At 33.2% G+C, this 144,179-nt stretch overlaps 11 protein-coding genes and 1 long non-coding RNA gene across 23 annotated transcripts; 2 read left to right on the forward strand and 10 right to left on the reverse strand.

The window, feature by feature from the left end:
- Nucleotides 1-9,447: 9,447 nt before the first annotated feature.
- LOC135122597 (UDP-glycosyltransferase UGT5-like) lies at nucleotides 9,448-11,650 on the reverse strand. Its single transcript, XM_064046879.1, has 6 exons — nucleotides 11,152-11,650; nucleotides 10,681-11,100; nucleotides 10,419-10,623; nucleotides 10,132-10,363; nucleotides 9,854-10,073; nucleotides 9,448-9,804 (listed from the first exon to the last, which is right to left on the reverse strand). Exons 1-6 carry the CDS (start codon nucleotides 11,343-11,345, stop codon nucleotides 9,528-9,530), a joined length of 1,548 nt encoding a protein of 515 aa, XP_063902949.1. The 5' UTR covers nucleotides 11,346-11,650; the 3' UTR covers nucleotides 9,448-9,527.
- A 2,637-nt stretch (nucleotides 11,651-14,287) lies between these two features.
- Nucleotides 14,288-25,557, reverse strand: LOC135130895 (UDP-glucosyltransferase 2-like). 2 transcript variants are annotated; one of them, XM_064058349.1, is made up of 8 exons: nucleotides 25,502-25,557; nucleotides 17,605-17,761; nucleotides 16,302-16,504; nucleotides 15,828-16,253; nucleotides 15,574-15,778; nucleotides 15,288-15,519; nucleotides 15,019-15,238; nucleotides 14,288-14,972 (listed from the first exon to the last, which is right to left on the reverse strand). In XM_064058349.1, the coding sequence occupies exons 3-8, from the start codon at nucleotides 16,493-16,495 to the stop codon at nucleotides 14,696-14,698; spliced, it is 1,554 nt and encodes a 517-aa protein (XP_063914419.1). In that variant the 5' UTR covers nucleotides 16,496-16,504; nucleotides 17,605-17,761; nucleotides 25,502-25,557; the 3' UTR covers nucleotides 14,288-14,695. The 2 variants fall into 2 exon arrangements, with proteins under 2 accessions (XP_063914419.1, XP_063914428.1); XM_064058358.1 differs by lacking the exons at nucleotides 17,605-17,761; nucleotides 25,502-25,557 and adding an exon at nucleotides 17,180-17,498.
- A 964-nt stretch (nucleotides 25,558-26,521) lies between these two features.
- On the reverse strand, nucleotides 26,522-27,656 carry LOC135130308 (mitochondrial inner membrane protease subunit 1-like). Its single transcript, XM_064057704.1, has 3 exons — nucleotides 27,564-27,656; nucleotides 27,217-27,511; nucleotides 26,522-26,640 (listed from the first exon to the last, which is right to left on the reverse strand). Exons 1-3 carry the CDS (start codon nucleotides 27,654-27,656, stop codon nucleotides 26,522-26,524), a joined length of 507 nt encoding a protein of 168 aa, XP_063913774.1.
- Nucleotides 27,657-29,524: 1,868 nt separating this feature from the next.
- LOC135130948 (uncharacterized) lies at nucleotides 29,525-31,609 on the reverse strand. 2 transcript variants are annotated; one of them, XM_064058429.1, is made up of 4 exons: nucleotides 31,379-31,609; nucleotides 30,676-30,777; nucleotides 30,238-30,589; nucleotides 29,525-30,170 (listed from the first exon to the last, which is right to left on the reverse strand). In XM_064058429.1, exons 1-3 carry the CDS (start codon nucleotides 31,500-31,502, stop codon nucleotides 30,279-30,281), a joined length of 537 nt encoding a protein of 178 aa, XP_063914499.1. In that variant the 5' UTR covers nucleotides 31,503-31,609; the 3' UTR covers nucleotides 29,525-30,170; nucleotides 30,238-30,278. The 2 variants fall into 2 exon arrangements, with proteins under 2 accessions (XP_063914499.1, XP_063914507.1); XM_064058437.1 differs by having other exon boundaries at nucleotides 30,839-31,609.
- A 267-nt stretch (nucleotides 31,610-31,876) lies between these two features.
- LOC135130906 (proton-coupled zinc antiporter SLC30A1) lies at nucleotides 31,877-73,272 on the forward strand. Of its 5 annotated transcripts, none has more exons than XM_064058386.1 (7): nucleotides 31,881-32,420; nucleotides 37,164-37,346; nucleotides 40,445-40,667; nucleotides 40,723-41,218; nucleotides 48,345-48,567; nucleotides 48,972-49,095; nucleotides 73,241-73,272. In XM_064058386.1, the coding sequence occupies exons 2-7, from the start codon at nucleotides 37,170-37,172 to the stop codon at nucleotides 73,255-73,257; spliced, it is 1,260 nt and encodes a 419-aa protein (XP_063914456.1). In that variant the 5' UTR covers nucleotides 31,881-32,420; nucleotides 37,164-37,169; the 3' UTR covers nucleotides 73,258-73,272. The 5 variants fall into 5 exon arrangements, with proteins under 5 accessions (XP_063914472.1, XP_063914456.1, XP_063914465.1 ...); XM_064058395.1 differs by lacking the exon at nucleotides 73,241-73,272 and adding an exon at nucleotides 49,703-50,021; XM_064058402.1 differs by lacking the exons at nucleotides 48,972-49,095; nucleotides 73,241-73,272 and adding an exon at nucleotides 48,657-48,941 and having other exon boundaries at nucleotides 31,877-32,420.
- Nucleotides 50,629-66,335, reverse strand: LOC135130940 (lysoplasmalogenase TMEM86A). The gene is made up of 6 exons (XM_064058416.1): nucleotides 66,106-66,335; nucleotides 51,939-52,108; nucleotides 51,697-51,890; nucleotides 51,529-51,644; nucleotides 51,367-51,477; nucleotides 50,629-51,317 (listed from the first exon to the last, which is right to left on the reverse strand). Exons 1-6 carry the CDS (start codon nucleotides 66,124-66,126, stop codon nucleotides 51,219-51,221), a joined length of 711 nt encoding a protein of 236 aa, XP_063914486.1. The 5' UTR covers nucleotides 66,127-66,335; the 3' UTR covers nucleotides 50,629-51,218.
- Nucleotides 73,273-77,284: 4,012 nt separating the features above from the next.
- On the reverse strand, nucleotides 77,285-78,858 carry LOC135122607 (radial spoke head 14 homolog). The gene is made up of 8 exons (XM_064046889.1): nucleotides 78,740-78,858; nucleotides 78,548-78,693; nucleotides 78,379-78,497; nucleotides 78,117-78,328; nucleotides 77,901-78,064; nucleotides 77,709-77,852; nucleotides 77,500-77,658; nucleotides 77,285-77,453 (listed from the first exon to the last, which is right to left on the reverse strand). Exons 1-8 carry the CDS (start codon nucleotides 78,831-78,833, stop codon nucleotides 77,298-77,300), a joined length of 1,194 nt encoding a protein of 397 aa, XP_063902959.1. The 5' UTR covers nucleotides 78,834-78,858; the 3' UTR covers nucleotides 77,285-77,297.
- A 14,065-nt stretch (nucleotides 78,859-92,923) lies between these two features.
- On the reverse strand, nucleotides 92,924-95,209 carry LOC135130960 (peroxisomal membrane protein PEX16). Of its 3 annotated transcripts, XM_064058458.1 has the most exons (6): nucleotides 95,126-95,209; nucleotides 94,384-94,448; nucleotides 94,135-94,329; nucleotides 93,838-94,078; nucleotides 93,377-93,787; nucleotides 92,924-93,329 (listed from the first exon to the last, which is right to left on the reverse strand). In XM_064058458.1, the coding sequence occupies exons 3-6, from the start codon at nucleotides 94,256-94,258 to the stop codon at nucleotides 93,068-93,070; spliced, it is 1,038 nt and encodes a 345-aa protein (XP_063914528.1). In that variant the 5' UTR covers nucleotides 94,259-94,329; nucleotides 94,384-94,448; nucleotides 95,126-95,209; the 3' UTR covers nucleotides 92,924-93,067. The 3 variants fall into 3 exon arrangements, with proteins under 3 accessions (XP_063914528.1, XP_063914520.1, XP_063914536.1); XM_064058450.1 differs by lacking the exon at nucleotides 95,126-95,209 and having other exon boundaries at nucleotides 94,384-94,606; XM_064058466.1 differs by lacking the exon at nucleotides 95,126-95,209 and having other exon boundaries at nucleotides 94,135-94,346; nucleotides 94,384-94,606.
- A 13,967-nt stretch (nucleotides 95,210-109,176) lies between these two features.
- Nucleotides 109,177-116,988, reverse strand: LOC135130981 (patatin-like phospholipase domain-containing protein 2). 4 transcript variants are annotated; one of them, XM_064058488.1, is made up of 9 exons: nucleotides 116,689-116,988; nucleotides 111,711-112,132; nucleotides 111,398-111,658; nucleotides 110,858-111,033; nucleotides 110,574-110,774; nucleotides 110,311-110,468; nucleotides 110,178-110,253; nucleotides 109,744-110,072; nucleotides 109,177-109,688 (listed from the first exon to the last, which is right to left on the reverse strand). In XM_064058488.1, the coding sequence occupies exons 1-9, from the start codon at nucleotides 116,846-116,848 to the stop codon at nucleotides 109,429-109,431; spliced, it is 2,043 nt and encodes a 680-aa protein (XP_063914558.1). In that variant the 5' UTR covers nucleotides 116,849-116,988; the 3' UTR covers nucleotides 109,177-109,428. The 4 variants fall into 4 exon arrangements, with proteins under 4 accessions (XP_063914558.1, XP_063914547.1, XP_063914552.1 ...); XM_064058477.1 differs by having other exon boundaries at nucleotides 110,178-110,256; XM_064058482.1 differs by lacking the exon at nucleotides 116,689-116,988 and adding an exon at nucleotides 114,348-114,625 and having other exon boundaries at nucleotides 110,178-110,256.
- Nucleotides 116,989-131,657: 14,669 nt separating this feature from the next.
- LOC135131006 (FAST kinase domain-containing protein 1, mitochondrial) lies at nucleotides 131,658-136,740 on the reverse strand. The gene is made up of 7 exons (XM_064058506.1): nucleotides 135,887-136,740; nucleotides 135,550-135,836; nucleotides 134,475-135,496; nucleotides 134,267-134,417; nucleotides 134,095-134,215; nucleotides 131,939-132,119; nucleotides 131,658-131,889 (listed from the first exon to the last, which is right to left on the reverse strand). Exons 1-7 carry the CDS (start codon nucleotides 136,647-136,649, stop codon nucleotides 131,661-131,663), a joined length of 2,754 nt encoding a protein of 917 aa, XP_063914576.1. The 5' UTR covers nucleotides 136,650-136,740; the 3' UTR covers nucleotides 131,658-131,660.
- Nucleotides 136,741-137,129: 389 nt separating this feature from the next.
- On the reverse strand, nucleotides 137,130-138,650 carry LOC135131013 (uncharacterized). Its single transcript, XR_010280860.1, has 3 exons — nucleotides 138,347-138,650; nucleotides 137,767-138,300; nucleotides 137,130-137,461 (listed from the first exon to the last, which is right to left on the reverse strand). It is a non-coding gene; the product is annotated as an uncharacterized LOC135131013 (long non-coding RNA).
- A 1,066-nt stretch (nucleotides 138,651-139,716) lies between these two features.
- On the forward strand, nucleotides 139,717-140,412 carry LOC135122614 (uncharacterized). The gene is made up of 2 exons (XM_064046902.1): nucleotides 139,717-139,958; nucleotides 140,031-140,412. Exons 1-2 carry the CDS (start codon nucleotides 139,806-139,808, stop codon nucleotides 140,391-140,393), a joined length of 516 nt encoding a protein of 171 aa, XP_063902972.1. The 5' UTR covers nucleotides 139,717-139,805; the 3' UTR covers nucleotides 140,394-140,412.
- The last annotated feature ends 3,767 nt before the right edge of the window (nucleotides 140,413-144,179 follow it).

Genomic DNA, 144,179 nt, shown 5'->3' on the forward strand with positions numbered 1-144,179 from the left:
GCACTTAACTGGTTTATGCGGAAAGTGCAAACATGAATTTTGTTAGATTTAGAAAATGAGCTCGTTTCTGTTAATTAATTAATTAATAATGAAACGAAGGTTAAATTTTAGTGAAATAAATGTTTCTAGTTTCAATTAAATTTTGATAGAAAAAAATTGCAAAAAATTTGAACATTGTATGATAATTGATAACATAACAAATTTATCTTCACCTACTTAACTACCTGCATTTAAATATCCAAGGTTAGGTTTTTAACAAATTTCGACATATTCAAGAAATTATTTCAACTCTTTTTGACTCCCCATTGTATGTATTTGTTTATGAATGTGTAATTGTATAATAGTAATAATCGTTGACTACTTTAAAAACTTCGTCATTAATAATCATAACATTACTGAAAATATGAATCAATATTATTCTTTTTACTTCCCGAACGTAAGCTAAGGAAGTATTGTAATCGAATCCATCGGGCGGCTGGCTGCTTTTCAAATTTTCTCGATGGGTCATGACTGCTAGAGTTCGAAAAAATGGGTCCCAGTTTCCGTCTGTCTCTCTACCGTCTATGTTTTTTAGACAGTTAATCTCTGAAATTACCAGACCGATTGCTGTCAAATTTTGTGTGTGTATTATGAATATTACCTAGATGGTAATCATTCTCATTTCCCACCAACAATGTGATGACGTCATCTCAAAATTGTACATAGCAAATGGGTTTTAGATTGTATGAAATAACATAGTCCTTCACGTGTAATTTATGAATCCGTGTCGAGTTTTTACCGGAAACCCCCAAATTTTTGGAAAAATTCAAAACTGTGTAACAACATTTTGCAATTTACTTTTGAATCTCTAAAACCGAATGCTTTGAAATCTTGCAGATGTTTTAAAGTTATTATAAGCATCGTACATTTTTAATCTAAATATAACCAATATCTGTTTATTCCTCCAAAAAATTGATGACGTTATCTCAAAATTTTGCCTAATAAAACATTCTACCTAAAATGTGCAAAATATGATGAGTTTACTTATGATTTATCACTGCATTGATATTTTTTAGATTTGCTTATAGTTATATGTGGCTAAAAAAATTAATGAGTGTGCCAATTTATTCTATTAATTTTATTAATTAAATCAGGAACCGTTCACTCAATGTTCTCGAAAATTTGGGAATACTTAGAATACTGTTATTTTATTATTAATGTTACACTACACCAATCCAAATTGATATGAGTGCCCTTGCAAAAATGTTGATGATTATGATGATCTCATCACAAAATTTTATTTTAACATTACATAAACATCTTTATTTTGACTTACAGAGGTTCTCTTAAAAAAAGTTAAAATTGGAAAAATCAAATTTTATAATTTTTCGAAAATGCTGGATATGTTTCATTGTACGTCAGGAGCGAGGGAAGTTCCATCGAAACTTCAACTAATTTTTCCTCATGTTTTCGATCTTATAAAAAAAATCATTTTGTTTTTTTTTGATATTTTTTGACTGCGTAGATATGCGAAAAATTTGTAACTACTTTAATTAAGAAAATCATTAGAGTTTTGAACAAAATGACCAAAGTTAAAAAAGCAACAGTGGTTTGACATAATATTGTGATAACTATTACAGTAGAAATAATACAATAAATGGCCAGTGTCTTTTCGTTTATTGAAAGTACATATCATAAAATTTTGAAAAGGACGACATACAACTAGCAAATTGTTCTATTAAAGCTTATGAAGTTATGATCATGTAGCATTTTTGCCTTATTTTTCAAGAATATTAGTACTTCAGAAACTTGTAAGCGTGCAGCATTTGTGTATAGTGGTCCAATTCTGACTTCGTTTTTATGCCACTCCAATCTCAATTACCGCAAGTATTATGAACTCTATTGAAAATGTAAATAGCCGTGCCATAAATCATCTTAAAGGTTTATGGGCGCGGCCCTGTGTAGTGCAGACAGTTGGTCCCGTGATGGTTTATGACCGCTGGATTACTTGCGGCAGAGGCCTATTGTGGAACACTTAACTCCTTCACAATAAGATGCAGTCATAAAAACGAACCAGCATTTGCAGCACTATACAATAAAATTTTATGGTGGTTTGCGCCAGTTAACTTTACAGCGGTTCATACCCACCATAAATTGCAATTTATAACTTGGCATGTTTAGGTTCTTAGCTCATCTTAGTTACCCTTTTTCTGGTTGAATAAAGTCGACGCGTGCCAAGCCGGTGGGTTTACCCAACTCCTCGTAATGATATTGTAAAATTTTATTGTACACAAATGAAATGTTAGACAGATTTTGTAGTTGTGATACCAGAAAAAATCTTCACAGGATTTTTAGGTTTTTGTCGGCTACGAAAATCTAATAAAATATCTGAGTCTTTCAGGGAGATTTTAGGTAACCTTTAAATTCTATAAAATTTTGTACGAATTTTACACGAATTAATTAATCAAATTAATTACTCCTAATTATTAATAAAATTTAAAAAAACTCGTTCTTTATTATCTGCTTGTCGTTTGAATTACTGAATCCACGCAACAAAAAAACCTTCACGTTTTGGCAATGTTTCGTTATTTATACTGGGACTTCTTCGGAACTAGAAGTACATTGGGATATGTCTATTAAAATTAAGTATTAAAAATATACCTAATGGATCTTATCGTGTCGACGTTTGAGTTGTACTGATGACAGAACATTAGTTCTGCTTAACCGTAGCTAGCAAATGTTTAGGGTTGTAATACGACAAACCAAAATTATACAAGCAACAAAAATACCAAAGGCCATAAACTAAAGCAAACATACAATATCGTTCGATCTTCGATCGAAACCTTTTGATTTGCAGTAGACCACGATATAGAACGTGCACTTGACATCATTGATTTGAAAATGGCTTTAAGCTAACCCAAAACATGTTTGCTTGTTAGCTAGATTAAACCCAGACAGTATAATAATTTAATATACGTACTTTATTATTCTCTATGGTTATCTCCTACTTAGCTGATGGCGGATTTATTCGTAACAAGCACACGAAAATAAACTCATATTTAACCCGTTACATTTTTGCAAGAAATATACTTTGAGCCTAGTTTTCTTTAATTGTTAACGAAACAAGAAATTTTTTAGTGTTATGTTTTTATTTTAAAATAAGTTAAATAACAAGATAAAACATTTTAAAATGACATCGTCCATTTCCAAGCTGATTAAGAAACTACAAAAACAGTGTTAGTTTACCAGTGAAGTTAATGTTGAAAACATTTCCCAGAAATCAGAAAAATTTAGAAAGCGTGATGTTATTACACAATTTTAGGACTGATTACATTTTTAAATTCTATAAAACTTGTAACGTTTTGTTGCACCTTATATGGTGACAAAGTGCTTTCCCTAATGCTTTCCTTATAAGAAAATCGAAATTACAGCAACGATACTAATGAAGTTGCTTGAAAAAGTGCTGTTCTTTTTTATTCTACATGTGTCTTCTACCTAGGAATGAATGGTTTTTATCCTCCTAGTGATATCGCTATCAGAAAGACATCTGTTGTCGAGAGCTGCGTAAGACGTAGCCTTCTTTCCAAGTGTTAACAATTTACTTTTTAAGGGTATCGTTTCTTTATCTTTTGAAATAGTTACAATATTATAGGTCCAGTGCGAAATATTAAAAAAATAACCTACTCAAAAGTCTGTAATATCAAGAACTAACTAAAGTTTCCAAGTAAAACCAATCTTTAAGCTTATTTTAGAAGTAACTGAACAAATAAAAAGAGCAAAATTAATTATAAAACTTTTAGAAGTAATACATATATGTAAATAAAAAATATTACAAAATACAAAATACTTAGTTTCAAACAACATTTGCTAGTAACCAAGAATATGAAGATTTGCTTTCACTTGCTTCTTTATATTCAAAGTCGCGTATTTTTTTCTTGTCGTACCTCCACCTGTGCAAACTGGTTTCAGTCATAAAATGAAAAATGTTTTAAAGTGCCAAACCGGTCCAAAACAAAATTCGAAATAATCACTAACCATTACTCATAAAAATCGTAAACAAATTGCTGAGTTATGTATCATTCCAAATAAATCTGCCTTCTCTTCAACTTTCAAGGTTCAGTACTTCAGTAACTTATAAATTATATGTACTATTGTCTAGTATGAATTATTTATCTATCGCTAGAATTACCGGGACCTACTTATATGCAGAATAATAAACAAAAATTGTAACTAAATAAGTGCTAAATTTTAATAATCAGCTATTCTAAATGAGTTTTATCTCAATTTTTGCGGTTAAAAATTCCATACACTCGCTAAATAACCGGTCGTGTGGCCTTTAATCTATGTTTTATACTGAACATAAAAAGTGTGGGGGTTTAAACTGAATTTATGTGATAGTATAACAATAAAAACCAGATTTTATCAAAATGTGAAAATGATAAATCAAAAAATTTCAATAAAAATAAAAGCTTTTAACAACGAGAAAAATAATCAGTTCGTTTTTACCGAAACATGTTAAATCAAGTTTTTTTAATCGAACTATGATAAAATAGATACATGTTCAATGAGAGACTGGAACAAGGTTATAACTTATAATACATTTTTTTCTTTATGTCTCATTGAGTGTCTAACGGTTTGTAAGAATAAATCTAATTTCAATACATGCATCAGAACAATTTTCCTTAATTTTTGCATTTGAAAAAATTCTGTAATTTCGTCATAGGGTAGACAACTCTCCATTTGCGGCAATAATTCTTTTTTTTGCGCATGCAGCTTTCTAATAGATTGTTTGATTTGACTAGGTGTTAGGCGATGATGTTCAGTGCAAACATTATAATTAGCGAAATGTAAATACAAAACAAAGTCTCGTTTACTATTGAAAAGTATACCTATATTTCTGTCAACAAATTAAGAAACTAAAGTCACATGGCTTGAAATGACAAAAGCAGTAATTTCAACATTTATGTGTAAATCTGATATTTTGAAAGCTGTAAAAATTAGATTTTTCGAAAATAATTATTGCAATGTGTATATTAAATACTGCCACAGATTTGACAAAAGAAAATTAGTGCATTATTTTACTTTTTTCCTGAGCTAAGTAAGTAAGCCGATCGGGCGACCTCTAGAGTACAAAAATATAGGTCTGCTGTTTCTGTCTATCTGTCTGTCCGCCAACTGTGTCAGTTTTTGTTAGATAGATACTCTCCGAACCTAGTGTACCCATTGATCGTCAAATTTTATATATGTGATGACGTCACCTTAAAATTGTACATAGTAAATGGGTTTTAAGTTGTATTAAATAACGTAGTCCTACACGTGTAGTTTATGAACTCCTGTTGAGTTTTTACCCTAGACATCCAGATTTTTGCAAAAAAAATTAAAATTGTATAACAACATTTTGCAATTTGATTTTGAATCTAAAATCTTGCAGACGTTTTAAATTTATCGTAAGAATGGTAAATTTTTAATGAAAATGTTTGTCTATCTAAAATTGCTGACTTCATCTCAAAATTTTGCCGAATAAATGTGGAAAATATGATGAGCCTGCACTTGTGATTTATCATTGAATTCATATTTTTTAGATGAATCTTATGTAGGGTGGCTCAAAAAAAGATAATGAATTGTTTTACATTAGTATTACACTACACCTATCCAAACTGATATACGTGCCCTTGCAAAAATGTTGATAACGTCATCACAAAATTTTGTAAAGGAAAAACTCATTTGAAGCATACGCGTAGCACACTTCTTTAGATTTTCTTTAATATTACATACATATCTTAACTTAAAAAAAGTAAAATTCGCAAAATCAAATTCTATAATTTGTACTTCAGAGGCGAGCGAAATTCTGTTGAAATAATCTTCGACCATTTTTTTTATATAATAATTTTATAGGCTAATTATGTTTCTGTTAAAAATCATATACCTGAATTATAAAATCGCTGAAGATCATTTTGTGTCTCTAGCAATAACAAAGGGAGGTATAATAATGAGGGTAATTTGGTGAACGTTTAATTTCATATTTTTTTGCGTTTCACAATAATGCAAATTGTGGCTATATGTATGTACAACTACTTTATGTAAAAAACGACACTTCAATGAACACATCACATCTTTTGCAGATGCATATGTTTTATTTTATTTTAAAGTGCCTTCTAGTGTCCAAAAGATCACACTGCAGTGTCCCGATTCGAATTTAAATTTGCGCAAAGAAATTAAGAACAACACCGCGAAATCGCATTTACCATTTTTAAATTTAAATAATAAATTAATAAGAAAAGCCTCCCAAAATTTAGGCAGACAACCACACATAGAGGTTTTGAGGGACGCGGGAATTATTAAATTAAGAATAAATGTGATTGCTGTAGGTTGGCAGCGGTTAGGTTGTCAGTACGGTAGATCAGAAAGCTACCTGAGTAGAAAAAAGAAGTTGGCTCGCCTCTGAAGCCATCAAGACTGTCTTTTGGAATGCTTCGGTGATAGTAATAATAGTAATAGTAATTTATTATTCAACGGGACCATGCCCAGTTACAGAATAATATTAAAAATAATATATATAAACATAAAATAACAAAAATATTAACAGAGAAAAAAACATGAATTTAAATTAATTGTCGCAATTTGTTGATGATGACTTTGTGACTATCATGAAAGATGTCGTTGGTGACTTCTAGCGAGTTATAAGAGCAGCACATAAAAAATATCGGCGTCTTCTTCATGTAGTTTGTCCTGCATTTGGGTAGATAAAAAGTTTGGAACCTTCTGAAATTTTTAGACGGTACATGAATTCTCACATCGGCAAGCAAATCAGGCGTATCAACTAGACAATGTATAACCTTATATAGTACAGAAATAGCTGAGGTTTTTCTTCTAACTGCGAGAGCTTGCATTTTAAATCTACGGAGCAGTTGTTCTTCTGGGTAACGCCGTGGTGGATAGGCACCGTCACATTTGTAAGATAGGTATTTCATAAATCTTCTCTGTACCTTTTCAAGAGATTGTATGTGACATTGATCAGTGGGAGACCAAACAACTGAGCAGTATTCGACGATGGACCTAACGTAGCTAAAATATAGTAATTTAGTACATTCTATATCAAAAACACTCGAATTACGGATTAAAAATCCTGTGATTTTAGACGCTTTTGCTACAATGTATTTATAATGCTCAGTGAAGGAAAGTTTTATGTCAAAAATAACTCCCAGATCTTTAACTGTATCAACCCGCTCTATAGTAGTATCTTTAATGCTGTATTGAGTGAGAAGTACATTATTTTTATTGGAATAAGACACTACCTTGCATTTGTTTAAAGATAACTGAAGTCTGTTTCTGTCGGACCACGAATGTAATAAATCGATATATGATGGCTGTTACGCTTTATTGTTAAGCCATTTGCGCTTTACGCTTCGAATTTTAGTCAAAATCAACGCTGTATTTGAACTTTTACAAGATGACGGCACTTCCGGTGACGTCGTAACTGCTATTTTCGTTTCAATTTCAATCCGTGATAGTAGAGCCTTTAGGGATTGCGGTTTCATTAGGACATACTTATTTACTTTAGCTTCTTTATATCGATAGTTTTTGATGGCTATTTTCGAAATATTATTATTTGCATAACGTAACGTCCTCATTGATACGCAAAGAAAATCTAAACGTAATTTGGGCATTCGAAAGTTTGAGCGAAAAACACGTGGAAGCCGCATCAGTAAAATTAATAATATCGTGAACTGTGGGATGGGGAATTTGTTATTAGCAACGCGCGGAATTGTGTTTCATACGCTAGATCCAGTGCTGTCGCGGCGATAGTTTGATGACAAATGTATTTTTCTTTTGGACTCTATCAGCATAATATAACATTTCAAGATCACAAATCTGTGGTCCTGTGTTTGAAAAATTAAAAAGGGTATCGAGTATTTTTATTTGAAGTAATATAGTAATATAGAAGTAGTTTTTTAACAAGCTGTAAACACTCCTAGCGACGCACTGGCTATGACCTTGTGGACCAGATCAAAGCGTCCCCGCTACTCGCCGTAAAACACACCTTGCTTCAACTGGGGAATTGCATCCGTAAGATATTTTTCCGCCTAGTGGTTATTAGGTATAATCTGGCAACGAAGGATTCGCACGAAAAACGACTGATTTTGGGATTTTCGACCGCATTTTATGTTTATTTCTCATGTGGTTTTGTGTAATGGAAAACAGTTCATGACATAAAATACTTAGCTGAATTAGATTTGGAATTTGAATTATTCCACAGTTTAACCTCACGTAAATTCTTGGTTTGAATTATTGATAAAGAGTGGCATAACTTAACTTCATGTAAATTTTTTGTAGGTTGAAATTCTTGACTAGATCGGCGGAACACACGGTTTCTAGTTAAAGTCTGCGGTTTTGGCATTGCCCAAAGATGTTGAATGTAAACGTCAGAAGAAACTCAGGTCCGCGTGAATCGCGTAGCTTGTTGATAACCGGGCTTTTTGGGAAGAGTGAGTAGAGAGTATCGTCATGTTCCAGGTTTTTTATTGATAGAAAAGTGCAGTGTGCTTTGCCTGCGTGTGAGAGTAGAATCACCGTGAAGGGTGACAGACAAGCCTCAGTTAATATGTCAATTAAAAGGTTCTTGTTATATTCGTATTTGTACTTTATAACTGTCATACTTTATTTTATTACTCTACTTGTTTTAAACTTTATACATTTTTATCTCCTGAATGTAAGCTAAGGAAGTATAATAATCGAGTCCATCGAGTGACTTGCCAGTTTCATGTTTTCTCGTCGTTTTATAACTCCTAGATACGAAAAAAGTGATCTCCCGCTTGCGCCTGTTTGTCTGGCGTCTGGGTCGATTTTTATTAAACACGTATTCTTCGAAACTACTGCACCAATTGTTGTCAAATTTTGTATGCATGTTATTAGGAATATCATCTAGATAGTAAAACGCTAACCCAAATGTGGCTAATTATCCCCACCACCAATGGGATCAACTCCAAAATTTCAATATATTTTTTTAATTTTATAAAATAAAATACTCGTTCAATTGTGAAGTATGAATCGGTGCTGAGTTTTCACCCTAGACATCCAGATTTTATAAAAAAATCAAAATTGTATAATATTGTACAATTTAACTTTGAAACTGCAAAACTGAAGGCTCCGAAACTTGCAAACGGTTTAAAGTTACATATTTATTTTGACTTGAAAAAGGTTATCATGAAAAAATAAAATTCGCAAAATCAAATCTTATAATTTTTCGAAAAAGTTGCATTGGTGCTACTGTACTTCAGGACCGAGGGGATCCTGTCTTCGACCATTTTTTTATAGAATGTCGTTACAAAAATAAAACTAAAATTAACAACTATGAACGTTTAATTCTTAACGTGATCTAATTCGTATACACAGGGAATAAACTAAAATAACCACTATAAACATAAAATTCTTAACCTAATCTAATTCGTATATAAACGGAATAATTAAAATGTGAGGTATGTAGGTCACCAATGTGCTTTCTGCATAAAAATTTGTAGATAATAACGACAGCAACAAAATATTGAAAATTAATCAGTCTTGGTTTTACTATTATTATACAAAATGTGAAGGATTAATTTCAGAAGAACACATGCAATAAATGCAATAAATATAACAATACACATAATCATAATAGCTACATCAATCAAATAATACTGATACCATGGCAAATCAGCTCCAGCACTACGTAAGTGCGGTGCTCCATTATGGCGTATGACATATTCAATCCAATAAACTGCTGTGTCCAATGCCGACATTGGCCGATCTTTAAACTGCTTAGACGCACGCTCGCAATTTTTCTTGTACCTAAAAAATAAAAATTCAGTTTCGTTTTTATGCAGTTAGTACCACTAACATTGGATCTTCTAGCAATTTTAAAGCTGCAGCAAGTATAGTATCTTTGTTAATATCTTTGTAAGCAACTTTGACAGCTAATCCCATTCGCTCTGCAGAACGAATATTGTTTGTTTGATCAGCAAATAGAGGGATACCCAGTCGAGGAACCCCACAATAAAGAGCCTCTTGGCTACCCATTAAACCACCGTGAGAAACAAATAATTTTACGTTCGGGTGACCTTAAATTTTTACACAATTGACATACTGACATTGAAGTAAATTATGTGCACAAGTTACATAAAATATCCATTTGCGGCATCCAATTTTCGAAATGAATGTTGTCTGGAATTTTTAATCCTTTGGGAAACTTTTCTCTAACAGCTTTCCACAAAACTTTGTATGGCAACTCGGCAAAAGCATCAAAAAGTCCTTGAAGTTTGTCATAGTCAAAAGTCTCAGTGAGGATCATAGATCCCATAGTCAAGTAAATTATACCCTTACTGTCCGTAGTAAGTAGATCTTTGAAGTACTACAAGTTAAAAATTATTCAGTTGTGATCAAATTTACTTATATTAAAATCTCACCTTTGATAATGGTTTCGGTTTATGTATGTGAAGTCCTCCAACTTCAACAAAATTAGGCACTGTAGGTCTGGAATGTGAAATACTGAAATGACTATTAACTAATATCAAACTTGTGTTGAGTGCTAGATCTTCTAAACTGGGTAAATCAGGTCCAAAAAATTCTTTACTTATCTGATTTGATGCTTTAGAGTTAAAGAAGTAATATCTGTAAAGTTGATTTATAAATTACATAAGTACACATATGTAAACTGGTTATCCTTACAGAAATTTGGAGACTGTCAAATAAAACACATTTTCTATCCTTTCATACAGACTCATTTTGGAAGTAGAAGACACAAAATAACTTGGAATGTAGGAGGGATTGTCGGGATTTCCTATTCTGTCACCTGCCCACGGTAACGATATACTACTAATCATAGATACAGTGGGCACATTAAACAAGTGTCCAAATCCTAACATACAGTCGGATCCAAAAATCTCGGTAATTACTAAATCATACTTTTTGGTTGTTTTCTTCAAATCTTGAAGTACTGGAGTCTTTAAAGTTTCTGCACACACATTAACTCCACATATTGTTGTCATAAACCAAACCATATCGTAATGGGAGAAACCATCAAAAACATTAATAGAAAGATTACTTACGAATATAGGGAGGCTTCCTATTAAACTTAACTGATTATATCTGCAATAAATATATTAGATATAATATAATTTCAAATTAATAATTTTCTACCTCGGTGGCACTTCTTTTGATATAAAATGTGTGGCGACGTCCACGTGGTGTCCTACCTCTGCTAAACGTTTCAAAACACGTTCAAACATCACATAATGACTCTTTCCAGGTAAAGGAAATATTCCAAGAATATTTGCTGACTCAGAAACTGAGATTGTGCCAATCAAAGTTAAAGTGATCACTAAATACCGCATACTGGGATATTTTTATCAACGTATAACACTAAAATGGAGAATAACCACCTCTCAAACTTCGTCGTCCAGGTCTCGACCAAATATGACTTCTTCGTGTATTGTGTAATAGTGTTATTAGCTTACGTTTAATTCGCGTGTTTTCAACTGCTTGAGTGTCTTATTATTAATCGTAATTTTAAAATTCCGTGCAGATGATATAGCACATTGTTTCTGCATTAACGTTTTAAAAAATACCTACACAGCTTATCCACAATTGTAGTATCTGAACCGTATAATTATATAATAACTCATCAGTGTTTAAGTAGTAATATCAAGAATCCTAGCTTGTATGACAAAAGTTTAGAAAAAAATGTTTCAATTAAAAGATAATTAGTACAGTACTGTTATTGCTTAAATTATGATTACAGAGTTTTTATTCTCAATATACAAACGATGAAGGACTTGCTTACCTTTTCAGCAAAAGATTCTATGAAACAGATAATTATTATTTACGATACAGATACATCATGAAATGAGAGCACAGAGTCTATTACGGATTGCGTATTTAATGCCATATCATTTTTCTGTCAGACCTACGACAACACGGATATTCTTATTAAACTGGTAGATTTTTCTGTGGTAAATAAAGCACAACAACATAAAATAGCATTTTAGTATTTTTTTAGTAGTATTTATACTAATAAACAAATATGATATTTGCAAAAATAACAACACATCAAAAGAATGTTACGACTTTATCTGGGCTGTGTTGAAACAATGTAATAAATAATTTTATTACCAATTAAACTTAACTCATAAAAGAAATCTACAACTGAAGAAATATTAAGCGAACGATGTATTTTCGATAATATCTGAATTGTGGTTATTCATGGATTTAAAAAATATAATAGGCGTACTTTTATTTCCAAACAATCTGTAAACAAGAATACCTTGTCTTTATAAATTATTTAATGTCATTACAAGTAACATAATTAAGTCTTCTGTTTTCCAAAACCTGTTTGGCCACTTTGTAAACTTTGTGAAAATAGAATACTATTCTAAAAACTATTTTAGTTTTATGAAACAAAATTTATCAATATTTAAAAAAAAAATGAAATTTGTGTATGGATTAACAATATGTATATAACTCGAATATGACACCAATTTTGCAGACACAACAATCTTATTGGCACCTGAGATTTCAATCGTAAGCATCAATAACAACTGCTTTTTTAATTTGCGGTAATGTTAATATACAAGTCAAACAAATGACCTTTGCATTAATTGTGTGAAATATTGTGTGAGATTATTTTCATGAAATGTTTTTTTTAATTCAGTCTGTGTAAACGACTATTATCAATTATTGTGGTGCTAAGTGTGTAATATTTTAAGAGTATCATATTAATGAATTTATACGGTCCGTTAAACAGCCAACATATGTTATTTCAGAACGAAAATGTAGCAATGAGTTTGAGAATATGAACTTACTACAACACTATTGCTCCACCTGGTTAAGTTAGTGTTTTAAGGACAGAATCTTCACAAACCTTAAACCTCAACTTTGTAAGTTCTTCGCAGTAACAAACATTACATTTTTTTTTTAAATTCGTCTAAGAAGCGATGTTTGAATAAACTTTCTGATATCTTTGACGAAAATTCATAATTCTTAAGTACCTAGCGTGTCCACCACCCCGCAAAGTTTTCTTCTTGTGACTTATCAAAAAAAAATACCAGCAACATATTTATCTCCTTTTTTCCTGCATCAAGTTTCGGAAAAAAATGTCATGTTAACGGATTTTTAAATGAGAGGAGCAACAAACGCTGTATCGATAACATCTTTTTTTTGGGCCACTGTTCTCTAAATACCTACATACAGCTGCAATCAACACGTTTGTTAGACATGTTCATCTCAACTGTGAATTTCCTAGTAGTCTAAATCGTCCGGAAACAAGCTGTTTACGGCCTAGGCCGTAAAAAATTGCACCTAACAATTTCATTGGTCGCTATGCAAAGAAAAGTCCGCGCTGACTGTCACTCTCGATTCCTAGTCACTCTGTTATGTCAAGAAATATGAAATTATTTAATTTTTAATAAATAATAGACTTACGCGGCCCAAAAAATAGTGTGCACCACTCTGTCAAAAACTGCTTTTGCTAACGCTCGGCCTGGCAAACTCGCTTATATTCGCAACAGTTTAGTTTCCGGCCTTGTAATGCAAAAAACTATTGGCTTCTTTTTTAATAATAATTGTCTAACAGATAAGTGTATTATTATAATTGAAAAAAGTTTGAAAGAAAAATATTTGGTACAAATATATTCAATATTATTAGAAAATGTTCAAAATTTACTAAAATTGGCCATATTTGTCAATGTTATGATAAAACATAGATGATTTCTTCACGTTCACTACACAACACAAAACTTGTTAAAAATCGTATATTGATTTGATGAAATTATTTGTTTAAAATTTAAAACTATTGCAGGTGTTTTTTTTTTAATTTGTGATTCTATAATAGAAAACCGCTGTTGATTTATTTGTTTGTGTATACTAATTAGTGACAGAAAAGATGTAACACCTAGAAGGTGTTGAGATATTTTGCTTAAATTCGGTATACGAACTTGATATCAATAAAAAATTAGGAGACAATTTGATTTGCTCGAGACTATTTCCAGAAAAAAAGTTGTACATTCATCGATATGTTGACAGAATATGAGGAAAGTGTAATCAAGACCTTGGAATAGTGTCGCCAAAGGTCCGATGTGTAATAGAAAAAATGCGAGCGTCGTCATCTTCGTGTGTACAAGACAGAGAGTTAGAAAGCAAAAGTTTTCTTAATTGTTTGTATATGATGTAATAATTGTAAATTAAATGAAACCTACACTTTGTAAACAAAAATATGAAATTGATCTTATTATTTATCATTTTCCAGTAAAAGTCAAATCTGATAATTTAGTATGCAAAATTATCGTTGAAATTCATTTTTTATTGGTCGTCATGTATGAAAAGTTTCACGCCGCACAACATGAGTCAGTACGGTCCGCGTTCCTGTGGTCCAATGCGCAGAATGTAATAAGAAGAGTTGACGTGGCATGCAATGCATGAGACACGATACTTGCTAGATCTAAATCCAACGAGTGCTGACTAAGAAAGAATATTTTGAATCAGTTTAAGTTTTTGTTTTTCAGATCGATGTGCTTTTCAAAAAAAAATGGATTTCCTGAAATTGTATGATAAACTGGTTTTTTATTTTTTTAAATCAAATTTATTGCACTTCTAAACACATTCTTCAAATATTGTCTGTTTTAAATACTCGAAATTATTGTGGTAATGACATTGCATATACCCAATTGGGTTTGGATCTAACGTACAATTAATCAATTTTAGACTTACGTGTGCCACATACAAAACTAATCACAAATTTTACAGTTAAAGCTACTAAATGTACAACAATAATGCAAAAACATATAAGAACCAAAGCAACATCAATCAAATAGTACTGGTACCAAGGCAAATCAGCTCCAGCACTTCGTAACTGCGGTGCTCCATTGTGGCGTATAACATATTCTATCCAATAAGTGGCTGTATCTAAGGGCGACATTGGGCGATCTTTAAATTGACGTGAAACTCTGTCAGTATTTTCCTTGTATCTAAAAAACGCCATTGATAGCACTGTCAGTGTTTAATGAATCTTACATCGGATCGTTGAGTAATTTCTTCGCTGCGTCCAGTACAGTTCTTTTATTGATGTCTTTGTAAGACACTTTTATGGCTATTCCCATTATTTCAGAAGTGTGAACGTTACGAATTTGGTCCGCAAAAAGCGGAATACTTAATTGTGGCACGCCACAATAAACAGCTTCTTGAAATCCTAACATACCGCCATGAGACACAAACAGTTTGGTATTTGGATGACCTAAAATTAATCAGCACTTTATGATGATTTATTACACCTGTGGAATTACAAAGAATATCAATTTGTGGCATCCATTCTTCGAAGTGTATATTTTTAGGAATTCGTAATCCGTTAGGAAATCCATCACGATTCGCTTTCCACAGTACTTGGTACGGTAATTCAGCAAAAGCATCAAACATCCCTTGGAGTTTGTCGCTGTCGAAGGTTTCAGTCTGGACCATTGAGCCCATCGTCAAATAGATTATTCCCTTGGATCTAGTCGTGACAATAGTTTTAAAGTGCTACAATAATCTTCTTACATAATTTACTAAAACAATCTAAGAATAAACGTTTACGTTTGATAAAGATTTAGGTTCGTGAATATGAAGTCCTCCAACTTCTATAAAATTAGGGACAGTGGGTCTAGCATAACTAATACTAAAATGACTATTTACTAGTAGAAGACTCGTATTGCGTGTTAGTTCTTCCAGATGCGGTAAGTTTGCACCAAAAAATTCTTGACTTATCTTATCTGACATCCATTCAGACAAGAAACGATACCTTAAAAATACATTTGCCTTAAAACGTACACATAAAGCAAACGTCTTACAAAAATTTGGACGTTATCAACAGCAACGTGTTTTCAACTCGCTCATATAGATTCATTTTCGCCATTGAGGCAGCATAATAAGTAGGAATATAAGAAGGGTTGTCAGGATTGCCAATCCTATCATTAGCCCACGGCAAACTTATACTACTAGTGACAGAAATGGTTGGCGCATTGAACAAATTGCCAAATCCTAACATACAGTCACTTCCGAAAAGTTCCGTAATTACTAAATCGTAATTTTTGGGAAAGCGCTTCAGATCTTTTAGAATTTGGGTTTTTAAAAGTTTTTCACAGACATCTACTCCTCCAAATATCGTCATAAAACGCATTATATTGTAGTGAGACTGGGTCGCCGCATCAACCATGTTCAGGGACAGGTTGTTGGTGAGTGATGGAAGACTGCCTTTCAAACTCATCTGATTATACCTACAAACATATATTTTAATACATCTTAAAGAAAATAAACTCTAATACCCAGGAGGTGTGTTTTTTGATGGAAAATGAGTGACAACATCCACATTATGACCTTTTTCAGCAAGACGTTTCAAAAGACTTTCGAACATCAGAAAGTGGCTCTTTACGTGTAGGGGAAAAACTCCAAGTATATTCGCCGATTGACAGCTCAAAGTTAGTAGAGTAAAAACAAACAGCGTTGTTGTACCCTGCATATTTGATGGCTAAAAAGGAAAATTAGAATTCTGTGAACATTAAAGGACGCTAGTTTAATTTTTATTTCCATACTTTTTTCTGAAATTGGCACACAAATCATTTTTTTACGGATAACATTATGCACGTGCACTTGACCAGTAAAGTTTTTTTGTCACTCATATGGCTATTGATAATAATCATATAAAAATAAAATATAACAAACTCTTTTTGAACAACTGATGAAATAGAACATTTAATTTTTACAACACTCTGGCCATTAGATAATGGAAAAAATGTACAAAATGAAAAAAAAAAACTTTACTGAAAGCTAGGGTAAAATGAAAAAATACATCTGGCAAAATTGACAAACCTCGACATGACGATTTTAATTATATTTCTATAAATTTATGTTGTGTAATTGTCAGTCTACTTGGTAAAGTCGGTCAAGTAAAGTCAGTCCAATATATTGTCTTTTCCAAGGTACCCGCTAAATTATATGTATAGTCGTGTTGGCATCCCTTTAACGCTTTTCTTAACAGAATATTTTTGTTTCAATGGAAATCATCAGAAAGTTATTTTTAATTTTGATATGGTCTTCATAATATTTATAGTGCAATCAAAATTGTCATATTTCCCTTAGCTACCGCTGGAACGGTAAAGCAGAGAAAAAAAAAACTCTTTTGGACACAGAATTTAACACTAACATTAAACAGTAGTTGCGCACAAAAACTTAACTGAAACTGTGAACCTAATGAAAATTAGATGCAATTTATAATTTATATAATGCACATCTTATCGACATTCGTTGCAATAAATACTCTGCTTGACCCTATCTACCATGATAACCCTGCTTTTTGATATTTTTGAGTAACCAAAGAATTATTTCATAAAATCATGTGTTTATAAAAAAATGTATTATTATACATCTTCTAGTTAAAAGAACTATTTGCATACTTTACGTACTATTTCCAAAAAATCAGATAGCTAAATTTCGACAGTTACGTCTATATCACATAACGTTACCTGTAAAGTATTTCATAATACATATTTTTGTGAAAGCATTATAGAAAAATACATTAAAAGTTAACGATATTTTAAGTTAAATTACTGGTACACAGAATATACTTACCTAAATTTCATTCGTTTTATATAATTTTACTTAGAAGATGTACACAGTTTTTCATCGAATTGTAAACTGCGAAGTGAAATAAGCATCAATATTGATATTTATTCTATTGACGTCCCGATTGCACTCATCGCGTCATGAAAAAGCCTGATCTAGAACACTAATACGCACTTAAATACATTATTCATAGATTATAAAAAAAATATGTTGTACGAGGTCAATTTCATAAAATGGTTGTGAATTAACCTTTCCTTTTAAAAATCCCTGAACATTTATTCCAATATCTAATATTTGTACTACATATTGAACTTTCATATTTATAATTACTTCCCATGCAGCAGAATTCATAGAATTTCAAAGCGTAATTTTCCGATTTTTATTTGTCAGTCGTATACTTTAAAATTGTTGTGGAGATTAAACAACGCTGTCTTCAAAAATGTTTAAACAAGTCTTTTGGAAAAATGTATCCCGATGTAACTGGTATGTATTTCATTTAAATGACCAAATAAAACTGTTAACACTGAGGTTAGACTTCAACTAATGCCTTTGGTGGGGTCACTTGATGTATTATCTATAGTACAATAGAGAACAGGAATGAGTGAACATTGAGTCTCTGTTTTTAAAAGTACCTATTCTTACGATGATCAGTAATTAAAATCGGCGTGGATAAAACAACCTATTTCTCAGTAACTCAAATTTACACAACTAAGTGCACAGCGATTATGTACAAAATAACTCCGGCGCAACTTGACTGGATTCTCTCTCCACTGAATTGACTGAATAATCTGTTCCGGAAGGTGGTCTCTATTTAAACCCATGCGTTCCTCTGAATGGTTCGTGAACGCCGCTTCGAGGTTTTTTTGGACCCCGCAATTGAGACTTCCAGCGACCCACTCCAGGATTTTCTTTATGCAAACACCGCCCGCTCGCCGTCACCGATGATGAGTCACCCATCATCGCCGGGTGGTGTATGAGTTTATTTCGTAACATTATTTACTGGAAGTCCCCCTCAATAAATTGCTTAGTATTGTAACAAAGATAATGTATCGTCCAAGTCTTCTCTCCAGTTGTTGGCCTAAAAGGAACGAAGGTTACTGTTATTACAATATTTAATGGTCAAAGACGTCAAAAAGCAAGCAAGTGTCGTAAATTTTCGCTATTTTCCAATCTTCACGAATTCCTGCTTTCTACTATAAAGGTGGAGCCACAGAAGCAGGTACTCGTCAAGTAGCGAATGCCGAATATTCGTCCACTTAAAAAAAAATACCGACAAGTTGTGCATAGGGCGAACCCCAAACATTCGGTATTCGGCAAGTAGAGAACAACCCAACCACACTATCTGGAGTTCGTTAAACAGTGGCTCGGTACTTGGCAAGTATGTACCTATTAGTGTGGTTCCGTCTTAAGAATAAAACTTTTGTTATGCTTGTACGTATTTGACAAGAAAATGGGCTCTTTGCAGGAATTTTAAAAGATGGCGACCAATTTAACAGATAAACAACGTCAACAACAGTATTAAAAAGATTCCCAAATTAAAATGACAAAGCTACTTTCTTGTTGTTTTGTCGTGAGTGTAAACGCGTATTAAAATTGGTGTGTAGATACAGTTTTGGGTGTAATTTCATAAAAGGGCAATTAAAATAAAAATGAATCGCATTCGACGCCAGCACCTTCCCTCAAAGAGCGTAGTTAATGTAAGACCAGTTAATTAGGTAATGACATGAGTTTCTAATCTGAAATGTGTAAAGTTTTGACTATTTATGAACACGAATAGTTTTTGTTATTGTTTGTACATTCACAGTTCATGTTAAGACTTTTAACTGTTCGTGTTTCTAAATAATACAAGTTTACAACAAACAAAAATAATAGAACATGTTCACATAAAAACATATGGCGGAATATACATGAATGATACATGTAAGTATACTAGTCCAAAAGGTATAAGGTTATATGACCATCATAAAACTAGTTGACCGCAAATAAATACCCCCTTTGTGTGGTTCGCACTAAGCTTACCGGTTGGCAATAAATCCTCTTCTAAACATTTCTTGCTCACATTTAACAGGGCCGGCTTTCAAAGCGAGTGGTTATTTCGGAACCCTCAGCGGCTGCAGGTAGTAAAGAAATAGTGTAGTGGTGGATTTACATATTTAGTGAAAACCGCCCCTGAACGAAACCACAACAGCCGGTCGAGCTGCAGTGGACACGTTATTTACGACCCGAAAACCGTTTCTATTGTAAACAACTTAACTTCGACACAATGGGATGATTTTATGATAGTCATATAACCTTATAGCTTCTGGTTTACTATATATACAGTGTACCAAAAGATATTGTACGACAAAATATATTTGCAAATGACTCCAATTATGGGAATTGCACCCAGCATAAAACTGTCAACAAGATTACTCGCCACCCTTACCTTTTCAGGACCGTATTTGTTTCAATACGTGAACAGGTATATTGTTAAACGGACCGCTTTCAAGAAATTTAATCTTAAAATTTAAGGACACATGAAAGTGTGGTTCTTAAAACTTTTTAAATCTTTGCAAATACATATTTCCTAGAAAAATCCCAATAAAAATGAACTCTACGGTGATTTATATATGAACGCTCCAAAATTTGAAGTTCGCCTCTGGCTGAAGTCGTACCTCCGTTGCGAAGGGTTCGTAATGGTTTTATTGCAGGTTGCGGTCCAAAGTACTAAAGACCCCTCATAAAGTAATTGACGGCGTTTGCGTTTATATTTTGGTAGACTGGACTCAAACATTTAAAGCGTTTATGGCTTTGACATTTAAAGTACTTTACAGCCGACCTTTCATAAAACTTAGTAAATGTAAACCATGCCATGTGCCAGGGACGGCCGAGACGCGAAGGATCGGACTAAGAGTAATTTTGTTTTTAACATTTCTTCCATACATTAATTATTTAATCATTATTCTGCAGATTTGAAAATATTATTAAGATTACCACAATTTAGTAGTGCAACAATTGACATAATTAGGGACGAAGCTTTCAAAATAACTGCCGAAACGTGGGCCAATTGTGTACGACATTCCATAAAAGGAGAAGACCAGTACAGTCTTGCCCTGTGCTTTTACCAGAAACGGTCTTTTCAGGTAGGCATCGGTGAGCGGGTTTAAGACATCCGGCTGTGACGGCCTATTGAATTATAATGGCAGTCAAACTGGTGTGAAGGCATAAACGCCTTAAATGTTTGAGTCCAGTCTACACTGAACAATATACTATATGTAATTACAGATCTGGATGTTGTACATAATAAGTTATTATAACACACTTATAACTTCTCACCCGTGTTTTAATAATAATTCAATTATGACATTTATACTATTCTTAAAAGTTGATTTATTTTAAGAGAAAGAACCTTGAAAATTTTCGACAGTCAAATTAGTAACTTCGTGAACAGGAACATGTGGGGTTTAATTTGTGCTGTGGGTATCGTTGGTAATTTTTAGAAATAGCGACAGATTTTTATTAGATGCTTACGTTTTGAGAGCTTCGAGGAAGAAGTTTTTAAGGTTGTTTTGAATTGTCAACAGCTAGGATCGGTTTTGGAGAGATGGACGTAGGTAAAGAAAGAGTTTAGAAAATTCTCGAAACCGGAAGTACTGGAGCATAGGGCAGGTAGACGAAAGATAGGACGTATTTACATTTGTACAGATTTACATAAATTATTATGAATGAGTTTAGGTCGATCACGTGATTTGTGGGAACGGTTGTTCCTACAGTGCTTATTATTATTATTTTTTTTTTGATATTGTTATTTGTGTATCACCGTTCGACAAGCTGTATATATCTAATGTTTATTTTCACATGTGCTTTGTTTTGTATAATGAGGGGTTTTGATTTAATCGTTAACTTGAATTAATGAATAATTTAACATCATGTAAATTCTTTGTTGTTTGCAATTGTTGATAGTGTGGCATAATTTAACCTCACGTAAATTCTTTGTTGTTTGAAATTCTTGATAGCGTGTGGCATAATTTAACCTCATGTAAATTCTTGATAGTGTGGCATAATTAATTGGAGTAATATAAATGTAATAAGTATGAATGGTATATATAAAATACTCCTATTCACACTCGCGGCGATGACGTAAACTGCAAATTTCTGGGAACTTGGAATCGGCAACCAGTGCAGAAGTTTGTACTCAGATGGAGGTTCAAGACCGGCAACCAGTGCGAGAGAATCTAAAACAGAAAGTAACTTCGGTGAGGGTCAAGTCCGACAATCAAGGAGGATCCAAGAGAGCAAGTCCAGAAGTGACTTCGGTGTTTTTTTTTTGTCGAAAGGGAAATGCCTTGCGCGGACCTCGTGCTTGGTTCTTATGCACAAGGTACTGTAGGACTGTTATTTTTTTCTAGCTTACCCACCAAAACTCCTCCATCTTCTGCTTTGTCCCTTTCACCCCGGTCCTGACTTCTGAGTGGTCACAGTGGTGCTGTGCTAAACCTATTGATTCACCTAGGAGGTTTCCCCCCGTCTATAAGAGCTGCCTCTTAAAGACGGTGTGATCGGTAATAGGGGAGATCATGGATGGTTGCCGTCGGTGATGGGGGCAGGTGGGATCACACGCCCATTCTATCGTCACGCAGTCCTTGCGGGGCCGCTTGTGACTTCGAGTGGTTTCTTCATCGAACTCGTAGTCAACGGCTTCTGGCACCAAAGGGTTGAGGTGTTCTTCAGCTTTCTTGAAGGTGCGGAGCGTAGTTTCGTGCAGAAATTGCTTTAACTTCGGAATGTTGGCCTCCTGAAAAATCTATTTGTTTCTGAGATGAATCAGGGGGTGCTGAGAATTGTTGTCTGAGGGACTTCCAGATGATGAAATTGAGTTTTGGAAGGTTCCTACCTCCAGGCTACTCAGGCATTAAATATGATGGGCGAATAGAGAAGAAGTTTATTCTTGATCGGCATCTTGCTGCGTCTGCCGATTAGTGGCGCCAAGAGGTCTTGGTTCATCTTGACTACAATGTAGTCAATCTGAGGAATAAAATTCAGTTTTTTATCAATGAAGACACCTAGATATTTTGTTCTGGCCGAACATCGAAACGTGCCCTACTGGGTCTTGATGACTTTTCTTGATGAAGAGCGCAGAGTTTTATTGGGATTGACTGTGATGAACCAGCGTCTACACTACTCTTCCAACGCAGCAATGGCCTCCTGTAAGTAGGTGGTCACATTGTGCGCCGAAATGGAGCGTATAAGGATGGGGCTGTCGTCTGCGTAGATCGCGAGTCTAGTTCGAGGGGGTTTGGGAATATCTGCAGTAAAGATCGCATACAGCAGGGGAGAAAGCGCTAATCTCTGAGAGATTCCGGTACTTATTGGATATTCTGCTGATAGAGTGTAGCCTATGCTGGCTTCAAACATGCAGGTGTCCAGAAATGGTTCGTTGCAGGCGTACCGTTGGCGGTGATACACTCCTGCAAGATGGTACCCCTGGGGCGTTGTAGCACAAGCGGAGTTTGGGGCTACCGGTCTGGGGCTGTTCTCCCTCCACGACGGTGATTCTATCTATCGCAAAGCCTACAAGTTCCTCATGCCGGACACCGTCGAAAGGTTTGGCTACATCTAGAAACACTGCGCCTGTGAATTGACTCCATTCAGCTACGACCCGAAGAAGTTGGTCGGAGCTGGAATGGTGGCCTCGAAAGCCGCACTGTTCGTCGAAAAGGATGCTTCGTTCGTTCACAATTTCGGCAAGCAGTTTCCATATAACTCTTTCAGCGACCTTCTCCAGTGACGATAGATGGGGTGATGATTTTGAAGAAAAGATTGACTTTTGCCGGGTTTCGTAATGAAGATGACGTTGGGCTATTTCCATTTACTTGGAAAAAAACGAAACTTGAACATAGCATTGATAATACCTGCCAATGTGATGGTGGCTTCGCCGAAGAGTTTTTTCAGTGCTTTGTTGTGGATCTGATCTAGGGCTTTCCTCGACCTTTGTCGCAATTGTTTTCGATGATGAGTTGGTCGTCATCGGGTTCTTCCTCTCGAAGATCTTCGACGTTTTCTTCAACGAGATCCATATGTTCGTCGTCTGCATCAGGATACGTTGTGTTTTTTTTTTTATGAAAAGTGGCGGGAACGTCTTCTTTCATACAAGTGCATACACTGCGTGTGAGTCGAGAGCGAGAGAAATAATAGACAAAAATTTTTCCCTAGGGGGAAAAGAAGCGAAGAGCGAGAGTGACTCGGCCGTGCCCTTCTGACCGTCCAACAGGGACCAATCGCCATCGGTCGCCATCTCCAAAAACCCCCTACGACTATATTCACAGATATATTACATTTCAAACACCTTAAAAATATGAAAGAAAAGACACTCGCGAATTGACAGACATACACATATTATTACAAACGAACAAACACAAAATTCATTCGATACATCTGTTTGGAATCAATGCAAATATTTGAATATCACAAATTTAATAAAAACAAAGCAAAATCTGAATTAAGTAACTGGATGCAAATACACAAGTTATTACGGGCATGTGGCGGCAGATTTTAAAGTTACGGCAGTTAACAGGAGCACAACAAAAGTACCCCTGGGGCGTTGTAGCACAAGCGGAGTTTGGGGCTACCGGTCTGGGGCTGTTCTCCCTCCACGACGGTGATTCTATCTATCGCAAAGCCTACCCGCACGCACCTCCATTACGATCATGCTGTGCGAAACTAGGCCATTACTGTCACCAGACCCGTAGTTAGATCTCGACTATTGGTCCAAGTCGAGAGCACTACAACATCGGCGGCCGCCCCTGAATCTATCCAAACCTGTGGGCTTGTACAGGTGACACGATAAATCTCGCCAGCCCGACTAGGAACCGCACTTCGCACGTTTTCTGTGTTATTTAACCTCGATTCCATTTTTAAATGTTCAATCTCTTATAATAACTCTGATATTAACAACAACTGAACAAGTGTCAAAGTTTCAACGAGCAATAAACAACATTTAAATTCGCCATACAATCTTGTGAAATTTTGAACAACAAATAATTCGCATGTGAGATTAAAATTGGACATCAAATAATTTATATGATAGAAACATTCATCAACAAAGTATTTACAAAACAAACTAATTAGCAAGGATTTATGAAACAAAAGATCTGGTGTGAAATGAACTTGTACAGATAGAAATGTTATGTTAGGTTAAAACTGTAGAGCATGAAATTTACGTTCAATTAAAATTATACAACAAAGAAAAATTGCTGAGGTTAAAATTGTGAGATTAAAGAAATATTGTATGAGGTGAGAATTTGCAAAGTTAACAAAATTTACATGATATTAATAATTGCCACACTTTATCAACGGTTCAAACAAAGAGTCTACATTATGTCAAATTATATCATGATCTAAGTGATTGGTTACTTCAAAAAAACAATTTACTTTGACAGTTTAAAATACCGCGAACTGGTTACCCCAACAAAACACATAATAAACAAACACAAAAATATACAATCATCGCTCCGAGGGAAAAAGCGTCTCGGTGATGTAAATTTTAAATCGTTGCGAGGAATTGCCTCGATGATGTATATTTTAGCGGTGTAAGAAATAAGCCTCATTGATGTTATTAATCTCTAGCGTTGCGAGGACGAACCTCGATGAGGTAATCAATGTGTGGCGTTGCGAGGACAAGCCTCGATGAAGTAATCAATCTGTGGCGTTGCGAGGACAACCCCCGATAAAGAAATCAATCTATGGCGTTGCGAGGACAATCCCCAGTAATGTGATCATGGTAACGATGATAACCGCCAAAGGGAAGAAATCATTTTAAACCCCTCCCGCCAGTTCGCAGTATAATGAACTTGTTTAACTGCCGTAAATGAAATATTAGCAATCTTGTGTGAAGAATTTAGAAGTGTTATAATGTAACACTTACGTATATGTATCCAGAAACCTATTCGTAATTAAACAACAAGGTGTTTTCCTGACTAAGTGAATTTCATGAAATCTTCTAGCACGTGGATTATTTAAATAATCCTGATTGTTAAATTGTTTTAGCACTAGCTGACGATTAAGAAAACCTAACTTGATTGGTGAATTTACAAACAATAGAAAAAATTTACAGCACGTGTTTCGCGTTGACTGGAAGTCCGCAATTTTCGATTAAAAGACCGCGCGGGTTGGGGACAACAGAGTGACGTCAGTTACGATTGATTGTCGTTAAACAAAGGCTTCTTCCCATTTTATTAACTACCAAACCAACTAATTTAAACTAGTTCTTACCACGTGTTTACACTCACAAAGACACATTCAGACTGACTCTACGCCATGCAGCTTTCGTCTAACCACCAACCCTCAAACTAAAAACCCCTAGCGCTAAATTGTCCGACTACCTTGCAAGCGTTACCGTGCATATTTGGTTGTCTATGTTTAACGATTCCTTTTTTGTGATTGATTTTTTTTTTCAAATTCAAATTATTCAAATGTGATTTCGCGCCACTGTTAATTAATTTCAGCGCGAAAATATTGATTTAAATTCGGTCACCACAGTGTTTAAATTTGTAGTGTTCAAATATTTTGTATTAACTTATATCATTTGACTTGATTTTTTTTTAAACTGGACTGGAGAGGATTTTTGCAGCTGGGAAATAAGTTCCTTCTAGTTTATTTCAACAGTTTTTCCTTCTTCAGAATGAACGAATAAACAATTTGCTCCCCATATTTTGCTTTTTGCTTTACGGGCATTTTTCCTCCAAAAACCGTAAGGTTCCATTTTATTCACGTAACAGTTCAAGGTCAAACTTTAAATTTTTTGCGGGTTTTAAAATTTTGTGGACCTCGCAATTTTGTCGGAATGTTTGGTTTATCATAACGTGGATATAACAGATTCACAAGTGAAATTTAAAAATGAATTCGCTTATAATGGAAATTACAGTTTTGGGAACGAAACATAAGTTTACATCTTGGAACAGATTCTATAGATGACCAGTAAACTAATTAAGCACTGTGGTATACAGGGTGTTATTGAAAGGTACGTACAAAACAATTGACAGTTATTCGCGAAGTCTAAGAAGTCTGAAAAACTTATTTTGTGTTATCAAAATTATAAGGGGAAATTAACCCTTATCCAACCTTTTTAGACGCTACTGAAGGATAAATAGGTAAAATTAATTTATTTTAGTAAATCCTAGCAACTGTAACAATAAAACTTTTGTCAAGACTAAATGTTGCTATAGAAACGAAAGATGATCTTTTTATCAGAGGCGTACAACGAATTTGGAAATAAATTTTAATAATTTTTATCTCTAAAAGGAGAATACTTTTACCTGAACTTTGTTTTACTTTTAGCACCCATACTTCGAGACAAATTGCCGATTTCATTTTGTACGTACCTTTCAATAACACGCTGTATGTACTACCTCCAAATACATATATCGAATTTGAGCAAAAAAAAACAGGAGTCACAATTATCAATATTACTGTGGTATTGAATATTTATTATAAGTGTTGCTATGTACAATAATAAAGTACTGACTGTATTAACACCAAAACAGTGCAGTAAATAAGCACTCTGTTTTGTTTCAGTTCTAAGATTTTAATTGAATAAAATTTTTACGTCATTTAGAGGCCACACTTTCAACAATGCTCTACTTCGAATTAGTCCTTGTGGCACAGGTCCGTATGTTCTAGAATCTGTTGAATTGGTAGTGTTATCACCTTCTAACCAAACATGTCCTCTTGGAACAATCTCATAACTATTAAAACCAACTCTAATTCTATCACCAGGAAGCCCAACAACTCTTTTACATATATTTTGCTTGGGGTTCATAGGACACTTGGCTATTACAATGCTACCTCTCTTTACATTATTTAACCTAGTACTGATATGTTCGGATAACAAAACATCATCTGAGTGTATTGTAGGCTCCATTGAAGGTCCAGAGCACTAAAAGTAAATTACATTACACTGTTTTTTCGAAAAACTTTGGAAAAATTACCAACACTAAAACGCCTACATATTCAAAAGTACAGTGTGCTATGCAAGCATACTGAATGATGTAACCCACGGAACCTAGGAGCTTTCTAATCATATTTCGTTATGTCTTCATTGGAAAAGAGTACAGGTAAAATCAAATTTTCTTTTAAAAAAACAACTGTTTGGTAATTTAAGGTTAAGCATGTATAGGAGACGAGGTTAATCAATGTCGAAAGTCGAAAATAGAAAACAAGCTAGCTAAGAGTAGGTAGTAATACAGAAATGTTCAAAATTGGTGTTCAGTATTGACGATAGAGGTCACAAGCATAGAATGTCACAAGTAACGGAATAACGACCACAGATTTCTTGAACAGTTACAGGTGCATTTGTTGACGTTTAAAAGACTAATTTTAAAGCAGACCCCTTTAATTTGCTGTCATTGGGTGATGTTCTCTTTTTTGAAAGGTAAGTGCACTTAACCACAGACCACACACTTTAGATGGGAATCTACTGTACTACCAATGGTAATTAGAGACCCTAAATAAGAGAGTCTGGCCAAAGCCGCCATTTTATATCACAATCAAGCGCGCCTTTTTTAAAATTTGGCGTCACGTGTGTAATAACCAAAAAAGTAGCAGAAATTCGGTAACAAAACATTAAATAAATTGAAGGAAAAAATTATTGAATTACCAAAAATGTATTTAATTATCAAAAACAAAGGTGGTCATCAACGAACGAAATATGTAAATACAATAATATACAGCGTGTTATTGAAAGGTACGTACAAAATAAAATCGATAATTGGTCTCGAAGTATGGGTGCTAAAAGTAAAAAAAGTTGAGGTAAAAGTGTTCTCCTTTTAGAGTTAAAAATGATTAAAATTTATGTCCAAATTTGTTGTACGCTTCTGATAAAAAGATCATCTTTCGTTTCTATAGCAACATTTAGTCTTGACAAAAGTTTTATTGTTACAGTTGCTAGGATTAACTAAAATAAATTAATCTTACCTATTTTTCCTTCAGTAGCGTCTAAAAAGGTTAGATACGGGTTAATTTTCCCCTTATAATTTTGATAACACAAAATAAGTTTTTCAGACTTCTTAGACTTCGCGAAGAACTGTCAATTTATAAATAACTATAAACTACTAGATGGCTTAAAAATTCGTACATGTTATGAAGCAATATAAAAAAATCTTCTTAAGCGGAAATAAGACAAACAAGTCAATCAACATAAATTTATTCTAGTTTACACCATGATGCATTGCCATACTTTTGCCACAGTATTTTGCTGTCACGGTGTAATTTACACGGTGGCAGTTGTTTCGTATACAATATAAAATCACAACAACGCAATAAATGTCACCGTAGTCACAGCTGACAGTTTTAAGCGTATCTGCAACCAGACATACCGTTTTCAATACGTTTTCAAACAGAATGTGATATAAGATGGCCGCACCAATGAAAACCAAGCGACGCTTTGGCCAGACTCTCTTATTTAGGGTCTCTAATGGTAATAGAAATAGCGCGCCGCCAGTGGAGGTGGGGACAACTAAATCAAAAATTGCGCGAATTTTAAAGGAATCGCTATTAATAAAAGCATGTGAAAGTGAAGTAGAAAATGTTCATTACGATTCAAGCTATTGTCACCGAAATATTGTTAGGGTGACAATAGCTTGAACCATAATGAACATTTTTTACTGAAGATTGAAATGAAACTTTTCTGTTAAAAAAATAATATTTATTGAAACGATTTAATTAAAACTTAATCTAATTAAATCACACAGACAATAATATTTATTCCTACAGGTAACACCCAATTACAGGAATAATATCAGACTAACTAAACTGATTCATGACAGCAACTAAAAAGTATAAATATTTAAAAAACAAAAGTATTTATAACTAATTAAATATTAAACCAAATTTACAATGCAATTACAAATACTACAACTAGAATCTAAATTAATATCATATAAATGTGCAATTTTGTTGAATAAATTTGATATAGCCGAAACTGAAAAGCAAACTGAGATGTTTGTACGGCTAGAATCAGTATAAAACAGAACTATATATTAAATCAATACAGTCTAATTTATTGTGAAATAAATTGTATAAAAGTTGATAATAAAAAAGAGATAACGATAATATCAAATTTGTCTTATTATCAACGGGCGGAATGATGTTTCAGACGCTCGATCCAGTGCCGCCGCGTCGATACTTTGATTACAAATATATTTTTCTTTTGAACTATATCAACATAATATAACATTTCAAGATCACAAATCTGTGTTCTTGATTCAAAGCACGTGGCAAAAAGTACTTTACTCGCGTCAACAATCTTGTTCGTAAATACAAGAAACCTTCAATTGTTTTAACTAAATTTTTGGTCCATGGGACTTTTACATATATGCCCTTTTTACTATTCCAAAAACGCATTGTTTTAATTACTTTCACAGATTCTTCCCACCACTTTTTATGTCCAGAATCAGTCGAAACCCCTCCTTTAAATGGTTTACTTACTGGCGCTTGTTTTGCATTACCATTGAGGCTGTCAAATAACATATCCATAAACAAGATGAAATCTGCAGTTTGCACTGCTTCAGCAGGTAAGCTGTTGTCATACTGAAGACCTAGAAAAAAAAAAGAAAAGAAAAATTATTAGTATTAAGATTTTCTGGTAAATACAATATTACTTACCCCATTGTGAAATACGTTTCATCAAGGATCCCACTTTAAAACTAAACACTTGCGCCATCAATGACACCTTCATCTTGTTCATCGTTTTCTTTTAATTTTGCCACTGACTGCTTGAAACTGTCCATTAGGCGTTTATTCAAGCCAGGGCGGAGTGGAATTTTATTTAATAAATTAATTAATGTCCCAGGTGACGGCAAACAAAAAATCTTGGATAATAAGCGGTATGCTTTCGCACTGGCCTTAAAAAGTGTTAGAGACAATAATTTCTCTTTTAACGTAAATCTGCGACTTTTGGGTTTAAGTTTCTGGTTTCTTAGCTGTTGCTGAATGAAACAAGTTTCATCTTCTACATCTGTAACAATGAAATGATGTTATAAATAATGAGATAATGAGTAGGTATTTCTAGATTCAATAAAATTGTAATTCATGGTTACTCACTTGGGATTACTGGTGATTGAATAAAATCACTAGTTACTGAGGCTGCTTCTTCAACCATTGACGTCAAATGGACGTCATCTTTCTCTTTCCCTTGTAGGACAACTGCAATACAAAAAGTTGTTGTTCAAAGTCTATTGAAAGTAATGGGAATGAACAAATTTACTTTGATATGCAAAGTAATGAAAATGAACAATTTTACGCTGATATGCTTTTCGATGAAACAAAAGAAATTGCAAACGACGAGGCATGCTTTGGATAAGATTTTGGGTTATATTCAGCGGAAGATTGTTCCATTTCTGCACCACTATGTTGCGAAGCTCTCTAGAATTTCTGGGGGCCGGCACATGTCTGCGTAAACGTTTCCCTATCTCATCACAAACATGTTGAATGGGATTTAAATCTGAACTGTCCACTCGCTTATGTTTACATTTTTCACTTTTTGCAGATGAATTTGCAATTGACAGATAACACCAAAAAAAACAATGCTGATAATGGTTTTTAAGAATTTGGCTGGAGGACTCCTTTTTTGTCAAACGCTTATCGAAACAACAACATTTTTTAAAGCAATCAGTTCATAGAGTATGTTATATCGGAAAAAAATTACGGGTGACCCGAATTTTATGCTCGGCAGTGTATATTTTTTATCGCTCATTACTTATTACTGATGACACTTTGTAATACAATTGTAATTGTTTGTACATACCTGCTGATAAACAAATATTCGGAAAAGCATCTCTACGAAGTCCCCGTCTTGTTCCAGGAACATTGAAATCGGTAGAAAAATGTCTATTACACACATATTTTTTATAGATTTCGCTTGATTCCATGGAACTAAAAAGAGGCGCGTTGACATTTTCAATCCATTTTTTCAGCAGCTGTTCCTCTTTGGGAAATCACAAAACGAAATCGCAAGACGAAAAGACAAAATACCGTTCAGTAGAACTTTCTCCAAATTGGCTTGTTTAAAATGATTCATCAACCAAAATCGACATGCGTATTGCTCACTGTGCAATTTTAATTAGCAACAGCGCCCCATATCGGACGCCAGAGTAACATTTAGTAGAGACGCAAACCACTGAAATTTTGTTTGCGCTCTCTCCATAAGACTTTCTTGTCTAAAGTGTGTGGTCTGTGCACTTAACCTCACTTCTGTAGTTTAAAATGACGTGTTGAAGGTGCGTTCTATTGTCGGAAAAAATAAATTGTTTCGTGTATTAATAACAATCGTTGTCAACGTGGTAACAACTCGAGAATTTATTTTCATAACTATCTGTGTGCGTAAAAGTTATCAAACTGATATTTCGCTTAAAAGGAAGTAGTCTAGCTATCCGTTTATTTTCCTTAGTTTGGCAAGTGAACCAATAAAACTACCTATAAACCTCGGTATATTTTCCATGTATTATGTGAAATCTACTTTCATTCGTCGGTTGTTCCGTCAACTGGTCGGAATCAGTTATGAACTGTCTTGTCTGTCGAATTTTGTGACGTACGCTTTTGTATTAAATAATTAACAAGTCCAGCGTTTCCATTAAACACTGTTGTGCTTTTAATTATACACTTTATTAAATTTTTATTAAGTTTTAATCAAAAGCCCAAACTAAACAAAACTATGCTGTGATAATGAGTGTTTTACATAAAACGAAGTGCTAGAAAACAGACCCTTCTTCAAAATTATATGAAAACTAACGACACTTTTTAATTTAATAACATGGTTCAATTAAAGAAGCTGTTTTAAACAAACAAAGGTAAGTTTTAATTTGTATTCTTTTCGTTGGTTGGGGTTACGTAAATTCTAGAACGGTTTTACAGATTTTTATTTGTGAAGTATAAACAAAACATTTCCGTAAAAATATTATCAATAACCTAGTTTTGTATCGATTCAGACAAAATACAGACATTCATTAAACAAAGAAAAGGTAAACGAATTTTGACCCATTTCACTTGCACTTTGTCCTTTGTCAACGTTACCTACACAAAGAACCTATTTAACCCTTTGTTGGAAATTAAAAAAATATAAAACTTAGGGCTATTTTTGGACTGAAGGCTTCATGTGAGGGGCGAAAATATTGCTTATTACTTGCAAAACTTTATTTGTATTAAGATATATTAATTATTCGAACACACTATTGTTTTGAAAATAGACTTAAAAGGCAAACTTTTTAAACAGAAATGTGCAATAATTTTGTTATAATTTATATACTTGTCCAAATTTTGGAAGATTGGATAAATAAAACTAAGAGTCATCCTGCAACACTTTTATATATATTTCTTATTTTTAGAACAGCCTTGCTTTTACATGATGCATTTTTAGGTAGTGGTGAATTTTTGGAAGAATTTTCGCTTGGCAGAAGTAAAAATAAATTCAAGTAATTTTTTATTTCTGAGGATTCGAGCATAAGAATAGTTAAAAAAATTTATGTGGGTAGCATTCAGATATGTACGCGTAAATAATACATTTTCAAAAAAATTTAAAGTCTTCAGGTTAAAAAAAAGACACCGGAACAGGTTTCTATGTCAGAATTTCAGATGAACATAAATAAATTCAGATTTGTAACATAATCAAAAATAAGCAGTATCCTTTGTATTGTTTTTGTAACAAATGGGTTATTTGGCACGAAATATTTATGCATTTAAACTTGAAGAATTTTTCACAGTTCACACTTTTGAACACTAAATTTCTTAAATTACATTTTACACTTTTTTCAATAACGAATAATAAGCCATTTATCTGGAACTCAGTTAATTTCATTAAATGTTTCCACAAAGAAAGTTTTTATATTAGACAAAACTAACATCATTACATGCCGATGTAATTTGCAATGTTAACTTTCTCCTTTGTTTCTCTTTCAAGTCCAGCAGTAACGATTTAAAATCCGCTTATCTAAAACCATTGTCTAATCATTATTTAACTTGCTAAATGATAAAAATTCTGGTGATTGCGTATTGTCTACTTATATTTTTTCCAGAAATTATGAGGTCATTTTAGTATTACCCATTCCTAAGAATTGCGATGCATCAAACCTGGTAGCAAGTAATAAATTGAAGGCTAACAGGTATTGGAAAATCCACATCAGGATTCATTTAAATCTGCTGAGAATTTAGCGAATTATGTCTCGAATTTAATCAAGTGTTTGTTTTTAATTTAATAGTGAGTAGGTATTTTAAAACTATAATTAATTAGTATTTCTCACTGCCTTGTGCAATGTTTTTATGTATCTAGAAAAACTACGTGGACTTTAATGTTTGTCAATTTTTTAGTCAAACATTTTTAGTTGTCCCAAGTATAATTTATGGGAATATGATTTACCTTGTTCAAATTAGTAAATACCTGAGAAAAAGAACTCGGTCAATGTTACTAAAGATCTATAAATTGTCTTTGTTTACGACGTATGCACGTGATGAATCATTCTGTATTTTTCTTTTTTGATTTACATAGTTTAGTCACTGGGGTAAGTACAGAAATGAGTGCTTTCAGCTTATACGGATACATGACGTCATCTTAAACTTTAATAAAGATAATAATCAAATTAGCCACAAAAATGATTAAGTAATATATTAAGTTTTGTGTTAAAAAACTTTTTAGCAGTGAGTATTCGACAGTTCAATAGTTTAATTTAAGGGCAATAGTTTCAGCTGCTTCAAATATTTACTGTATTCTGAAGAAGTTTGTTTTTGTATTCGGTAGACAATTTTTGAGTTTAATAGTCTTCGCTTTCACTACCAGAGATACACATTTATCAAGCAGTGATATAAGGATGAAAAAAAATACTTTAATTTTTTTATCTGCATGATTGATAAAGTTCATGTAGGAACTCGGAGTTTAATATCATTGATATCTATGTACATATGAGAAATAGTGTATCTAAAGTGAGTAGGAATAACATGTATGTATTGATTTTCATGCCTAGAACAATAGCTAATCCTTTAATCCGCTAAGTTTCTCAATTTTCCTTGTCAAATGCGTGGATTTTTTCATATATTGTAAATCCATATTATTTGTATTTCTACGTGGACAACACGAATAAAATTAACATAAGTTTTCTCTAATTACAATAGAAAATTTGTATGATACAGCACTTAAGAGGAGTCCTCACGTTTGCCGGTTATGGATTGTCAATACATTTTCAAAATATAATATCGCCGTTATTAACAAAATTATTGTTAAGAAATTTTAAATATAACGTCTCCACACATTTCGCTGTTATAATGCGGAGGCAGTTTTTTTTAAACAGTTTACTATCATCTTTTTTTTAATTTATGAAATTTTTACATCACCTAAATTTTATAGAAAACATTGTCGACTTTCTTATTGTACAAGCCAGTGTATAGGACATTTTAAATGCATCTGATTATTATTATCACTATTTTGATTTGCAGATTATATAATGTGCACTTGAACTAATACATATATACATGGTAATGAACTAATGAAGGACACAGACAACGCAAAACTTGTGATAAAATGGCTTTAAGTGAAAAAATTAAATTTTACAACTTGTTTGTTCGTAAACCATATTTTTTTTTATGTAGCTCAAATTTGAATTTATTTATAACTCATGTTTTAAACAAATATTTATATAATTACATGATCGTTTTCCGGATTTGAACCGCGTAAATTGAGTTTTTGGGCTTAACGTTTCGCACTTTCGTTGAGCCCAAAAACTCAATTTACACGGTTCCAATCCGGAAAACGATCATCTATTGATTCCGACCGTGGAAGCCTCCGAAATTATTTATGTAATTAATTAAATAATGCTTTGAGACAACGAGAAATACTTTGTGTCAGTACAAAATAAATATACTGTGTGGAAATGTACATATCATCTGAAAAACGTAATTGATCTATGAAATAAAAATTAAATATTCATAATTTTAATATCAATTATGACTATGACTTAGGGTTTCAGAAAACAGCTTCGATTCTTGCCTAAAAATTTACCATTTACCGCTCTTTAACATATTTTTGATAATAGTCACTTAAAGTAAACTTGCTTAGAACGGTGTGAATTCATATAATTCTATGTAGGAACCTAAAACCTAGTCGTAAATTTTCATTCAATTTACGATACAAAATTGAATTGTTAGTAGTCAGCATATCAAAAGACCAATTTCTGTTATTAGCGGCTTATGTAAAAGTTTTAGTTAAAAAACGAAATTTATATTTTTGATACGTGTACTGCTGAAGTGGAGTTGAGGTGGTAATAATGACATTTTATGTCCAACTAAACTTGAAAACAACAAGATTATTTCATATTTGGATAGTTTTAAAGAACATTCTAATTCCTGTGTTTATCAGTTAAAATGTATTTGCCCATTAGTCATGTAAACTCTTTAATTTATGGTTGCCGTGAATAGAAATATTAGATACGATTGTATTAGTTTTTACGCCATTTTTAAACTAATAAAATTGGTAGTGGATAATCCTTCCATGTAGTTTCTAAATATTATTGCACAGACCAATCAATCTTAGACAGATAAGATTTTGATATGTCCAAAGCACAATATTTTATTTGTTACACTTACTCAGTTTCGTTTAACTGTGTGCATCTTTTGGGTATTTCCATAGTAGTATTAAACATTGTTAAAACTTTGCATATGGATTCAGGTATATACATTCTTACGACAGAATTATATTCAAAAACATACATTGTGAACATCAGAATTGTGTAATTGAGGTCATCAGTTTGAAATTTTAATCGAGCAAACAACATAAAAGCCTTTTTTCTAAAATTGTTATAATTAATTGTTTCTTTGAAACTATGAGGAATTATGACATGCAAAAAAGTGTTATCACTTTATGCAAACATCATTAACAGCTATTAGATAAATAGACTTTGAATGTAAAAATGTGTTGACATTTTTATATACGAAATAATTCAGTTGATGAGACAGTTGTCTATTGTTGTTTAATTCTGTCTGGGATCGTTTAAATTAGATTAATGTGATTAAACTGTTTTTGAATTGCCGTCAGCCAAAAATAACTTTAAAATTTACATTTCTACCAACACAGAATTTTGTGTTTCTAGAAGTAAACTAAACTAAAGAATATGACAAAGAAACGTTACATAAAAATTCAATCTCGTTTCATAGTTTACATGAGTACATGTTTTTTATGACCGTGCCCTCCTGCAAATGATAGAATTACAATTCCCGGAGCATTTCTTATCATTTTGCATTGTGCAACTCAAATGTTGGCATTATCGCAAACCAGTTTTGAGAGAATCATGCACTATATCCGGTTTTTAAATGATCATTGTTATGTTGGTTATGTAGGTGCATTGTGAGTATATCTGTAGATAACAGTGTTGCATTTTATTATAACAATTAAACCCTTTTATTTTTTCAACACACCTAGAAAATGCTTTTTACTAAAGTTTTGCTTATGACCATGTGTTTATATAATAAGTGTGTTTTAAACACGCACTTATTGCTATCGTTATAAGAACTATCAGTCCTCTTTATAAATTTATTATTTTTTTTTGTTTCAGTACGCAATGGGAAAATTTTCCGGTAAAAAATGTCGGCTTCTATCGATGCTGTGGCTGACGACAGCGTTCTTCTTCGTCGAAATTGTAGTAGGTTACATAACAAATTCGATGGCCTTAGTGGCCGACAGTTTTCACATGTTAAGCGATGTTGCTGCCCTAATGGTAGCCTTCGTTTCAGTCAAGGTAAGAACAACATCCGGAAATGTATACCTTGTATGCATTTTATTAAAGCTTCCCATCTCTCAGATTTTTAAAATTGTAAAACTCTGTAAGTGTTGTAGAAATTTTATGTCAACTTCTTTATTGTCTTTAGTATCAGATCATTAAAAATATAAAAATATTAGACTATGAATGTAAGGGAAAAATTAATAGTTGCAGTTTGTGAATATACTTGCAATTGGTTTTGGGTAAAATTTACACAAATTTATCTAGTCAGTTAACAAATTTTTGGCAAATGAGGCAAGTTATTTTAATTTTTTGCAAGAGTATGGATTTCTTAAAACAATCGTATAGAAAGTTGCAATTCACATTACGTATTTAACGTTAGTTGCCTTATTTTAATGTTGTAGACAATTATAATTTTTATTTATTTATTAATATTATTATTGAGAAGCACTGCCTACTTTTATGTGTTGAATTGGAAGTCATAAAATATTAACTTTGACTCCCCGCGCTAAATAAGTAATTTTTTAATTCGTAGAATGCGAAAATGTAGGTTTCCCCTTTCTCTGATTTCTGATTATTGTATGTCATATTGCTGCAAATAGATTAGACCAATAATCTCCAAAACTACTGAACAGCTTGAAATTTTAAGTCGACTTCAAGATTATGATGAAGGCGATGCAACGTCAACAAAAATTTATCAGTTTAGCGGCTTTTAAAATCAATAACGTCATCGAAAACGTTATATCCACGATCTACGGTTTAAAACTGTTTTTTATGCGTACTATAAATCCTAAAAATAAAGTTTTTTGCAAACGTCCTTAAGATTTTGATACGACATTAACGTTAATATAATAATTACAGAAAACTCCTAAATTTATTCCTCTCGAAAAAGGTAATGACGTCATTTGAAAAAATATTAAATATGTTAATTGAAAATCGACCCGAAATCCAAAAAATTGTTCCTCTGAAACTGTTAAAATAGCAAAAATAAACATCATAACGGCTCTCAAATTTAATTATCTGGGACGCATTCCTTTTGAAAATAATTTTTCAAGTGTGTAATGGTGGCACAGTTTGGTCCTCAAATGGTTTCGTTTAGCACGATAATTGAAAATTAAAAAAAATAATTTGACGAAAAAATTAAAACTTCATAATAGAGCTCCTAAATTTTGTTGTGAAACCAAGTGTGTAAATAGGAGGAAGCATTTTACAAAAATACAATGCCTTTTTGATGAAAATGAAGAGGTTAGTAACGTAACGAAAGTCAAATCGCACTTTCTCTTACACGCAATTTTAATAATGTTACCCGAAAGTCAATGTTAAGGTGTTCTGTGACAGTCTAATGTTAATAACGCAATTATCAGTTTACGTAACGCTTTCTAAAGTCTTTATAATGAAGGTGTAACACTCGTTGAATTTTTAATAGACTAGATTGCATTTTTTAGGTGTAATTATATACGTTTTTTTGCAGTTTTGAATATTACTTTCGAGTAGGTTTTTAGTAATACACTTTTATTAATTTACATAGTTAAAGTACCTAAAAAGAATTACAGACTCTCGCAAATTTATTGTTAAATTTTCGAGTACATATTATAAAGTCGCGATCTTTTCTATAGAACCACTCCCTAGTGTAAATTTTCAAAATTTGTTTGGTGTAAGTGACCTTGACGGGTTTCTGGGGGAAAACATATGTGTCAAAAATTTGACAGGTTAGATGGCCCCATTGTCAATGTAGATATTTTATTTTAATAAATAGATGAACAGAACATACAGTCTGCACGGGATGCAGTGCGGCATAGCTGAGGGCAACCGAAACATTCGTGTTGTGCTAATTTCGATTGCCATGTCAACTACCGCTACCAACCGCGTTCGGCGTAAAGTACTAGATGACAGGGCTACCAACTTGACTTTTTATCGAGTGGTTCCGTAGAAATGACCGCTACTGTACAATGTTTATATTTTGTACAAATGACTACTTTTATCTCTACATATTTTTATTTCATCATTAATGTTTCCACTAAAGATTGCTAAACAATAATTGTACGTTTCTCAATAGCCGTAAGAATCTAATTCATTTAGTTCGCCGCAAGAAGTGAAGACAAATTCGGCACAAATTTATTCAATCAATTTATAAACAAACACTTGGGTTTCCACGGCTTTCAACAAATTATTCGCGGGATTAGACTGCGGCTGACGCTATTGTCTTTGCCATTTCTATTGAAACACCACTTGTTGATTTTGCTTAAAATTTAGCAATTGGTAACAGCTTTCGGTTGATTGACAACGGTTTTTAGTTAGAAAACTGTCTGAATATGAACGTTGCCAAATTTACGATTAACAAGTGGTGTTTCAATAGAAATGGCAAAGACTATACGTTTGTAGAAAACCTCCTTGTTCAAGCAAATGTCACACTCTAAATACATTATTTTTTAATTTTAAATTTTAGTAAAAATGATTTCATTTTCGTATTTATGAAAGAAGCATTTGTTAAAAAAGGTGATGGTAAATAAAATTACATATGTAACACGTGGATTAGTGCATTAGTATGAATAAAAAACTCATTTACTGCTCGTTCTACTTATATTATAATTGTGTTTCTGACTTACCAGTTGCAAAAATAATGTGATCCTCTATTCATCACACTGTCATGTGCCATCCCGATCTCTCGGTGACGCTTTCTTGTTGGAATATGATATTATATTCATTCGTCCACATTCGTGACGGCATTTGAGTCTATCGACGCCACATTTCGACGTATTAATTTCAAATCACACTATTTTTTTGACAGTTTTGACAGTGGTAGCAACTGTACCTATACCTATAACTATATATAAATTACTATTCTCGAACTATCTGTGTTAAGTTCTTCTCATTTCATTTCCGTTTTTCCATTAATAGGTTAATAAAACATGTACCTTTATAATTCAAAACACCTTCATATTCTATAAATGTAAGTGGTGACTTCAATTAAGAGTACATCAAACGTCGTATATTTTGCAACTCTCGAATATTTATATAAATGTTATAATACCACAGTTAAATTTTTGAAATGTGAGAGACGTAGAAGTTTGTATGTATACAGGAAAATATAAGTTAATATGCTAAATAAAACCCAGATGTCTCCGAAAAAATGGTCGAAAAACACGTTCGGTTGGGCCAGAGCTGAAGTCCTCGGAGCACTCGTCAACGCTGTCTTCCTCGTAGCTCTTTGCTTTTCCATAACAGTGGAAGCTTGCAAAAGGTTCATCGAGAGCGAGGCTATCCACGACCCCCAACTTTTAGTCATAGTCGGTGCATTGGGACTACTAGTTAACGTCATAGGATTATTCCTGTTCCATGGTATGTAACTTCACTTTTCTAACAGTCCTCGTGCTGACGGAGTCTGTCGTTTCAGAACATGGAAGCAGTCACGGTCACTCCCACGGGCGTCTAGCGCACAGCAGAAATCGTCTCACACAACTCGCCATGACGGACGATAACGAGAACGACGAAACTTACCCAAGTCCTCCGCCAGAGAAGTCTTCGCACGGACATTCGTACAGTACTGCCGGACAAATGAATATGCGTGGAGTGTTTCTTCATGTGCTGTCGGATGCTTTGGGCTCCGTTATTGTAATTATATCGGCGTTGGTGTTTTGGCTAACTTCGTGGAAATACAGAAATTACATAGATCCAGCTTTGAGCATATTGCTGGTATTGTTGATAATGAATTCTGTGTGGCCGTTATTGAGAGACTCTGCGCTTATTTTGCTACAAACTGTACCTACACATATACAAGTTGATGCCATACAGAGGAGGCTCCTGGCTAAAGTGGATGGAGTAGTGGGAGTCCATGAGTTCCACGTCTGGCAGTTGGCTGGCGACAGAATCATCGCCTCTGCTCATATTAAGTAAGTAGTAATAGTTTATTTTATATTTTACGCCAATATTATTGAGTTTTAACCTCCCGAGCGTAATCTAAGGAAGTGTTGTAATAGGATTCATCCGACGAATTTGACATTTCATGACCCGTAAAGTACGAGAACTTAGGTCTCCCATTTCCGTGTCTGTCTGTCTAACATTTTTATTAGACAGATAATCTCCGAAACTACCGAGTGTTGTCCAATTTCAAATGTATGTTAGGAATATCGTGTAGATGGTAAAACGCTCACTAAAATTTGTCTGATCATCTCCACCAACATACTAATAACGTCACGTGAACATTTTGCTTAGCAAATACTATTTCAATTTTACAAAATAGCATACTCCTTTGGTTTAAAGATATTGAATTTGTTTCAGTGTTTGACTTTAGGTGCTATGGAATTTCTGTCTAAATAAGTTCAGACCAACTACCTTAAGATATTATTATTATCATCTTATATTATTATTCTTAACAACTTTTTCTTTTATCACTTAGAACTACAATTCGCTGATAATGCGTTAGTTTTTTAATGATGTGTTTGTAAAGTATTTAATTTCACGAATGCTAGAAACCGCCATGTTTATTGGGTTTTAATTTTACGTACAGATGATGTATAGCACGTTTCCCACATTTTATCGACCCATTAATTCTGAACAAAACACATACAACGAATGAAGAAAAATGTTTGAGTTTGAAGTCAAAAAATTGATCTAACGTTGAAATTTTCATAAAGGTTCTTAATAATGATTCAAACAATTTGAGCAAAAAACGTCAGAGAGTTTTAAGGCAAGTGTGATGTACAAAATCAACAAATAGTGATTTTTTGGAGACTATTGGGTTGTTGGTTCACTGATTAGATATCAAATTCTTTAATGTAATGCACAGTTTTTTTATTACTGTAAGAATATTTTTCCAAAGGATATAAATCTATAGATTTAGGTTATCTCTAAAACGATTCACCCCACAAAAATTATCACGAAAAACTGAATGTGTCTGTAAAAAAGTTATACAGATAACTTGATAAGTGAGAAAACTTGGAATAGTCTTACAACTAAAAGAACGATAAAAGTCCCATATAGATCTCATTTTATTGGATTTCATCAAAGTAGTTAAATGTGTTCCTTTTAATAAAGGTAAAACTTTTCGCAACAATGACTGCTCAGTCATTGGATTGACTAAAAACGCTAATAATAATAAGAATGACGTCTGGGCATATAGTAGAATTAAATATATGTATCAGCTTTTACTGATTCCGTTTAAGAATTTTTGATACAATACATATTTCATTTTCTTTTTCATGAACGTAGTAATAAATAATTTGCAATCTTCCGTCCTGAAACAACGAAGGAGCTCTTTGATCTACTTAATTCTTTTTTAAATAATGTATTCTCCTGGGTCTTTCATTTCTAAGAACTTGGTAAATTGCTTGCATAATCTCAAAATTTATTTATGGTATAAACTTGTCATCGACCTATAACTGTACCATTAGAACCTCGTCCCCTTGACCATTGTGATGAAAACTGACATATAAATTGAAAAAATCTTGTCAAATTCGTTTAATACTTCGACACTTTTCAATGCATTGGCGAGTAATTTGATTTTCAGCTATGCATAATTGTTTTTCTTATTTTTTCTACCATCTCACTGACTTATTTTGAACTAATTTGTTTTGATTTGCGAGACGTTGTAAACCAAATCTGTTTCCATTTTTCTCTTTTACCTATAATAACACCATATTTGTTACAGAGAACAAAATGATTTCTAATGCTATTTCTACTTTTTTACATTTTCGGCACGTAATCGATCCATCCAAATGCCTAAAATAACTGACATCAAACAACGATTTATAATTTACTTTTTGCTGGCCGCAGTTTCGACCCAAAGTGATAGGGGTAAATTCGCTTGAATTATTAACCAGTGTAGTGTGTCAGTTAGGGGGTGATTCTTCTCATCTTGTATTTTATTGATGACTAAAATTTACAGATTGTTATGTAAAAATTCTTGGAACTCCCTGTGTGATTGAAGGTATTGTGTTCTTCGTTTTTTTTCATCTGTAACTACATATGAAACTTAAATTTCGAAGTATTCAGATTTGTGTCTGATATAATAAAGTTCTCTTCTATTTTAAGTTAATTGGTAAAGGCTGTAAAATATGGTGACTTGCCCAACACGCATTTTAAACACAAACAAATTTCAGGAAGTCTTCAATAATCCATCTAATTTTTTTAATTGTTGCTTTTTGCTTAATTTAATATCTAAAAAAACGACATTAATGTGTTAAATATGATTAGGATTAAGGAAAATCCAAACATTGCTGATGTTCGAATCGATGATCCCACGTAGTCAATTCGTAGATTTTATAATCATTTACAATAATTAGCAGTAAAGTGATTTTTTTCTGCACCAGTAGGCAAGTAAATTGGGTAGGCTTTTAGAGAATTTTACAGGTGTATGTATACACTAGAGACACATTGGTTTCAGAAAATTTTAATATAATGTTATTTGCGATCGGATTTGTATTGTTGGGGATACTGGATCGTGCTTCATTTCTATTATTAGTTCCTTCTCTATTTTGTCCTTCATATTGTATCTTTGTGGTAATATCAATTTTTATTAATTATTGTTAACTAACAAGGTCAATGAATTTCTCCGGAACATGTGGTCAGTATATTATTCTGGATGTGGTAATCTTAGATAGGTTGTCATTTTAGCATTTTCACTATGGTGTGAAAACCCACTGCTGGCTTATTGCATTTCCTGTTTTGATAGTTATGAAAATCCGCAATGATCTGCGCTTCATAACAATGACAGTTGTTTCCTGTAAAAGAATGAAATGGATGATATTTTGATCATCAAGTACTAAACGACCTGCAGTAGGTGTTTAAAAAAAAGAAATCGATATTACTGTTCTTCTTTCAAAAAGTTGCATAATACTAGTAACAAAAATTGGTCTAAAGAGTTTAGACAGTACTTCCCTCGCTGTCGGAAACTTGACGACTGCATGCCTATTGTGTTTTTTTTTCTCATTACATTTTTGTAGTGGGAATTTAAAAAAAAATTGCGATGACGTCATCAACATTTTTGCAAGGACACGTATATCAGTTGGGATAGATGTAGTGTAATACTAAGAATAAAATTATTATATTCTCAAATTTTCGGGAAAATGAATTGGGTCGTTTTGAATATTGATTTGTAATAATCAATAAAATAACGAAACAATTTACTCACGTATACGTATCAGAGGCAACTGAAAATCGTGTATGTATAAACATTCTTAATTTAAGATGACAGGCGTAACAGCATACGTGAGAGTCAAACAGAGAAACTGTAAACAAAATGACCATCGGTTTTATTGCTTCGACTTCCGCTTATTATATAAAACATTGGGTTTTATTTTAATTCTTGACGGTGAAATTCACAATTGGTTGATTATAAACATGTCTATTTCACATTCGCGGAACCAAGTGAACGCATAAAACAAATGCAGGTCTGTAATGTTAAAGTCGATGTAAATAAGCGTGCTACCCTTATGTTTCAACCGAGTTTTTCCTTTAACAAATTTTGTGTCTACCAAATGGGGTTGGTTGGGGTGTAATACTAATAATAAGTGTTGCCTTTAATTTAATCAATAAAATAAATTGACTTCATTAATTTTTTTGAACCACCTCTTAAGAAAATCTAAAAAATATGAATGGAATGATAAATCACAAGTACAAACTCATCATATTTTTTGCATTTTAGATAGGATTTATTCAGCAAAATTTAAGGGTGACGTCATCAATTTTTTTAGGAGGGATGAACAAATACATTTTGAACAAAAGTTTACCATGCTTATAATAACTTTAAAATATTCCCAAGATTTCAAAGCATTCGGTTTTGTAATTCCTGATTAAATCGATAAAATAAATTCACGCCTTCATTAATTTTTTTGAGTCACCCTGTATATGCAAATCGAAAAAATTTGAATGGAATGATAAATCACAAGAAGAGACTCACCATATTTTGTACATTTTAGATAGGATTTTTTCAGCAAAATTTTGTGGTGACATCATAAATTTTTTAGGGGGGACGACCAAATACGTTTTGATCAAAAATTTACCATGCTTATGATAATTTTAAAATATCTTCAAGATTTCGAAGCATTCGGTTTTGTAGTTCCTGAGTAAATCAGTAAAATAAATTTACGCTTTCATTTATTTTCTTGAATCACCCTGTATATGCAAATCCAAAAAATATGAATGGAGTGATAGATCACAAGTACAGACTGATCATATTTTGTACATTTTAGATATGATTTATTCGGCAAATTTTCGAGCTGACGTCATCAAGTTTTTGGAGGGGATAAGCAAATATATTTTGACTAAACATTTATTATGCTCTTTATAACCTTAAAACATCTGCAAGATGTCAGAGCATTCCGTTTTGTAGTTCCTGATTAAATCAATAAAATATATTTACGCATTCATTAATTTTTTTGAGTCACTCTGTATATGCAAATCCAAAAAATATGAATGGAGTGATAGATCACAAGTACAGACTGATCATATTTTGTACATTTTAGATATGATTTATTCGGCAAACTTTCGAGCTGACGTCATCAAGTTTTTGGAGGGGATAAGCAAATATTTTTTGACTAAAGTTTTATGATGCTCTTTATAGCCTTAAAACATCTGCAACATTTCAAAGCATTCTGGTTAGCAGATTAAAAATTAAATTTCAAAATGTTGTTTTATAATTTTGATTTTTTTTCCAAAAATCTGGACGTTTCGGGTGAAAAGTCGATTCAGAGTTGTAAACTACATGTGTAGGACTATGTTATTTTATACAATTGAAAACCCATTTACTATGTACAATTTTGAAGTGACGTCATCGCATTAGTGGTGGGGATGATTAGACAAATTTTGGTTAACGTTTTACCATCTACATGATAGTCTTAATATAAGTACAAAATTTCACAACAATCGGTCGAGTACTTTCGGAGATTATCTGTCTAATAAAAATCCGGGACAACAGACGGACAGACGGACAGACAGACGGAAATGGGAGACCCATTTCTTCGTCTTCTAGGGGTCATGAAAGATCGAGAAAACGTAAAAGTAGAGAGTCGGCCGACGGACTCGATTACAATACTTCCTTTGCTTACGCTCGGGAAGTAATAAAAAACATTTTGAATTAGAATTTCTTTTACTAGTTATTTTTTTTTTGAGTTGTAACAAAAAATGGAAACAATATTTAAATCATCCGTGGTAATTCTGTACACGTACACAAATAATTCAATTTTCTTGGATGGAAATGTTGAACATCAGTATTTGATCAAACATTTCATTAATTAGTATATATTATCAACGAGTAGATATATGGAGTCTGACGTTATGCTGCCTCTCAAACGCTTATGAAGTGCAGTGCATAGTTGTAGTGGGAGTTATTCGACGACTTTTAACATATTTTCATTGTCATTCATTTATTTTCATGAACTCATGACCCCTCGAATACGAAACAATAGGTCTTCCGTCTGTCTGTCTGTCTGTCTGCCATCTTTCTGCATTTTCCTAAGTAACGAAACTACTGTATCGATTGTTGCCAAATTTTTGATATATGTTATGAATATCGTGTAAATGGTGAAACATTAACCAAAATTTGTCTGATCATTCCCACCAAAAACGTGATGACATCCCCCCAAAATGCTGAAATACTTTTTTGCTGTTAGTTATCTGTTTTGCGGGGTGTTATTTATGCCGCTGGTTTTATTTTGTAGAGGTTATCACAAAATAAAAATCGCAAAATCTAATTTCATTTTTCAAAGAAGCGGGATTTGTTAGACTGTACTTCAGAGGCGAGGGAGTTCTGTCGAAATCACCTTCGACCATTTTTTTTCTAAACAACTGGTCTAAGCTTGAGTCCAATTATTTTATGAACAAAAGAATGACCCCAACGAGAATGTGATAAGAGATAATGCAATGTCCAGACTCATAAATTGTTACTAATATCTCTGTGAAAACAATTTCCTTAAGTCTACGTGAACACAACAGTGTACGAGATAATTTATTCAAAAGATAATGCAGAGGATTGACTATGTAAATTTACCAGGCATATTCAGCGTATACTTTTTGACAATGATTTGCACGAGGAACCAACACCAATCTTAAGTACACACATATTGGTAATGTTAAACGGACAAATAATTGCCAAAAATTAAGATAATTAATATAATATACTAGCGCATAATGGTAAGAGGAAAAATATTTGCTATGAAGATAAAGCTTAAATATCATAAACTTATGAAGATGCCATATTTCGTGATTTCCTACACGTGGTTTAAGTTAATATATAAAAAAAAAAATTTACGTTCATCACTTGGTAGAAACTAGAAAATAATTTTTTTGGCTACGTTTTCAGTTCTTTACTCTACTATCCTAATCCTTAATTATGTGTATCGTTGTTGGGACGCCACCATGTATCTTGTATATACGTATGTTGTACTATTCACACAATTTGTGTTTGATAAATTTACATTATCGCTTCTACACTTTGCACATAAAAAATTTTGGAGTTTAAAATAAGTTGTTATAAAATCAAATTGGTTGGACTAGACTTTCGACTAATAATGGAGCATCTAAATGCGCGACGTAACGTGCAAAAACCTTGATCACTCGACTTACGACTTGTAATTTAATTGTGTGTGTTTGTATGTCTTAATTAAATTTTGAGGGTCTTGATAAACGACAAACTAGTTATGCGTATAGAATATCTGATGTGTATGTGGAAATAATAACAGTGCCATCATATTTTAATTTCAAGCTACATGACTATTAGAACAATTATATTTAAATTGCTTTAACAGAATACATAATTGTATTACACATTCTCAACACGGTAACACAATATGTATTGTATTTTTTAATATGTAGAATATCTTCCCATGTTAATTGGATTACTCAGAGAACGATAAAGTAATATTATTTTACTGTACATTTATTGTTTCCTGCTAAGTAGACTGCTGGATAAGCATATGTTTTCTGTATAAAATAAAATATGAAAACTATAAATAACTAACAGTGTACATTTTTGTGTGATTTATGTAATTTTATTATTGATGTAGACTTTTTTGTTTACAGGTGCCGAAATCTGTCTGAATATATGAAAATAGCAGAAAAAGTAAAAGAATTCTTCCACAATGAAGGTATACACTCGACGACAATCCAACCGGAGTTTATAGATTTTAGAGCGTTTCCGGAAGTCACCGATAACGACCAAACCGAAGACTGTGTTCTAGACTGCCCAAAAACCACAGATAGCGATAACTGCGTTCAAAACACGTGCTGCGGACCATCAAAACAAGTGAGTTTATAATCAACATATCGTCGAATTCATTGATTGATTTTGCCCAATACATAAAACTTGCAGTAAAACTTTTGCTTTTTTCCCAGTTGGAGAGAAGACTTTTGAAAGTGAGAGCGTGTAAATAAAATATGGATCGGGGTATTAAATTTTGGTTTTTTGCTATAACCATAACTGCTGTGATCACCTGTGTGTTTAATTATCTTCTCTCGAAAAACGTCATGTGATATTTTGCCAATAAAATTTATCTTAATCCTCAATCTTGATTGATTTTTCGGCATTAAGACATGGCATTTTACTAATACAACATAGCATGGAGAGACGAAAACATGTCTTAATGATCATTTTGACGACTAACACGTGTCGAGTTTGAAGGTTGTTTTTTATAAATGGAATGGTTTTAGGGGCGTGATACACCGTCGCCAAATAACACCCCGTATATGGTTCGGCAGAGGGGGAACTCGAGCAATAGTTCCAGCAATTCGCAGGAAATGAACGAAATGGAAGCAGGCGTTCTGTTGGAAAAAGGTAATTCTTCTTCGCAGAAGGACTATAGTTGTATTTCGAGAGGGTCGCAGTGTTCACAGTACTCAGTCAGGTCTGGTTCAGAGTCCAATTTCTGATACTTTGACTACTAATGAATTACTAGTTCGTAATAAGAGTCGCAGTTTGCATCGTTAACATACATCATCATTGTAGTTACCTTCATCATTAAGCCATCTTTCTGCCTTACTTTGTTTATAAATATGCTATTACCAGTAAGCATTCACAAGAACGGTTACTGATTACTACAGTGTGATTCTAGTCTTAGTGCAATTTAAACGTGTCAGTTTGTAGGTAGTCAAACAGTTGTTGGTAAAGCATATTTTTTTAGATAAGATAACAGTCACAGAAAGTAAATAATGTGATTTGAAATAATTATAGGAATTCTGCCAATTTCATCCTTTAAAACTGTAAATTAACTGAAATTTAAAACTGTTGTTTTGGGTACTTACTATGTATCATAACGTGTAAATTAATTACTATGTGATGTATGAGATTTAAAAAACGATATTTATAAGAATACGTCGCAGTTGTTCACAGAATGTAGATCACCGATTACGTGAGTATATGTAAAGTTTGTTAATATTTACAGGTTTTGTTATCTAACACCAATTGGTAGAATACATAAGGCGCCATCTGGTGATGATAATTATAATCTTAAAATTTTAAATTTGACATAGCAGTCAACGAGATGCATTGCTACGTCCTTGAAACACTAGGTAAAGTACAATGTTGTTTGTAAGATAATGTATTTAGATAAGTTTAAAAAAACAATTTATTTTGTATAATTGTAAGTATTATGTTACATTTTTTAACACAAATCTAGAAACAAAGTTGTACCTACATTAAAAATCACAGACAGTGTGCAACTTATCAGTTATGAAATAAAACTAAAAAGGAAGACTATAAAACTGAGCTTTATTATTTTCTACCACACCTAAGACCTATTGTAGTTATTTAAAATATCTAATTTTTTAACGATTTTATCAATTTTATTCATAATAATAAATCAGACTTAAAACAGTAATGTCTAAATTTAAAAAAATACAAATTTTTTTGCAGCTGTCATGAAAAATCAGTACTCATTTAATAATATATGCAGTCATCTATAACGTACCATGTGTATGAAAAAAGTGTACATCAACTATACATGATCACAAACTTGTTTAAATTTGTCATGAGCTAACTAGTCACTCATTTTTGTAAATATACTGCCTATTTTATATTCATACACATTTTCCTGGAAATTCTTACTACATTCTCAATATTCTAACAAGTCTGGCAAAAAAAATGTGAACTATAATGCAGTTTAGTCCAATAGAACTTTTTAAAAATTACAGTTTTTGTTCTACCCAACCAACCCATTAAATAATTCAGTGAAATAGTTTACATATCTGGGGTGACTTGCTACAGTTTTTTTGAGTATAGCAAAGTTCACCGTTTCTTACAACAATAAATGCTTGTTGCCAAAATCACTTAGTTTTGAAATATGACAACTCTTGTACAATAAAATCCACATTACAGAAGGAACTTTATGATAACACCAACATAGGAAGGAATATAGATTGAAAATTAACAATAAATGTTTGATGTAATGTCACTTGTAATAAATCTTAGTGAAATCTCATTGGTAATTCTGATCACAACCTGACATGAAATTTTTGACACAGTGCGTCTTTATGACAGTCAACAAAAAACCATTAGAGATTTGTAAGGTGGCTATCTTCTGGGCATCTGTTGCTTTAATACTCGATCAGATTGCATCCCAGGTGTGTGTGATGTGATACCATATGTTGATATAAAAAATTCCCTAGACATTTAATTACACTTGCCAAAAGACTAAAACTGAAGTGTTGTTGCTTTGTCTGTAATCAATAATTTCAGTTTTTTTAGAAGTGAAGTAAAAATATTACATATTCCTGGCGACGCTACGCTACGCCGTGGAACAAGCAAAGTACTGATTCAGAAGAACACCAAAATTACGAGAACAGACAGAGCCAGGATGTTTAGTCTTGTGTAAAATTTTTATCACATGGAAGACTACTACGACTTGAACACAAATTACAGTGTATAGGTGTATATCTTAAACTTTAATTGACTACTTATGTTTATTTTTGTGATTGGGGACGCACGGGTTGTGGTTTGGCATCTACAACACTGAGAGCAATACCAAGTTGGGCTGCATAATAAGTTGACATAATCAAAACCTAAAATATATAAATTTTAAATCAAAATATACACTTATGAGTAGTTTACCTGTGAGTAATCAACGGGTTGCCTAAATCGATCAATGCCGAGTATTAAATCGGAAACACCGAAAAGAATGCAACCAGCGCAAGAAGAAAGTTTACTCCACGTCCATAAGTCCTTAAACAGTGAATTTTTATTATGTACATATTTTTTGTTGATAAAACTTACTTCAGAAACTTGTGCTCTGGCGATTGCTCGCCACATCATTGTCGTCAGTATGAGTGTGTATATAATAACCCCAGGAACAAGAATTCCGTGTAAACCGGGCATTAGATACACCAAGTCTGAAACACAAATAACAATGAAAAATTCCTCATTGTTTGTTTATTTTCGTACTCATTACTGTCAAAGCGTATAAGCCTACCCCTAAAGTCAGATTTAGTGGTTTAAAACCAAACGCTAAAATATAATTTATGTGTCCTATTGCAAAGGCTAACATTCCCATCTCGAAGTAGCCAGGCCATATCAAGAAAGCGTCGCCGAAGCAGCAGAATATTAATCCTACTAATATTCTTCTGGAATATTTGTACCTAAAAAAAATCACAATGAATGTGGCTACGTGAAAGTAAAATACTTACTCATCGCCTAGACTCATGCCATGGAGTAATACAAATAGCATTAGACTTAATATTGGCAAGCATTTAAGTAGTGTCGATGAAACTGACGGTACAGTATCCGGCAAGAAAACGACGAAGTAGATGGCAACGGTCTTGAAAAATGGAACAAGCTTGGGACCCACGCTTTTCACCTGTAAAGTAAAAAAAAATGTTTGTTGGTTTCTAAAATACACATTTTAATGGTGTTAAATCTAGTGATCTAAACGTGATTACTTTTCCCATTTCATCTGTTTGTAAACATTAATCATGACATTAATCCAAGTCTTGTCAAAAAATTCTTAATATCCGTTCGTAAAACTCCCGCACTGTCAGAATGACATTCTGTTGGTATGAGAAATAATCCCCTAAAAGATTTTTAAGTTTATATGATTACCGCCTTGAATTTCAAATTTTCAAAATTAATGAATGAAAAATCAAATGTTTATTAACTATTTTAACTTTTTGATTTGCTGAAGTGTTCATTGTGTTTAAAGAACTTGTCAGTAATTCAAACAAATTGTAGCACCAAAAGCGTAGAAATGGACAGTAAGGTCAAAAATATATATTATTCAAAAAAAGCTTTCGTTGTCGTTCGTGTGTCATACTCTTTCTTTACTTGAATTGATAAAAATCTTCAGTTAATGAGCTTTTGACATTTTTATTTGACAAGTTATTTTTAGTTACTAATTTGTCACTAGATTGCAATTTTGCAACATATTGTACAGGTTTTTCACATCTCACCACTGAGTACACTCAGGTCATTTTTTCCAAATCTGACACTGACAGTGCGGGAGTTTTGCAAACCGATATTAGGTAATTGGACTATGTACATTGACGCCGCAGGTTTATTGTACATTAATCACTAATCAGGAATATGGATGTTCATGGTATGTGGCAAAAATACTTTATGAAAGTTTACATGACTGGAGTTTAACAGAACCATTTTACATATCTAACAACCAGGTAAGGTTACCTCGATCTTATTGTTACTTTTTTAATGTGTGGCAAATCCTGATATGCACGACTAAGAGTAATCTCAACTGCTCTAAAGGTTTCTAAGCTAAACACAATGGTGTCGCAAAATCCTTCAATTGAAAATTAATGCAGGAAAACAAAGTACAGACAATATTCCCACATCGTTTACCTTCCCTTATCTATACCTTTCCGACGGCTCTAGTTTTAATCATGTCAAGTGAAGTTTTAACAATAAATAATTTAAATGTTACTCCACTGATGATTGGTTTAACTTTAGGGCTGTCGATGGCACTCGTGGAGCATAAAGAACGAAAATTAAAAATGCGTGTTACGTTATTTAGTGATAAAGTCTGACGTCCTGATATATTGATTTGTACTACGCTCTATGTATAATTAATTAGATACCTATTAGAATGTTTTGAAAAATATTGGTTTTCATGAATCAGTGTATTGCACAAGTAGGTTTTACAATTAATAAATTTGATACAGGATACTGCGTTACATAGGAAGTTTTTTTTCTTAAGTCAAGCCAGATTGGTTGCATGTAGTCTTGATGAATGATGACCATTACAATATTAAAAAACAAAACCCTTCATAAAGCAGACGTTTCTGCCTGCACAGAATATAATTAAGGTGGCGATTTTTTTTGTACATTTTTGGCTTAAGAGTTAAGTATAAACATTCCCCGATATATACGTGGGCACCAAGGTATTAAAATATTTTCGTAAATCGAACAACAGAGCTACTCAGTATTTTTCTGTTCTTCATAAATATACAGGGTGTCTCAGAAATAAGTACATTAATTTTAATCAGTTATAGAGCTCATTGAACTCAACAACTTTTTTTAGTAGAGTTTTGTCAAGAACTTTTTAATTATCAAGTTAAAAATTGTTAAAGTTATACCCGAATTAAGGTTACCCGCCCATGGATCCTCAGTCACCCATGGACACTAATAATTATTGTAATTAATAATTTATGGTCAAAAACAGTTACTAGGATACGTGTTTTCCTAATCTTGTCAATGTGACAAACATTTAGAGAGAAATTGAAAATCCTGCTCCCTAATCGCGTACGGAATTTCATCGGCCCAAATGTGGGTGTTGAACACCTTCCCTCGTGTAACCGACCTCATCAGTTGATGGTATAAGAGATACAAAATTTGCTTGTTCGTTTATTTTTCTATTAACCCACTCACAAAAGTTTTGCCTACGTGGTAAGTGTGTTAGTTTCAATAACTGAACTTTCTGGTCCTGAAAGGGGTACATTTGTTCTCTGAGTATCCTCCAAATACTACTCTCTGATACATCACACTAGACAGTGATGCGTGCTAGTGCCCGGTCGAGCTTCGACACTCTTCAAAACAGCCTCTTCAATATTAGCAATTCTATTACTACGTAACTTACCCCGATCCTGAGGTGCAGGTTTAAAAGATCCGTACCCTCGAAAATGCTGCAACGTTCTTAAAACTGCGCACATTTGGCAGACGATTTGGGAGGTTTTCTGAAAAAATTTGTTGGGCGCGAGTGCCGTTTCCCCGAGCTTCACCGTACGTTAGTTAAAACGATATCGGTGCATTCCAGATTTGAAAACAAAGCCATTTCAACACATTTCGTCTATAAATTAGAAATCTGTGCCAAACAAACTTTAAAGAGACAACGTTTAATAAAAACATTGACATAAAAATGATTGTCAGTGTCAAAACGGTTGCTATGGTACCTTCTTCATTGTTGTAGTGTTGCTATTATTTAAGTTATTATTTAAGGTGAACATAGACGGCTCGTGAATATATGGGTGGGAAAATTCGAAATTCGACTTGAGTTTTCGAAAAAATGCTAGATAAAAAAGTTGTTCCGTTTCACGAGTTCTGTTACTGGTTAAAATTAATGTACTTATTTCTGAGACACCCTGTATAAGTAGTTCTCTACTCCTGCTTAATATTCGCATTATTATAATTTTTTCGATTAGTACTAATACACAGTAAATATTTCAGGGGTAATTTAAGCGAATAAGAAAAAACTTTTGGTAGTTACACTATAACAACGATCCATTATTATTTCAAATTGCCCGTGCTTATTCTAACTTAACTATCAACGAAAAGTGGTGTTGCCATGGCATTTGCGTTGTGATCTTTTTCTCGATTTAGGAATACAAAATGTATATTAGTATATTCGCAATTATGGCCATTATTCATTCACATGATTTGCTTCACTCGTCTACGGCTCATTTCAAAAACGTGAACTTCGTGAATAATTGCTCATAGTATAATATACTATTGTCCGGTGCTATTTATTGATTATGAACTCGAAATTGTGCAATGCCTTTTTAATTTACTACAAGTTCACATTTCGGTACTGTTCGGCAGAAAGGCATGACATAAATTAATCAGTGGACTGCTTACATGTTTCAAATACTCAAAGAGCTTGCACCATTAAAATTTATTTTTATAATACTCTTTTTTAGTTATATTGAATTGCTTGTCTAATAATAGCAAGTCGTAAAGCTATTCTTAAGTTTCAATATAAATTGAGTAGTGCGAAAGTATGTACCGGTATGTACCCTCTGAAGGTCAACACTTCTATCGATAAGTGGAAAAATATATGTAACCGCTCATTTTTCTGTGAATATGAATTTTATTCATATCATAGTGAAACCCATCTCGATGCGGATATTTTTACTTATAAAGCATAGTTTCGAAATAGTTCATTTTTGGTTAACCAATTATTGTTGTTTTACAGAATAAAACCAAAAAGTAAGCTGTACAAAATACCCTCGCGTTCAAAAAATTGAGACAGAACATTTGTGCAAACGCCTACGATTTTTTCCTCAAATCGAATTGATTCTGCGGTCGGAAGTGCTCTCTTACTAAATTTTTTTCACCATGTGACACCAAATATTTTCGATGGGATTTAATTTGGGGCTTTTCGATGGCCAAGGTAGGGCACTGATGTAGTGTTATTTAAAACTATTACTTGTTCAAATGTAAAATTGGCGGAACTGAAGGCAATAAGCATTCATCAAGTAGTCGCGCCATAGCTGGGCACACACACCTGGACTTCTTATTCATCTCTAAACATTTACGGAGAATTGAGACCCTCCGGTAATTTTTCTGGTATACAGTGCATTATATCTTGCTTTAGCAGGTGTGGACAAACGAAGACGGCCATTATATGAATATTAAAATGTCTTTTCGTCCGCTTGAGTAAAAAATGTATTCGCATCTCAATAATTTCGTAGGTAGTTTCTCTAATTCTTCGGCGGGCTGTTTGAAGAGAGCCTGGAAAATTGGTTTCTTCCTTAACAGAAAACTGACTAATTCATCATCTCCTGCTGTCGTGACGAACGATCTATCCATGTTCATGAATTTAACAAGACGGTGTCTTTATTAACGTTTAATTAATTGACAATTTCCAAATGCTGTACCATCTCTTAAGGAAGCCTTTTGTCTGAATTTAGGCTCGGCATTTTTAAAACTTCAATAATTCATTCATTATTATTAATTGTTTTCAGACATGATCGAGAAAAAAAGTCATTTAGCAACCTTTGAAACTTAATGTTTAAAAAACAACACTAACGCGTTTCTTGTTCAGTCCATGTCAACGCCAACATCATTAGTTTAAAAATAAATTTCATAGCTTACTAGAAGACTTTTTCTCGATCATATAAGACTGGATACATCAGTTAAATTTTGTATTTTAAAATGTTGTGCTATTTCTTTCTTTTTTTTAATGAATATAGAGGTATGCTTAACATATTAAATCCTAATTCAAAATGTGATTTACTTTACTTAGTAAATGTGGTCTTTCAATGCTGCACGCATAACATACCCTTCAGGCTATTCAAACTCAAAGTAACTATAAGTAATTTATTACTGTAATGTTGAAAAAATAGTTTTAAGGAGTTTGATGCTTATTATTAATTTCAATAAGATGGCCAAGTATGATAAAAACAATAAAAATTTCATGTGCTTACGGAACTGTTTGGGGGTTTAATCTGAATTTTTCAGAAGCAATTTTGTAATCGGAAATTTACCCGTATTTGTAAAATTTAATCTTTAGAATCTCGAGCAACTTAAATCAAATTAGATAATTCTATTATTGTTACAAATACAAACAGTTATCTCAATGACTGATGAAGTTACGAATATCGTATTGTAAGTCGATAAAATTATTGCCGTTTCTTCTATAAACTTTTATAATTTTTTTAACTTGTAATAATTTAGGAATAACTCGATTGGTCATTTGAAATGAAATATGTTGTATAGTTAGCTTAAAACAAGTCGAACAATGCTTGCTGTCCAGCAACATTAAATTGTTTTTAGTCCAGTCATTTTAGGAGAAAAAAGGGATCAACCTCGGAATGAGAGATAATAAGCTGAATTTTCGTATATACCTTCATTTTAGCGTTCTAAAAGTTGTCTCAAAAGTCTCATAAAATCTCGTGTCTGCGTCGTAAGTTATTCAAGGTCAAAGGTGAAGAAAAACAGTTTTTTGCGATTATCTCGGTTTATATTGCTCCAATGATGTTAACATTTATTATCATAATTGTAGAGCACAAAATTTGGGACAAATTTTATTTGAAACATTTTTTCATGCGCTCAATCGTTTTTGAGATAGAGGGCAGTGAGCGCGCAGCGCTCATCCATACGTACTGTAATGCAATCAACCGTGAATATATGTGAAGACTATCTTGAATTTTGAATAATTTGTATTATTTATCAATTAATACATTGTATTTAAACATTTTACATATTTTCAATAATACTTACCTACTTTGTGGAATTAAAAACTCTTTAAATGAAATACTTATTGTAGGTATATCTTAATTTATTGAAAGTAGATTTTAAGTAGAAAAATAATTAAGTACTTTATCTTTCAAATGTGTAAGTTTTTATATAATATATTATACTTGTTATATTATTATATATCTAAAAGTTTTATTAATTTTTTTCAAAGTAAATTTTGAGGAAGTAAAACGAGTTAATGTATTTTAATTTTATCTTTGTTCAGTAGCTGTACATTTCTTACGATTGAAATTGAATTGCAGTGAAAATCTATAAATCTTTAATAATTTAAAGAACAAAAGTATTAATTTTCTTCTTCATCGTCATCATCTTCGGTGCCCTGAATCGTTGTTTCCAGACCTTCCAGTTATAATCATGATAGAAAAATAAGTATTTAAAACCTTACACATTTTAAAGATATAAATAAATTGAGATATACAATAAGTATTTCATTAAATGCGTTTTTAATTACACAAAGTAGGTAAGTATTATTCAGTGAATATATTGAAAATATGTAAAATGTTTAAATACAATGTATTAATTGATAAATAATACAAATTATTCAAAATTCAAGATAGTCTTCACATATATTCACGGTTGATTGCATTACAGTACGTATGGATGAGCGTTGCGCGCTCACTGCCCTCTATCTCAAAAACGATTGAGCGCATGAAAAAATATTTCAAATAAAATTTGTCCCAAATTTTGTGCTCTACAATTACGATAATAGATGTTAACATCATTGGAACAATAGAAACCGAGATAATCGCCAAAAACTGTTTTTCTTCACCTTTGACCTTGAATAACTTACGACGCAGACACGAGATTTTATGAGTCTTTTGAGACAACTTTTAGAACGCTAAAATGAAGGTATATACGAAAATTCAGCTTATTATCTCTCATTCCGAGGTTGATCGCTAATATGACTGGACTATTTCTACTTCGTTTCAAAAGTAACAATTATACAACAACTTTTGCAATGTTTTAGGATTTATGAAAATTACAAAGTTGTGTTTCCATTTTCCAAAATCTTATGTATTTAAAGTTGCTAATTTTAACTTTACCGACTTTATTACTTTACATGGAATAGAAATCATGCAACAATTTAATACTGACAATTCACCGCAAAGAAATTTAACCAGTGAAATAGCTGCATTTACGTGAAATTAAGCAATCATAGGCAGTTACAAATTCTCGATGTGATAATATTGCACTCGTGGATTATTGATAATGATAAGTGACAACTGAGTGTACGCAATACCTACTCAAAAAAAAATAGAAACACTAGAAAATTCAACAATTGAAAAGTTACTCAGTTAAAATAATAAAATATCACGAGCGGTGGTACTACTAAATTCAGTTACTTCTTTATTAAAACGTTCTAGGGCAAGAGTAAATTTTTAGAAACTATTATAAACCCCACTGTTAATTCCAAATTCCCATTTATGGGTCATTGCTGCTACGTGCGACTGTTTTATGACCATGCAAAAAACTGTAATTTAATAACTATAACTGGGTCTACACTATTCAGATAACGAAAGAGTTTAATAGTTTAATATTGGCGTCCTAAATTACTAAAAAAAAAAACTACAACTGTTGTATGAGTTTCAAAATATGTACACTAAAGGAAATACTCGCCGCTGAGACTGAACACTTAATTTTAAGTACTCCTTGAAAAATTATTTAATGCAATAACATTTCAGACGCCACGTTTTATTAAATATTATTAATTTACTATTATAACTTGCAATAACTACACATTTTACAAAAACCAATAACGACTTTTTGCACAACAGAGTGGGTATGTTATATGATCAAGATTATACAGTAGTTTCGTTTTATTTTTATGATACCATTATACATATGTATATTGTGTTTCAAATATTCGCGTGATAAGTGTTATGTCTGGTTTGTTATACGTGGCCCGTTAAAAAGTCCGAATTCGTCACTGGAATTAATTAAAAGCATCAGTTAAAAAGAATGAATTTTCTACGATGATTCACCTTATTAGTGCAAACAGGTTAACAACAAATAAGTTAGCCTTTATTAATGAATTTTTACCTCGAGTGTATGGTATTTAATTCGAACAATCAACTCTACGTGCCGCAATTTCTATAATACTTTTTGTTTCCAGAGCGATAATTAAGACAAATATTTTAATAAGCCCATTGCAACGAATGCGTCATTATTTCATGTTTCATTGGTGTTTCCATTAGTTCTGGAAGCTCTAAAATATTGGCTTTATACCTCTAATCAGTTGTATGTGGACTATACTAATTTAATTTGTTAATAATATTTTAATAATAATCTATTCCTATCTGTAAATTTACAGACTATCTTTAAAAAGTTATTTAAAAAAAAAGATTTTTCAGTTACTTTGTCTTAGAAACTACACGGCACATGTAATTTCTCTGCACATACACTCATACAGTAACACTGTGTCTTTATCATTATCACATTGTATATGTAATGTACATGTACCCCCACCAAAAAATTGTCCATATCGTAAGAAATTATTTAATAAATAAATATCAGTGGGTTGTCTCTTTAGTGTTATTTTTACTATTGTCAACCCATATTTCAAAAAACAAGATCACAGAGGCCGATCATTCGATTTCATTGAAATTTTAGAGAGCTAAATAATGAACTTATTTTAGTTAAATTAGTTAAAATGTACCTAAGTACTGCTTTGTCCAATAAATTAATGCCGCCTTTTTTTTTAACATATTAAATGCAGGAAGTTCCAAATAAAACTACGCGGTCTTATATCTTGAGAACGGATAAAAATATTGAAATTCTGTAAACGCCGTTGTTTCTAACTTGGAGGAGGAAGCTTAATTTCGAAGGTTGCAAATATGACGTGCGAATGGTGTTGACTTCGCGACGCAAACCTATATTTTTAACATATTTTAACATATACGTATGTTGATAGACCTTCAAATTACGATTAGAGTGATATGCAACTTTTGTGTTGTATTAGTTTTGTCATAGAAATAAATGTCCAAACACAATTGCACTACTAATGGTTAAATTTGTTAATTCAGAAAAACATTATGATTAAAATTGGGTAGGCAATAAAGGATTTCTTTTTGGGGTGGTACATAAATATTTGCGACCTTTGCGTGATTTAGAATATAAAAAAAAACTATGGAATGTTTGTGACTGTTTATTTCACTCAACTTCTATCTTTTTCATATTTGTAAGTTTATTTTTTGATCAACTGAAAATGATATAAACATATTTTATCACTATAAACGTAATTGATTGATGTATCAAAGTCCATTAAAACATATTCTTTTGAATTTAAAAAAAATATTTACAATGTGCTAAATTAAGTGTCCCCATTCAAGCTAAAACCAATGATGTTTACAGAATTTCAATGTTTCAGTCTGTTCACATTCTCAAGGAGTTTTATCTGGGACATTTATGTGTAGCGTCCCCTATATATAAGTTTGTGTCCTCTGTTACACTATTAATATATGATTTAATAATCTGGCTTCAAGTTGCGTGCTGAATATCAATAAACACAAATATAAAGTTATTTATACCGAAATCCTTCGCTTCTAAAGAAAAACCGAAGACATTTTCTTTTTTTTTATTTCTGTTTTTAAGAGGAGATTAAATAGAGCAACAATAAATTAAACTTCAAAACTTCGCCTTCGCTTATGTTTCTGTTCTTAATAATCTTACTGATAAACACTTTATAATAATCAATACCAATACTGATTATATGCTATATTTGTGAAGCGAGAGAATTGTGTTCAAATTTTTTTTATTTCATATAATTTTTCTTCAACAGTATAAACAAACCACTTTCTAAAAACGTATTTCTTTTTAGGCAACCAATGCGTATATGACATTAATGAGATGCTAAACTTTAATTTATTATTGTTAATAAAACAAAATATTCAATACGAATTACAAAGAATAACTTCAAAATACACTATTCTAATGCTAACCTGTAGAATGGCTTTGATACAATACTACCATCTATTAATATGGTCAATTTTTGGCAATAATATCCGTAAATCATCATGATCAGTTATTTGTAATCGATTCCTTTTTTTATTTAAAAAATTTGTAACCACATCAAACCCGCATTCTACTAAATATGACGAAAGAAATGCATTTAAAAATGTTTGCACCATAACCATAACCCTTTATAAAGTGGAGATACCGAGTGACTATTAATGTCGATCAAAGTCACCCACGGCTCTGAAGATTTTTCTTTGATAGAGTTTTCGTCTTGTCAAATGACCGTCAATTTGAAAGTTTGAACTGAAAATTCAACGATCCAAAAACACTTTCAAGAATCCATGGCTGTTTTTGATTGTGTTTTATTGCTTTTTCGGTATAGTACAGCGTAGAGACCCTAAATATACTTTCGAAAAGAGTTGTGCCACGAAACGTCAAAATTAATGGTAAATTTTATTTTACTATGCTGGCTACGGCTGTTTTTTTTGAGTCATGTTTTGACAATTTGTAATTGTCATTTAGTACATAGGCGTGGAAGAGAATAGTCGTCGTCTGTTGTGTACGAAACTGTAGAAATACAGAAGCAAATGGTTTCTCATTGTTTAAATGCCTCGAAAATAAGATATTACTGAACAAATGGAGAGAACAGATGTAATATCCATCTTGAAAAATTCGCAAAGAATACTATGTGCATTAAGAAAAAAAGGCAAAATATAAACCCCGCCCACCCACTTCATCTCCATTGTGATGATTTTTTTATTCTTAGAAACGTAAAACATGTTTCAAACGTTAAATTTTTGTACGGAAATATGGATTTTGTAATTAGGCTTCTCCCCTAGGTCTGACAACGAATGAAAAATTCATGACGATTGGGATCGAGATGGATGGGTGGGGCTTGTCTTTTGGCTTTTTCTTTTTTATTTAATACATTTAGTTTTCTTTGTATAACACGTTTATTTAAGAACATATTTCACATGGTAAATTCCCTCTAACTCTCTCTAACGTTAGATGTACCTACATAAAAAATTTTTGACATTTTAATAAAGTTGATCAGAATCGGAAATACTAGAAACCTGAGTTCAATATTATTTATTGATCGAGAGGAAAAAGGGAAAAAATTGGTTATTTCTCGTAGAAAAATAAGGAGTTTACAATTAAGCTCCGCCCCTCGGCTTACTACGAATAAAAAATAATCAGAATTGAGATAGGGCGGGTGGGCGGGGATTATATTTTGTCTTTTTCTTCTTAATATACATAGCCATCTTTTCACAACAAGAAACTTAAAACATGGTTAAGATGGTACATTTTGCAAGGAAATATGGATTTTGCAATTATGGGGGGGAGTCCAATTTGAAAATCGATATTTCCTAATACAAATGTTCCATTTTAAACATATTTCAACTTTCATATTCTGAAAAGAAGTCTACATATATTAAAAGAAAAGGGTAAAATGTAAGCCCACCCACCCGCCCTATCTCAATTGTGATGATTTTTTTATTCGCCGTGAACCAAGGGGCTTAACTGCAAAATACATATTTATTTCTTTACAAGAAATTAAAAACATATTTTTGAGTATCGTGTTCTTCAAAGAATACTACGTACATTAAGAAAAAAAGGCACAGTATAAACCCCGCCCACCCACCCCATCTCAAGTGTGATGATTTTTTTATTCTTAGAAACGTAAAACACATTCAAAATGGTAAATTTTTGTGCGGAAATATGAATTTTGTCATTAGGCTCCTCCCCTAGGTCTGACAACGAAAGAAAAATTCATCACGATTGAGATCGAGATGAATGGGTGGGGCTTCTCTTTTGGTTTTCTTTTTTATTTAATACATTTAGTTTTCTTTGTAGAATATATTTCACATGGTAAATTCTCTCTAACTCTCTCTAACGTTAGATGTACAGGAAAAATTTTTCACAGTAGAATAAAGTAGATCAGAATCCGAAAAACTAGAAATTTGAGTTCAATATTATTTACTGATCGAGAGGAAAAAGGAAAAAAATTGGTTATTTCTCGTAAAAAAATAAGGATTTTCTAATTAAGCTTCGCCCCTCGGCTTACTACGAATAAAAACAATCATCAGAATTGAAATAGGGCGGGTGGGCGGGGTATATATTTTGTTCTTTTTCTTTCTTAATTTACATAGCCATCTTTTCACAACAAGAAACTTAAAATATGGTTAAGATGGTACATTTTTGCAAGAAAATATGGATTTTGCAGATATGGGGCGGAGTCTAAATGCAAAATCAATATTTCCTCATACAAATTTTCCATTTTAAACATGTTTTAAGTTGCATGTGAAATGAAGTCTACACATATTAAAACAACAAGGCAAAATGTAAGCCCGCCCACCCCCCCTATCTCAATTGTAATGATTTTTTTTATTCATCGTGAACCAAGGGAGCGAAGCTTGACTGCAAAATACTTATTTCTTTACAAGAAAATACAAACATGTTTTTCAGTCTCGTGTTGTCTTAAGGAAAAAAAGTCAAAATATATATTTTTTCCAAAGTATATCTAGGGATAGGGACACTAGTACAGCGTAATCTTAAAGTACTGTTTCAGTTGTCAAAATTGACATAATTTAGAGTGACATTTAATTTAAGTCAAAATTTATTATGGATTAATTATTATTAAAATGTGACAATCAAACTTGTGTCGCCCCCTCATATTCATTAAACGTCCCCTATTTCCTCCAGAGGCTCTATGGGCCCTCCAGGGGCGTGTTTAAAGTATCAATCAAAGTGGCGTGAGCACTATCCACACCAGTTGGTAAAATTAAAAAAGTTTTCGATCCCTCGTTAGAAAAACTAAAATGCTTTGTATTGACACAATGAAAAATGGACTACAGTGAATCCTCTGAAAAGCCCTCTACATCGCAATTCATTCATTTCTTCTGATCACATGTGTTAAGGGTCGCTTTAAATATGAAAAAAGGGCGGTGTTATTTGATTCTTTCTAACCAACGAGACAACAAAAATGAAACTTGAAAATAATTATTAACAATTTAGGAGCGAGTGCGTTGATAGAAATACTTGATACAAAGAAGATCTTTTTAGCAACAGGCAACCATTACGTAAACCTTATTAACCAGATTTATAATACGTCATCCACCGTTCACTTAAAATGGATAAATCAGTATTCTTATTAATTAGTAACAAAATGGAAGATCTCACAGACAATTTATAGACACCCGTAAATTATCATCTACCTACCGTCTACAAAGTAACTGCTTATTTAGATTTGCAAAATCTAAAAGGCTACACTGGCCGTTGTTTACGACGAACGTCAGATACATCAACAACTATACAAAAATTGTAACAACAACGGTAAATATTTTAACTGTCACAATCGATACAATAATGTGTTTCATTTTTTTTTTCGTTGGCATTATGTTAAAACGATCTAATTAATTAATGTTATTTTTAGAATTTGTTAGTTAAACGAAAAAAAAATTTTTATAAAAAATATATTTCGGACGATGTCAGACTCCATTCGGGTGTTTGTACTAATAAAACAAATATGATATAACTAGGTTATAAAGTTTTATTATCGCACAATGATTTATGTCGTGTTGTGATCTATGAGAGTATACAGCCCGCTGAGTATTATTTGAAATTTAGTTTACCTTGACATGGCAAACGATTACCGGATCTTATCGAGCTTCATAAATTTACCTACTATTATCATAAAATTAACTTCATAATAAATACGAACAATCGAACACTGAGATGTGACTTCTTACTGAATTTATGCCTCTGCATTTTTTTAATCACGAGCGATGGTACATTTTGCAAAAAATGTGCAATATATACATGTTTTTAAAAAGAAGCTTTCACGCGTCATTAATATCTGTAGCGTGCGGGTTCAAATAAAACAAGGTCATTTTTTCCATTTTGTTATTGTCTTATTCAAAGTATAATAATTATGAAATATGGACAACGGCTAAAGGTTTCTTAGTAACAACTTGAACTTGACACCTACATTATCTACTTTTGTTGTTAACTAGTATTGATTCCGATCTTGTGCGTGTCGTCAATGATTTTATGAACGCAACAAATTAAAAAAATATATCAAGATTGTTTTTCTAGTAAGTATATTAATTACAAAATAAAGAATAAACGCCTGCATGAATTTCTACTACGTATGAAAGATGAAATAGGAGTCAATCAATGACTGAGTATAGAATATGAAGTGATGAACCTATTGATTATTTCACCCATTATTTCGAGCATGAATTTCTTTTTATGCTTTTTTTTTATTAATGCCTATGTATTTTTAGTAATTATTATTTAAAAAATAATATCAAATAAATCATCCCCCCACTATTAAAAAAAAACAATAATACACAATACATCAACACAAGGAAGTACCAAAAAAAAAATAATAAAGCGACAAATAAACATCGAACTTACCACTTGCGCTACAGCACTCATAGTTACTTATTTCTGATTTAAATGTGAAGGCTAATTAACTAAAACTCTTATGAATGAAAGTACGATTCACTTTTTACAATGGAAGTGTTGTGTTCATTTAAAATGCTTCGTTTTCATCCTATTAATACCACTGTCAAAATCAGCTGTTTAACCTCGATGCCTCTGTTTACAAGCAAGCTAGTCGGGAAAATACTACCAGCAGCCGACTCCGAGTAAAATGTAAATGCGTTGCCATTGTGGGGCCATACGCATGCTCCGGCTTTTCATATCGTGATTAACAAAGTGCTTTATTGTTGCAAATTGTAACAGGAACATTATTAAATGAATCAAACTGGAACCTTGACGTTATCTACCAAGTTCACTGTTTTTCAACGAATGTAGATAATTATAGGTTGGAGATTTTTTTTTCGAGGAATTCGTTCCCATTATCTTTTTAAAAGGATACAGTATACAGCCACGTTAATTGGTCCATTTGTCTTATTTCAAACAATATCATCTTTTGCGATTGTCAACGGTATCACGCAACATCAGCAGCACGTGTCTCTAACAACGTAAACTACGTAACGAATCGAGTACCTATTACAATAAATGAACGTTGCAACCTTTGACACGAATGCCAAAGTATCAGATAATCTGTATCTGTAATCATATGAGTTCCCATATTGCGATAAAAATATCTATCTGTCAATAATAATAATAAAGTTCACTATTTACTACTTATATGTTGGAAAGTTAAAAATTAAGATATTCATTTCATCCCGAGTTCGGTGTCCTCTTGGGGAAGCCCTTTTGACGAAAACTTTTTGATATTTTGTGATAGGAACATTTGTTGTTATCTCATTTTTATACAGCGCTACTGTAAAGTCAGGTCGCCTCCTTTTAACTTTGGAACCCTTGCGTTGCAGGTAGTTTTGAAATTTCAATCGTAATAAACGGGTCGTATACGAATTGCGGTGCAAATTTTGCTCAAATATCAGGTACGCAGGTATATGGATAATTTTGTCCGAATTGCGGTAAAAATTTTGGTCAAGTATCAGATAGTCATGTACAGTTGACCGAACTGCGGTACATTTCCGTTTGGGGTTAGCGAGCAGGGCGCAACTGCGCCAGTAGTACCTGCGTAATCTTGGTAATTATAAAAATAAATTCTGTGCATAAAAACGAAAAACGGTGTATTGCAAAAGATGTACTTTGTAGACACATGTTTATAGAATCTAAAATTCTTAAATTCAAAAATAATGAAATTTCAAGGTATAATTTTGTGAAATGTGTCACCTACAAATTTGCTAATATCATGTCACAATTGTAGATAATAAGATCATATTTACACAGTTATATTTTAGCTTAGTTGACGGTGATTTTATTTAACAATTTCAGAAATTATATCATTTGGAAAAACATAATATCAGTAACAAATAAAGCTACAATCGCTTTAATTTATTAACTAATAAACATTAACTGGTGATTAAACAAATCTATGTAAATATGTGATCTACGAGTCGTTTTTTAATAAATATGTGAAAAGAACGAAAAGTAAAGAAAGTGAAGTTATTTGAAAATTGATATAATTAGCATATCCATGTTATTTACAAAATTTTTATTCAGTTCTTAAGGCTGGCGTCTGATTCGGTTTAGCCCTATACTAAATACATTGAAAACATCGTCGCGGTTTCCGGAGTTGTATTTTAAAAATATGAGATATATCGCTTTAATAAAATTATATTTCGAATTAACAAACTTCAGTCCAGAGGACCTCCATATATCTAGTATGCAGTTTTTACAAAAAAAAAATTATAAAGTTGAACAACTTTTACATCACATTTTGACACATTGATGCATTTTTTGACGAAGTGTTGAAGTTTTTTGCATTCTGAGATAGGAGGTCCCCTGGGGAAAAGTGTCAGCTTTCTTTTGATACCATTTATAATATTAAAAAATCCACGACTGAGGTAAATAACTCGCGAAATGTCAAAATCTATTGAAACGAGAAATCGGCATTAAACGAGCTGTGATGCGGTAGCAGAATGCAGGTTTACTTAGATTGTGACTTGGTTGGAGATTTCAGTATTTTAAAAATGCAATTCCGGAAACTACGACGATGTCTTCAATGTATTTAGTATTGGGCGAAACCGAACCAGACGCCACCCTTAAAACCCCCACTTACCGCAGTTCGGTCAGGGATTATAAGGTATCAGGTAGGTACAAAATTTTGCCGCACTTCGGACTTTTACCGAATAAGCGTAATAACTAGTAATAATAATCAAATATGATGCTGATTGTCCTCATCGTGACACGCTGTAACCTTGAAATGTCAAACAGTCTGTATTCCCACATTTTCGGGAAAATGGAGTGAGCCATTTATGATTTAATCAATAAAATAAATTGACTCATCATTATTTTTTTGGGTCACCTGTATAAGCAGAGTAGACTCATCATATTTTGCACATTTTAGATAGGATTTATTCGGCAAAATTTTGAGATGACGTCACCAATTGTTTTGTGGGGGAATAAACAGAAATACTTTTATTAACAATTTACCATGCTTACGATAACTTTTAAAGGTCTGCAACATTTCAAAGCTTTCGATTTTGTGGATTCAAAATTAGATTCCAAAATGTTGTTTTACAATTTTGTTTTTTTTTTTTTTCAAAAATCAGAATGTCTCAGTAAACTACACGAGTAGAGTATATTATTTTATACAAATTAAAGCCCATTTACCATGTACGATTTTGAGCTAATCTCATCACATTGTTGGTGCAAAGTTTTTAGTGTTTTACCATCTACATGATATTCATAATACACATATAAAATTTTAAAAAAATGACAACAGTCTGTCCGCAGTTTCGAAACTGTCTAGTATCGACACAGACGGTGGACAGACAGATAGACGGAAACGGGAGACCTATTTTTTCGTACTCTAGGGGTAATAACCTCAAAGAGCGTTCACCAAAAACGGGACGTATGCGTTTAAATTGAGACCACCGTTGGGAACGAGTCTAGTGGCAGTTAATGTCGAGAGAATTTGGGTCTACTCAAATCCATTCCAGTCGAGTCGGAATTATTCTGTACATAATCGCTGTATAGTTAGTCTACTGTAGTCTAGTCTATATATTATATCGTAAATTGGTTGGTTTTACGCCGATTTCCGAGCAGATTGGACAAAAATTCGGAAGAACTTATGTCTGTCGAGACGAGAACTCAAACTGATGAAGATGATGGAAGCAAACAAAAATGGAATAACAGAAATTAAATATGAAATGAAGAACTTGATTTTTGAAGTTATGAATATTGTCGGACGAAATATGGTCTCAATGGAAGAAAAAGTAAAAGAAGTCGAGAAATTAGTGCAGGAACGTGTATAAGATTGAATGCAGAACAAAATGGAAGATCGAATTTTTAACTAGGTATAGAACATCGAATGAAAATTATAGAAGATATAATAGAAAACAAAATGTCGAAATTTGAAAAGATAATAAAAATGGTTCATATAGTGTGACATCGGCTTCCAGAACAATTTAACCACCTACTTATTAGTTTTATTCTCGTCCATTATTCATTCGATTGTTTTTTATGTTTTTCGGGACACGTGGGCATAAAAAACAAGAATTAGTTGAAGCAGCAGCTATATCAAATTCTTGGGAAGAAAAACAGAAGGCTACAGCGTTGGTGATAGCTCTGCGAGGTGCAGAGCTATAGATATTTCAATACATCGGGCTAGCATGGAAGGTGACTTCATTTTGGGAGTGGATTTGATTAGCCATCAAGGATTGTCAGTTAACCCAGTACAGGAAGTTCTACGTCTTGGAGATAAAGAGTTCTTGCTGAATCAGCGTTGTATTGAAACGAAATTTGTAAAATTGATCGCTTGTCAGAACGGCACGGTTCAACCGCAGAAAGAAAGCAGCCGTAACAAATGATTGAATGGACTACAGCTCGGTTTAGAAAAGACCAGGAGTAAGATGTGAATATTGAGCCGCTCCTTAGATTGGAAAAAGTTGGGGTAGAACGGTCTGACTGGTCGGAAATATCAGACGACTCACCCTCTTTCAAGGCGTTATGGGCTCAGAGGGACTCCCTGCGTGTCGAGAACGGATTGCTTAAGCGAGTTTGGGAGAGTTCGGATGGGAAACATTCCACTACGCAGTTGGTGGTTGCGGCCACCAGAACGAAGGCATTTCTATTTTGAGAAATATAATATGACGGAAGTTCCGGTGCTCATTTTGGAATCAAAAAGATGGGTTTTAAAGTCAGGGGCAGATTCTACTGGGTCTGTTGTTGAGAAGCCGTCAAGAACTGGTGCAAGAAGTGTACGACCTGTACTATGGTCAAACGATTAAGGCGAGAAGGCCGATGCAACCACGCAACGTCGGCTCGCCTTTTGGAAGAAATGCAGGAGACAAAGCGGGTCCCCTCCCAGTGACCAACGAAGGGAACACGTACACGAAGAAGATCAAAGGCTACGACGATGGCTTACACGACAAGCTGCTGAGCGTTCACGAAATGCTGCACTACAAGATAGACTCTCATTTAGACCGCCTCAAAAAGAACAACAGTGATACTGTTGACGTTTTTGATCGGGACAATTAAAACTAAGGAGGGGGCAGTGTTACGAAATAAACCCATACGCCGCCCCGGTACGACATATGAGTTGTCTCGAAGGCTTTCTAGTGTGTACGGCGTTGATGGGTGACTCATCATCGGTGAGGGTGGCCGGGCGGCATTCGCATAAAGGAAAACCTGGAGGAGGTTGCCTAAAGTCGCGAGGCGGGCACCAAAAACCTCTAAGCAAGCTAGTTGAGTCCAGTCAATATTGATAGAATTTGGGTCTAGTCAAATCCATTCCAGTCCAATCGGAATTATTCTGTACATAATCTCTGTATAGTTAGCCATGTAAATTAGTACCACTGAGAAATATATTGTTGAATTTTACCCACGTCGATTTTAATTACGAATCAACGTAACAGTATTTAGAATAAACCCTAAATAATGTAATTTGGACAACAGTGAATCATGGTGTACTATGTGAAAAACCTTAAAGAAATGTAGCAAGAGCTGGTAAATCACCTTTGTCTCTAGCTTTAAGAATGTCAAAAGTTATATTGATTAGTGCCGTATAGTAACCACGTCTAAATCCTAAATGGAACTCAGGCAGTATTTTCCACTTAGCTATAAAATTTTTCACACAATTTTTTCTGAGACTTTTGATGACATAGGTAGTATTTACAGGAATAGATCTAAAATCTTGTAAGGTGAGGGCAATATTAATTTTAGAGGAGGAAAATAGTTCTCCGAAATTTCAATTCCTTGGAAAGACCTTTGTTCGTATTGATGTTTTAATTATACATGTTAAGAATTCGATGAAATTACAAACAAGTAGCAATTGCTTTTGAAATGTGTTCTGCACCAATAGCGTTGCTTTTAATAATGATAATTGATTTAAAGATTACGTAAACCTCATTTATAGAGACAAGTTTTAGACCAAATGACTAGCTACAAAATTTTAGCGGGTACATTCGCGAAAAATAGCTTAATATCTTCAACATTACTGAGTTGATCTGGAACTAACCGCACTTTATGTTTAAATACATATATTCCAAATGTCTTTAAACCATCTCACGTTTGCTTTTAATCGTTACAGTGATTTATCGCATAATTCTATTAACACTCTTTTTCCTTTCTAATGTCATTTGTCACCTCGTTACGACCAGGGTTGGGCAAAATACACTTTCTACTGTAATTGAAATACAAAATACAAAATACTTCAATTTAATGTATTTGAAATACAAATTACAAAATACATTTATGTCTTGTAGTTGAAATACAAAATACAAAATAGTATTTCAAATACTTTTAAAAATACAAAATATATTTTGTTCAGGACAGTGGCAAAAATAAAATTTTGATAGAAGCTAGTTCCTAAAAATTTTAAAGTTAACTGTCAGAATTCTTTCACTATCTTTATAAGTTGGCCCTGTATGTTACATTCCATGTCCATCTAGTGTCAATTTGTCGAAAGTAAAACACGTCGTTAAAAATATTGTGACATTTCTTCTAGTTAATTTTATTCCTAGTTAGAACCAAACACTGCTGCCAACATAAATTGCGAAGTCCTCAACCTGTGCCTCAACCGTCATTTAATTTAAACTATGGCGCTTCTCTATGTTCTCTGTTACAACCGTAGAATATCCTGTTACTTCTCGAAGTACACGAACATACACGAATTAACACGATCGCAAAACTGTTGTAATGAGCGCGCCGTAGTTTGATAAAATCATATATCTAATAGTACTATATTGCTAACTCTTCAGAAATAACATAGAAACGGTGTTCACGGACACAGAGAGAGAGAAGATGTTGTTTTCTGTCTATAAGAGTACCGAGGGTCTGTGCGCATGTACACAAAATAGAAGCGAAAGTACGAAATGTCAAAACGCATCCAGTCACGCTATCCACTACAAATCAACCAAGTACGAGTGCATGCGCAGTACCACAAAGAGACAGAGAGGTCCGATATATTGCTCTGCCGTTATGTTTTCGGAATCCTTTGAGGCCAGTTAGCAATATAGTACTATTAGATATATGGATAAAATGTATTTTAAGTAATTGAAAATACAAAAATACAAGTTAAAATGTATTTGAAATACAAAATACAAAATACATTTGTGTCATGTATTTGAAATACAAATTACAAAATACAATTGTATTTCAAATACTGTATTTCAATTACAAGTAGTTCAAATAGTGCCCAACCCTGGTTACGACCTTGCATTTACCTCCATTTCGCTAAGGATTTACGATTTACTCTTCGTATTACAGTTATTATAGGCACGATTTTGAGTTTCTACATATTGCCTGTTGTATATTATAAGTGGACCACTCAGGTTTGTGTTTTTTATTAAACACTGATTATGGGACCATCGTGTCTACTGAATATCTCGGAAACACATTTCACAAATTAACTCAATAATTAATCATGAATATATTCATAATCAGAAATTTCATATACCTGCTGAAATATGTATTTTAAAGATTTTTTTCAGACTATCAGTACTGACATTCTTAAATTTCCGAATTGTCCTTTTTATATTCATTACATTTACATTTTTCTTTATAGGTACCCAGACATATTAGATCATGATCACTGACTCGCTGACCTGCTGCATTAACTATCTGGTTGAGCTGTTCTATGGACAATTTCCTTCAGATTATTGTATAAAGAAATGTGAACTAATAAAGTAGAGTCGAATTTGAAATAAATTTAGTTGCCTTATTTACTGCGGCTTGTAAATTATAACATTCCGTAAGGTTTCAAAAAATGAGTGTCTTGTGCATCGATGTTTTTTAAAAGACCAATATTAAAGTCAAATTAGTCTTAGTGTTGAGCATTGCAAGTTGTTGTTCTACGATTAAAAAACGAGAGTCCGGTATGAACTGCAGAGGTTTCTATACTTATTTCCAGTCCTAGTGATGAATTCTTATCTTGCACCAAAGAGTATCTACAGAGTTTATACCATCGTTTTGTAGTTATTCAAACTTCAGAGTTGTTTTTTTAGTAAAAGATGTGACCAGCATCTTTTGTTTTACTGGGGCATGTTTCTATTTTTCTACCTCTGCGTTTTACATTATATCCCTCGATTCTTATGATTTCGTTAGAAATTTTTTCCGGAACCATGTTTCTATTCTTCAGAAAATTGAGATGGCCAAACGTCTTTGGAGTAGGAATCTATTTCTACCTTATATGAAAAAAGCACTCCTTTTGTTGCTCATTGCTCCACAATAATTATTTAGTGATGCTTCAGGATATCTGTATTTAATATAACGGTGGTAATTTATAATTTCATCATCGGTTATGCTTGATTTGATATTTCCTAGATAGAACCATGCTTTCTTTGTTTTAGAGTCTGCTACAAAATTCTCATCGATGCTAATCTGAAAAGTACCAGCAATGGTTTTCTTTTTTTTTACGATTTGCAGCAGTGAGTTACCGTCTGTCTTTTCGTCTCTATCTTGTCGAGTTTCACTGTAAATTTACTGGATAATAGACCATTAACATTATTTGTTGACATATTTTTAGTGTCCAGCTTGTGTAATTGCAATGAAGATTTGGGGATGCTGATGTTTTTGCCAAAGCTGTACTCACTGTACTCACGTTTATTTCGTTGGTAAATATTGACTTGTTTTTTGGTTCATTGTTGATTTTACAAATTACATCAACTTTATGTTTCGTAACATTATCAGTAGGTAGGTATCTATCAGTTTCTTATGATAAGTCAGGGTTTACTGAACTTATTGAAAACCTCATTAAGTCTACGTTATCCTAAAATTACACAAGATTTGTATTTTTACATAATAATCTTAACTCGTTTTTGGACATTGTTGAACAATCACTGTCGTATTGAAAATTACAGCCACTAGCAAAATATAAATTTTCAAAAATATTTCTACTTCCTGAACTTAAGCTAATCGAGTCCATCGAACGACTTGCTACTTTCATGTTTTCTCGACGTTTAATGCCCTTAGAGTACGAAAAAAATGGTCTTCTGTTTCCGTCTGTCTGTCTGTCCGTCCGACTGTCGGTCGTCTGTATCCATTTTTATTAGGCAGATAATTTCGGAAACTGCCGGACCGATTGTTGTCAAATTTGTATGTAGGTATATATTAGGACTGTCATGTAGACGGTAAAACTCTAACTAAAATTTGGCTAATCATCCCCACTATCAATGAAATGACGTCAACTCCAAAATTTACTGTAGCAAATTTCTTTTTAATTTTATAAAATATGATACTCCTGCACCTGTGTATGAATCAGTGTTGAATTTTCATCCTGGCCATCCAAATTTTTGGAAAAACAATCAAAATTGTATAACATTTTGCAATTTATGAAGAGGATGAGTAACAAATTTTGGTTAGCGTTTTAGAGCCTTTACTGTAACCATACGACATACGCACCTTTGAAATTTTAAAAGAACAGATGCAGTACGTGCGAAGATTATCATCCTTCAATTAAGTACAGACGACAGTTATTTTTAATTTTCTATGTGCAGAATACCGAAAAAAAAGATAAGTTGGGATTGTCAAATTTTACGCTTATCTCATAAATTACATATCACTGATTTAGGAATTAAGAAAAAATATTTTTTTATTGATTTCTTATTAGAAAGGTATAAAATAAATCTTTAGTTAAAATAAGCCTTGATAGTCATCGGGTTTTTGTTGTGCTTGAAAGGTGAGGACAGTTTTGTGTAAACAACTACACAGATCTGCTTTTTTTAAGCACCACTTTGGAACAAAGCAAAAATGTGGCATATAATTTATTAACCGGCTTTTAAAGTCAAGGTTGATAAAAAATGATAAGGTATTTCATCGCTTCAACTGGTTATAATTACTATGAATAAAACTGTTCTTCTGCAAGGACATTTACAAGTTATTACATTCTAGAATTTTTACGAAAAATAATAATTAATAATGAAATCAAAGATATAAGAAAGGATTGAAAATTTGGAAAAAAGTTATTGTTATTTAATTATTTGCTGAGTAAACAAGTCATATGTGGAGGTATTCTACGAACGCTAAAAATCCGTGAAAACATAAAATGTCATATCTTTTAAAAAGATCCTGCTTATCGTTCGGACAGTTAAAATGATATTTTGAGAAAAACGCCACGAAGAACGATGCTATTACAGAAATATTTGACTAAGTTGAAAGCTGTATTATTTCTACAATAATAATTGCGAGGTTGGGAGGCACCTGGTGTGTCGCAAATGAAACTCATTTATAAAGAGCTGATTTTTGGGATGACTACCGAATTTTTGGAAGGAATTGCAGCAGTGGCGGCTCCTCAGAGGAGGCAGGGGAGGCTGAGCCTCCTCTGTTTTTTGGAGCTGAGCTTCCTCTAATTTTTTCGATGAAAGAATTTGTATTTTTGTAGACATTTGTTACTTTTCAGAATATTTTGTTTGATTTAATTTACTTTCATCAGATATCAGGTTAAAATGTCGAAAAAAATTATATTTGCGCCCTTACAATCATAATTCACACCACTCCGCGTTTGGCTTCAGCGATAAAGGCTAGCCTCCGCCGAGAATGCATCTTACTATTGAGACCGCAACCTTGACGCATCGTCATTCGGCATTGGATTGGCTAAAACGTTGATCAGGGTGCCGCTTCAGGCCGCTAGCCTCCGGCTAGTTCATCTCTTTTCAGATCAAGTCGCACGGATAATTTTATCTCTTTCTTATTAATTGGAGCGATCGGGTGTAAATTGGAAAAACATTGAGGTGGTTTCGCGTGCTCCCTATTCAGTGGTGAGTGGTGTTTAGGCTTTAGTAGCTACGTAAAGTCTAAGGTGTTTTTTGTATCATTTATTTGCGTTTTATTTCTGATCGTTAAAAACAGCTGGTATTATCGGCATATTAATATTACTTATACTTAACGAGAATGAGCAACGAAAATAATTCAGTCTCATGTGCAGATACGTAAATTATCTATTAAAAAATGAATTTAGTAGCTTTGATTGTAATAAAATGATCGCTATAAAACCAAAGGGGAGACCAACACCACCACTCCCATTATTAATGACAGGTAAAAAGCAAAACAGAGCATTTCATGAAAATAATTATAATAAAACTAATGGTTAACGGCTTCGCTTTTTTAAGAAACAAATTATACTGCTGGAATTGTGTATTATTCACAAGTGATCAATTTTCCGTTTGGAATAAAACAGGCTATAATAATTTACAAAATTTGTCATGAGCAATAGAAAGACATGAAAAATCACAGGAACACATATATTTTCTTCTACTACTTTAGATTCCGCTCATAAGAGGGATATTGAAAACTATAACGAGAAAGTTGGTAAAAATAGGGCAGTTTTGAAAAGACTAATCGATGCAATAGTTTATCTATCAACGCAGGAGTGTTCTTTTCGTGGCCATGAAAAAAAAATTATTCAGATAATGAAAGATATAAAAAGTAGTGCTTTTCAAATTTGAGCCTCCTCTGAAGAAAACTTCACGAGCCGCCACTGAATTGCAGTATGTACAATATAACACTGAGCATAAAGTAATGATGTTTTCAAACATAAAGGAATATTGTAGAATAGAGACAAGCAATAAGCAATAGGCTACTGTCAACAGTAATTTATTTGTATTTTCTTTGTAGAGAACAATAATTTATTCAGATTTATATGGAACCCAACTAACTATTTGTAAGAGTGTCTTTTTGTACTCTGCGTTAGTAGGATCCACTTGCATTTGTGTCAGTTCGTTCAAATAACGATCATATACTTCCTTCCGGACCAAAGGATGCTCACAAATATTTGTTAAAGCCTAAACAATTCAATACATATAAAAAAATAAAATACGTTGTTATTACCTTTATGCTAAACATCTGTAGAGCCACATTTAAAGGATTCGTCGACAGCCTGATTAAACGTTTGGCGAGACTTTTTATTTCCGCTGCCAAAATTTTAGCTCTAGTTTTCACAGTACAAAACATGATAACAGACGCGGCGCTTTTACACATATCAGTATCCTGTAAACCAGTTTTTTGTACTAAGCAAAAATTGTTTACTGAAATTTTACTCCATAATGTATTAATTTGGTTAACGTTTTCAATAAATTCTTCTCAATTGCGAGCTTTTTGCCTTTCTTAGTAGACGTAAGTATCGCCAAACAATCCAACGCTTTACAAACAATTGACGATTTTTCGTGGTTCAGCAATTTCATCTTCAATAAACTTTAAAAATAGATCATGCTTCGAGAAAGTGTACTTACAAAAATTTTGAAACCGTCGTGTTTTAAGGCTATGCACTTTCCACATTCATACATAAGGCATTTTAGCGATTTTAAGTGATATTCCAGAATGTCTGATGGCTCATCTTTCTCAATAAGTTCAAGAAGTGTTTCTATTAACCCTGTTTCTACCAGAACATCAGCGGCTTAAAATTAAGTTAAAGACAAAAGAAAGAAATTGCTAGAATGGATAGGTACCCATCCAGCTTCTTGATACTAGTTCAATGCATGCTGCACTTTTCAGTCGGATTGATATTTGCTCATCGCCTAAGGTTAAATATAGGTTTTCCAAAATTTCTTTATTTTTCACGATTGCTTCCTTTCCGTCCGCTAAGCGTGCGAAAAGACTCAATAGAAGAACAGACGACTCACGAACTGGAGGTAACGGATCAAGAAGTTTATCTGCCAACCTAAGATCAAGCCCTTATTTAATTTGGTTAGTAGATTTAATGTCTGCAACCTGTCTGGTATTTTTAGCTGAAGAGCTTCGTATGCCCGTTCAGGGTCGTGTATTAAATCGCACAAGCTCAAGAGTGCTTGTATTACGACGAAGTCATCTGAATCGTGTAATTCCCGTCTCTATAATTTATAATAAGACTAACAAACAGTTTAATCATTTTACAATATACCAATTTGGGCAAAGCCCATGACCCAAAAGCCAGTGGTCGTCTTGTAACGTCCGCATTTTCGGAGGGTATATCCGGCTGTTCTGATGTTACGCGAAACCATGGTGGTTCGAAGTACGAGATGTCAGCAACAGTAGCCTCGGTTCTTGCTGTAATTGAATGTTATTTACTGTAAAAATATTTTTATAAATCTACCTAAATTAACACATCTGTTTATGATACGGGGATTTACAGAGCTACTACGAGCCTGCAAGTATGAATGTGTATAAATAGCAAAAATATCTGACATTTTTTTAATAAATAATTTGGCATAAATAAAGTTTTTCGACTAAAACAAAATACTACACAGAAGATGACCGGATGATTACACAGTTTATAGAACTCCGTAGTTTTCTAAATATCTACATTAATTTGATTTTTTTTTTGTGGTGGATATTTTTCATAAACTGTTATTTACTCACAAAAGTGGATAAACACGACGACAAAATTTGTTGAAGTGTGAGACAATGTCGGTTAGTAAGTCTTATAATATCTATAGAATTAAGTATTCATCTATAGAGACAAGTCGTCGGCAAGATATGTAAAGACGAAGAAACTAAGTTCAATGCATATTAGTCATTGAGAAACGTCAACTAGCATTACGTAGATCTTGATATTCCTTAAACGTCTCTCTCAGGAAGGGAACAAAGATTAATGTAACCAAGTCTTTCATATGACTGGTTTCTTCCATATCTGACTGCCTTTCGCTGAACCGATTCCAGACATCGAAGTACGACATAGAAGTACAGGAGACAGAACACAATTAACAAATTCAAACAAAGGCCTCACAAAAATTTTATATAATTTTGAAAGAGCCACAGGAGTTGCTTTAGCGAATATTTTGTTTAGCAGAAACTACATTCTATTAGCCTTCTTCGTGACGTGTACGACGTGTTCTGACCGCGATAAATCATTGTTAATCACAACACCTAAATCAAGATACGAATATGTACTGGACAACTTAATATTGCCCATACAATATGTCACTTGTCCAAATTCAACGGGAGCAATCAGTCTTTGGACTAATTATGTATGACATGAACATCTTGCATTAAATTCTGGAAATTACTGCTTTTGTCATATATCTTGACGTCATCAGCGTGCATAGCAAACGATGATGTGGGTATATATTTTAGATCAGCTGTATAGACAATAAAAGGTAAAGGGCCAAATACTGGGCGCTTCATCAATTCTCTTGCTAAACGCATTCTCAACCTTGTGGTGACCGAATTTAAATCAAAATTTTCACGCTGAAATTAATTAACAGCGGCGCGAAATCACATTTGAATAATTTGAATTTGAAAGAGAAAAAAAATGCATAAAAAAAATCGTTAAACATAGGCAACCTGGTGCATGGAAACGCTTGCTTGGTAGTCGGACGATTTAGCGCTAGGGGTTTTTAGTTAGAGAGTTAGTGGTAAGACAAAGGACGGCATGGCGTAGCGTCAGTCTGCATGTGCTTGTAAAGTGTAAACACGTGGTAAGAGCTAGTTTAAATTAGTTGGTTTGGTAGTTAATAAAATGGGAGTAAGCCTTTGTTTAACGACAATCAATCGTAACTGACGTCACTCTGTTGTCCCCAACCCGCGCGGTTAATCCTTGCGGCCTTTTAATCGAAAATTTGCGGACTTCCGTTCAACGCGAAACGCGTGCTGTAAATTTGTTTTATTGTTTGAAAATTCACCAATCAAGTTAGGTTTTCTTAATCGTCAGCTAGTGCAAACACAATTTAACAATCAGGATTATTCAAATAAACCACGTGCTAGAAGATTTCATGAAATTCACTTAGTCAGGAAAAACACCTTTGTTGTTTCATTACGAATAGATTTCTGGATGCATATACGTAAGTGTTACATTATAACACTTCTAAATTCTTCACACAAGATTGCTAATAGTTCATTTACGGCAGTTAAACAAGTTCATTATACTGCGAACTGGCGCGGGGGGTTTTAAAATGACTTCTTCCCTTAGGCGGCTATCATCGTTATTATCATCGTTATCATAATTACATCATCAAGACGCTTTTTCCCTCGGAACGATGATTGGATATTTTTGTTTGTTTATTATGTGTTTTATTGGGGTAACCAGTTCGCGGTATTTTAAACTCTCAAAGTAAATTATTTTTTGAAGTAACCAATCACTTAGATCATGATATAATTTGACATAATGTAAACTCTTTGTTTGAATCGTTGATAAAGTGTGGCAATTATTAATCTCATGTAAATTTGGTTAACTCTGCAGATTTTCACCTCATACAATATTTCTTTAATCTCACAATTTTAACCTCAGTAATTTTCCTTTGTTGTATAATTTTAATTGAACATAAATTTCATGCTCTACAGTTTTAACCCCACATAATATTTTTATTTGCACAAGTTCATTTCACACTAGATCTTTTGTTTCATAAATCTTTGCTAAGTTCTGTTTTGTAAATGTTTTGTTGATGAATGTTTCCATCGTATAAATTATTTGATGTCCCATTTTTAATCTCACATAAGAATTATTTGTTGTTTAAATTTTCACAAGATTGTATGGCGAATTTAAATGTTGTTTATTGCTCGTTGAAACTTTAACACTTGTTTAGTTGTTGTTAATATTAGAGCTATAAAAGATTGAACATTTAAAAATGGAATTGAGGTTAAATAACACAGAAAACGTGGCCGAAGCGAAGTTCTTGCACAAGTCCGCGGGTATGTATAGAGTCAGGGGGCGATCGCCGGTGTTTTAACGCTGTCGGCTTCGTGCTAGCCGAGACCCAACTACGGATCTGCGATCGTAGCGGCCTAATTTCGCAGGGCACGTTCGTAATGGAGATATGCGTGCGGGTAGGCTTTGTGCTAGATAGAATCACCGTCGTGGGGGGAGAACAGCCCCAGACCAGTAGCCCCAAACTCCGGTTATGCTAGAATGCCCAGGGGTACTCTTGTTGTGCTCCTGTTAACTGCCGTAACTTTAAAAATCTGCCGCCACACGCCCGTAATAACTTGTGTATTTGCATCCAGTTACTTAATTCAGATTTTGCTTTGTTTTTATTAAATTTCTGATATTCAAATATTTGCATTGACTCCAAACAGACGTTTAGAATTTTGCGTTTGTTCGTTTTTATATGTGTATGTTTGTCAATTCGCGAGTGTTTTTCTTTCATATATCTTAAGGTGTTTGAAGTGTAATATATCTGTGAATGACGCCTTGGCCCTGCGGAACCACCAAAAGGGCAAGCTGAGTCACTTTCGCTCTTCGTTTCTTTTCCTCCTAAGGAAGGGTGCCATTTCGGCCCCTCCCTAATTTTTGTCTATTATTTCTCGACTCACACGCAGTGTATGCCTTGTATGAAAGAAAGTCTTCCCGCCACTTTTCAAAAAAAAACACACAACGTAGGTTCCCATTTGTTAGACGATCATCGAAAATTCGTCTACTAAAGAATGAATTAAACCATTGAAGAAGATTTCCCCATATACCACCGTGTTAAAGGTTATGAAGAAGACGATGCTTTGGAACCTTATCAAACGCCCTGGAGAAATCGAGATAGATGCCATCAAGAGGACCTGCACTCTAAGTCCTTTATCCAGTCAGACAAGCAACAAAGGAGGTTTGCCTGCACCGAGTTCCCGGGCAAAAACCCATGGTGTTCGAATGGGATAACTTGATGACCTAACACATGTAGTTATAAATTATAGATAGATTCCATCACTTTAACCACAATCGACGTTAGACTGACCGGTTTGTAATTTAAGGCATCAAATTTGTCACCCTTTTTAAAAATCGGACGAACAATTGCAGTTTTCCAGTCATCTGCTAAGGAACCTGTCTGAAAAGATTGCTGTATTAGAATACATACTAATGGGGACACTCGTACTTCAACACAATTTCTCAAAACATTAGCCGTTATTCAATCAGAAGCTGGAGACTTGAACATCCTTAGTTTTAACAACTTTTTATAAACCACACTTTTGGGAAAGTCAGTGTTACAAAGAGAAAAAGTATTCCTCCGTGAAAACGCTTGAGAATATATCAGCGAAAACACCAGCGGTTTTTTTGCGAATCATTTTTTAATAGTTACAGTCTTTATATCACTTTGTATATTCCGCAAACTTATTATGAATAATACCTTTATACGCTACGTTAGTTATCGTTATCACTGACTACTTGCTTGGACAATATAGATTATTAGATTCCTAACCAAGTTCCTTTAGATTGTGACCTAAGGCTTATATACGACTTTCTAATTGAGGCGGTCCTCATATAAGGTTTAAAACTAATCCGTAAGTTAATCTTTAAGGTAACGTAAGGATTATTTAAGGCTTAAATTATCCAAGTTGACCAGTGAGTTATCGCCGGAAGAGATTATTAAATCAAGTAGAGGATTTTGATTTGATCCATATCTCGTAGTTAAACATTGGTGTAAACAGTAGAGCTGACCAAGTAATCTGAAGAAGAAGATATATCATTTAAACAAGTAAAGATAAATACATAGAGGGTTATTCAGCTAAGATGACCTATTTATGTTTTTAAAATAGGCAACCCAAAAAACCGATTCCACCTGAACCTGGATTACAAAAAATGTTCCAAAATTAAATTGTATCAAAGTTTGCTAAATGTATAGAAACGTCAGTCAACGTCAGTGTCAGAAAAACGCCTATGCATTAGGAGAGGAAACATTTATTTCCTTAGTATCAGGTCCCTCTTGTAGCAGAAATAAATCACTAGCATCTGTTTAACTGTCTTAGGCCAGATTTTTGTTAATTACATTTGTTTGAAGATAGGATTGTTTGCTTTTTTGATTTTCTGTTGTATAAGGAATTCACGTTCGGTAGATGTAACTAGATTTGGTAACTTTTTTTTTTAAGCTGTGTAACTGCGGACATAATTGTTCTAGTGTATAATGTATGTATTACTGGAATGTCAGAAAGTAGGTATCAAAAATGTGACATGTAAGTAAGTAAAGGTCAAATATCGAAAATGTGATGGTTTTGTGGTAATCTGGTGAATCTATTTTTGAACCAAGGAGAAAATCGCATCCCTCTAAAAGCCCAAAGAGCAACCCGCATGTAAAATTTTGAATCTTTTCCCTTCACTAGTTTTTTTAGGAGGACAAGCTTTGATGTCATCATCATGGATCCACAATTTCACCATGGATCCGTTCTGGTATATCCATGTCTCATTCAAGAAAATGAAAAGTAAATCTTCACCACAATCACGCAATTGGAGATAGGTACCGCCTTAGAAATTTGATTCTGGCAGCTATAACGTATTTAAAATGTGAAAAACTTCGCCTTCGGAAACCTAAATTTATACGTGTATTATGTACAATTATTTTCAAAGCCAAGTGTTTTACCTCTTACAAAACAATAACGATTATATAAAACTTAAAAACCAATTGTAGAACGGAACCAACAAAGCATGTAGGTATATAAATCTGCGTAGTCGTCTTTCTGATTCTGTTTATAATATTAACGGCACAAGCGCCGCTGTATCTGTATTATTTTAAAATTCGAAAAACACTCGACAACACTAGCGAACTTTGCGGAGAATATTTCTGCCACCAGTTTAACTGTTTCCGTTTTACCCAATTTTTTGAAAACCACGAAATATTTCTTGTTTCTTTTCCTTTAAAATGAGCTTTCTCGTGATTACTTTTATGGAAACTGTTTCCACGCTGTATTTAAGGATTTTCTAGAAACGAAGCGTGTTGAAATTAGAAAAACTTCGTTTTTTCCACACAATTCAGATTTGACATTTGAATTAGAAAATTAGACAGTTGATGCCAATCTTAAATTTCTAGTGATCTTAAGATTGCAACTTAACCACAGAAAAGTTTCTGTCAGTTACTTCTACCGAACGTGAATGCTTATTATTTCACTGCATCTATTCTTTATGCTTTTATGTTCTATAATCGCGTACATGTCATATAATAAATTGTGTACCCCATCGACATATTTAATATAAAGTCCATATTAAGCTCAAAATGTCCTTTTCACCCACAGCTTTATCCATAAATTCTACAGCATCATCATAACTTAGAGATACTGTTCTGTGTTGTTCTATAAACCTTTGACTGAAAGCAATAAGTCTGATGTTGGTGTTAGACTTAGCAGGAATTGTTCGTTGTTTTTTTTTTAGTTTGTGACTGCTGTCTTTACTAAAATTTCCCGTTAAATCGAGAGGCAGAATCTCGGAAGAAGAATCGTCACTCAGTTGTGTTTTCCCGGAAATATTTTGTAACTTTTCTACAGGTATGACTACAGAATTTTGAAGGTCTGCTGTCTCGTTAATAGGCTTCGGATCTTAGGTTTTTTGCCTTTTTATATCTACTTCAGGCATTGCAGCGAAATTTATATACATATTTATCCGAATTTAAAAAATTCTGTTTATTTAACGCCCATTTATTACTACCTAAAATGCCTAATTTACCGTTAGAGACCTAAAGTGTTAATTAAACGACCTAATCGTAATTAAATTTTAAAAGGCTTAAAATAGGATTCCACGACCAACGAAGCGGACGTGCTTGCAGAATAGAGATTTTCCGTGAATTCATTGCTTTGGTAGATTGTTTAAAAATGGGTTGTAAACAATGCCCTTGAGTTTAATGGTACGGGTTGGTGTCGCCAACTGACAACGCTGGCCTGCACTTCATTTAGATTATAGCCGGAAGGAGGTGAATCTCTGAAAATGCATTTTATTTTAGAAGTTTATTGTTAGTGATACTGAGTGTCTTTGCGTGTGTGCTGAGTGTGCTGGGGCCGGTTTTGATTTTTGTGCATATAGTAAAGAATCCTCAAAATGCCTAAGGTAAAATCATCCGTGAAAGATAAAATCAAATTATGGTTAGGGAATAATTTGGACACTAATTTTCAATTTCCTTCTTCAACCAAAGACAATGAGTTATTCTGCAAAGTGTATGGAAAAGTCGTAAGTAAACATTTAAAATACTGAAGCTTGAATTATGTTCACATTTTTGTTTCCTAGTTTAAGTGCGAAAAAAAAACACACTTTCAACAACACTGCAGTGGCGATGTACATAAAAAGAACGAGAACAAATCCAGTAAACAGACTTTATTAAACATTAGTTCCGATAATGTTTTTACGCAATTTTTGCACCGATTTATGTAAAGCATTTACCGCAGCAAATATTCCATGGAATAAAGTTGTCCTGAGTTTAAAAATTTTATGCATAAATATACAGAAAACACTCTGAGAAAAAATTATTTACCAAAAGATTACGATATGGTGAGCAGTAGAATTTTTATTTAAAAACTTTTTAACATAAATTTTATAATTTACAGGTAATTAAACAAATTAGAAATTCTATTGGCAATAATGATATATGGATTAGCGTCGATGAGACGACGGACAGATTAGGAAGATACATGGCCCATTTCCCCATTTAGTAATTGGAAAGTTATCTCCTGAAGAAGCTGGCCGTCCATTTCTACTAGCGTTGAAGCAGCTTGATAAAACTAATAGCAACACAATCTCGAGATTTATAAACGAATCATTGGGTGTGCTATTGATAATTTTAAGCATTGAAATTATTATAATTTATTTAATTGTTAATTTGTAGCTTTATTGTGGCCAAAAGGAACGGAACACAAAAAAGCTAAATGGTTTGTATCAGATGGTGCTTCATACATGATCAAAACTGATGGTTTTTTTACTATCATTCTTATATTGAAGATTTTTAGGTTGTAATCTCATTTGAACCCACAGATGCACAAAGCATTACAAAAGCTCAAGAATTCCTGAATAAAGCAAACGTTAAAAATGAACTCTTGTACATTAAAACTCACTTTAAAATTATTGCTGATGCAATAGGACAATTAGAAACTATAGGTTTAAAATTAAACCAAAGTATGGAAATTGTGGAAAAAGTGTATACATATCTTTAAAAAACACACCAGGAAAGGTGGGGGAAATGGCGTTCCAAAAATTATGTTCTCTATTAAAAAAGAATCCAGGATACGATTTTATATGTTCAGTAAATAACGTAATTTGCGGTAATGGAAATGCTACCAACAATACATAGATAAATGAAAACGTAGATTGTTCAATACTTAATTTTGCACCCATCTCTTCTTGTGATGTGGAACGCACGTTTTCAAAATTTAAAAGTGTTTTAAGCGATCAAAGGTGTAAATTTACAATCGAAAATTTAGATAAATATATAGTTTCCTTTTGTAACTCATTTTAAATACCTTAATTAATATTTTATTTTTTGTTAAATGCGACTTACTTTAATTTGATCCCCATTTTTTTGCAATTAATTAGAATTAGTGGATGTAACTATTGATCGTTTATTTGTTTCATCATTTTTTTGTTTGTTATACAAAATATTTGTTTCTGTAATGTTTTGTTTAATGTTTTTTTTAATATATATTTTTTTGATGTATGCTTTTTCGTTGAGCAAATATTTTTTCCTCCAGGTCTTTAACCTAAACTAAGATTTTTATAACCTAATTCGTCAATTTTGGGACCTAAAAATGTCTCCTTTTATTCATTTTTTAACGACCTAAAATCCGAAGCCTAGGTACTCATTAATGCCGCCTGAATTTGAATAATCGTTTGCAAAGTGTCCAATAGTTTTGCACATAAAACAAAACAAACATCGTCCAAATTAAGAAAAACACAGTACTCGTAATTGGAATGATTGTATTTTATTACCAAAGATCCAAATTTATTTATTACTAGCTGACCCCGTGAACTTCGTTTCACCTACAACTTAATTTTGAATCTGCAAACCGAATGCTTTGAAATCTTGCAGATGTTTTAAACATCTGATAAGCATAACAAAATTTGTATTCAAAATAATACTTACTTCCTCCAAAAAATTGATGACGTCAGCCCAAAATTTTGCCAAATGAATCCTTTTTAAAATATCCAAAATAGGATGAGACTATACCCTGTGATTTATCATTCCATTCATATTTTTTAGTTTTGCTTATAGGGAGTGTCTCAAAAAAAATTAATCACTGAGTCAGTTTATTTTATTGATTGAATCAAGAATTGCAAAACTAAATTTTTAGATTTATTGCAGACGTTTTGAAGTTACTGTTTGACATGGTACGTTTTTAATCAAAATATATCTGTTTATCAAGCCCAAAAACTTGATGACGTCATCTCAAGATTTTGCCGAATAAATCCTATCTAAAATGTACAAAATATCATCAGTATATTTTCGTAAATTTATCATTGCATTCATATTTTTTAGATTTGCTTTTACAGTGACAAAAAAATGTATGGATCAGTCAATTTATTTTAGAAAATAACTCAAGAGTTGCAGAAATGACATAATTAATATAATTCATAAAGTTTAAATATGATAACTACTAATATGTGATAATTAAACCGAAAACCATTTTCCTAAGAACACGAGGTTAGCAAAAACAAATTAGTTTGTTTAAACATTGTTAAATTAACCCCGAACATGTACAATTTCTGAGCGAAAATATGAAAAATAATTTTTGCAATCTCATCGTGACGTACGATGACGCCACTGTCACGTGAGCCACCTGATAAAAGGTCACATTTTTCGGTCCTCTACGTTTAGTTTTGATTTCGGTTTGGTGGTAGCAACATCAGAGTCCGTTTTGGCTTAAAAGTAGGGCTCTTTTCACGAATTTCTAATTTATATATTTAAATATTAGTGAAAATGTGTTGTAATAGTACTGTGAACACGAACGAAAATGGATATTTTTTCGAAAAGGACCGAAAACAGGGTAAGTTCGAGTTCAGTTTTAATTTATCGGATTCCGTGATTCGTTCACTCGACAATATTTAAATTTTGGGAAAATTTTCGAAACGATTGAAATCGGTTGATCAAAGCTATACATTTTCACGACATAAATAAATAATTTTTAAACATAATTAATATCATTTATAATGTTTAAATATGATAAGCATCAATGTATGATAATTAAACCGAAACCCGTTGTCCTACAAGCCCGAAATTATTAAAAACAAATCAATTTGTTTAAACAATGTTAAATTATCCCCGAAAATGTGCATTTTCCCGGCCAAAATATGAAAAATAAATTTTGCAATCTCATCGTGACGTACGATGACGTCAATGTCACCTGAGCTACTTGTATAAAGGTCACGTGTTTCGGTCCTTTGTGTTCAGTTTTAATTTCTGTTTGATGGCGGCAAGATCGTCGCTTCATTTCGACGTAAAAGTGGAGCGTTTTAGCGAATTTCTAGTTTATTATTAATATATATTACGGAAAATATGTTGTGTTGGTGCTGTGAACACGAAGGAAACTGGATATTTTTCCAAAAATGCCCGATTTTGAAATATGTTGTTAATAACATGCATTCAGGACTGATAAAGTACGCCTTTAGAATATACAAAGTACTGCGTTCATAATTCACAAAATACCGTATTCATCATTTTTAAAGTACGGCGTCCAAATTTACAAAATACGGTGTCCTTCACCCATGCTATCAAACCTTAGTCCTCTCTTTTAATGGCAAGACGCACTCCAGACCTCCTCGTATTGTTTGGTTCTTGCTGGGCAACAGCAACGAGCGAGCAAAGTCATCGCTCTTTGGTGGCAAACGTGGAGAAATTTGTATATTGTAACTTTTGTAATTGAAGCATTTTGTACTGTATATTGTATGTGTTACTAACTTAACTTGGGTCTTGCCAATTTAGCTCCAGTGGTGCAAATGCTTTGTTTTCACGGTGCATTTGCTTGGGTTTTAATTTTGCAACAGTGCATTCTTTGGTTCCGAGACTGAATTCTCCATGTCGTCAGACGCTTTGGCCTGGGGGGGTTCTCTGGGCCCTTAGACGCTGGGTCATCATCCTAAAAGGATGAGGTTTATCATCCCAAAGGGATGAGGTCAGTCGGCCCTGTATCTATGCGGCTGCGTTCTCCCTTGGGCGTGTGAGCGCTGCGACCTAGAGATTTCGTTTCGAGTTCCATCGGTGTGCTTGCTTGGGTTTTCATTTTGCAACAACGCATCCTTTGGTTCCAGGTCTGAATTCTCCATGTGGTCAGGAGCTCTTGGTCTGGGGGGGTTCTATTGGCCCTTAGACGCTGGGTCGCATCATCCTATAAGGATGAGGTCAGTCGGCCTTGGATTTATGCGGCTGCATTCCTGCCTTGGGCGAACGAGCACTGCGACCAATAGATTTCGTTCCGAGTTCCATCGGTGTGCTTGCTTGGGTTTTCATTTTGCAACATTCTCAATTTTTGGTGCAATTTCTTCCGGTGGTGTATTGGCTACTAACTTTGCATTTGTATTGTATCTGAATTGTATCTGTATCTGTAGTGTATTCTGTATTGCAGTTAGATTGTAGGTACCTGTATTGTATTTCCATTGTATTATACTGTATAACGTTCTATCCCTCATTAACAAATCCTAGCCCTCTCCTTTCCTAGCGAGATCTGCTCCAGACCTTCCCGTGGTTCTTGCTGAGCATCAACTATCGAGGACAGAAAATTCAAATTCAAAACCAGCAAAGTTTCACAAACATCTTGAAAATCGCTCGTTGGTGGCCAACGTGGAGCAAAAGAGACTTTTGTAACTCAACTAACTTTGTTAACTTTGTATTCTTAAGGAAACAAAAATATATTACATTTAATTTATTATTTATAAGGACAAATAGTCATTTGCCACACCAATGCTCATTTTTAAATTAAATGCTCACAAAACGCGTAGATGTTCAATTTGTGTCCGGGGAGATACAATGTTTGCAAGTAGGTACTTCGTACTTCGAATATGAGTATCTACTCAGTTTTATCCATACCACCCAATGGCGATTCCCATGCAAAATTTTTATTTTATTTTAATCTTTTAGCCGTCTTATTTTTTATAAATTTTCTTACATATAAACCTTGTCCTGACAATAAGGAACACGTAAAAAAAAGAATCGTCCAATTCGGTCAGCCGTTCTGAAGTTATGAGCGTACATACATTTCGGCGATTCATTTTTATTAATATAGATGTATCTGCCTGCGAAAACTAAGGACATGCGCATACAAAGTATTTTGTATTCCCGTTCTTAGAAAGCACATCGTTGATACAGTTATTATTGTAAAACCAAGGCTCTTAATTTAATTCTCAAAGACAAGCATGCGGAATCGAGGGGCATACATTAGAGAGAATGACAAGGCGCCCTGCGTTATTAATCGACGTAGGTACCGATTCATCAATTATTCTATCAACTGTTTCGAAGATAAATGTAATAACGGCCTTTGGACATTTTGGAGGCAAATCTAACATTTTTTGGAGTAACAATATTACCTATTGCTATAACGTAACCGAACACCAATCAATTTTCGAACGCAATAAATACTATTGCTTGGTTTTTACTCAGAAAATCAGGCGAACCCGCCACCATCTGAGTGCCGGTAATCTCTAAAAAAGTGCCGTTCAACAATTAAATTAGACAACAAACTCGCTAAAATCTGAAAAACACACACCAGTTAAATAGGCCACCGATCACGGTGGAAGGTTGGTTGTGCGATTTTGTAATTTTGTTCAACTTTGATTTTCTTTCAAAAACTTGCGTGCACTAGCTTAAAGATAACTGTTGAATTTTTTTTGTCTCAAAGTTTCAATTTATCTTATTGATTAAATCAGGAACTGCACAAGCGAATGCTTTAAAATCTTGCAGACACTTTAAACTTATCGTAACCATGATAAATTTTTGATCAAATTACATCTGTTTATTCCCCCTCTCCAAATTGATGACCACATGTCAAAATTTTGCCAAATAAGTCCTATACAAAATGTGCAAAATATGCTGAATCTACACTTGTGAATTATATCATTATGCTAAAATTTTTTGAATATGTCGACTATATATTTTTTTATTAAGTCAGAAACGGCTTACTCCATTATCCCGATAATTTGGGAGTACAATATACTGTTATTAATAGCATTACTGGCATTACACTGCACCACTCCACCTATCCGCAATTAGTGACGCTGAACCGTGTATCCCTGCACGGTTGTATTCAAGTGCTGATATTTGTGTGTACGTTATTGTTACGTTGAATGGGTATTTAAAAAACGGGGGTGAATTAAACTCAACAATTTATTTCTCAGTAACTCAAATTTACATGACTAATTGCACAGCGATTGTGTACAAAATAATTCCGGTGAAACTTGACTGGATTCTCTATTCACTGAATTGACTGAATAATAATCGACCCCGAAGGTATTAAAACCCATATTTCTTTACTAGATGTTTCGTGGTCGAGGTTTTTCTAAAGTAACCATCGCGACTTCCACTTCCAGGGTTATTTACTTTACCGAACGCTGCTCGGCCGCCGTCACCGACGATGAGTTAGCCATCATCGCCAAACATACTAGAAAGGCCTCGAGAAAACCCACAGGCGTTGTACCGGCGCGACGTATGGGTTTATTTCGTAACATTATAATAAGTTATAATCTTCGTCTGTGCTACTTACAATTTATAAATCTCTTGAAAATCTTGACGGAAATGTTCTTTGTCGTGATTTTTCCATTTCTATATCTAGCTATTTTAAGTTCGTTTTTATAGACAAATACTAAAATGTTTCTTCCACTAATCTAGAAAGACCCGTAGTTGTTTGTTGTTGTTATATAATTAAAATACGTAAGTAGGCTAACTCAAACGCTCAGTTTTAGGCAAAATTCTAAATTAATTTAAGTATGTCCCATTGTAGTTATAAAACAAAAGTCTTTGACTGGTTGTCTGTCTGTACGCGATAATCTCAAAAATTACTGTACGGATGTTTATGCGGTTTTCACTAGTAGATATAAAGTGATTCACGAGGAAGGTTTTGTCTAAACTGGGTAAAAAAACTAAAAACTAAACTTTGAAAACCGATTCCGATATTCTCTATGCAACACAAAAAACACACATGCAACATCCGCGTTACATATGTGTGCAAACGTGTGAAGCCGGGCGGGTTGTTCGGTGTTCGCATTATTATAAACGACGTAAGTCTTCGTTTGTAATTTATGTTATAATTTACATAACATTATGATATATATAACAGTTCATAATTTTTATAGAAATCAAGTCGTACGACAACCTAAAATAAAAATTTATGTATCAAATAATGCAGAATTTAGCAGAACTGCTATATTCCTAATCTTTCGGTAAAAGTCAGACTTTGCATGTATCTTCTACAATCTGTGCCTCTACTCATCTATGTAGACCTGTAGAAACTTAAATCTATAATGAGTGTTGCATACACTCCTAACTAAGTTATCACCATCACAGTATAGAGATCAATCAAGATCAAATTGATATCTATACTGTGTCACCATGTCATAAATCCTACTTCTGATAAAATAATATTTAAGTAAGGAATTAAGCAATTAACAATGGGAAGTAAATGAAAATTTAACAAAACCATGACATTTATTAATAAAATAATGATTTTCACATACTTAATAAAAAAAAAAAATGGAACGTACAGCTGTAATCTTATAACTGTGAAAATTATGAACCCTGTGTGAAAGCACGAAGATCCCTACCTTACACCCTTATGTGGACCACATATAAAAATAGTTGCTTTGCCAGAAAGGCAAATATTGTAGTAATGGATTACAAATTAATTTGGCAAGAGGCACATTTTTACTCAATGAATTTAACAAAGCATTCAATTTATCTTCACTATAATTGTCATAAAAAGGTGACCTTAATAAATACATCACAAGCAGAAAACTTCTTTTTGATATCTGCAATCTCTGTTTAGGTGTCAAGGAGTTGACTTTTGCTTTTTTGCAGGATCCATACAATTGCAGACTGTAAAATAATATAAGTACATTTGTTTTATAAAACATCAGTCTTACCTTGTTAAATCTAGAGCAAGTGCTACAATCCAGGGCTTCCATGAGTTACTTCCAAAACAAGCAACTGAAGTTAAGTGCGCTATAGGTTTCATAATATAAATAGTTTCTGCAATAAGCTGGCGACCTGCTAATGCCTGCTCTATTGTTTGATCATTATCACAGGGTTCTTGGACCTGTAGAGGCCTCCAGGTACGAACGTGAATAGGGGGGGAAGCATCAACTCTCCTGATCACCCTTCCCGAGCCTTTTAAAGTAAATGATATGGAATCCATTTGTGCTTGAGCTATATCTCGTACTGAACCATAGTTAGGGGGGACTTTACTTAACTTTGCTCTATCCAATAAAGGTATTGGGGGTGTTTGTATTATGGTTTCTTTATGATTGTAAATAAGAATTAATCTTGACACACATCTACAAATAAATCAAGTAATTTAAAATAACCAAATTGATAAGACACCCACTTGAAAATCTGTACACCTACAATGATTAACCATTTTCCTCGATTTCCCCAAATTTTTTGAGCCGATAACTCAAACAGAACTTCACAATATTCAACAACTGTAAGCCACAACTTTAAAGTATCTCCTGATCCAGGAATCTCTAGCTGTTTTGCATTATTTATAATTCTGTCATTAAGAAGTACCAGAAGATTTGATAAACAATACACAAGCTCTGAGAGCACATGTGAACTGTTGATTTTTCCTACAATTTAAAATTATAACAATTTTTAAACAGTTATATATTTTAGTAGGATTTACCAGCAATAAAATATGAAATCCACTTTGCTGTTGTTTCACAATCGCTTATGGACTGTGGATTCTGACTTACCCAGTTTTTGTACGACGCAAAAATTTCTGGTAAAGAGAGTAACACTGAAGACATTGTTGGTGTTATGTTCTATATATTATAGTGGCTGTATTATTGTATCTCTGCTATGACGTTGCATGTGCCAACTATAAAATTGCTTTTTCTTTACGACATGGTTATATAGTGATGTCAGTTCTTACCTGTTGTTATTTTTATAAATTTCTGCAACTCAACATGCAAATTTGGAGCCAAGAAATATATTGCACTAAAAACAAAACAAATGCAAAACAGTTAAAACTAACCTTAAATTATTATCAAGAGATGAAGACTGACACTTCGTTTTAGTGACTTTTATTTTCTTATCATTCCATCTGTGAAATTGTTGATGAGACACAATACTCATACTTTGAATTACGTGTTGCATAATAGTTAATATACTACAGCATAGAAATCGGATTATCATGATCTTTATCCTGTGCCTAAGTATTTACTTAATAAAACCATGGAGGAAATAATATATTATATTATATTCATTTGTCCATGAATAAAACTTTAACACACTGACTGACAGACAACGCACAGCTGAATACCTATGGCTGAAACGAGTAACGAGCAGTGGCGGCTTGTCCATAAGCTCGTTGGGACAATGCCTCCCCAAATATTTTTACAAATAAAAAATATTATTTTTTATTACATATTACTCCATTTATTATCCGATATTTTATTTTTGATCATTTTTACCCTAAGCGATGAGTGGATCCCGTCCACCTCCAAGCGCGATAGGAGACCGAGGTTCCCGTGCAGTCGGATTTCAGATTCGACTCTACAGTCGCTTATGGAGACTTATAGGATATGTGGAAACTGCATTTACGTAAGACAGAGATAGGCTTTAGTGCGATTCAACATATCAGACAAGGTACAGAATATGCTCAGCATACTTACAATAGTGTCGAGTTGTCGACGGCCCAAGACTGTCGCACGTTTCCGATTTCGTACCAACACCACTAACCGATTAATTACGAACTGGCAAAACAACATTTCCAGGAATTATCACATGCAGTGTGTTTATTTTTTGTTGTGCTGCAGTAGCCGTCGGTAGTTGGAACATTTTATAAGCAGTGATTATTATTAGCAATGTCTGTTTCTGTGGAGTATATTTTAAATTTAAAACAAAACAATGGACTCAATTTTGAAAAAAGAGTGGAAATTAAAGCCGGTGGGCGTCCGAAACCATCACTTAGTTTAAAACAAACCGTAAAGGACAGAGGTAAAGACGTTAATCGTCGTTTTAATAATTCGATGTATAATCTTTGTGACTGGATTTGCGGGTGTGAAGTGCAAAATGCTTTTTTCTGTTTTCCGTGCCTTCTGTTTTCAAATGAATCACTGTGGACCAAAACGGGCGTGAAAGACATTAAACATTTAAAGGAAAAAATAAAGAAACATTCAACTGCAGGGACACATTTGATGAGTTCGATGAGTTTAGCTGCTCTCGGGCGAACTGATATCAGACTGCAATTGAGTAGTGCTCATAGACAAACAATTGCGGATTTTAACAAACAAGTTAAAAAAAACAGATATATTCTAAACAGAATTATCGAATGCGTAAAATTCTGCGGAGCGTTTGAATTGGCACTACGTGGACACCATGAGGAGGAATCTTCTGAAAATCCAGGAGTGTTTCGAGGCTTAGTAGATTTACTTGCCGAGGTTGATACTATTTTCAAAGAACATCTTCAACAAAATACGGGATTTAAAGGTGTTTCGAAAACTATTCAAAATGAACTTCTGGATTCAATGCTCGCCGTATATCAGGAGCAAGTCAAATCAGAAATCGAACAGACAGATTATTTGGCCATACAGGTAGACGAAACAACCGACGTGTCCGACAAAGCTCAAATGACATTTATTCTGAGATATGTGGTAGGAGGTACAGTTTATGAAAGATTTTGGACATTTATTAATCCACCGGGCACAACAGCGCAGGAATTAACGGACGAAATTCTGAAAGTCTTGGAAGTATTGAAAATCCGAGAAAAGCCAGAGAAATTGGTTGCTCAAAGTTACGATCGAGCATCAGTTATGAGTAGTAGATTAGGGGAAGTTCAAAAAAAAGTTAAAGAAATTTATAAAAATGCGCACTTCATACACTGTTATGCTCACCAGCTCAACTTGATACTCCAAAAAGCATGTTGTCAAGATAAACAGATTAAAATATTTTTTGCAAACTTGCAAGCCTTTTCAGCATTTTTTGGAAAATCTCCAAAACGTACATCGATGTTGGATGAATTTGTAAAAATTCGATTACCCAAGTCAGCACCAACAAGATGGTGTTTCAACAGTAGATGTGTAGAAACGGTCTACACATACAAAACAGACCTTCTAAATTGTTTGGAGAAAATTTTGGAGATGGAATCAGAAAACAGTACTTTAAATCAGTGCATTGGTTTAATCAATTATTTAAAGGACAGCAAATTTATTTATTGGCTGAACTTTTTCCATCGTCTGATGCCACATGTAGAAATTTTATACCAACAGTTGCAAAAGCGAGATATTGATGCTACATCTGTCAAAAATTTTATTTCAAAATTTGAAGACCATGTGCAGCAGTTAAGAACGCAACATTTGGATGTTACACATAACCCAAGTACCAGCAAAAGAAGAAAAATAGAGGATTCAGATCCCTTACACCGAATTGCAACTGAAGTTCTCGACATAATTTTAAAGGAAATTAAAGAAAGACTTAACTTTACAGACCATCTAATTATCGCACAACTGTTTTATCCAGAGAAATTTACTATTTATAGAAGAACATTTCCAGACTCACTTTTAAAATCCGTTAGTAGGAATTACCCATGGATAAATACATCCAAGTTAAAATCCGAATTAGAGATTGTGTACCAACGAGACGAATTTAATGAAGCAGCTGGTGCTATTCCAATTCTTCAGTTATTTGTAAACATGAATCTTGTCGAAACATTTTCAGAAAGTGTAAAATTACTGAAAATTTTATGCACTTTACCCATGACGACGGTTGAGAGTGAAAGAACATTCTCAACTTTGAAAAGAATTAAGACGTTTTTACGTAACACAATGGGGGAATCGAGGTTAAGTTCCCTAGCAATGTTGAGCCTTGAAAAATCTTTTATTAGAGGCATTTTTAGTTTTAATGAACAAGTGACTAACCATTTTGCCAATCAAAAAAACAGACGAATTGAACTTAAATATAAGCAGATTTAATTAAATAATATGTTTTATACTATATAAAAATATTTTCTGGAAAAATAAAAACATCCGTAAAATAAATTTAGCATCAGCTTTTTTAAATCTTATTTGACCCCCCAACCTCTAGAATCATGAGCCGCCACTGGTAACGAGTGGGTCTAGAAGTATGAAATTTTGCACGGGAGTTCCCATATACAAAGATATTTTTTAACAATAAACCGTACATGGCCTATGTCTATGTTCAATTTTAAAAACATACATCAATACATGTAATATTGGTTGCATAACTTCGCTTTATTACAAAATGGTGTTGCAAACTGTCATTGTGCTGTCATTAGTATCATTCAACATTCAAGCAGACTGAAGTAAACACGATTAACGAACATGTGAAATTTATTTACCAACAGAAACAAGTACGACATTTACTTTAATAAATACTCGAAGTGACCACCTTCATCTTCTAGGCGACATGGTAGTGGACATGCGTAATGTTGGTTGCATAGTTACCGATGCATTGATGTGTGGTTTTTAAAACAACATAGGCCATTTACGGTCTATGTTCAGAGTTAAAAAAATGTCCCTGTATAACGTAGATACATCCTCTAAAAGGGGTTGAATAGGGGATGGAAGATTGTATGGAAATTGGTCATTTTTCAAGTTAGAAATATGTACTGTGATAACCCAAACTTCCCGCCTTTAAATTGACCTTGAAAAAGTTTGAAAGGCCCGCGAAAAAATCAAAAATTCAAAATTTGGCCTTGGCTGTGATCGTCTAACAAATGGGAACATACATTGTGTGGTTTTTTTTTTTGAAAAGTGGCGGGAAGACGTTCTTTCCTACAAGTGAGCGCACTGCGTGTGTGGAGAGCGCAAGAGATAAGAGACAAAGTTGTTTTGGAGGGGCTAACATGGCACCCCTCTCAGGAGGAAAGAAGCTGCGAGGATTCACTCCTCAGCTCCAAAAACCCCTTATCGTATATTCACGGATATATTACATTTCAAATGAAACACCTTGAGATATATGAAAGAAAAAAACAAACATAAAAAATATGAAAACGAACAAACGCAAAATCCTATACATCTGTTCGGAATCAATGCAAATATTTGAATATCTCAAATTTAATAAAACAACAAAGCAAAATCTGAATTAAAGTAACTGGATGCAAGTTACGGCAGTTAACAGGAGCACAACAAAAGTACCCCTGGGGTGTGCTAGCACTAGCGGAGTTTGGGGCTACCGGTCTGGGGCTGTTCTCCCCCCCTCGACGGTGATTCTATCTATCGCAAAGCCTACCCGCACGCACATCTCCATCACGAACATGCTGTGCGAAACTATGCCATTACGGTCGCCAGACCCGTAGATGAATCTAGGCTAGCACGAAGCCGAGAACGTTACAACATCGGCGGCAGCCCCTGAATCTATCCAAACCTGTGGACTTGTACAGGTGACACGATAAATCTCGCCAGCTCGACTAAGAACCGCACTTCGCTTCTGCCACGTTTTCTGTGTCATTTAACCTCAATTCCATTTTTAAATGTTCAATCTCTAATAACTCTGACATTAACAACAACTGAACGAGTGTTAAAGTTTCAAAGAGCAGTAAACAACATTTAAATTCGCCATACAGTCTTGTGACATTTTAAACCACAAATAATTCTTATGTGAGATTAAAATTGGACACCAAATAATTTATTTATACAATGGAAACATTCATCAACAAAATATTTACAAAACAAAACTAGCAAAGATTTATGAAACAAAAGGTCTGGTGTGAAATAAACTTGTGCAAATAAAAGTATTATGTGAGGTTAAAGCTGCAATTAATAAAATTTACGTTCAATGAAAATTATGCAACAAATAAAAGGAAAATTACTGAAGTTAAAATTGTGAGATTAGAGAATAATATTTGCCACACGTTTTCAATGATTCAAACAAAGAGCTTACATTCTGTCAAATTATATCATAATTCAAGTGATTGGTTACTTAAGAAAAAAACAATTTACTTTGAAAGTTTAGCATACCGCGAACTGGTTACCCCAACAAAACGCATAATAAACAGACACAAAAATATCCAATCATCGTTGCGAGGAAGAAGCGTCTCGGTGATGTAAATTTTATAGTTGCGAGGAATTACCTCGATGATGTATTATTTTGGCGTCGCGAGGAATAAGGAGTGTTGTTTACATTTTTGTAAAATAGTTGTTTACGACAATAATTCAAACAAGTTGACTTCTAGTGTTTTTTTTTCTGAAATCAAATAGGTTGACGTAATATTGGTTGCATATTTCCAATCTAAATCACAGCATAGATAACAATCAGTAGAGACGGCTCGCCGTTTTTCGTGACCCGTTTTCATGGGTGGTCGTTCGCATTATGACCGAATGAGGGCGCCCAACTGACGTCTAAAATATTTGAAATTTGGCAGTTTTGTTACAATATTTTTGCCAGTTTTGCTTGTTTAAGACTGCTTTTCCGGTAGAATTGTACAAATAGTATAAAAATGTAATTTTCACAATAAAAGGTAAAATCTTTGTCCGATGAATTTTCATACCGGATCCCTGTTGTGCGCCTTATTCTCTCCCTCGTGTTTGGAATTCTTGGAAAAGATAGTAAACATAACACATTTTTTGTTTAAAAAGTCGTCGCAAACGAACAACAACGGTGGTTATGAATAAAATAAAAACTGTAACAAATCAGCGTGTTTATAAATTAAATATGGACTTTTCTTTTTTCTTATTGCGATTCACGATTATACGATTTGAGCAAACTAGACAGTTTGCAATAAATTGCGTACGAATCAATTTTTGAAATTGTAAATGCAGTGATACTTCTTAAATTGGGTGGCGACATCTAGGAATAGTTTAGGCAACGACCACCCATGACGGCTTAAAATTCGGGTCAGAAAGAACAAAGGCGCCGACACGAGCTGTCTCTACTGATTGTTATCTATGCTGTGTCTAAATGGTTTTTAAAACTGAACATCGGGATATATTCAGACGAAAAGAAAATACTTGAGACGATATCGTGTCCGAAATTTCTTCGCAATATTTTACGTACCCATTTCATACAATTCTTTCGATTCATTGTTATATCGTTTGAGTTACACTCCACTCCTGCCACGTTTCAACGCCTCATAGTCAGAAGGTATTGGTTTACTTGACAACAAATTCGTCCCTGGTGGAATTTCTAACTCTTGCAAGACTTTTTCCAACGTCTCTGCACGACCAACCCCTAGGTCAACCCCAAAAAGTGTCAGTTTTGCTGTTGAAGTATCATCAGGGACATGTAGTCACCTCCGACATCATCTACACGACCCCGACAAATTAGAGTCCGTTATGTATATGTTACAGCTAATATCCGAAATACGTTATTATGCATAATAACCAGATATTTTAGGAATTATGCGTAATAACTAAACTTGTCAGTTATTATGCATAACAACCGGAAACATTAGGAATTATGCGTAATAACTGAATTTTTCAGTTATTATGCACAATAACGGAAACGTTTAGGTAATATTGATAATAACTAACAGAGGAACAGGAATTATGCATAATACCTGACACATTAGTCATTAAGTATAGGTATTGCCTAATAAGCCAGGGCCGATAATTTTTGAGAACAAACAAATTTAGAACAGGATGATACCCATTGGAAAAGGAAGAAAATATAACAAAAATAAAAGGAAAAATAATTTACGGGCGATCTGAGGTTGGGAAGTGGAAGAGGGTGAGCTTTTAAGGGTAGAAAACGGTTTATCACGATTTCCGGCAAAACTACAAGTCCTATCGAAAAAAGTTAAATGGCAAAGTTCTAGGTAATAAAGGGATCTACAAATTTGTATTTAGACTTTTTTTAAATAACCTCAAAATTTATGTAAAAAATGCAAATAACCGAGTTTTTGGTTTTTTATTTTTATCTCCCACAAAAAAGTTTTTTTTCACGAAATTTGGTGAAAACTTATCTATTTATGTCCCAAAATCACTGTAATTTTTTTGATTCAAAATATTTATTTTTCTCCCTCATTTTCGAAAAACCACCCTAATTTTCAATCGAAAATTCTCACGTCAAAATGTTTGCTTTTTTAAAAAAATCGGTGTGCTTTTTGTTCGTCAAAATCTCTACTTTCTGATGGTGTAAAAAAAAAAGTATACATTACTCTGGCAAATTTTCACAGGAAATCCAAAAAAACGAAAAACTCGAATTCGAATTTTTTTTTTCATGTTAAATTTTGAGCTATTTATTAAAATTTACACTTTAATTACTCTAAAAAAATAAGATTCCATGTTACACTGATAAACTCAAAAATTTAAAATCCATTAAACCAACGCCTTCTCTTGGTGGGAGATTTGTCAATATGAAAGATAATTTAATTGATTCAGTGTTATATTGTCATTTTTACATTTATAAATATATTTGATTAATTGTAATCCATGTTTTTGCAATATCTTCTTTGTTTGCATGTTTTTTATAAAAAATATAGGCCAAATTTGACAAATTTTTATCGTCTGACTAGCAGACCCAGTGAATATTTTAGTAGTTAAACAAAAAATTAAATCAAAATAAATAAATAAATTATAATTAAATTAAATTATAAATTATACATAAAAATTTATAGGTAAGTTTTCACCAAATTTCGTGAAAAAAAAAAATGTTTGTGGGAGATAAAAATAAAAAACCAAAAACTCGGTTATTTGCATTTTTCGCATAAATTTTGAGGAAAGAAAGTGTAAATACAAAAATTGTAGATCTTTTTATTACGTACAACTTTGCCATTTAACTTTTTGCGATAGCACTTGTAATTTTGCCGGAAATCGTGATAAACCGTTTTCTACCCTTAAAAGCTCACCCCGTAGATTATTTTTCCCTTTATTTTTGTTATATTTTCTTCCTTTTGCAGTGGGTATCATCCTGTTCTAATTTTTTTTCACTTTTTACCATTTTCAAAGGCTTAGAACATGTCCAGCTGATTTAAAAAAAAACGGGGCAAGATGAGCAATTCAGGTTCTTATAGATCGAAAAGCAATGGGAATATGACTTTTATATAACTGTAATTTGTCCTTTTTTTTTAAATCAACTGTACATGTGATATGTAGGGGAAAGCGAGGCAGGGTGGGTAGCTTTTTGGAAAATATTATGCATAATTCCTGTTTCTGTGTTAGTTATTATCAATATTAGGTACCTAAACGTTTCCGTTATTATGCATAATAACTGAAAATTTCAGTTATTACGCATAATTCCTAATGTTTCCGGTTATTATGCATAATAACTGATAAGTTTAGTTATTATGCATAATTCCTAAAATGTCTAGTTATTATGCATAATAACGGATTTCGGATATTAGCTGTAACATATACACCATCGACAAACCTTTATTTCATTTCATGGTATTACCGGTATATTCTATCGTGCTTTGTTGGCCTGCTTGCTTTGTTAAAGCCATAGGGGGAAGTGATCTAACGAGCAGGAAGCCGCCTTCCAAGAGTTGAAGCAGGCCTTGACAGAAACACCTGTGGTAACATGTTCCGATTTCAGTCAGCCATTTGTTCTTCACATCGATGCCTCGAACCTAGGTCTTTGCGTCGTGCTGGCAAAGAAGATTGACGCCTCCGAGAAAACGTACGCAAGCTGTTCGCTGAGAACGTCTTGCTGCGAGATGATTCTGGGTGTCCAGAAAATGCGTCCATATCTGAAGGTTTACCATTTCATTGTCGACACCGACCACCAATCGCTGAAGTGACTAAACACCCCGGTGGCGGACTTTCCTGGTGGGTCATTTCCTTTAGTAGTTCGATTTTGATATCAAATACTGCAAAGGAAGACAAACCCGAGCCGTTGACGCTTTGTACAGTGGACGTTGATACTAATTGTGCTTGTTGAGACTGGAAGAAAGCGAAAGTGAGACAGAATCCGACAAACTTTCTCGATTACTGCATTCCTGAAGGCCGTATGTATTTAGTTAAGTACCATGACTTCCAGGATTCTAACAATCTACGACAAACCACCTGAGGATCGACGAGATGGTTACCCATCTCTCCCATGGACACTATTGCTCCAAAATATTTTGAGATATCGCTAAGGGTGTACACATTTATCTCCAACGCTAAAGATACAAAATTTCTCAGTACCTCTGGTACACCTACCGTCAGCACAGATTTCATGGGACCGCTGCTCCGTTCCAAAAAAGGCAATACCTTTGTGGTGGTATTTCAAGATCGTTTCACCAAATGGACCCAGTGTTGTGCCAATCGCCGTGCCACCGCCAAAGCCATCTACTGTTTGGGTATCCTAAATCCACCATTACCGACATTAACTGTCGTACTACTTTATATGTTTATTATCGTCGGGAGTTAGGAAAGCAGTAATTCCTACTTGCCCCTAAGGTCTATTTCCAGCACCACTATATAGCCTCTCCTTGTTAAGAGTTCAATTATTACTTGCAGGCCACGGACCCCGAGATTTACTAAATCTCGAAATAGTGTACTGTCCCAAGTCTACTAGTAACTATCGAACTCAGGAGGGGATGCACTGCACGGACCAGCTCCACCCAAAACTAGTAAATGGAAATGTAAAAACGTCTAACTCGACCAGCAGCATTCTTGCTCTAGTGAAGGTTTACCTGCGGATTATGGAGCTATTGAGGTAGTACACATAATGTCTACAGCAACTCAGTAATTATGGGGTTAGTATCCTATTGTGGTGGACTAGAAATTCCGTCCTTAAAATAGCCCTATGATGGTGTATGGTGTCCCTTCCATATCAAGCCTACCCTTCTTTATTATAGGAACCAAAAGCCCGAATTTCTACGTTAGCGTCAACTAACGTAACCATCAAAACCATCTATTATTTATCTCGGCCCTGTATATTCATATTATTATCTTCTGGGAGTAATTGTCGACGCGCAATATATGCCAAAATATGGATAGCATTTCCACGACCAATCAAATCACTTCACTTGCGATCGACATCGAACGTGCTTCTTTGTCTAAGATTTCCTTTCCACAATGTTATGAATGAATGCATGCCATCACCATGTAAGAATAACGTCTATTCTCCATTAGACCACGGCCCAATCATATCTCGGTTCATAGGAGACCAAGGATTCAAATGCAGGACGACAAGTCGGGCGAATTCTCCAGCATTTTAGATGGCCGAATGGTGACTAAATTATAAGAAATGCATTCTTATGAACTCGTCCCATCATTCCCGGTGATAAAATTACGAGAAATGGATTTTTTCGCATTTCTCGTGTTGTTCACATGCTCGAAAATTCCTATAAAGAGGAATAAAATTGGACCTGAAAATCAGTCTGAACCGATTGAGTCTTTCGGTTGGTTGGACTAATTTCTACTATTTCTAGTATGATACCCAATTTCCAGCGCAAGATAGCGCCAAGTAGGTCTAGTCTTCCAGATTGTCTAAGATTATATGGCTGTTGTAAAATTAGGGTAGCGGTTAATCAGGCAAATCCACAAGTGTAAATCTTTTCGTTTGTACCTGGCCCCGTCCGTCATCCTGTTCATTCATATTGGACAAATCCTTGATTTATAACGGTAGGCTCGTGTCGGTGATCAACGGCACAAAAGAAATTATTATTTCCCATTATTAGGTTTAGTGGGGTCATATAACCTTAGAGAATCTGGAAGACTATACATCTTCCAGTCAACCTTCTCCAGCCGATTGCAGCAGAATATTACCAAGTTTCCCCCTCCGACCTTCTACCGAGCTGCTGACTCGATGGCATGTAAGTCCCACTGACCTAGTTATGCTCGTATGCACTGTTCTGCCCTTGTGAAGGCCGCGTTATCGGCATTTATTGGTTGCTCAAAGTGATTTTAATGCTTCGAGGTTGACTTCTCCCATAAAATCAACTTCTTCCTGTTTGATTAATGCCTGTCTTACTACTGCATCCAATCTAACGACCGGGCGGTGCCTCATCAAGGCGTGTGCACCCACCGCAGGCGCTCTCATCCACTATGAGCGCGTGGAATACCGGAGAACGCACCCTTCCGACTTTCCGGGGTGCACTGACCCCATGCCTCATGACTAGGCGTACAGGATGTCCGAGTGCGGGATACACCACCCTGCTCGTTTACTTACACTAGTTTAATGTTCATAATTACTATCCTTCAGTATTTTCTAAGCATAACTAACCCGTACTCTTAAAACAGATTTTATCGTTCATTTTTTTTATACACAATCATTCCATTGTCGCGGTTTGTTATGTACCAAGTGCTCGTTTACTTGGTTTAGCTTAAGGTTTATCATTATGACTGTGCTATGTGTACATAACTACCCCCTACTCTTAATTACGAATGTGCTACTTCAACGAGCTGTTGCTTCGTTTGTGCTCGTTAAGCTGTTTTAGTAATTTATCAGTTGATAACCTATGGAGCAAAATCGCATCTGATTTATCCCTCCACTTCTCGAAGCGGTCCTTCACAGGTCCGGGACCTAAGGGACATTCTTTGAGACGGCCACCGGCAAAAACTCAGACACTAAATCGTGAAAAAACAATTTACACAAAAAAGCCGCCAAAACCACCACACCACTGAGTTACTCGCTTTTTAGTACAGACTGAGTAGCGAGTACAGGGATGTCTGCAGATGCCCACAGCGCTTAAGGGAAAGATGCAATGGCGAAGATTTACTAGAACCTGCTTGTTTGAGGTAGCCCTCGGCAGACAAAAACCAGTACGCGACCCCTAAGCCATGCCGCGGTGTACCCGCATTAGGTTAACTCGAGGAGGTGGTGAAACGCTTAAGAATGGTAGTCTTCCCTTCGGGGACGTCTCAATGCCTAACAACGAGAGCTCCTCTGGCGATTCTCAGTTGTTTCACCATGTATCTTCTGCCGGACGAGTTGTATTGATGATACGCGCGCCAGAGGTAAAGTTTGTCTAGAATTATAAGAATTTTATGGACTCCCAGAGTTAATTCGCTTTACAGCCCTGTCGTTTTACAGGCCTTTTTGAACCGCAGCTTTTCCAAGAAATTTGTACCTCCCTGCTAAACTGCTGGCGCGGGGCGAACTTGGGTGCAGTAAATATTGGCTTTCACCTGACAGGCTCTTTAGCTGTACAATAAAATTACAATACTGTAAAACGAATTAACTTTGGGAGTCCATAAAATTGATTCTTATAATTTTAGACAAACTCTACATCCTACAATGGATACATATAATACTCGACACAAGGATCACTTGCTACCTAGACAACATAATACGACATATTTCCAGAAAGATCTTCAATATAATTCTTGGAGAATGTTTAATAAATTACCGACTTTGATAAAGAAGTAAATAATATTTTAAAATTTAAAGCTAAAGTTAAATCGTACCTGCTGGGATTAAATTGTTATTGTACAAGCGATTTTCTTGCTGATTAGTAAAGCTTTGTTGTTCATTTGTGTTTATTTTTATTATTTCTGTTTGGTACAATAGTATTGTTACTGTTAATGTCTAAATTTCTTGTTTATTGATGTAACTCTAAGTCATTTACATAACAATGTACATGATTTATTAAGTTGTAAATAAATTATTATTATTATTATATATTATCGTAATTGCTTTCAGTGAGGGCACAATCGGTGCCATGAAATAAACATGAAAACGTTGTTGTGCTTTGATAGCAATGACTAAACCAAGATTTTTACCTACTGTTACTTATTATATTACGTCACAATAATTAACATAAAGTACTCTTATTTATTTCTTGCATGTGTGAAACTTGTGTAGGTACCTACTTTAAATAGTTCGTGTTAGAAGTTTTGAAAATGTAAAAATGAAATGTGTATTATAATTTATATACTTAGTATAGATATAGTATAACTCATAATAGTATAATATAGTATGTAAAATGTAGTTAGAGAAGGGGGTGTTTCGCTTTTTTCGTGGAAAATACGCCCCTGCATCAAATCCAAAGTTTTAATCGACCTGACAACAAGGGAAATTAAGTAATCTAAAAACAAATTACACGAAACTGACAACACAATGTTTATCTGATCAAGGCAAAATTATGAAAGTATTGTTTAGTATTTCCGATTATAATTTTAGTAAGATAAATTATTAACGATGTACCAGATTAACTTAATAGAAGCATTTTCTAATTCAGTTGAGTATCCGATAAACTTCTAGAACATCATTAAAGCCAATTTCAGTGAAATGGAACAAAAAAATAGAAGTTCTTTTCAATATTTCTTCATTTATATGAATATTTTTCTCGTTACACCATGGTATGATTTTAACAAGAAATCATATTATAAACCACATATTATGAAAATTCTTGGAATTTTTTTTCTAACTGTTGAAATATTTACTTGCATATCATATGTTTCATGGGGCCGTACATTTCTTTATTATCTTGGCATGAATAGCGCACAGTATCTTCTGTTTAATTTATTTGTTTTAAATTTAAAAATTTTAATAATGTTGACCATAAGAAATTCGTGTTTCTGTCATGGTGATAAGTGGAAGAATTTATTTGCAAACTTACAATTTATTTATTCTTTGTCGAAACTAATTCATGTAAGTACTCGGAAATCCAAATTATTTAAAAAAATTAATTTTAATGTATTTATTAATAACTTCATATATTTTGTTTTAATGATGTATCAGATATATAGTGCGAAAAATATGTTTGAATTTCCAGGTACTGTTTTTCTTAATACTTTGCTTTTAACTGATACCTACTATCTACTTTTGTTTGTTGTATTACTAAACACTGTGATAAATGTTTTAAAAAATGCGTATATACATCTGAATAGACGATTTTTAATAGTTCGCAAACATTCACATTGTATAAATGAACTTAGAAATCTTGTGCGGCATTACAAACTTTTAAAAGAAACAACGGAAATACTTAACAAATTATTTGGATATCAGCTTTTAATGATAGTATTTAATTTTGGATTGATATCGCTTAGCTTATTAAATTTCTTAGTCTTAAATTCATTGGGGTCCCGCATCCTTGGATGTCACATAAAGACTTCGAGCATTTGTTTGACTATACTTCTAGCAGTAAGTTTATAGTTTTATACAACTTTTTTTGTACCATTTCGTTTTAGGTGAATTATTTGAAAATGCTACTTTCTATTGATTCCACTATCTGTGAGGCTGGAAGGTTTGTAGACTTGTGCTATCAACTTCAGGAACATCTAAATGAAGAATCCAAATCATTAACAGCTGTAGTAGACTTAGTAAATTATTCGACGAATTTCATACCAGAATTTAGAGCAGCTGGATTTTTTAATATCAATAAGGGCATAATTCTTACTGTTGTCAGTAAAGTAACCACATACTTTATTATAATTATTCAATTTGATATTCAATAATGAAAACATATTTTCTGGCTGGCATCAATATATTATTGAACCACATGTATTTGCTTCTTGTGTAGCACTTCCGTGATATCTGGTCACCTTACAAAATATTTAATTATGTACCTGTTTTGATTTATTTAGAGAACTCACAAGAATTAAATGGACGTTTTACAAAAAAACAAAGGGTTTTCTTGAATCTAAAATAATAAAAAAAAGTTGTGATGTCCTCAATTTGAAACTTAAAATTCGCACTGAAAGAAAAAAACGACGTGAAAGCAAACATTGTTTTTGTTTAAACAAGAATGAATCGCATTTGACGCCACAGTCCGTCTCAACGAGTGTAATTAGTGTAACATCAGGTTAAAAGAATCAAATTAGACATTAAATGCTGGGCCGATCTGCTATTAATTGAAAGTTGGTATGAAAGCATTGAAATAAAAAACTGAATAGCCACTCAAAAATTACAAAATGATTTATTTTAAGCAATATAAAAGATAGAATGAATTACAACAATACTTTATTTTTCTAATTTAAAAAGATAATTATTAACTAATATAATTTATTATAAATAGTTACAATAAGTGGTCATATAATACTTAATAAATATCATTTTTTTTTTATAATTACAATATCACAATGTTTATGAAACCAAAATAAATATCTCTATAAGAAATTTAGTCGTAACCCTCGTAACCACTATCCTATGAATCATTTTGGAAGGTAAAAGAAGGAACTGTGCAAGCCCTAACATAAATCGGTTGCTCCGGTTGTTCAGATTCTGGTCTTAAATCAGTTGTTGGTATTAGATCATCATCATCTTCTGGTTCTTCAATTTTATAGGTACCAGTCCACTCGCTCTCCGGATCAGAAAATAGATTTGAAGCATCTTTATCCAAAAGGTCCTCAAGAGAATATTCCGATGTTTCGCCTAAACTCCTTCTTCTTTCATCTAGATACATGCCTGAAATTTTTTATTGTAGACTGTTTAAGGTTAAGTCAACCTTAAATTAACATACGATCATCTAATGCATGCGTCGTAGTCCAAGTAGATTCATCCCAATCATCATCAAATTCCAGGTTTTTGTTGAATTCTCTTTCATGTGAAGTTTGAACAATCGGAGAATCACTATCAGTAACATCGAAAATTTCGGTGACTTTGACTTTATTATTTTCATCTAAATAATAGTAAGCCATTATGGTTTCATGGTGAGACGTGACTTGCAAGATATGTTCGAATGTATCGTCTTCACCTGTATCGGTTCTGTTTATTGTCAAACTAGGCCTCCTTTGGAGAAGTTTCGAAGACGTGAATTTTCGGCCTGGACTTTGACTGATGGGCAGATCACTGGAAACATAAAAAAAGTTCATTGCAACCATCATACAGTGAAACAATCAGTGGACTTTGATTTTTATAATTATAAAATTGCGTGTACATCAAAAAAACACTTACCTATCATCTAAATTGAGTGTAAAGTTCAAGTTCATTTTATTTTTAGTGGACAACGTATCTTGACAAGCCTCAACATCTGCTAAAATAGAAGAAATGGCATTAAATAGGCACAAACGGAACATTTTTAACTTACTTCCACCATATTCAGTTACGGCCAATTGGCAAGTAATCTTAGCACTCAATTGTTCGCGCTTGTTGTTTAGTTTATTGAGAACATGAGACACCTGATCCATGAAGTATTTGCTCATATCCCAGAAAGTGTTACCTATTTGAGGCGCCGTAGCCATGAACCTTCAACAAACATTCTTTTAGGGTAAGAAACTAAGGTGAAGAAGCAACATAAGACATAACATTGTTAGACGAGGACATTGCGTGGAATAGATTATTATTAGTCACCTCTGGTTGTTAGTTATTGGGGAACATGTGGTACAATGGGCGGGTACTAGAGCATTTACTGGTACTAAACTATTTCCTAAGGCTGAGAACTGGAGAGATTTAGTTTCAAATTGTGTACCGACAGCGGCAACAATATTAAAATCTGTTATGTTTCTAGAGAGTATCATTGGGGCTGCTTTTACAGTAGGGATAAGGTTTAACCTGTAAGTGTTAATTCGTGTAGTAAATGCCATGCTGGGGGTTAGGGCTTTCAGGCCTATTAATATCGTACTACTTTGACTTACTTTGTGATTGTTGCGTAAACGATATCCGCTGGAAGAGTATACGGAAGACTTAACACGGAAAGCAGTTTCATGCCGCGGTGTTTAAAAAGCCAGTTGAGTAATCCTTTGTTAGCGGAGTCGATTGCTTCTTGGAATATGCTTAGGACAGTATCAGGCATGTTTGACACCAACGCCTCCTGTTAGAAAAAGAATACTTTGTAGACAATACATTTTTTTTTATAAAAGTTAATGACTTATAAGTATTAATTTCGTAATACTTGTGCAACAGATTGAATACATTAGTGATCATGAAGGTTGAAAAGATAAAAAACTAGCTACTATACAAAGCGGTGACTAATAAGCCAGACTAAATAATCTATGTAATCAAAGATCACTTATTGAAAATATCCAAAGAGCATTTATTTGATGTCTGGGGGCACACAAATGTGCAAAATAATTAATGATTCACTAATTACTTGCTTGATAGAAGAGTCACTTATTAATTATTGATAGCAAAAATAAAGGACTTTTGGAACATTTTAAAATACCCAACATGCTTACCTGTCTGTGTTGTCTACATTCTTTACACTGCGGGTCATACTCCAAATTTTCATCCAAAGTTTCCGAAACCACGAAAGTCGACTGCACAGCCAAACATCTTGTACAATTAATAAGATTATTCCGATGCAAAAATCTGAGAGCATCATCGAAGCCTTGCTTACACATATTTGACAAAACTTCAGGTTTTGGTGGGAAAAGTATTCTAACCATTCTATATATATTATGTTTTGATAATTCTATGCTAGTATTGGCAATATTTATCTGTAATTAAAAATAGTTAGCTTTTTCCAAACACTAATCCTTCGAATCTTACATGAAACAACTGTGAACTATCATCTCTAGGACAAATATCACTTTCGCCACAGAACGGACTAACAGTGATTGTGTTTTCATCTAGAGTTGGCAAATTGTCGCTGTATCCCCCATCCATATATCTAACCCCTTTGAATTTTGGTGGAAGGATTCCAGAGAAGATTGGTATGAAAGCTGAAGCGAGAAGAACTTGAATAAGTTCTTCTCTGCTGTCGAATTGCGACACAATGACATTTTTGCCGTCACGGACGCGAGTTAGAGAGACGTGTAGTTTGCCACTGACTCTGACGTGGGCATCATCTGGCAAAAATTTTTCCAGACCTTCTAGAAGAAGGTTGTGTATATTGAATGAGGGATTGAAAGGTCCTAGGGATCTTTTTCGTGCTTCTATGGCTACTCGAAGAACGTCGCTTGTAGTTTCTCCTGCAAAAGAAAGTAGTTTAAAATTTTAAGTGTTCTCAGAAGCATTATCATGGAAATAATCTTGTCAGACACGTGTCAGTAAAAGGATACTTAATAACAAAGGAATATGAACACATATTTATAAATTTGAATTAAATCTCTTTCTAAGATAAATCTATGCTTGTGGTAATAGAGATAGCAATGGTTTAGTTTCGTCTTATTGTTTATATTCCCATGACCACGAACACACAATACATAATTTAATCAAGAAAGTTCAATAACTTTTTTTTATTTAATTATTTGTAATTTGTGTTTGTATTTGTAATATTCTCTTCATAATATTTGACTCGGCGAGCGTTTCAAATTATATTAACAATAGATTCCTAAAACTTGATTTATATTTACATTGTTACGATTATAAGATAAGTTGAGCAAATATTATTGACACCATTATTTCAAGAAGTATCAAAATAAATGATCAAATAGTTAATTGTATTAGTTTAACTATAAAAGCGATTTCTTTATCGGCATTTTTTGTAAAATAAGCTAATTTAAACATGTTTACCCAAGTCGGATTATCACTATTGCTGTAACAATATTATTGTTTACATCTTGTGGGTAATTGCGTATTATATTCAAAAGAAATGAATATAAATCTCTATACTTTTTACAAAAATGGACACGTGGTTAAATAAATGCCGTTGACTTTCAAATCGTGTGTGTAACAAAAAGTAAAAAACTTCCATAAGAAAATTTGAATAATAATAACAACGAGAATGAATTATTAACTACCAAATAAAAAATGTAAACAATTCACGTATTACATGCAATGCTAATCATTTATGCACAGATTAATTCAAAGCTACGTATTTTAACAAATGTTGTTTCTACATTCGATCTCCGGCGGGATTTCACATGAGATTATTTAGGGGGTTTTCAAAAAAGCATTATTATCTGTCAAACCTCGATAGCATATCGCAGAATCAATCAAAATGTCCTAGTTTACTTTGTTTTTGATTTTTTTTGTAATCTTACAGTTTTATTCATGTTTAACACCGTTTATGCGTTTGATGAACATGTGGAGATACATATAAATATTGTAATTAATCAATTTTTAACCAGACATGTCCACATTTACAAATGATGGTCTATCGTATCAATTGAAATGAAGGTTATAAAAGTAAGTTGTAATAGTGGAATCCATTCTTTACCGTCAAGTACTATCGTAAATAACCTAGACAAAAACAATTTTATTTTATTGTCGGTGAATATAAATTACCATTTAAAGTTTAACTACTAAGATGACGTACTTAACAACAAATGTTCTGTTGATAAAGACTACATTCTACGTTCAGTTTTGCGCAATTGTAATTGTGATAATTATCATTTTGGTTCAAGTTAAATTAGAAAAGATATCGATAAAAATGACTATTATTTTACTTAGGTACTAAACAAGTTTTAACGAAGAACGTTCGTAAATTCTATATTATGTATTTCTATATGTTGTAAATTCTTTGATAAATCCATAAAAATAATTCTGGAAACACAAACAGGCTTCAATAAGGATGATGTTTAAAGAAAGCTGTTGAAACTGAAACTACTGCAATCAATTTTGAGGTCCCCGTTGTTTTATTTATTTCCTGTATGCGGATAGTGGTTTTAAAGTTTAAAGTAATTCAGGGTGTTAGCTGAAGTAGAACATCCTAATGATCGTTACAAGATATAACCATTTACTTGAAAGATAACAACGTTTTGTAACCTTCTGTATAACTAAAATATTGTTAATTTTAATTGAGTGATCTATATACTGCAGTATGTATAAGTAATAATTAAAAACAATTTTTTGCACAAAATCAAAATAACTAGTACTGTCATGTTTCAAAACAGAATATGACACACAAAAAAAACTCTATTATGGAATAAAGAGCACCTTGCTCTTTTATTATTTCTCTTAAAAAAAAAAACAAAAACGGTCTTTTGAATCAGCACAGACGCATAATGTTCATTTTTCCAACGTTAATTAAGAAACAATTCATTGAATTGAGGCTTCAGTTACAAATTATAAACTCTTTGTTTAATTGTGTTTTTTTTTTTGAACAAGTACCCACTTGTACTTTATCTTCAATGATATGATGATCTTATGCGTTCAGATCCTTGAAATAGGGATCTGTGAACACGGACCATCTGAGTGTAAATTCAACACCACATCGATGGTAAAATACCTTTAAATACGCACCTAGTGGGAGGTCGAGCACTAAAGAACAAGCAGCAAGAGCACCTGCGGAAGCCCCCGATACTTTGTTTAAACATAAGTGTGGAGCATATTGGCGAAAGCAACATGCTACCCCGACGTGGTAGATGCCCAAAAATCCACAACCAGCAAAGGACAGATTCATGTTATATCACATACAGAACTTCACTAATTTGTTATTGTCGCGTTTATATATCACTTTATTTAAGACCGAACTTGTTTTTTTACTTCGCTTACTACCCAGAGAGTATTGAAAAAATATCTGTGATGTGTGGATAATAACGAATTGATAACGTTGTTGCAAGAAGGGGGGATGTGTCGTCAGAGAAAATGTTGTTATTGGTCTATTGTCAAGTTCAGGTTGGTGGCTTATAAAACAATATATATGACATGAGATTACACGGCAGTGTTGTCGGTTTGCTAAAAATACACCGATTTTCTGAACAAACTGAGACTTTTAGATCTTACTTACAAAGTTACAATAAAATAAATTGTATTGTATAGCTTTTAAGAATCTGTAATTATAATAATAAAAGTTCCGCACACTAGAAATATGTAAACAATTTAAAAGTTTGATTCATTTCATTCATCATGATACATCTTGCTTCTGACTTGTAAAAACAAACCCGTGAAAATATTTTGACAGCTTTTGGATTAATCGTTTGTAAACTTAAAATTTGTGAGCAAAAATCATTTATAATTGAGAAATATTTAACGATGTTAGAAACCTGAATGTTGCAACATTTGGATTTTGTGCTTCCTCGACAGTAAATGATAATTAACTGACAATTTTGTAAATGACTGACAAATTTCCGAAGTCTGGGGGAACAAATGGTTTGATTTGGGAAAAAGGGTACACAAAAATACTTCGAGAACCTGATTGTATGTATTAATGAATAAAATCACCAAAGTTGAATAAGGATTTATATCCGAACGTTTCGGCATAGATTATTCTGGTTTTTATTTTAAGGGTGGCTCATATAGAGTTCAAAATTATTTTGATATACACTAAAGTTTGGCGAAAAATATAATAGTCCGTTTACCACTTTCAAACATTAACACAGGGTCCCTCATACAATTCAATACAAGCAATGGCATGTTACACAGACGATTAGTAGATCACGTGCTGTATTAAAATTATTTTTATTTGTTACTCTTACAATGGGAAAAGGTCTTACCAGGTAGCGGCTTTACTGCAATCCACTGTGACGAACTCGTAAAAATTACCGCAAGTTGAGTAGGAATTAAATTAAGCCATAACCGCATTATATCTTTTATCAAAGTTTTTTTTTTTTTATTTATAACAGTGGCGCATTTTTCGTCAAAATGTATAGCAACAAAACTATGTTCAGGTAAACTGAGTTTTAAAATCGCTTTCAATCGAACCCATAATCCTGGGTGGGAAAGGTTCTTCAATCAATGGGGAATGAGAAGGGCCGAACTAAAAGACAACTATTGCTGATGGTATGTTATAAGTTATAATGCTGATTTTATCATTTAATTCAGAATAATTAAATTTCTTCCTAATCATGTACGTCACGAGTTCTGATTTTTTCAGTATCAATTAAAGGCCATTGCCATTAATATAAAGAGAGTAAAAATCTAAACAATGTAAAACATATTCATTATTCTTAGGTCCATTTAAAGGATACAGCAAAAATGTAAATGAAATTGTTTTGAAAACGACGATGTTTAGTTGGAGGATGAAGTCTTAAATGAATCACACTGTATAATATTTTTTTAATTACAGGTAAAGTATAATCATATCCACGCTAATAGGTAATAACTAACGATATTTCAAATGAAAAGATTTAAATTATCCTGAATCATTAGTTGAAGATCCGATTTTTTCCATCATGAAACAGGGGAATAAAAAAATTGACGGTGTATTTTACTCCCAAAAAACTTTTGATTCTTTTGTACATTAAAAACTTAATTTTTTACTTTTATAAACGTTTTTCTTTTAAAAGATCCATCTTTTCAACAGCCAATGTGATAGAAGCCCATTATTTTCAAAAATCGCATGTTATCACACAATTTATTACGCCACTGTTTTATAACACAATGAACGTAATTTTTCTATTTCCGGTGGTCATCGTAAACGGATTTTAATTAGTACATCTATTTGCGGTTGAAATTTCGATTACAAACAACAAAAGCTTTTATCTTTTTTTAGCATGAAGCAATGTGAATCTTATCTCTATTTATATGATAAACCAATGCACACCAGCCTTTAAAATCACGTCCTTCGAACACATGCGCGGCGCGAAATATCACATGAGTGTAAATTTAACATTACGTTGATGACATAACAGTAAATACGCACCTAGTGGAAGGTCGAGTAGTAAGCAACAAGCAGCGATAGCACCTGCGGAAGCCCCCGATATTTTGTTTAAACACAAATGTGGGGCATATTTGCGAAAGCAACATGCCACTCCGACATGGTAGATGCCCAAAAATCCACAACCAGCAAACGAAAGATTCATTGTTATTATCACTATGGAATATCACATAAAGAATCTCACTAATTTGATATTGTCACGTTTAGCTAATGTCAATATGACCACGTGTATATCTGCTCTCCTACTTCTTTTACTGCTGAGAGAGCACTGTAGTAAACACAGAGATTCAGCGGATACTAATGAATTCGATAACGTGGTTGACGAGAGAGGGGATGTGACATCAGAGAAAGTGCTCTGATTGGTCAAGATAAGTGGTGTGGTACTCAATAAGGTGCCCAAGGAAGAGAAATGTACGGTGATGTTAGAATGACTGTTCAGACATATAGGAAGTGCCAATAAATTAATAATTGCTATAAATATTAAATATTTTTCTTTATTTATTTGTTCTTTTTAATGTCCAATTTATATTTGTTATTTGCGTGTAGTTTTTTGAGCAATTTTTCTATTAAATGTTTAAAAATCACCAGACAGACTTTATGTATGTAGTATGTACCTACTTCAAATTAATAGTGTATGTTCATTGTGGTACAAATCAGTGCTACCGGACAAACAAAAACAAGAAACTTCAGAAAAGTTTGCCGTCACGAAGATCGGTTAATATGGTGATACGTATTAATTTGGTCTACAATGAATATATTCTAGCTAAATCTGTATGTTATGTAGCATGTAGAACGTACGTCTGGGAAAAAATAGAAATACATAGAAAAAAATTATCCAAATATATAAGTGCAAGCGCTTACCTGGACTAGTTTGAGGACCACCCAACAAAGTGATAAAATTTAAAAACATAGTAACAAGTCGGAACACGAATGCACTCTACTCAGGAAAATCATTTTGTGAATTTTTCACTAAATTTTTAATGTCTGTTGGTTAAACATAACAAGATTAAGCATAATAACATACCTAATCATTATATTTCTGAATTTGATAGAGTCTATAAACGAATGAAAGAATAATTTAAAAGTGCAAGAAATGCAGAGGACGACTGACCTACATAAACGTTAGACTCACAATTTCCTTCTTGTTTTCATTTAAATTATCACATTTTTGTATAGTGAACCAAGACCTATAAGGTTATATGGCCATCATAAAAGTAGTTGACCGCAAATAAATACCCCCTTTGTGTGGTTCGCACTAAGCTTACCGGTTGGCAATAAATCATCTTCTAAACATTTCTTGCCCATATTTAACAGGGCCGGCTTTCAAAGCGATTGGTTATTTCGGAACCCTCAGCGGCTGCAGGTAGTAAAGAAATAGTGGAGTGGTGGATTTTCATATTTAGTGAAAGCCGCCCCTGAACGAAACCACAAGAGCCGGTCGAGCTGCAGTGGACACGTTATTTACGACCCTAAAACCTTTTCTATTGTAAACAACTTAACTTCGACACAATGGGATGATTTTATGATGGCCATATAACCTTATAACTCTTGGTTCACTATAGTTTTCTGTATAAGTAGAAGACGAAGGGTCCTGTGAAGGTTGAACTGAAGATCTAGGTTTAAACAACTCCGTATAGAGTCAATCGAAGTTTTAACAGAAATGGTTACTAGAAATTTCATGCATATATAGGTAATAGTAAATCGATTACCGTTCGTAGTTCTTAAATTAAAATGTATAAGTATGTAATATTCTCGATCGACAGTGTTTGGAGTATGCACTTCACACACTTTAACGAAATTTTGTTGAAGCACTTTATTAGATCCTTATGTGAGACGAATAATCTTAACAATAAAAATATAGAATTTTAAACTGCTACGATTTACTCTCCATAACAAAACATTGCTACATTGAAAGTAAAAAAGTGAAGAAGACGGGACAAAAAGTGTAATTTTATTTTTCAAGAATTGGTTAAAAATAAAAATACACATATAAATACAAAAATAAGAAAGTAGAATAAAATATTCTTATAGTAGGGAGTTACATTCAAGTTATAAATAATTCCAAACAACATCCAGTCTGCATAATTTGTATTAGATATAATTCAATATTAAACCCTGGAAGATAAACATATGAAACCTACAAAACTCAAAAGACATTTATAAACCAAGCATGCCACACATACCCGTGAACCACACTGGAATAGTACCTAAAAAATGAATCTAAAATAGAGTCCTTCATATAATGAATATAACTTTAAATGCTTATTGGAAGTCCCCAATAAACTATGCAGATTGATAAGTAATGATGGTGATTTAGCACGCTTGCCTGCATTTTGAGTTACTCCGCAACTATCAAAGATTTTGTTTCATAGAACCTTCCTTCCTTTCAGGTAAGCAATCAGAGCAAACATAACCCCAAGAAAGTTAGTACATATACAATTTACTGTAATTTCCAATCCATATTCGTCGACGGGCAAAAACAGAAATGGGTCGTTGGTGAAATAAATTCCTTCTGGAAATTTTAGCAAATTTGCATTTAGATGGTCTTAATTTCTCTGAACACTCAATCAAGTTTCTTCAGCTGCGGGGTTAATTATAGATACCACAAACATTTAGGATTTATTGTGCATGCGCACTCCATATAGCATGGTCGTTTGTATATTACTTGTGACGACACAAAACCCCTTGAAAGATAATTTGAGGAAATTCCTTGAAATGGAAACAGCCGATAGTGAAAAACAAATATAATCAGTTAAAAATTGGAATGTGAAAATGATTTTAAATGAAATATTAATGATCATGTTATGAAAACCTTTATGAAAAATACATAATTACATCGATGAAGGGAAATGAAAAAATAGTTGCTGAATGTTTTTTGGTAATACGAACATTTTTTTGTACAGATGAAAATTTCAAATTTTGTTTTGGGTATTTTCTTGCAAAGGAGATGCAGTTAGTAACCAGTACTTCTGCCAAAGATATAGGAACAAGGTAACAGTTAATAAAACAAACTGTGAAGCAGATTTAAACAAAAATGAGAATGAAAAGTTTAGGTCTATGCTTGGACTAACTAGGCGAGGGTTTATTCTTATTTGAAAAGAAAGCAAAATTTTGACTTGTTCTAAAATTAGTTGGTGACAGTAAATATTTAATAACTTCATGTTACCTCAACATTTTACCGTTCGTATATAAATATACAGAATTATAATTATTATTAAGTATTATTCACTAGAAACTCCACGCCTAAAAAAATTCAACACAACCAGAAATACAATTTCAAAACCATCTTTAATATTATCATAGTATCATACCATTAAAAAAACGTAAAACTTGGTTACCTGTTTTGTATAACAACATTGACGTAGGATCATATACTACGGCATGATACTTTTGTTGTTCTATGTACATACATATAAAATAAAAAAACTCGCTTATTTTGCCTGGTGTGAACCTGATTTTTAAATTGTAATGACCATAAATTTTATGGTAATCACAACGTCGCATAGTTAAATTAGCATCCAAGGTTTTTACGTTGTTTGCTTGCATACAAAATTTTAAACAGCATTTTTTGATATTAGCACAGTTGTTTGTTAATTTTGTTACAACCAGTAGTAGTTATAATTATTCTATTCTCAGCGTTACTGTCTGAGTAATATTTGACATTGCAAATATCTACAAATCTGTAGCGGTTGGGTATATGTGAGCTTGTACAGCCTGTGAATAGAATTAAACTCTAATATCCATAATTTATACATTGGTGGAAAACGAACTTAAATTAAAGAGTCATTAAAAGTGACTTAAGTTACTTAAAAGATAATACTACGTATATATTATATATGCGTTTAAGTTTCTTAAAAAGAAACTTTTTGTTATCTGCATACAACGTGTTTTGAAGTTTTTAGTAAACAAGTTTATTTTAAAATATTGATAATAAATAAATAATTATTCTTGTACATATGTATATATGTCAGTTCGGTATAGATATCGGTTTAACATCTAAAAATATAATACACATAAACTAACACAAAATAGCGTAGTCTGATACAAAATAACTACTTTTATTATGTATTACTTATTATTTATTATACACCCAATATTTTCTTCAGTAATTTTATTTTTTAATGCATTTTCAATTTGAAATATCAGATTTCAAATTATAAGGATATATTACATCTAGAATATAGTAACAATACATGTTTATTTCAAAAATATGTATCCGTATTATATATCTACTTTAATATGTTCCACTATAAATTATTGTTCATTTAATTTTTTAAATCAAAATTGGAAACATCAGAATATACATATCAAAAATCCATGGCTATCTTTAATTTGTATTTTTATTGTTCTCTTTTATTTGCTCCTCTTACAATTGGGGAAGGTCTTAACCAGAAAATCGGATTTATTGCGCCCGTGACGAACTTGTAAAAATTACCGCAAATACTAGCAATTAACCCAAAACTGCATCACTATATCTTTAGGCGAACTATACAAGCTTTTTACTGAGCGGTTTTGCCCTTTTTCGTTTTTTCGTTTTTCTCGTTGTTGAGTGCACTGACACTAACATGTTGCACAATATAATTCTGACTGAAATTTACAAAATTATTTTCAGTGATATATATATAGGTACCTAGGTGATGTATGAAAGTAATGAGACATCCTGTATTGCTCATTCACCATTTTCTGAATTCAAATTTGATAACTCCGTAAAGTTTTTAATTGACGAAATAACAATAACTGAAAAAAATCTTCACCATTTTAAAAATTAGATATAATAAAATTTGTTTTTGTTATCCATACAAAATACAGTCTTCTACTTAAATTACACGATCTGCAGGATTACCGTGCTGGTTATAACTATAAAAATTAGACCTTTACCTTCACGATTAAAAAAATTGTAAGCTTAGATATACCTATTAAATTTTAGTGTTCACGTTGTCCTACAATACGTCTGTATTTACCTTCTAAATGTAAAAGTTTTCTTTTTTTTACCACCAAGAATAAACATCCATTAAATAAGTAAGAGTTATTTTGTTAACCTAAAAATGAAGTTTAATCTTTCACGATAAAAATTTATAAATTCCACAGTCCAACACGAACTCTCCAAATTTTTACAGAATTTGTGTAAAAAATTTGCGACTTGATGAAGCCCTTTCTCTTATAAACCCTGTCCAAAAAATAAGTTTCGTAACAGAACTAGAAAACTTTGTAACGATCTGATATAACACTTAACAATATGAAGAATGGAATCACATGCTAAATTTTAAAATTTAGAAAAATATATTGGCAAGCATGTGTTGTTCGTTCTGACAGTTGAAACATCAATAGCGAAGTAAATCGTTTGTTTTTCGGCTCTGAATTTATAAATACGTCACGAAGGAAAAGAGAATATTAATATAACCACTAATTAAAATATTGCAACAAAACTAGAAGAAAGAAAGTGTATACCAACCTACTTATAACCTATTCTTGACACATTTTCATCTGCCATGTAACGTAAACACTTTTTTGTATACCTAGGTGTGGTCTCAACTAAATACACTGTTAAGTTGTGATTCTTGAAATTTATTTACGTTTTGAGAAAGCTTGTACAGATCTGATTTTGCAGTTACTTGATAGCAAAACTAGGCGTTACTGTGTTAATGTGTTATGCCTCATCATCTTCCAGATAAATTACAGTTCCTGTAATTAAAAGTTTACATGTGAAAATATTTGCAAATTATGGTTATCAAACATTTTCTAAAATTTTCAGGAAGAATTAGTAATAATTGAGTTACTTATTTGGTGCTACTCGTTTGAGGAGTAAGGGGTTCTGTGCATCTGCAAACCTATCACCGGTTCTAGCTTCTGTATGCTAAAATGAGGTAAACAGATTTCCATTAATTTAAAAAGTAAAATTATAGTAATACATAATTCAACGTACGCTACAGGCTAAATATTATTCAAATGTAGGTAGTGGTATTATCTTAAAAAGAAAACCTGGAAAATTTTGTAAGTGCTTATGCTCAAATAGACAAAGCAGATCTATCTGTTTCTCACTGAAGATATACTCGATGCATTTATTATTAATTTGTTATCACCGGATAAATGGAAACTTTGTCAATAAGTAAGCATATTGCTAAATGTGCGATAATAAAACATTTGAACGAATTAAGAAACAAACTTGTGTTTAGGCAAAATTTTGTGACGACAAAAACAATATTGTAATAACATCAACTGATTATTTGAATGTATAAACTGGGTCATGTTGGTAAAAAAAAAATTCTGTTTAAATAAATAAGGTTATTGCTATTGTACGGCGTCAAATACTAGAGAAATTTTAATTCCCTTAAATAAAAATAAAACATCTGTAGTATTTATTATACTAGGCAAGGAAATCTCACTATTTTAAAAGAGACAGGCCTGTGTATGGTATTTGCTGTACAAACACTGGATGAAACAAATATTTGGTACGCAGTACTGCTGTCTCTAATGGAGCTGTTAAAATGCATTTTATTGAAGTACTTGGCTTATCACCATTTTAAAAATACCCAATTCAATTGTCTTATTATCTCCATTACATATCTTAGCAGAGTGAAACCAAGCAAGATAAAAATGAGTCAGTTGTTAAGATAATTGATACTGGACTGCGCACTTGCACCTGTACAGACAAAGCGGTATATGATAACATCTTTTATCACGTCGACGCTTGATATTAAAAGATAAAACTGCACTTCGCGTGCTCTTCAGTTTATCAATATGGACCTCATTGTTGCCGCTGACCATGTATAAACCACTGACCCATAATAATGACGTCATGACCTCTTCAGACCTCCCGTGACACTTCACTACCAATTCGCATCGCTGTTTATGAGAGGCAACTATAAATAACGAAAATTTATCAATTTTTGACGTTTTTGTTTCCGTATTTTACGTATCAATATAAAAATATTTAACTTGTGTCCTAAATTTTGAAAACTAATGTTTTTTTCTTATAACAAATAATTGCATAACGCAATTGATTCGGTATTTTTCTGCCACTGACGCAAGTACAGCATGTGGTCGAATAAAATCAATAATATTTTGATTCTTATAGCCTTCTAGATAACTAGAAATTAGATAGTGGTCGACACAAGACAAATAATCTTGTATCTGAAGGCATCTCTAATCTGCATTGATGTTTGTTAAGGCTTACGAATTTCCATGAATGTACATCTTTTTTCAAGTTTATTGTCAATTATTACGTGCAGTTCGAAATAATTAACACTTTGAGGAAGAGAAGTAATCAAAAAACATCATATAGTCACGATAACCTTTGCACATTTCCATAAATCGGGTGATTCGTGTGACGATGTTTGAAAATTTTGTGTAAATATACAAATTTATTTTTAACAAAAGAGTTTCAAACGTAATACGTTTATCACTATTTGGGATCGCTTTTTTAATGCTAAGGGCAAGGCTGCAAATCTATTTCTGCACTGTTTCTTTCACGCAGAATTTGTAACCTGAGTTAACGTTACCACTGCCATTATCAGTAATATTTTCATTCCAGAATAATTAGATAAGTGTGCTAGAAAATATGTAATCTCTAAATAAAGAACATAATGTTAGAGAATCTTCTGACTCCCACACATATGTTATCTTTAATTTTTATTTGCATTTTGTGTGATTGGAAGGTTAAAGTTTATCGTCATTAAAACATCTGTCGGTATATTAAAATAATCAAAGTAGAAAACGTTCGTTCATATTTTGTATTCAGCCACGTGTCTCTTTCCTTTGTTTTGTTGCCGAACCACGAATTAATTGATAATAATAATTATGGTAATTTCATTATAATGCAACTTGTTATGGTATCCATTTGGAAGATAATTACGTTAATCATTATACTTCAGAACTGCTTTTTGTATTTTAAGTAGGTATTTTCCCAACGATCTGTAATGACTTTTTTCTTTTTAAAGAAAATAAAACATTCAAACACAAATTGTGTTAAGCAAAGTTTCGAATATTCATTCGCAAAGTATTCGTTTAAGCAATGATTCATAGATGCAATGACGAGAATTTCTTGAGTTCAGTAATGCGGGACACTGTTCAAGGGGATGCAGAATTTAAAAAAAGTAACGTTTTTTTAAGTCAGTCGCTTTTTCTCTTGTGGGATGTTCAATACATTTTCAAAATCTAATATCTCCATTATTAATACATTATTGTTATAATTTTTTAAATGTAACTTATCCACAATTTTCGCTAAAGACAACGGAGATTTTTTAAAAACAGTTTATCATCATAATTCTTTTTGAAATTTTGGTGAAATTTTTAAAGTAAGTTTAAAAATCAATCTCAGTTATTTTTGGAAATTTCGGAATGCTGTTTTCACCACTGTTTTTAACTTATAAAACTCTGTAAGCTACAAAACAAACATTATCGACTTTTTTGTCGAAACCATAAAAGTTGTTTTTGTAGAAAAAAGTTAAGAGAAGCTTTTGCAGGACTTATTTAATGTGGGACAATACCTACCTTTGAAAATATGATTTATTCATAGAGGGTGGTCCTTTTTGTAATAAAATGTAAAAATATAATATTCACAAGAAGAAAAAAAAATCGTAACATTTTTAAATATCTATATATTTTAAGTTGTCCATTAGTCAAATAAACACGTCAAAAAAGCTGATTTAAATTAAATTTTACCGCGAGATAAATTCAATATTTATTATTCTCCTGTATAAGTTTAAAGTGATGACAAACTTTTGTTTACCTCTAAAGTTGCGGACGTGCCCTTAGTTAGGAATATTATTTTTGTATTGTACATACTTAGAAAAGGACATAGCAGGTAAGTAAAGTAGAGTCCGCCAAATAGTAAACACTGACTTTCTGTTTATTCAATGTGCGGCCGTGCCTGAGAGCCCCAAGAACCCGGAATAATAACACTTAGGGGTAGCTGCTTTTTATTCTCACTCTTAACTGTCTAACCTCTCTTCTCACAATTCCCAGCGCGCACTCGCTTAGTGCCCGCGCTGCCAACTTAACATATCAAGCATCCCTACATTCAAAGCCTCCAATAAACCGCTTAGGGTTGTGGTAATGATAATTTACAGCCCTGACTTCCTTTTCTGATTGCTTGCTTGAAAGAAACAAAGGTTATATATACACATCGGGTGTTAAAAAAGTCATCAAGTTGCAAATTTCTAAAGTAACGAGTTAAATTCGTAAATCTGATTGGCTGTTTATTTTTTAACAACCTTTAAATTTTAACAGCTTTTAATCAGAATTGCCCCTATAACTTTTAAAAGGGAGACAAAAATGGAAAATTTTACTAAAAGTTATTTTTGATGTTGACGCATTCTGTCTACTTTTTTGTGCAGTAATTTTGGAACATCCTAGAGTTGGTTCATTTCTAGCCGATTCAAAAAGTACAGCTTATATATAGTTTTAACAAGTCAACCGTTAGTCAACATATTCTTGAAAATATCCCCAGGACAGAGGACGGTTGTAAAAAGTAGGTGAAGGCAGCTAATATTAATTTTTATATATTTTTAAAAGATTAGAGATATTGATCCATAAAAATCTCAGTTCTGACCGAGGACGTTGCAATAAGAACGGAAGGAGCGTGTATGCTTCCAATGGTACGGTTTTGGGACAAAATCAAACACCGAAAAACCGTTTACGATACGCATTCACAATTGATAATTATAATAGAAAAGTACCGTTATCCACATTCATTATTACACTACATCAATAAAAATGAAATTGAATTTTATATTTTAATTTAATTAAATATTCACAAACTGTCCCTTTTTCTGTTTGTTATTTCTCAACTTAAAAAAATTCTCGCTAGTTAGCAGTTTACTAAAAAATAAGAAAGTCCGATCCTGACTAGCAGCAAAGACCCTTCATAAATTTCAACAATTGTAAATATCGGCTAGATACGCAAAGAGCTGAACTAATAAGAAGAAATCTGTTTTTAAAACACTTTAGTTTTAAATTATCTGAGAACTGTTTAGGTACTTGTACATACATATATACTGACTGCCAGTAGATATATTTATAAATATTGTTAGGAAATAAACCCATACGTCACCCCGGTACGCGCCTATGGGCTTACTCGAGGGGTTTCAAGTATTTACGGCAATGATGGGTGACTCATCGTCGGTGACGGCGGCCGGGCGGCGTTCGCTAAAGAAAAACCGGGAAGCGGAAGTCACGATGGGTATTCCAGAAACACCTCGATCGCGGAATATCTAGAAGGGTTTAAATAGAGGCCACCTCCGGGAACGAGGCATTATTCAATCAATTTAGTCAAGAGAGAATCCAGTCAAGTTGCGCCGGAATTATCTTGTACATAAACGCTGTGTAATTAGTCGTATCAATTTGAGTTACTAAGAAATAAATTGTTGAGTTTTATCCACGCCGTTTTTAAATCACCGCTCATCGTAACAATATACCTGCAGCATTACGAAACTATTCACTTGGAAATTAGTGTATACAACGAAGGGTTAAATTTGTCACCAATCTGTCTGAACGTTTTCAGGACAAAAGTGCATCGGTGATGTAAATATAGTAAGATCTTCCATTTACTTACTTGCCTTCTAGACATGTTGTGTTTCCGTATGTGTTGTTGTTCTTTGGGAACGTTAAAAAGATTTTTTAGAGTAACTAATTTTCATAGCAGATGTATCAATAAATTACTAATTTAACGTTTCAGTTACTTTTTCATGAAATGCTGAAAGCGTGAAATCCGACCAATGCATGTGATGCATCTCTTGAATTTATACAAATTGATGAAGACAAGGAACAAATTTCCACCAAAAATAAGGAGGGTCGCATTAACATATTTACCGTGACTTCATGACAGACACATTTGCTTGTTGAGGCCAAACAAATTATATAAAATATTTACTATTATGAGCCGAACATGAAGGGATGAGCAAGTGGACCTGTCGCCAAAATCTCAAATATTACCCCAGTTTCAGAAGCAACCATAACAAAAATCGTAAATAAAGATAGCGAACTAAAAAAAGTTAGGAAAGACACTGGAAATCTAAAAATATTTGAAAAGCATGCAGAGGACTAATTCGACGTCTCATTTATGAAGCGTACGAAAATAATGTTGCTTCATCGGTCCCCATATTACATACATCAGAAGGTAGCGCAATATTAAAAAATTAAGTGCAGTGACTTGTTGCGGTCTTTCTACGAAAAATTGGTTTCAAAATATCAATTATTAATAAGAGACCAAGTTTTAATAGGAACTGCCTATATCATATCTACTCGGGACATGGTTTGACACATACCTATGACACCGTTAAGAAATCATAATTTTGCTGACTCCAACCGTGGTTTTGTGGACAACGCCTTGCTTTTATAAAACCAGCAAAATATGTCAAATATGGATTACCGGTTGCTTCCGAATTTCCGCATGAACACTATTTTGTGCTAGATAACGCTTCTAAGTTATCATTCAGCGCATTAAAAAAAACAACTACGCTTTCGAAGACAGAAGAAATCAGTCAAAATTTTCATCTACAATACGACCTACATTTTGAAAAAAATTATACAAAAAAAAAATTAACTACATATTACCAATTTTATACAATCAAAAATTTGATAAACAATATAAAATATACCTACACAATGCCGCGAGAACATGGATTTGGAGTAAGGTGATCAACTCTTTCAAATGAAAAATCAACAAAAATAAGTTTTATTATCTAAATAAAAGTAAAACAGAGTAAACCAAAATTATCAAATAAATAGCAGTCCAGTAATAGTAAAAGTATATATTTTTGAGGAATGTAGGGCATGTAGTAAATTGGTAGATACATAGGTGTTATAAAATAATATATCGTGGAAGTCATTACAATACAATAGGTACATGTTTAAATTCATTTTACGAGTAATTAATAATAATATGTGTTTTAAAGTGTTAACTGTTAACTGTCTTTTCTCAATGTGTTGTAAGGTGTCAACTTTTTGAGATTTGAAAATTTAGAAATATACTTACTCGAGATAAAGCGTTGTTTACAACTGAATTGCGAATTAAAGTTCGGTTCACAATGTGTAACTTTAATTCGTTTGAATTAAAAAAAAAATATGACAGAAACAAGAAAAATCAGGACAAAATCAGGACGACCCTGAAATCTGAACGGAGTATTAAAGTCAGAATGTCCTGAAAAAAATTAGAGTGGTTAGACTTCCGCCGTAATGTGTTTTTAATCAAATAGAAATGATTTGGTAGCAGATGAAGAGTAATATAAACAGCAATAATGCGGCACCAAAATTTAATAGTGCACCAGTCGTAGGGTGAGGTAAAAAGTTTCTAAAATAACTTCGATAACGAAAATCGGTAAACAGGGCACGGTTAGTAAAACCGTGAATTATTATCAATTTAAAAGATTCGACTGATCACGACAGTAACTATTTTGATGAAATCTAAATTACAGAAGAGTGTTTACCAAATTTAACATAGAAAATACTATAGAGTAGGTATTTATTCCAGCCATACATAAATGTTGTTGTTTATACCCATCAACAATAAAATTTGCAAAAAATGTATTCAAACGGTTAACTAATAAGTAGTTATACCATCACTGTGAAGCATCCATTTTCTCACTCTCATTTTGTTAATATGAATTCATAATTCCATAATCTCCAAATTTTATGTCTGAATATTAGCAGTTGCATTAAAAAAAATACTTACTTTGTGAAACCAATATTAAATACTTTTAAATTAAGAGTAAGAACTGTGCCTTAAAAATGTAAGGTCCACTAATTACGCATTGTAAAATATTGCAACTAAATTAAAGGACACTACACCAAATTTGCAAGTAATATTGTGAAAATTACCACAAACAATAATTAGTTCTTAACAGCGATTTAGAATGTTTGTTTTGCTTAATGTTAGAGAAATTTTATGTAGAACTGTAATTTTAATTGTAATTGTAGAATTTGCATTAGAAATATTTGCCCTTTTTACTCTCCACCCGCTCGCCTAATTGTTTTACCACTTGAGGGAGATATTAGGGATGTACCGACTAGTGGCCGACCGGTCGGATAAGCCGACTATTCGGCCGTTTTTCATCGTCGGCTGCAGTCGGCGACTGGTCGGCTTTTATTAAAATTAAAGTAGTATATAAAACAATTAAACCCGGTTTACAGAACCTCAATTAAATACATATTTAATTGCGATTTAATTTTTAGCCCCGCGTTGAAGTACCATGTGACCGACTCTACGCCAATCAGACGTCGCTAATGGCCTTGCTAAATGCGCGATCAACTTAATCTCAGTTAAAATATTGTATAAACTGGCCCTAAATTGTGTTATTCTTTATTTTTGTACTGAGTTACTAAAAAAAATTAAATGTTAAAATTATCCAAACAAATTTAACACATTTTTTGGAAAACAAAGGAACTTTAGTTATTCCTTTTATTAAAATAAAACCAATTTTTAAGGTAGTCAGAGAAATAGAAAAAAAAACACACTGTCTGTCGCATTTATAAACCGGTTTTAGCAAAGCCGAACAGTCGGCCGACTAGTCGGTTTTTACTGGCCGAACAATCGGCTAGTGGGTTAGTCGGCCAGACCTACAGTCGGTACATCTCTAGGAGATATGGTTTGCAATAAAAATATATTTATCGAAAAAGAACATTTTCATACGAACGCAAAAATGAATTCGTATCCAAATCTGAAATTATCTTCAATGACTTAAAAAACTGTAAGCTTTAAATTATTTAGATATCCCGTTTGCCGATTAACGTTACCTAAATTTTCTAAAATAATAAACTCCTGCATGTGTAATAATTTATTAATCCATTTTGCGCTATGTGTGTACTACCCCATATACGCACATTTTAGGAAAAAATCAGGATTATGTAAGTACATTTTCCAATTTAACTTTGAAATTGTAAAATCGAATGCTCTGAAACCTTGCAAACATGTTACGGTTGTAATCAAAATTTTTTCGTTTATCCTCTCCCAAAAAAATTTATGACATCTCAAAATTTTGCTGAATAAATCCTATCAAAAATACGCAAAATATTATGACTCCTTACTTATGGTTTATCAAAGGATCCATAGTTTATAATATTACTTATACAGCATGACATAAAACAATTAATGAATCAGGAAATTGTTTTTTTATCAAATCACGAACGGCTCACATTATTTTCCTGAACATGCGAGTCTATAGTAGTGTTATTATTAGTACAGCCTATAACAAGTTATATTTCAGATGGCATCAATGAATTGTGCTTGAGATTGGTAGACCTGTCACCCAACTTTCCTGTTGTTAATATGTGTCAAAGGTACATAGCGCCAAACATGTGAGTCAAGATTGACAATAGCAGCACAAGAAACATTAGAACTGGCTAATTCTATTGCCAACTCAAACAAATCTTCTTGATAACCAGAAGACATACATCAATTTGAATAGGTAGGTATAGTGGAAGATGTACGTGTCCTTCACAAAATATTGATGACGTCATCACAAACATTTGTTGTAGTAAAACTCACTTGAAACATTGCATAGCATGCACCGTTATCTGTATTTTAGCAATCCACACATACCTGTATTTTGAACTATAGTCTATCATTAAAAAATAAAATTTGCTAAATTAATTTTTTGACCGTACTTTATAAGCAAGGGAAGTTTTGTCGAAATAGCCTTCGACCAGTTTTTTAAAATACGTATATTTTAAATTATTTTAGGCAAATTACTGATCCAGCAATGACCATTTCTAATTTAAACCGGTAATTTTGTATCTTTATTTTAAGGCCCATAAAAAGTCACCCCTCTATATACATTACAATGAATTGAAGCAAGCTGTTAGCAATCTGCTGGACCCTCATCAATTATGAAAGTTATTCCATATTTGTTGTGTACAGTAAAAATATATTTTGACTTTGCTCTTTACCAACTTGAAATTTTGAAACGTATTCAAAATTTTCTGAAATGTAAGAATAATTGAATATTGAATAAAAACAATTATCACCTGAAAGTTTGTGTCTTTATTTCACTAAATTTCTTTGGCCATATTAAATGTTCTAAATAGTCTATTCGATCCTCTGTGTAATACAAACCAATCCAATCACTGGATTTAACAAAAACCACTTTGTATCCTAACATTTCCAAATGTCTTTTCTTTAGCTGAAAGCTACCCTTTAATTGGGACGTTATTGTAGTGTAGGCATATTCCGGGGTCAACAACAAAGCTAGTCTGGAAGTAAATGATAACGGCGTCATCTTGTATGTGTGTTTTTACTTACCTCTTCACACACTCTGATTCATTGTGTACTACTTCATCTTTGGAATTTAAGTTGATTACAAAGTCTATTTGATATCCATAAGGAGTTACAACATTTTCAGAAAGGGCGTCTTTGTTTTGAATTATTCTTAATAAATGTTCTCTTATTTTTAAAGTAAAAAAACTGGGCTGCCTATTTTTTCCTAAAAAAAAAAAAAAACTATATATAAATGGGTACTTCTTTTACAAATATATTCTTAGAACTATTTGGAAAAGTGTATGGCTACAATATTTCTCACTTGTATCCTTCAAACGTGTTGCTTATATATGTTAAAAAAATATGTTCCTACATAACATTTTCTTTGATAAAAATTTGTAATAAAACATTTAGATATAAGTAAACCTTGTTTTATTTTGGTTCTGAAGCTTTCATAAATCAACTAATGAGTAGGTGATGACGTTCGTGGAGTAGTAATTTATTAGTCATATATGAAAAAAAAAATCGTTTCTCACCTTTGTACTGCATTTAGAGTTCTCTTTTTCTTTTTAATTTTTTGTACACAGTTGGAAAACACGATAATTACATTTAATTCAGTGAATACATAATCACACGTAACATAGGTTGCGTAATTTTTTGCACCGTTTAAGTACATAATGTTTAAACAACGCTTTTACGGGAGATTTAGTTTGATACGTACATATCATAAAGTCATCATCACAACAAAATATTAATCGTTTTAGAAACGATTACTATATTTTCATATTGTGACAGCGAACAATTAAGTTAACCGAGATTACTTATTACAAATCTATAGTGGGAATTTTGGTTTTATACAAAGCATTAAAAAATATGAAAGTAACGATTTCTAAAAGAAATATGGTAAAAGATGAAATATCCCTGAATAATTTTGTTAGAAAATATATCTCATGGAAACGCGCCACGACGATAGAATTTATAAGTATTTAGGTAAATTAATTTTACGATGATAACTAAAAATTAACTACAAGATAATAAATGGTTAATAGTGTAGAGTAGACCTTTAATTATTTGAGCCTCATGATCACATAAAATGAAAATACATTAAAGACAAATTCTTATGACGTTTAAACGGATGTTAAAAGTGGGTAGTATTCTTAGAAATTTACATGTTTTCCGACTAATAAATACATATCTTCTACAATGTAAATCTGATGCTAATCGAGGTACTTTGTGAACGATGATAAGGCGACAATCTACTTGAACTGAGAAAATAAAATTATTTCGCAACAAAATTATACCGTTTATATTTGCGCTGAGGTATTATATGTTGCATAAATACAAATGTATTTGTAACAATTTTCCAAGTACCTACATACCTACACCGATTCTAATTGTTTTCTTTTGTCGCACATAAGATGAATGTACTGAAATATTAAAAAAATATTTATATTTTTAGTTACAAATTCAACACACAAAACTAAAAATAAACATATCAAAACATTTTATCATATATCAAACAGATATATTTAACATTAAACAATTAAATAAGTGTTCTTTACTTAAGTCGAAGTTTTACTAGCTCAGAGATATGATAATTAATTGTATACAAACATGCTTAAGTCGTATGTTTTGGGAAAATTTTCCTTTTGTCGTTATAAATGCATCCATATGAAACTGATTCATTCAAAACAATTCACTAGCACATTGTTTAGAATTTGTTGTGATATAACAAATAACAATTGACTTTATATCGTACATACTTTTTAAATTGCAGTAATTCATTAAAGGTTTAAAATTTTATGTTGATTATAAATTAAAGATAAGTAGCTACCTAATATAAAGCGAAGGTTGTATATGTATGTAGTTTGTTTTAGGGAAATATTGTTATGGTTCTCACGGTACTTGTGGATTATCTCCATAAATTTATCGTCATTTAGTGTAATTTATATTATTGTCACGTCTGATAATTTTAAATTTTTAAAGGTATAAATTGCATTTACACCATCAGTATTTTATGTTCACATATCGGCATAGTAAAAATCTTTCAGCCACGTTATTGTAATACATCAATATAATTTTTCATCATTTTAGTCGTTACTTTTTGAATTATTTTTGTTTTTTTTTTCTAGATTTTTTTAAAAACTACAATGTGTATTTCTTGTAAAACTGTGTATTTTTAAAACGTAACGATACATTACCTTTAATATTTTCATCAACGTATTTTTGATGAAACCAGGGTACATTACATTCGGGATAATCCAAACACACGGCCCTGTTTAACCGCATTAAATAATTGCGGACTCTATTGGGATATTTATCCTAAAATTTCACATTAATTCAATACAATAAATATAAAATAAGTATCCATACCTTTGAATAACATTGTTGTAATTCACTATCAAGCTTGTCCATAAATTCCACATTAAAAATTGATTTTATAATAGAGTTTGGTAACTTATTGTAAAAACATAACGCCAAAGCGCTGTAAATTATAGATAAACCAGTCATCCGTTTTTGATCTCTGTTATAAATCATGTCATTAATTACAGTTTAAAAATAAATAAAAACTGTGATTCACCTAATTATAATATCCACAACGGAAGCACAAAATTCTGTTGTATTTTTAGGATGATAACCAAGAGAATAAGATAAATATAAAACTCTTCCGGCGTTAAATCCCAGAATATGGTCCTTATATGTCAGTATATATTTGATCATATTCTCGAGAAGCTCCGGAAATAACGTGTTTGTCATCAAAAAACAATAAAAGAGATTTTCCATGTTTTTGGAAGATATGTATTGAAAATTTTTATAGATGTGCAGCAAGCTAGTAATTTCGCTCATGTTGACTTTGTTTTTATAAACACAAGATTTTAACAATGCATTATTTTTCCATAGATCTTGATGGTGACTTGCACTTTCCTTTAAAATGTACTGACTGAGTGCTTCATCAATTCTTCGAGCATATGATAACTTGATATATTTTTTATCCGTTTCGTTAAACAACCTTAACGTGTATGCTAACTTTAGACAATCATTAGGTTTCAACTGGTGCCAGTTGTTTTCAATTTTTGTCACTAAATATTCTAGTACAGACAAGTCATTACCATACAGTAAAACGAAACTTAAAATACTGGCAATTTTTTGGGGGAAAAATTCGCAATTTACTTCTTTCATTAAATTAGACAGGTGTTTTAGCATTTCAGTTTCAAATTCTAAATGTCGGTAATTATCAATATCGCTACTAAAACTTACATAATTCTGGCTTATTTGTAAGATATCAATATGTCGATGTTCAGTTTTTACAACATTTAGCATTTTTTCCCAGTATAAGTTACACAGACTTACATCTGAAACTTTCAAGTAAGATAAAAGTTTTCTCAAAACGAGTAAATTTTCATAATTTTCACACTCATTTACATATTTTTTTAATTTCTTGTGGAAATTGCTTCTCATATGTGGAGCAGTAAAAAAAACTAGTATTGATAAAAGCGATATTTTTTGTGTTGTGGGAAAATCTTCCAGTTGGTAAAAATATTTATAGGAACAACGTTGTAAGTCATTGAGCACAGAACTTGGTTCCTGTATTTTGAAAAGAATCTGAAACACAATGAATAAAAAAAGCAGAATGTGATGACCGAACGCATTCATACCTCACATAAGATTAGGACTTCATTCAAATTAAAATTATTTACATCATCCTTTACTAATGACACGCACTTTGATATAAGCACCGTATTTTTGTCCCTCCATTTTGGATAATTTAAAAACGAAATTATTTGCAGTACTACTTTGTAATGTTTAGATGTAAGAAACCCATTTGCAATGAGACTCTCAACTTTTGTTTTATACTGATCTAAAGATTCCTCAGTAACGACTCTGTGCAACTTGTTTAAACTTACGCTAATGTTGCTTAAATCTTCTATTGATGCACATAATTCTAAAATACTAAAAATTATTTGAAATATTAATTTAAATTTTATTTCTTACCAATTTCTTTAAAGACTAAAGGCATAAGTTCTTGAGACATGAAAAAAGGTCTCAAACTAGTTTCACTAAAAACAGTTTCTAAAAATCGTGTTGTCGACGCTAAAGAAAATTTATCCAACAGCTTTTTCTTGAGTGTGTCACACAACAACTGCATCGTCTTTGTGTCAATAGTTAATCCTAATTTATTAAGGTAAAGAGCACAATAACTTAGAGTACGAGAATCAAAATGATGTACCTTGGTTTCAGTTAAAGTCAGCAGTTTCTGAAAATGATCTTCTTTTTGAAGTTTTTCAAAAAATTCATTTGCTGACTGACTTAAATTCTTTGTTTTGCTTGAAGAGAAGTCTTGATATATCCTCTGCAAATCATGTAGAACAAATACAGTTTGAGTTATGTGTTCATGTTCAAAATGGTTTAAATTTTTATCTATTACACTTAAAAGTTCTTGCACTGACGCACAATGGTAAATGTGTCGAAGTAGTAAGTCTTTGGAATTTTTAAATAATAAATCACGGGCATATCCTTCGTATGTCGTTATGTTTAAGTATGAGTCGTCTATCTCAGCAGTGTCGTCATCAGAAGGAGTTTCGTCTTGCGCTGGTATTCGAAGATGATGAGCAGCACTGGTTGAAATAAATTTGTTAAATGCTGAACATTTCCCATAATTGTTAATTTTAAAATACCGACACTGCAAATGGAATAGAAGAGGTTTGATACACATTTTACACCTGTTGATTAAAGGAAATAAACTATTAAGTCGCATGTTTACATATTGTAAGAGTAAGGTTAACTGTAGTAGTGTTAGGTACCGTCACAGGAAGTGACACTCAAGGTGGCAACCATATAAAATATTTTATGACAATAAAACTAAAAGCATGATATCGTTTTAATCTGCGAAAATAAATATTTTTCTTTAGAAGAGGACAATTAAAGATATACTAATTTTAGAAACGATACGCTTTCTGGATTATAAACATTTCCGAATAGAAGATAGTTCAGTCACAGTATATCATACAGTAAAGACAGCTCGTCAAATATTGGAACAACGTGTCCTTACCCAACCGTTTTGATTAGGCGGGATTTTTGAAACGAAGTGGAATATTGGTTGCCTAAATTACAAATAGAGTTCGTCCGTAAAACAATGTAAAAGGAACTGATATAAACATCGAATGAACTGAAACCAATTTTTGGAGTGTGGTATGAAGACTACGAAAAAAATACCATTTTGAACAATAAAAAAGAATTGTGCTTATATTTATTTTATTCATAAATAAAAGTCTATCACTTTACCGAGTTAATTTCAACATAAACATATCAACTACCTATTTTGTCAATGCCTTCAATTTTCGCCAAGTGTGAACCGTTTGAAGAGTCAGAAAGTGAACGCTGTTGTTTTCATCTTCCTTGGGAAAAGTATTTTGATGTTTTTGGTTGAATTTTTGTTGTAAGTTAAATTAGTGAAGTGATTCTGAGAACCTTTTCATAGTAACATGGACTACAGTGGTAGACCACCTCGTGATTGCAGGCACAATGAAAAAATCTGCTTCAGGGGCTTCTTTAAATTTCCCTTGGAATCTGTAAGATAAGAAATATAAAGAAGTATATTATTCTATAATCAATAAAAAACTATTTGGTATGCAATTTTTACAGCACAGTGAAAATTCCAATAGTTGTAATGATTTAGGATCTATTTTACTCGCAATTGAATCTAAAGAAAGTAACCAGTGTCAAATTATTAATAGAGTTTTAAGCTGAACAACTTTTGCACATAAATCTGTGGAAGTAAATACGACAGACTACAGACATCTGGACATGGGGAAACAAAATTCTTTAAGTTATGTCTGTGGATACTTAATGAAGAAATGCTTGATGAAATATACCTGTGAAACATGTAGTTATTTTGCCGTTGCATGTAATGTCATCATATATGATAAACTTCTCTGTCACTTCAACGCCTTTGATGATGATCCACCATTTTGGTAATCCTAAAGCTGGCCATTCACGTTCCAACGTCCCAGTACGATTGTAGTGGATGCAACTGTTGTACAATTCTGTTAAAAAGCAGCAGTACACACACGTTACGACCTTGCAGTTAAAAATTTGCGATCGTGATGACAACATGTCCGACAAAATGACGAAAATGTACTTTTATAGCTGCTCTCACGGTTTAAATAACATACACTGTCGAGTCATGTCCACACATGATCAAATTTCCATCCAATTCAAAACGATTGTACTGCTGCAGACAGACTTGTTCACCGACCGTCCACATCCAACCGATTTGCTTGATCTCATACACAGACGTTCAAAAACACTTCAATTTGGTCATATCCAACACAATTGTTCTGCGGCGTTGAAACGTGAGTGGCGGGCTTAAGATGCTACATGAAGCATTCACCTTTTATGTTGCAGCCCTAGAAAAACGATTTGCTTCACTATTTTCTACCAACTCAATTTTACCTTCATGTGGCCGATATATAAAAGCAGTCCTCGTAACTGTGTCCAGACCAGCATACGGCACCCCTGTGCCTTGTGTACAGTTTCCACAAGATTATTTATTCTATTTATTTGTTCGAACGCGCATTTTCTATTCAGTAAAAATAATAAATCACAGTTACAATATTAAATGCCAAACACCTAAAATGTCAAATTTGACGCACAATGTTGACATGGTGGTAAATTTTATTTAGTAACAAGGTTTGCCACTACAGTTTCAAGCCAAAATTCAAGGTCATGTCCTTACCCAACGGTCGATTATTGTTGTTCTGGTCCTAGAGATGGGCAAAATCGTTCCACGCGTGGAGCGCTACAACCGCTACCGCTACAAGAAAATAGCGCTCCAAGTAACTAGTTACTTTGGAACGTATTCATCACGAGTGGCGTATGAGTACGACGCTTCCACTTGTCCGCTTCATTGCAACTTGGAACAAATATTCCAATCTCAAGTACCAATATGTAGCGAACGGACATTCTGGACACAATAAATATTGACAACAACAATTAGGACGGGCACTCTACTTTTATTTTAATAAAAACAAAATAATAATAATAATAATAAAATAAACAAAACTACAAATATTTTTAGTCTTGTTTTCGCAACTTTCTGTGTTAATTCCCAATCTTGGAAGCTTTTCTACTGGACTGAGATTTTACAATTTTTTTCGGTTGCTATTGAAATACATGTATTCAATTAAAATTTATTTATAAGCTATTTTATACCTAAGCTTTTATATCTTTTCTGATAATGAGTCATTTATATCGACCGTCGCATTCTTACAAAAAATTACCGCCCTCAAACAAAATGCAACACTTGCTGATTTTGCCGATTGCTTTATGATAAAACCGCTTTGCTTTTTATTTTATCTGTTTATTTATATTGTTAAACTTTACTTTTGATCTGCGTTGCATACATTTTGTTTTTCTTTTTTTTTCATAAATATTATAAAATAAATACCTACTTATAAACGTTTCCTGATATCTTTTTTGTGTTGATCAACACACAATTATTTTAATGACAGAAAGATTATTCTCGTTTTTTTCAGTTCCCAAGCCCTCACTATTTGCGTTTCTTGTAACGTTTCGGACAAACGTGTTTTATGATTTCGTTCCTTGAATTTCCGTCCCGTAACTCCCGTACAAATATCGTTTCAAGTTCCAAGTGGAACGCAAAGTGGAACGTGTTACTTTTGTCGCGAGGAGCGCTACAGTCCGCTACTCGATGGTAGCGCTACATTGGAACGGTTCCTACAGTAACGACCCATCTCTATCTGGTCCGTTACGTGTATTTCTTATGGGGCTTTCAAAAGCTGTCATTACTGTATGATATTCTGTGGTTCAGTTCCTTTTCATTTTAAGTTCGATTGAGATGGTAAGCTTGTTATCTTAAAATCACTAACAAGTGTCTATTTGATTTTTCAAAATGAGAAATGTTGAAATTAAGGCAAGAATTAAAGAACTGTCTGCTATTTTAGAAAAAGCACGTTTGTTAAGCGGTTCCAGTGGTGAACTAATAAAACAGCATGATACATTTTACTGTGTCCAAAAGGGACGTCTGAAATTAAGAAAATTTGAGGTTAGTTATTCTTGCCGGCTTAACATTTTATTTATTGTTATGTAGTTCAAAATAAAGTGAAACATATTACAGAGTGGCGATTCGGAATTGATTTATTATGAAAGACCTGATGTGGAAGGACCAAAGTTGTCATCATATTCAAAAGCGGAAATCAAGGCGCAGAGCACTTCAGGTTTAAATGATGTACTAGATCAAGCTTTAGGAACAAGTGGGGTTGTTAAAAAAGTTAGACATTTATTTATGGTTGATCAAACGAGGGTTCATGTGGATTCTGTAGAAGGCTTAGGTGATTTTATGGAACTCGAAGTTGCTTTAAAGCCTGAGCAGAGTGTTGAAGATGGTGAAAAAATTGCTGTTTCATTAATGGAACAGTTAGGCGTAGGTAAAGAAGATTTACTTTCTGGTGCTTATACGGACCTATTAAAACAGAAATAAAGATAATTTTTTGCAAGAAGTTCGTTTTTTTCCCTCCACAGCCTTAGAATACCTAAATGTTGTTTTGTTTCTTTTTTGACTTCTGTAAATGACGATATCGTTAAACAATGGTATTCAAAATTACAAAACCAATTGTTAGGAAGTTTTCTAATAACAATATTATTTAGATTGTGATAACCCAAACATCCCGCCTTAAATTGACGTGAAAAAAATTGAAAGCCCGCGAAAAATTTAAAAATTCAAAATTGGCCTTGGCTGTAATGGTCTAACAAAAGGGGACCCTACGTTGTGGGAATGGCGGGATGTGTTCAGATGCAAGTGGTGGACCCCAAGGTTGGAAAAGTACCGCTAAATAAAACACAAAATTTTGCACACAATGGGGGCCGAATCACAATCGCTGTTCAGCTCCAAAAAAAAAAAAAAAACGTATTGAACTTTGGTTGAAATTTAAATGAAATCACACTAAACATTCTGAATCAATGCAAATATTTGAATATCACAAATTTAATAAATCAAATAAAATCTGAATCGAAGTAACTGGATGTAAATACACAAGTTATTACAGGCGTGTGGCAAATTTAAAATTATGGCAGTCAACAAGACAACAAAAATACTCATAAGGGCGTTCTAATCTAGGACAAGCGGAGTTTGGGGCTACCGGTCGGGCCTGTTCTCCCCCACGACGGTGATTTTATCGCAAGCCTACCTCTATCATGGACGTGCCGTACGTGCAGGCCCAGTGTTGCCACTTCTACCGAATTTTCGGTAGATCTACCGATTTTGGGTTCTGTCTACCGATTTACCGATTGAAACACCAAATCTACCGAAAAGTCTACGATAATTCAAGAAATGGTTATTTTTAATATATTTATACATTTTCAATATTTTTTTTTAATATAATTTTATTTCTTAATATTTTTTTCAGTATAAATTTAATTCTGCGGATTTGTTTAGTTCCCTCTATTACGCCCCAGCGTAACCACTATACATTTTTACAGATAGCACCAAAGCGCGGAATAATTAAAAGGGGATTTTTTTTTAATTACTTAGACAAAATTCGGTACATCCCCGAAACAGTTCAGCACCTGAAGCTATAAATAAGGGGAATATTATAGTTTTATTGTGTTTTTATTTTTAACAAAATGTTCCTACTACCTTTAGCATGTTTACTTATACAATTTTTTAAATGATCTATGTTAATATTTGTTTTTTATTTGTTTCTTTTTAGTAACAAAATATTTCTACCTTCATCATACATGACAAAAAAAAATCGTATTATTTATGTGTAATACCTTTTCTATCACAAAAAACCGATCTACCGAAAAAATGCCGAAATTTACCGAAAATTATCGAAGGAATCTACCGATAGCAAGCAAAACGGCGTGGCAACGCTGTGCAGGCCGTTACGGTCGCAAACTCACAGTTGGGTCCCGGCAATGGAGAGGAAGCCGATAGCGTTACGTCATTTCGACCGCCCCTGAATTCTATACAAAGCTGCATCTTTTGTGCAGGTGACGCGATAAATCTCGCTTGCTCGACTAGGAACCGCACTCCAGTTCTGCCACGTTTTCTGTGTTATTTAACCTCAATTCCATTTTAAATGTTCAACTTCTATGACTCTGATATTAACGACAACTGAACAAGTGTTACAGTTTCAAAAATAGCAATAAACAACATTTAAATTCGCTATACAATCTTGTGAAATTTTAAACAACAAATACTTCTTATGTGAGATTAAAATTGCACATCAGATAATTTATACGATGGACACATTCATCAACAAAATATCTACAAAACAAAACTTAGAAAGTATTTATAAAAACAAAAGATCAGGTGTGAGATAAACTTGTGCAAATAAAATTATTATGTGAGGTTAAAACTGCAGAGCATGAAATTTACGTTCAATTAAAATTGTAAGATATGTAGAGAAATATTGTATGAGGTGAAAAATTGCAAAGCTAACAAAATTTATATGAGATTAATACTTGCTACACTTTATCAACGACTCAAACAAAGAGTTTACATTATGTTAAATTATGTCATGATCCAAGTGATTGGTTACCAAAAAAAACAATTTACTTTGAGAGCTTATAATACTGTGTATGTTTATATATAACTGGTTACCCCAACAAACCACATAATAAATAAACACAAAAATATCCAGTCATCGTTGCGAGGAAAAAGCGTCTCGGTGATGTGAATTTTAACGTAGCGAGGAAATGCCTCGTTGATGTGATCAATCTTTAGCGTTGCAAGGAAATGCCTCGGTGACGTAATCAATCTTTAACGCTGCGAGGATATGCCTCAGTGATGTAATCAATCTTTAACGCTGCGAGGACATGCCTCGATGATGTAATCAATCTTTAACGTTGCAAGGAAAAGCCTTGGCGTTGTAATGATGATAACGATGATAACTGCCTAAGGGAAGAAATTATTTTAACACCCCGCCAGTTCACGGTATGAATTTTGTTAATTTAACTACCGTAAATGAACTATTAGCAAGCTTGTGTGAAGAATTAAGAAGTGTTATAATGTAACACTTACGTATATGCATCCAGAAACCTCATTCATAACTAAACAAACAAAGGTGTTTTCCTGACTAGAGCTTATTTGAAAGCAGAAGTACACAGCAATAAAAGAGCGCAGATACCAGTATTTGAAACACTATTCAGTGCGCATGAGCACTACTTTCACAGAATCAGCGGCGTCGAGAACGAACTTCCTTTACTCTTTGGACCTGTTTTGTAGACGTTCTTATACTAACGCGAGCACGTACAAACCCCAATAACAACACTTATGGTCCGCCACTGACTAGTCCATACTCTTCGCTCATTTTCGCGCTTCGCGCATTCATCCCTCCTGCTCGATGTACTTCTGGTTTCAAATAAGCTCTAAGTGAATTTCATGGAATCTTCTAGCAAGTGGTTTATTTAAATAATCCTGATTGTTAAATTGTGTTAGCACTAGTTGACGATTAAACTCCTAACATGAACTGTGATTTACAAATAATGAATCAAATTTACACTTGTTAGCGTCGATCAAACATTCTCAAGAATTCGCTACACGTGTTGGAGAAAACTGGGCGCCCTCGGCATTACGATTGCTTGTCGTTAAACAAAGGCTTCCTTTCTTTTATTAACGATAGTTAATATTAGTTTAGTTCGCTTGGTAAAGCGAACTAAACTAATTTAACTTAGCTAACTTACAGGATCTTTTTCCACCATGCTTCCACTCACGAACAAAACCAACAATGACCATCACCATGCTTTCAACATGCCGCTTTCTTCACCCAGACACCCTCTCATAACCAACCCTCTTACTAAAATCCCCTAGCGAGCTACCAACTATCAGGAAAAGAACTAAACGTACACAAGTTTAACGATTTTTTGTTTTAATTTTTTTTTCAATTTCAAATTATTCTAATGTGATTTCGCACCGCTGTTAAATAATTTCAGCGCGAAAATTTGATTCAAATTCGGTCACCACAAGATGGTAACTAGATTTACCTATTAACATTATAAAGGTTAGCAACATTTAAAAGTTTATCATGGTATACATGATTGTTGAATTAAAATTTACAGCACTTGTATGAGGAAAGAATATATTCTTTCCTCCATGGTTAGTACAGCTACCAAAGTTCTTACCTTGTTTGCCTACTAATGTTACTAATATAGGGACTTTGCATGATGGGGACTTTGGTAACTGCCATCAATCATCCATTCATAACGTTTGCAAAATTGAAAACTGTGAACTGCCATCCTACTAACATTGCTACCAATAATACAG

Source organism: Zophobas morio, unplaced genomic scaffold, assembly GCF_036711695.1.
Source record: "Zophobas morio isolate AGI-343-1 ecotype UQ-CSIRO unplaced genomic scaffold, CSIRO_AGI_Zmor_V1 ptg000002l, whole genome shotgun sequence".
NCBI lineage: Eukaryota > Metazoa > Arthropoda > Insecta > Coleoptera > Tenebrionidae > Zophobas > Zophobas morio.

Bases quoted from the DNA above. Each gene is read 5' to 3' on its own strand.
- LOC135130981 (XM_064058477.1), bottom strand. From the start codon at position 116,848: ATGAATCTTTCGTTTGCTGGTTGTGGATTTTTGGGCATCTACCATGTC. The intron at 112,133-116,688 runs GTGCGTATTTAC...TTTCTTTTGCAG, and splicing joins ACTACTCGACCTTCCACTAG to GAGAAACTACAAGCGACGTT. The intron at 111,034-111,397 runs GTAAGCATGTTG...TTTTTCTAACAG, and splicing joins AATGTAGACAACACAGACAG to GAGGCGTTGGTGTCAAACAT.
- LOC135130895 (XM_064058349.1), bottom strand. From the start codon at position 16,495: ATGCAGGGTACAACAACGCTGTTTGTTTTTACTCTACTAACTTTGAGC. The intron at 15,239-15,287 runs GTAATTCCACAG...GATTAATTTTAG, and splicing joins GCCACAAATTGATATTCTTT to GTCATCCAAATACCAAACTG. The intron at 14,973-15,018 runs GTAAGATTCATT...GGCGTTTTTTAG, and splicing joins AAATTACTCAACGATCCGAT to ATACAAGGAAAATACTGACA.
- LOC135122607 (XM_064046889.1), bottom strand. From the start codon at position 78,833: ATGTCAGATATTTTTGCTATTTATACACATTCATACTTGCAGGCTCGT. The intron at 78,498-78,547 runs GTATATTGTAAA...TATAAATTATAG, and splicing joins CATGGGCTTTGCCCAAATTG to AGACGGGAATTACACGATTC. The intron at 77,454-77,499 runs GTAATAACAACG...TGAATTGTTTAG, and splicing joins TACAGATGTTTAGCATAAAG to GCTTTAACAAATATTTGTGA.
- LOC135130960 (XM_064058458.1), bottom strand. From the start codon at position 94,258: ATGTCTTCAGTGTTACTCTCTTTACCAGAAATTTTTGCGTCGTACAAA. The intron at 94,079-94,134 runs GTAAATCCTACT...TTTAAATTGTAG, and splicing joins GATTTCATATTTTATTGCTG to GAAAAATCAACAGTTCACAT. The intron at 93,788-93,837 runs GTGGGTGTCTTA...ATTTATTTGTAG, and splicing joins GTAGGTGTACAGATTTTCAA to ATGTGTGTCAAGATTAATTC.
- LOC135130948 (XM_064058429.1), bottom strand. From the start codon at position 31,502: ATGGAATCAAGCGAAATCTATAAAAAATATGTGTGTAATAGACATTTT. The intron at 30,778-31,378 runs GTATGTACAAAC...TTTGTATTGCAG, and splicing joins GAATATTTGTTTATCAGCAG to TTGTCCTACAAGGGAAAGAG. The intron at 30,590-30,675 runs GTGAGTAACCAT...TCATTGTTACAG, and splicing joins TCAATCACCAGTAATCCCAA to ATGTAGAAGATGAAACTTGT.
- LOC135122597 (XM_064046879.1), bottom strand. From the start codon at position 11,345: ATGCGGTATTTAGTGATCACTTTAACTTTGATTGGCACAATCTCAGTT. The intron at 11,101-11,151 runs GTAGAAAATTAT...TATTTATTGCAG, and splicing joins TCAAAAGAAGTGCCACCGAG to ATATAATCAGTTAAGTTTAA. The intron at 10,364-10,418 runs GTGAGATTTTAA...TTTAACTTGTAG, and splicing joins AACCGAAACCATTATCAAAG to TACTTCAAAGATCTACTTAC.
- LOC135130940 (XM_064058416.1), bottom strand. From the start codon at position 66,126: ATGAGTGCTGTAGCGCAAGTG. The intron at 52,109-66,105 runs GTAAGTTCGATG...TTTACTTTACAG, and splicing joins TGAGTGCTGTAGCGCAAGTG to GTGAAAAGCGTGGGTCCCAA. The intron at 51,478-51,528 runs GTAAGTTTTATC...TCACTGTTTAAG, and splicing joins CCAGAGCACAAGTTTCTGAA to GACTTATGGACGTGGAGTAA.
- LOC135122614 (XM_064046902.1), top strand. From the start codon at position 139,806: ATGAGAAATGTTGAAATTAAGGCAAGAATTAAAGAACTGTCTGCTATT. The intron at 139,959-140,030 runs GTTAGTTATTCT...AACATATTACAG, and splicing joins TGAAATTAAGAAAATTTGAG to AGTGGCGATTCGGAATTGAT.
- LOC135130906 (XM_064058370.1), top strand. From the start codon at position 37,170: ATGGGAAAATTTTCCGGTAAAAAATGTCGGCTTCTATCGATGCTGTGG. The intron at 40,668-40,722 runs GTATGTAACTTC...CTGTCGTTTCAG, and splicing joins AGGATTATTCCTGTTCCATG to AACATGGAAGCAGTCACGGT. The intron at 48,568-48,971 runs GTGAGTTTATAA...GAATGGTTTTAG, and splicing joins GCTGCGGACCATCAAAACAA to GGGCGTGATACACCGTCGCC.
- LOC135131006 (XM_064058506.1), bottom strand. From the start codon at position 136,649: ATGCGACTTAATAGTTTATTTCCTTTAATCAACAGGTGTAAAATGTGT. The intron at 135,497-135,549 runs GTATGAATGCGT...ATTGTGTTTCAG, and splicing joins AAGTCCTAATCTTATGTGAG to ATTCTTTTCAAAATACAGGA. The intron at 131,890-131,938 runs GTAAGTAAAAAC...ATTTACTTCCAG, and splicing joins GAATCAGAGTGTGTGAAGAG to ACTAGCTTTGTTGTTGACCC.
- LOC135130308 (XM_064057704.1), bottom strand. From the start codon at position 27,656: ATGATTAGAAAGCTCCTAGGTTCCGTGGGTTACATCATTCAGTATGCT. The intron at 27,512-27,563 runs GTAATTTTTCCA...ATTTACTTTTAG, and splicing joins ATGTAGGCGTTTTAGTGTTG to TGCTCTGGACCTTCAATGGA. The intron at 26,641-27,216 runs GTAGAGCATTGT...TAAGTTTTTCAG, and splicing joins GCCACAAGGACTAATTCGAA to ACTTCTTAGACTTCGCGAAT.